A 144,179-nucleotide genomic window follows, 5' to 3' on the forward strand; every position below is an offset into this window, starting at 1 on the left:
TTTTACAACTGAAAGTGAAAAATGACATTTTTTTGCAAAAAAATCGTTAAATTTCGATCAATAACAAAAAAAGTAAAAATGTCAGCAGCAATGAAATACCACCAAATGAAAGCTCTATTAGTGAGAAGAAAAGGAGGTAAAATTCATTTGGGTGGTAAGTTGCATGACCGAGCAATAAACGGTGAAAGTAGTGTAGTGCAGAAGTGTAAAAAGTGGCCTGGTCATTAAGGGGGTTTTAGCTAGCGGGGTTAAAGTGGTTAAAGAAATTAACATCAAGCTGTCCCTAATTGGGCTCACATGGAGAGGGGGGGGGAGAGGGGGAGAGAGAGAGAGAGAGAGAGAGAGAGAGAGAGAGAGAGAGAGAGAGAGAGAGAGAGAGAGATGGTTCTAAACAATATATATACATTGTCTAAAGGTTACTCTTTTTAGAGCACTTGGCACAATGAATACATGTGTGCAGTATTGTAGGCCAGGTGATGCCCCTCTGGGTTTCTGGGAAGGATACTCAAATTAGCTTTCCTAAACCTATCTGATTATAATATATATATATATATATATATATATATATATATATAGAGAAAGAGAGAGAAACATAGAAACATAGAATGTGTCGGCAGATAAGACCCATTTGGCCCATCTAGTCTGCCCAATATACTAAATACTATTGATAGCCCCTGGCCCTATCTTATATGAAGGATGGCCTTATGCCTATCCCATGCATGCTTAAACTCCTCCACTGTATTTGCAGCTACCACTTCTGCAGGAAGGCTATTCTATGCATCCACTACTCTCTCAGTAAAGTAATACTTCCTGATATTACTTTTAAACCTTTGCCCCTCTAATTTAAAACTATGTCCTCTTTTTTTAAATATTCTCTCCTCTTTTACCTTGTTGATTCCCTTTATGTATTTAAAAGTTTCTATCATATCCCCTCTGTCTCGTCTTTCTTCCAAGTTATACATGTTAAGGTCCTTTAATCTTTCCTGGTAAGTTTTATCCTGCAATCCATGTACCAGTTTAGTAGCTCTTCTCTGAACTCTCTCCAAAGTATCAATATCCTTCTGGAGATATGGTCTCCAGTACTGAGCACAATACTCCAAATGAGGTCTCACTAGTGATCTGTAGAGCAGCATGAGCACCTCCCTCTTTCTACTGGTAATTCCTCTCCCTATACACCCAAGCATTCTGCTAGCGTTTCCTGCTGCTCTGTGACATTGTCTGCCTACCTTTAAGTCTTCTGAAATAATGATCCCTAAATCCCTTTCCTCAGATACTGAGGTTAGGACTGTATCACTGATTTAATATTCTGCTCTTGGGTTTTTACGTCCCAGGTGCATTATCTTGCACTTATTAACATTACATTTTAGTTGCCAGATTTTTGACCATTCTTCTAGTTTTCCTAAGTCCTTTTCCATTTGGTGTATCCCTCCAGGAACATCAGCCCTGTTACAAATCTTTGTGTCATCAGCAAAAAGACACACCTTTCCATTGAGGCCTTCTGCAATTTTGCTGATAAAGATATTAAACAATATGGGTCCCAGAACAGATCCCTGAGGTACCCCACTGGTAACAAGACCTTGGTCTGAATATACTCCATTGACTACAACCCTCTGTTGCCTGTCCCTCAGCCACTGCCTAATCCATTCAACAATATGGGAGTCCAAGCCCAAAGACTGCACTTTATTGATAAGCCTTCTATGTGGGACAGTATCAAAAGCCTTACTAAAGTCTAGATAAGTGATGTCTACTGCACCTCCTCCATCTATTATTTTAGTCACCCAATCAAAAAAATCAATAAGATTAGTTTGACATGATCTCCCTGAAGTAAACCCATGCTGTTTTTCATCTTTCAATCCATGGGATTTTAGATGTTCCACAATCCTCTCTTTAAGTATGGTTTCCATTAATTTCCCCACTATTGATGTCAGGCTTACTGGCCTATAGTTGCCCGATTTCTCCCTACTATCTTTCTTGTGAATGGGCAGAACATTTGCTAATTTCCAATCTTCTGGGACAACTCCTGTTGCCAGTGATTAGTTAAATAAATCTGTTAATGGTTTTGCTAGTTCACCGCTGAGCTCTTTTAATAGCTTTGGTGTATCCCATCAGGCCCCTGTGACTTATTTGTATTATTTTTAGACAGTTGACTTAGAACCTCTTCCTCTGTAAAGACACATGCATCAAAAGATTCATTAGTCTTCTTTCCTAACTGAGGTCCTTCCCCTTCATTTTCCTTAGTAAAAACTGAACAGAAGTATTCATTGAGGCAGTCAGCTAGTTCTTTATCTTCTTCCATATACCTTCCTTCTTTTGTTTTTAATTTGGTAATTCCTTGTTTTAGTTTCCTTTTTTCATTTATGTATCTGAAGAATGCCTTATCGCCTTTTTTCCCTGACTGAGCTAAAACTTTTGTTTTTGTGTGGTGTGACTCAGTCACTGTACTTATAGTAAACCACACTGACTAGTGATCACTAGATCCCAAGCTTTCCCCTACAGTAATATCAGATACCAAATTCCCATATGTGAATACTAAATCTAAAATGGCCTCCTTCCGGGTTGGCTCCTCCACTACTTGCTGTAGAGATAATCCCAGTAGGGAATTTAGAATATCTGTACTCCTGGCTAGCTATTTTGGTTTTCCAGTTTACATCTGGAAGATTGAAGTCTCCCATGATGATAACTTCCCCCTTCAATGTCATTTTAGCTATTTCCTCAACTAGTAGATCATCTAATTCTTTGACTTGGCTAGGTGGTCTATATATCACACCTACACGAGCTACCTTATGATTATCAAGCTGCAAGGTAACCCAAACTGACTCTAAATTGTTCTTGCTAACTTGTATCAAATTCGATTTTATGCTATCTTTCACATACAGGGCCACCCCTCCCCCCTTCTTGCCTTCTTTGTCTTTCCTGTATAGAGAGAACCCTGGTATTGATATATCCCAGTCATTACTCCCCTTGAAGTCGGACTGCTGGATTATCACTCTTTTGCCCCCCTTTCCTAGTTTGAATGCTTCTTAGCAAATACTTGGAACTGTTCACTGAGGACATTCGTTCCCTTGAGAGAAAGATGCAAACCATATTTCTTGTACAGTTCTTTTCCATTCCAACGAGAGCTAACATGAGACACAAAGCCAAACGCTTGGTTCAGACACCATTCACCAAGCCATACATTGAATTCCTTAATGCGCATCTTCCTGTCATGCTGAAGATTCTGCACAGGCAAAACTGAAGAGAATGAAACAGTTTATGCAACCTCCCGTATATCCTTTCCAAGTGTGTGAAAAGCTTCTTTCACCTTTGAAACCTCATTGCAAGACAGATCGTTTGTCCCAAGATGGAGAATAACATCCACTTCCCTTTCCTGCTTTTCTTGCATAACAATATTAAGGATCCGTCGTCTATCCCTGCTAGCGGTAGCACCAGGGAGACATCTCACAACACCATTCTCCTCAAACTTCACACCTCTTATGATGGAATCGCCCACCAATAGCTGCTTACTATCAATCCTCACCTTCTCCCTTTTGTCTTTGGCTGCAGTCTTACATACTTTAGGCATGGGAGATGATTGTTTCTCACCCACTGTGCTTGAGCCATCCTCCATGTTGCTCTTGCACTCTGAAAGTTCTGCAAATGAATTATGGAGAGCCACAGACTGTGGGACATGCCTTCTATCCACAACTCTCATCTTGACCCATCTTCCATTTCTAGGGGGCCTCTGTGGCAGTGGCATTACAATGTTTTCAGCCTGAGTTTGTTTAGTGGTTAATTTAAAAATCTCATATTTCAAAAAGGTAATTTCCTGCTGCATTATGGAGAGCTATCTACAGATCAGACAGTATCCAAACCTCTGAAGAGTGGAACCTGAAATAAAAGCACAACAATTCCTGCAGAGAACCAGGTCTGCCATTGTAAAGAGGGGAAAGATTTTAAACAAACAAATCTTACTTGTTTAGATTGTATCCACCTCCAGATTACCTCCTGAGTATCTCCTGAATATCTCCAATGCTCTTGTAGATAAGCTCTTGGTAAAGCAGTCTTGGAAAAGCAGCAAGCTATATATATATATATATAACAGGGATCAGCAACCTCCGGCACTCCAGCTGTGGTGAAACTACGACTCCCAGCATGCTCCATTCACTTCTCTGGGAGTTCTGAGAACAGCCAAGAAGGTGTGCATGCTGGGAGTTGTAGTTTCGCCACAGCTGGAGTGCCGAAGGTTGCTGATCCCTGATATATAAGCATTGTCTGGCCTACAACAGTCATCAGATATATCAACTGGTCTCCATAATATAAATAGTACCCACCTAGAGGTTCCCTTTTAAGCCCTTGCAACTAGAATTTTTTTTCTCCTCTGCTTGTCTCTGATTGCAGAAGTCAGACTGACTTAGCTATTTTTCTTGCTTTACTTCTTAAGCATATTTAAAAAGCAGGAAGACATCTCTGCCACTATGTTATGGGGGGAAAAGTACAATGCTCATTGCTGCTGTATTCTCCTACTTGATTCAGTAACTTTGTTTTACTATTTTGGATTAACTTCAGATAAAGACACCTCCAAAGTAACCTTCAACTGGAAGCAAGACAATTACAACATCCTACAAAGTTTAAACCTCCCAGTGAAATATACATACTTAGTATCTTTCTAGAATGACAAGAGACTTGTCTTATTTGGTTGAATTGCCTTGTGGGGTGCTCTTTACTATTAGGGAGACCAAAAAGTAAGTAAGAGTATTGTATGCCAGGCAACACTACTCTGGTTATTAGGATGAGTATATGCAAATCATGTATCTTAATTTGGCTGGTATGAGAAAATATTAGCATTCTTTTCTGTTTTGGAAGAAAAGCTAATTTTAATATCTTTCCCATAAAGGAGAGAGAGAGAGAGAGAGAGAGAGAGAGAGAGAGAGAGAGAGAGAGAGAGAGAGAGAGAGAGAGGCTTTTTAGGGTGTTGTAATTCTCTTGTTTAAATTTTCAGGTAAGGGCTACTTTGGAGATCTTTCTGTTTCATATGGTGTTAAATCAAAATGTTGTAATAAAAATGCCAAAGATGTGTTTTTGTTAAACAGGTGAACAGTACAGAGCTATAATAACTACTTGTTACTGCATAGCAGCCGTTGCTGCATTTCTGACAGTCCAATACAAGCGTTAAATACTGCTGTTATATTGTGGTTTTAAAAAGAACACCCATTTTGTGCTAGATACTACATTTGCGGCCTTTGCTGCATTTCTGACATTCTAATACAAGCTTTAAATACTGCTGTTAAATTTTTGTTTGGAAAAAACACCCATTTTGTGCTAGATGCTACATTTGCGGCCTTTGCTGCATTTCTGACAGTCCAATACAAGCATTAAATACTGCTGTTACATTGTGGTTTTAAAAAAAACCCACCCATTTTGTGCTAGATACTACATTTGCTGCCTTTGTTGCATTTCTGACTTTCTGACCAGCTCGAATGATAATAGGGAGCTATGTCGCATGTTAAGAGAAGACACCCTTACATGCCCCCCTAGAGTGGAAAACCACAAAAAGTGACTCAATTACGGAAAGTACACCCCTCAACGAATATATTAAGCAGCACTTTGACTAATTCGCCATTTAACAGAATCCGGAAATGATTGGCTGTAAAAAAATAAATAATAAAATGTAGTATTTTCCCCCAAAAATTGATTTATACCCAAATTTTTTTCTTGCACAAGTGGTAACAGGACTAAATGCACCCCACATTTAGTTCCCCTTTTCACCAAGAATACACCGAAACCCCACCCCATATGTGAAGTTCAGCCTCTTCCTTTGCAGCTATAGCGCTGCCATTGACTGTAGAGTTGTATCAGCCAATATCAGCACTGGCAGGGGAACAAAACACTGGTGTCTTCTGCCTCACCTCTGAGGAGACAGGTGCTGGCTTACTGTCTTATTTGGCATCGGTCACTTCCGCATGACACCTCCTGCCCCCCCTTCAGCTCCGTAGCTGCGATGCTCATGTGTAAGTAATCTGGCCAATAGGAGCGATCGGGGCTGCAGATGTTTGCAAAAAAACTCCCAAAGCCCTTATTTAATATCATTGGCTACCTGCTCAGTAGATCAGCTATCGGACCACGGTTAATGAGTAGGGTTGAGCGAACTCGAACTGTAAAGTTCGGGTTCGTAGCAAACTTTGGGATTTTTGGACCCCGGACCCGAACATTTCAGTAAAAGTTCGGGTTCGGGTTCAGTGTTCGGCGCTTTCTTGTTGCTTTTTGAAAGGCTGCAGAGCAGCCAATCAACAAGCATTTAACTCTGTGCCCTTATAAGCCATCACAGCCATGCCTACTAATGGCATGGCTGTGATTGGCCAGTGCAGCATGTGAACAAGCCTCTATATAAGCTGGAGTCATGTAGCGCTGCACGTCACTCTGCTGTTACTAATGTAGGGAGAGGATGTTGCTAGTAATTTCAGGGAGAGAATAGGAGAGAATCTTTGTTCAGAACTGGAATCTAACTCAGCGATCTACATACATTTAGTTGTGTGGGTGCAGGGCACAATCTTTTTACCCTGGCCTGAGCCCAGTGACAGAAAAAAATAACTTGTATCCGTCTGTTAGTTAGGTGGGTGGCGGCGGCGCCATTTTATGCAAGCTCAGTGCACCAGCACTGCATATGTGATTTTGTGACATTGAAATCCAAGATGGAAAAACCGCACTAATAATCTGGTTAAAAAAAAAATCACCCTTTTTTGGCAATATACAACATCTGGTGCATTTGCAGGATTAGTCAGTGCGCAATTTAAGCTATAAATACAGCCATAATTTTCTGGGTTTTTAAAAACACCCTTTTTTTGCCAAAATCCACTATTTTACAGATCTGCACGTGTGAAATTCAAGCTTAATATATGCAGCTTTCATCTTCTGTTTCTAAAAAAACACACTTTTTTGGCAATATACAACATCTGGATTAGTCAGTGTGCAATTTAAGCTAGAAATACAGCCACAATTTTAAGGGTTTTTAAAAACACCTTTTTTTTTGGCTAAAATCCACTATTTTACAGATCTTCACGTGTGAAATTCAAGTTTAATATATACAGCTTTCATATTCTGTTACTAAAAAAACAAACACACTTTTTTGGCAATATACAACATCTGTATTAGTCAGTGTGCAATTTAAGCTAGAAATACAGCCATCATTTTCAGAGTTTTTAAAAACACCCTTTTTTGGCAAAGTCCACTATTTTACAGCCCTTGCAGCATTAGCACGTGTACAATTCAAGGGTTAAATACAGCTTTCATATTCAGTTAGTAAAACAACACATTTTTGGGCAATATCCAATATCTGGATTAGTCAGTGTGCAATTTAAGCTAGAAATACAGCAATAATTTTCAAGGTTTTAAAAACACACTTTTTTGCCAAAATACACAATTTTACAGCCCTAGCTGCATCTGTCAGTGTGAAATGATGGGTTATATACTGCTGTCATATTCTGTTATTAAACAAACACCCATTTTGGGCAAAAAACTTAAATTGCGGCCTAGTCTGGATCAGAACGTGTGAGATACAGCCTTTACATACTGTGGTTCTATTCAGTTATTTGAAATAGAGCCATTTTGGGCACAAATCTTGAATTGCGGCCTAGTGTGGATCAGGGTGTGTGAGATACACCCTTTATATACTGTTGTTATATTCTTCTATTAATAAAACACACATTTTTGGGCAAAAAACACAGTTTTTCTGGCCTTGCACCATCAGCACGTGTGAAACTCAAGGGTTATATACTGCTGTCATATTCAGTTATTAAACAAACACCCATTTTGGGCACAAATCTTTAATTGTGGCCTAGTCTGGATAATCGCGTGTCATTCAGTTATTAAACAAACACCCGTTTTGTGCAAAAAATTTATTTTGCAGCCTTTGCTGTATATATCATTGTGAGATACAGCCTTTACATACTGTGGTTCTATTCAGTTATTAAACAAACACTCATTTTGGGCAAAAAACGTATATTTTGCAGCCTTTGCTGCAGATGTCATTGTAAGATACAGCCTTTACATACTGTGGTTCTATTCAGCTATTTGAAATACAGCCATTTTGGGCACAAATCTTTAATTGCAGCCTAGTCTGGATCAGGGCGTGTGAGATACACCCTTTATATGCTGTTGTTATATTCTTCTATTATAACCAAAATAATCATCAAAAAGATGAAAAATCATGTGTGAGCATAAACTCATATACCCAATAAACAAGAACACACATATACATAAATAACACATTTTTAATAAATAGCCTTATAAAAGACAACAAAAAAGACAGTAATAAATATAATTAATACATAGCAGTAATGCAGTAGCGCTGCGAATCAGCGCCACACCAAAGATACACCGGACCACTGTACCCCCTTAATGCACCCCTCCTAACAGCCTGACAATATTATAAGTGCAGAGATAAAAAATCTCCCCAGCAGGCCAAAGGCAAACGTGCATTATGATGGTCATACAGGTGATAACATGCCAACCAGGTTACAACGGTTATTGGAAATAATATATGATATCAGTATAAAAAACATCAGACACACTCATGTGCCAAATCCATCTGAAACCCAAGTAACAGCAACAAGCATCTTAGAGCCTTGGTGAGCGCACCCCAACGCGCGCTTTGCTTGGCTTCTTCTATTAATAAAACACCCTTTTTTGGGCAAAATACACAATTTTTCTGGCCTTGCAGCATCAGCACGTGTGAAATTCATGGGTTGTATACTGCTGTCATATTCATTTATAAAACAAACACTCATTTTGGGCACAAATCTTTAATTGCGGCCTAGTCTGGATAAGGGCGTGTGAGATAAACCCTTAATATACTGTTGTTATATTCTTCTATTAATAAAACACCAATTTTTGGGCAAAATACATGGATAAGGGCATGTGAGATACAGCCTTTCCATACTGTGGTTCTATTCAGTTATTTGAAATACAGCCATTTTGGGCAAAAAACTTTAATTGTGGCCTAGTGTGGATAAGGGCGTGTGAGAAACACCCTTTATATACTGTTCTTATATTCTTTTATTAATAAAACACCCTTTTTTGGGCAAAATACACAATTTTTCTGGCCATGCACCATCAGCATATGTGAAATTCAAGGGTTATATACTTCTGTCATGTTCAGTTATTTAACAAACACCGTTTTGTGCAAAAAAGGTTATTTTGCAGCCTTTTCTGCATATGTCATTGTGGGATACAGCCTTTACATACTGTGGTTTCTATTCAGTTATTAAACAAACACCCATTTTAGGCACAAATCTTTAATTGTGGCCTAGTCTGGATCAGGGCGTGTGAGATACACCTTTTACATACTGTTATTCTATTCTGCTATTAATTAAACACCCATTTAGGTCAAGATCCTAAATTCGAGAAATATGAGGAGAGCGTCAAATAAGGGACATGTCCCAGGTTGTGGTGCTGCTGGTGGAGCTCCTGCTGCAGGGAGAGGACATGGTCGATCTGTGCCAGCTACACGCACAAGTAAAACCCCTTCCTCAGGTGCGAGTAGGCGACAGAACCTGCAGCGGTATTTGATCGGGACTAATGCAGCTCTACGAATGGTGAGGCCTGAATAAGTACAGGCGATAGAAGATTTGGTTGCTGACAGTGCCTCCAGTTCTTCACATTGTCTCCCACCCAGTCTCCTGCTGAAAGATCAGAGTTGGCACCTGCAGCCGATGTCCATCAGTCTTTCACCTCACCCCCTTGCAAATCAGCCAAGCAGTCTGAGCCCCAAGTGATGCAGCAGTCTCTTATGCTTTTTGATGACTGTTAGCAGGGTTTCCCAGGGCCATTCACCTATCCCTGCCTGCACCAATGCAAAAACACTTTATGTTTCAAGATGAGTACATGTGAGGACCATCTCAGCACGTTTTGGATGATAATGAAACACAGGTGCCAACTGCTGGGGCTTTCAAAAGTGTGCAGACCAACAAGGAGGGCAGGGGTGAAGACTGGGTGGAAGATGATGTGGACGACGATGAGGTCCTTGACACCACATGGAATCAAGGTCATGCGAGTGACCTATGTAGTTTGGAGGAAGAGGCGGTGGTCGCAAAGAGCCATTAAAGTCATAAATCACAGCAATATGTTTATTTTCAATGTTTTTTTATTTTCAATGGATATGCGGCAAAGAATTTTTTTGTGCAAAAGTTTTTGGCCGTGTCTGGCCTTCGTCAGGCACTATAAAAGGTACAATAGGGTATTTTCGGTGACATTTTATTTCAAGTCAATTACGTCATTGATTATAGGTAAATATACATGATCTATATATATGAAAAAACAATAAATTGCCATTTTTCTATTATCCAATTGATTTCATATCGATTACAATGATGTAAATATCTGGTTCTTAGTTAAGGACTGAAGAATATTCCACTGTTTAAGAATTTCATTTCATCTATACCTGATCAGTTATCAGGATAATGTAATTTGCTGATCTTACATTTCAGTATATTTTCTGATTATATTTTAATATTAGTGCATTCAAATATGTCATGTGGCATTCGATATACTCCTAATATTCTCACAAGCCGCTAGAGTTCTCAATCTTATAACATTTTACAGATATGCATGGTTAGTTGTATTTTAGTGGTTCCCCTCATATCGGTAATTTTGCATCATAATACGTTGTAATACATTTAACATGAGACAGGATAGTCATATGGCTAGAGGCTACTTACCTTTGCCGCTGGAGGTAAACAGGGGGAGATGCTGGTGCATAAACTGGAGCCTATGGCTGCCGAGATGTGTGTAAACGCATACATGTCATGCCGGTCTCTGCTCTTTTAAAGGAGCCATGAGACTGGCATGTCCTGGCGTGGTGGGCGGGATCTGGCAGGCATTCGCGCTCAAAGTAGGGTGGAACGCACCGCTGGTGTCTCGGTGCGTTCCACCAGCGGGAAGTGACACAATAGGTGAGGAGCGGCCTGCTCGAATCGCAGTGCGTTCCACCCAGCGGAAATGACGTGGATGGAGCGCATCGCTGGTGACGTGATGCGTTTCACAAGCCGGAAGGAGGTGGAGCAAGCTTGCGTTCCACCCGGTTTGTATGGCAATGTGTCACTTCTGGATTATAGTGATAGGTAAACCAGCGAATTTGGCTCCAGTGGTGTAGGAGTATAGGCATGGCTGATGGACTATATGTGGAATATAGGTATATCTCGATATAGACATGGCTATCAGAGGAATAATAGAGGAATATGACAAAAGGATACCCCCTGCGGCACTAGGTGTAGTACAATATTCATGGAACCTGGGAAAATAAAGAGAAAATAATATTAGAATATTATAACATACTATAGAATGTTATCAAGTATCGTAGTCCATAAGGTGGAATAAACCCTCGTGTGTTATACTGTCAGTCTATTGAAACGTGTTTGTAATCCGATGTTCCGAAAGAGAGAGCGTGTGACAGGGGAGGAAACAAAATCCATGTTGTTACCGTCCGGATATAGATTTTAATTAGATAAAGGCTTGCACCTCATATTCCTTGTTGAGTCCTTTTGGCGTCATGGTTTGTAGGGTATGGATCCAGAATGCCTCCCTATGTTTCAGCGTCTTGGCTCGATCACCACTTCTTCTTGATGCTGGAATATGTTCGATTATTTGGAATCTTAATTGGGAAATCCTATGCTGTGCCTCATGGAAGTGGTATGGGAGTGGTAACAGTTGGTTTTGACGGCGTTTTGTTGATTTATGTTGGCAGATTCTATCTCTTATGGTTTGTGTCATTTCCCCCACATACATGAGGCCGCAGGGGCATTTGATGGTATATATTACGAATTCGGTGTCACATGATTTTAAAGGATTTGCCTGTATGGGGATGGGATATAGACGATCCTTTTTGTACATTTGTGCACTGTGCGCAATGTAGACATGGGAAGGTGCCTGTTCTCTGTGTATGTAAGAGGGTTTGTCTTGGTTGGAGTCTGGATGGTCCTATATCCGCCCTAACAAGGAGGTCTCTGAGGTTTTTTGGCCTTTGGTTGCATGGGAGTATCGGATTTTTAAATTCATCTACCTTGGGATACGCTTTATATAGGAGGGGCCAGTGTGATTTGATTATATTGACTACTTTTCTGGTGCTGGGGTGAAACTTGTGGACAAAGGGGATACGTTTTACCGGTGTTCGTTTAACTTAGTTGTCTGGTATTTTCAGTATCTTTTGGGGATAGCCTCTTTCATGGAACCTGTTCTGCATTTCTGTCTCTCGTTTTTTTCTTATGGTAGGATCTGTCACTATGGACTGTACGCATATAAGTTGAGAGCCAGGTAGTGCTTTCATTGTGGTGGAGGGATGGAAACTGGTGAAATGCAATAGGTTGTTTCTGTCTGTAGGTTTGCGGAAGAGGTCAGTGGAGAGATGTCCCAAGGGGTCTACGTGTACCATAGTGTCCAGGAAACTGATTGATGTTTTGTCATAATGTATAGTAAAGTCTAGTTCCGGATAGATGATTGTGAGGAACTCATGGAACTGTGTGAGTGTTTCAAGAGGGCCCTGCCAGATGCAGAATATATTGTCTATGTAACGTTTCCATAGGCGACTGTGTTGTTGGAAGAGTGAGTTGTTGTAAATGTGTGATTCCTTGAAGTCTGACATATAGAAGTTGGCGTAGGGAGGGGCCACATTGGACCCCATAGCCACAGAGCCACCAGCACAGCAGAAGAGGGAGCAGGGTGCAAAAGCAGAGCGGCCATCCTCTAGACAGTACGCCTGCTACTCCCCACCGCAGCAAGGGACCGAGTACACCAAAGCCAGCTCCAAAGGAGTTCCCTGGCGTGGCAGTTCTTCAGACAATGTGCTGACGACAAGACACGAGTGGTTTGCACGCTGTGCAATCAGAGTCTGAAGCGAGGCATAAACATTCTCAACCTGAGCACAACCTGCATGACCAGGCATTTAAGTGCTAAGCACGAGCTGCAGTGGAGTAGACACCTCAAAAACCAAGAAAGGTTTCTGGCTCCTCCTGCTTCCTCTTCTGATGCAGTCTCGGCCTCTTCATCCACCTCTGGATTGACAGTGCCAGCTGCCACCCCGCAAACAGAGGATCTTCCAGCAACACCACCACCTGGGTCACCAAGCATCTCTACAATGTCCTACAGAAGCGTTCAGCTCTCCATCTCCCAAACACTGGAGAGGAAGAGGAAGTACCCCTCTACCCACCCGCGATCCCTAGCCCTGAATGCCAGCATTTCTAAATTACTGGCCTTTGAAATGCTGTCATTCCGTCTGGTGGAAGTCCTTATGGCGGTGGCTGTCCCAAAGTATGTTGTGCCAAGCTGCCACTACTTTTCTAGGTGAGCCATCCCTTCCCTGCACAACCAAGTAGGGGAAAAAAATCAGGTGTGCACTGCGCAACCCACTGCGCAAGCCTCAATAGCTTCTCCCACATTTGCGCTTTATCCCATTTGAGCCATTAAACTCCCTTGGATGAGGTCTCCCTTTCTCACGCTCCCTCTCCGGCGTGGAACCCTGATTCACCGATAACCGTGATCAACATGGTAGGCTCAGAGAAGAAAGTTGATAGAGAAGATATCGAAATTGATGTCACTGGGGCACCTCTACATAGGTGACAGGAACATACATTTGAAAAAATCGTATGTTACATTGTCAAGTGACATTTTTCTAATTTTGCAGGATAGTAACTCCTGCTCTGCATATAGAACCAAAAAAGAAAGCCTCAATGTACAGCTGTAAGTCAGGGCAAGGGATAAGAAACAAACAACAAAAGAATGCCCACAATATTCCAAATATATATTTTATTTAATTGTAATAAGCATATCATGATTTATAAAATATTCAAGATAACAAAAAATATGAACAATCAGCAGGAAACCGGATGCCGCAATCCACTGGCCAGTGCCGCTGCTACCCACCAGAAGATGGAAAACATGTCATGTATGCCAATGATATATATCAGGGTGATAATGTTACTATTCTGATAATGTTACTATTCTGAAGTGTAATGCATATGGTCATCACCCTGGTACATAACCACTAGGTAGAGCTCAACTCAGAGTGCAGTTAAAGAAAAATAATAAAACAAACGCTAGAGTCTAGCAATGGAGGGAAAGGTTGAACCCTCACAAAATGAAAAAAAAACTAAAACTTATAGTAAAGGATATAGAGGAGCTCATCTGTGGACTTCAGATAGAGAACAAAAACATACCATGAGACATGATGGAGGGTGAAAGGCAGCAAGCACAGGACAGGCAAGGAACCTCGACGCGCGTTTCGCCCCAGCTTCATCAGGAGGTGAGTGAAAGTGTGGCCATATCCCCCTATTTATATCTCCCATATAGCTCAAACACATATGGTCTCAATGAACTATCACAGAAGCTGATACCTACTATCGAGCGCTACATACCTGATGATGCACGCCGAGCTCACGATGACGGCGCCGCACTCATCAGGAGAAGGGGTGTAATTACAGCCCGCCTCCCAAGGAGACGTAGCGGCGTCCTCACGCGACCCGGCGCGCAGCGCATCACAGCAGAGCGCTGCATCAGCTGATCAAGTAAACTAAATATCTAAGATATGTCTGATGCATTAACCCCATAATGGGGAACCCTGCATACAGAATCTATATGGGAGATATTGATCATTCAGAGGGCGCGAATATAAAGCTAGATAGTTATAGACATCGATATTATCAAGGGGATAAGTGCATATTACAATGATTATTGCATGACGTACCCATGTACAATATATATATTCCAAAATTTGAACAGAAATATGGTGCCTCATTGATTCAATCATAATACGGAAAATACAGTAGAAATATGAAGTAAATGATCTAAACCTAAACACAACCTGCATGACCAGGCATCTAAGTGCGAAGCATAAGCTGCAGTGGAGTAGACACCTCAAAAACCAAGAAAGGTCTCTGGCTCCTCCTGCTTCCTCCTCTGCTGCAGTCTCAGCCTCTTCATCCCCCTTCTGGAGTGACAGTGGCACCTGCCATCCCGCAAACAGAGGATGTGCCAGCAGTGCCACCAACTCGGACACCAAGCATCTCCACAATGTCCCATGGAAGCGTTTAGCTGTCTATCTCCCAAACACTGGAGCAAAAGAGGAAGTACCCCCCTACCCACCCGCGATCCCTGGCCCTAAATGCCAGCATTTTCAAATTCTGTCATTCCGTCTGATAGACACTGACAGTTTTAAGAATTTGATGGTGGTGGCTGTCCCACAGTACGTTGTGCCCAGCCGCCACTACTTTTCCAAGCGAGCCATCCCTTCCCTGCACAACCAAGTGGGGGATAAAATCAGGTGTGCACTGCGCAATGCCATCTGTGGCAAGGTCCACCTAACTACGAATATGTGGACCAGTAATCACAGTCAGGGACATTATATCTCCATAACAGCACACTGGGTAAATGCAGTGGCGGCTAGGCCTGAGGCGGATAGCAGTTTGGCGTATGTCCTTCCACTACCGAGGATTGCAGGGCATTTCTCTTTGCCTCCTGTTGCTTTACCTCCTACTCCGCTTCCTCCTCCTCCACCAGCTCCTCATCTGGTCAGCATAACACCTTCACCACCGACTTCAGCACAGCCAGGGGTAAATGACAGCAGGCAGTTTTAAAACGTATCTGTTTGGGGGACAAACCCCACACCGCGCAGGAGCTCTGGATGGACATGGAACAACAGACCGATAAGTGGTTGGTGCCAGTGAGCCTCAAGCCCGACCTCGTGGTGTGCAATAATGGGCGAAATCTCGTAGCAGCTCTGGGCCTAGCTGGTTTGTCGCACATCCTTTGCCTGGTGCATGTGCTGAATTTGGTGGTGCAGAAATTCCTGAAAAATTACCCCAATATGTCAGAGCTGTTGCAGAAAGTGAGACCATCTGTGCGCGCTTTCGGCGTTCTCATCCTGCTGCGGCTCTCCTGTCAGTGCTGCAGCGTAACTTCAGCCTTCCCGCTCACCGCCTCATATGCGACGTGCCCACAAAGTGGAACTCCACCTTGCACATGCTGGCCAGACTGTGCGAGAAGCAGCAGGCCATAGTGGAATTTCAGCTGCAGTACGCACGGGTGAGTCGCTCAGCGGAACAGCACCTCTTCACCACCAATGACTGTGCCTCGATGCGAGACCTGTGTGCCTTGTTGTGCTGTTTTGAGTACTCCACCAACATGGCCAGTGCCAATGACGCTGTTCTCAGGGTTACTATCCCACTTCTATGTCTCCTTGAAAAAACGCTTTGGGCGATGATGGAAGAGGGATCATTTACAAAGGTTTCAAGCCATTCATTCACAAGTGGCTCTGAGGATGGGTTCATGCACCAACATACGCCAGGTACACAATTGTCCATCCAGGGCACAGTTCTGGAGGATGAGGAGGTAAAGGATGAGGAGATGGAGGATGAGGAACCGTGTTCACAGCAGGGTGGCATCTAAATAAGCTCATGGGCATCACTGGTGCGTGGCTGATTGGATACACAGGACATAGAAGATACACCTCATACAGAGGACATCTTGTCATTGCCTCTGGTCAGCCTGGCACACTGCCACAGCCAATGTGGACAAGCTCACGTTCATTAAAATGAACCAGGCATGGATCTCACAGGACTTGACCGTACCTTGTGCAGAACAGACATGTATACTGGCCTCACCCAGCCATTGTTTTACTCCAGCGCACTTTCTCTTTGTTTTATTTTTTATATTTCCCAATGTTTTTGGGTCTACACAAATTTAAACAAAAAATTATAATAAAATAAAATAAAAAATAAAACAAAAAAACAGTGTTGGCTACCTCCTACTCCTCCACCGCCGCTTCCACCTACACCGCCACATCCACCTCCTCCTCAACCTCCTACTCCATATAGACCTCCTCCTCCTAGATCAAGATTATTATTTTTACATATTTTATGTTATTTTAAGTAATTTCCCTATCTACATTTGCCATGCTCTTAACCACATTTTTTTGCCTTTTGCAGCCCTCTAAGCCTTTCCATGACTTTTTTAGAGACATTTTAGTGCTCCAAAGTTCGGATCATCATTGACTTTAATCGGGTTCCGGTTCGGGCTCAAGTTCGGGTCCCAAACTCAAACTTTTTTCCAAAGTTAGGCTTGAATTGCTAGCAGTCTGCAGTAAGAGTAGAGGGGGTGGTAACCGGTTGGGGGGGGGGGGGGTGTACCTGCACAGTCTGAAAATAGCAGAACTGATTGGATAGAGTAAGTCTGTGCAGTTACACCCCCCAACCGGTTACCACCCCTCTGTACCCTTACTGCACACTGATAGCAATGCATTTATATCTACTAGTGCAAATAATAAAGAAATGGCACAACATAGAACTATAAGAATAGATGTTCCAAATGTTTTATTTCAATGGGAATGCATAAAGCTACTAAAACAGGCATGTCAGGAGAGGAGGAAAGGACCGCTTTAAATGAGTGTTTATGAGCTCTCAGAAGAACAGGCATATTGGTTCGTACCGACCTTTACGGTGTTCGGCACCCGAACATTTCAGTAAAAGTTCGGGTTCAGGTTCGGTGTTCGGGTAATATTAATATACCATCGGATCAGAGTTTTCTCCAATCCGATGGTATATTTTAACTTGAAGCGTCCCCATCACCATAGGAACGCCTCTATGTTAGAATATACCATTGGATTTGAGTATCAGTATATTCTAACACAGAGGCGTTCCCATAGTGATGGGGACACTTCAAGTTAGAATAAACTGAGAACTGTGGACATAATGGCCCCCTGCTACCTGGCAGCACCCGATCTCTTACAGGGGGTTGTGATCCACACAATTAACCCCTCAGGTGCTGCACCTGAGGGGTTAATTGCACTGATCACAGCCCCCTGTAAGAGATCAGGTGCTGCCAGGCAGCAGGGGGCCATTATGTCCACAGTTCTCAGTATATTCTAACTTGAAGTGTCTCCCTCCCTCCTCAGTATTAAAATCATTGGTGGCCAGTGCGGCCCCCCCCCCCCCTCCTATTAAAATCAATGGTGGCTAGTGCGGGCCCCCCACCCACCTCCTATTAAAATCATTGGTGTCCAGTGCGGCCTCCCCATTCCCCCCTAATTAAAATCATTGGTTAACAACCCCCCCATCATTGGTGACGCTGCTGCAGTCCTGGCTGCCATGGTTACTTAGCACTTTTAGCAGCATTATACCTACATGCGCTGTCTGTGGCCGGCGCTCTTCCTACTGATAAGTCGGAACTGCTGCTCCGCTGCCACCAATGATGGGGGGAGGGGGGTTGTTAACCTGTGGCCACTACCACCAATGATTTTAATTAGGGGTGGGGGGGAGGGGAGGCCCCACTGGACACCAATGATTTTAATAGGGGGGAGTGGGGTGGGGGGGGCGCACTGGCCACCAATGATTTTAATACTGGGGAGGGAGGGAGATCTGGCCCCTGCTGCCTGGCAGCACCCGATCTCTTACAAGGGGCTGAGATCCGCACAATTAATTCCTCAGGTGCGGCACTTGAGGGGTTAATTGTGCGGATCACAGCCCCCTGTAAGAGATCGGGTGCTGCCAGGCAGCAGGGGGCAGTTATGTACACAGTTCTTAGTATATTCTAACTTGAAGTGTCCCCATCACCATGGGAAAGCCTCTGTGTTAGAATTTACTGTCGGATCTGAGTTTTCACGCTAATACTATTATTTTCCGTTATAACCATGTTATAACGGAAAATAATAAACTGAAGTTCGGGTCCTCATTGACTTCAATGGGGTTCGGGTCCGTGTCCAAGTGCGGATCAAGTTCGGGTCCAGAACTTTTTTTTAAAGTTCGGCCGAACTCCCCGAACCTGAACATCTAGGTGTTCGCTCAACTCTAATTAATATCCCTATTCTTACTTATGATAAAATTCAGTTACTTTCCAAACTGGTCAACTCTTGACGTCATGTTTTTTTATTAAACTCTTCCTAACATAGCAATTTTCCGTATTTTTGTATTATTTTTTTTTGTTTTTTTATTAGCACCTGCTTAAATGGGATGGAATTAAAGAAAAAAAAATTACCATAGTCTCATAGTGTTTGCGGCATTCCCTATGCAGTAAAAATAATATAGAAACTTATTCTGCCGGTCAATATGCCGGTCAATATGATACGTTTTTATTTCTTAAAAGTATTTTTTAAGAAATAAAAACTTTTTTCATTGTATCACTATATTCTGACTTCTATACTTATGGAACTCTTTGATATTTACAGTATGTCTATAGAGCTGTGTGTGGGTAATTTTTTACAGGGCAATCTGATAAAGACGAAACAATGTTGAAACGTCAATTTGGTGAATAAATAACTATTTTGAATTGAAGATTACAGAGTGCTGCGCATTCTCTTATTTTATGTATATGGTGGATAGAAGTCTAGAAGTTGCGCAGTGCTGTTGGAATGAATAACAGAAGCTATAGCATGAAACACTTGAAATGACAGTTACGAAGTTAAAGAAGAACTCTATTTTTTAACGTATATAATAGTGATGAGCGAGCACCAAAGAATTCGGCCCGAACACATTGCTATATTTGTGTGCTCGGTTGAGCACATGAGTATAATGGAAGTCAATGGGAGACAACCAGGCCCCCCCTCCTTGGAAAAGAAGAGGGTGTCTGGTTCATTAAAAAAATAGGTTAAAAATTGATGGAAACCCCATCAAAATGGTTTAGAAACAGCATTAAGAGGATAGCTTGGATGTGTCTTAGACTCCTATTATTTACAACATACAATAGACCACTATACAAATTATATATGCCAAAAGGCAGGTATGTGCAAGACATCAATCTATCCATGAGACAGATGACAGATTTACTCAGCATACCTTACAATGGCAGCATTGTTCACTATGAGATACTCCAAACCAGCTCTCCTCTGACTGAGAACCTGTAAACTTAAAATTATTTAGCATCTGTTGGATGGCTTGGGTGGACCTGCACACCTAGATCGATATCATTAGGGCGACAAAAAGATTTCCGATTGTCCTAACATAATATTTAATATCCTTTCTATACAGTTTTGTCATGTAAAAACTTGTTTGAATAAACATGGGCATATGGGAAAGACATGCAAATGAGCAGAATCTGCCTTGCTTTTCAGCTGTCATAAGACTATGAAAACCAATAGATGGTGCTATTGAGTTATGAACAGCGCCCTCTATTGGTTTCACAGTCTTATGAAAAGACAAATATTCTTGTCAGACGACTATGAAACCAATAGAGGGCGCTGTTCATAACTCAATAGCGCCATCTATTGGTTTCATATTCTTCTGACAAGAATATTAGACTGAGTCAAGCTTATTAGTGTAGTCTTTTGCATGTAAAATTTGCGATTAGAATATTCGCGATTAGAATATTTGCGATCAACACTAGGATGATATCGGACACTGGGAAAGCTAGGTAATAACTCGCGATCTACACTGAGCTTTTCCAGTGTCAGATATTATCACTGACTTACTACATAATTATTACATAATATTCACTATATTGCTATATATTTGTTTTTTAAGAATATTTGTAATATTAAATCACAAATTTTCCATGCAAAAGGCTACACTAATAAGCTTGTCATAAGACTCAGTCTAATATTCTTGTCAGAAGACTGTGAAACCAATAGATGTCGCTATTGAGTTATAAACAGCACCCTCTATTGGTTGCATAGTCTTCTGACAACAATATTTGTCTTGTCATAAGACTGTGAAACAAATAGAGGGTGCTGTTCATAACTCAATAGCGCCCTCTGTTGGTTTCATAGTCTTCTGACAAGAATATTAATCTTATGACAGCTGAAAAGCAAGGCAGATTCTGCTCATTTGCATGCCTTTCCCATATGCCCATGTTTATGCAAATGAGTTTTTACATGACAAAAGTATATAGAAAGGGTATTGAATATTACGTTAGGACAATCGGATATTGATCTAGGTGTGCAGGTCCACCCAAGCCATCCAACAGATGCTAAATAACTTTTAGGTTTACTGGTTCTCAGTCAGATGCGAGGTGGTTTTGAATATCTTATAGTGCACAATGCTGCCATTGTAAGGTATGCTGGCTGTTATCTGTCTGATGGATGGCTTGGACATACCTGGCTTTTGGCATATAGCCTTTGTGTAGCTGTCTATTATATTTTGTACAGTTGTGTTCAAAATGATAGTAGTCAGGAAGTGTTTAAACTTTGGTCACTTGCTCCCTCACAGGGTACACGACTGCGGCCTCTATATATGATGCTTAGGGATAAAGGATCTTTTGTTAAAACGACCCCACTGCTTACCTGGGAAGGAGACCTAGGACTAGTGTTCTCTGATGAGCAGTGGTCCTCGACCTTTTCTTTTATCACTAAAAATACTCTATGTGCTTTGCATTATGAGTCCTTGATGAAAACTATATTAAGGTGGTATTATACCCCTGATCGTCTAAGCCATATTTTCCCTGGTTCCCCATTCTTATGTTGGAGGGGATGTGGGCAAAGAGGCACGCTGTACCACATCTTGTGGTCTTGCCCTATAATACAGGATATATGGAATGCTACATTTTCTCTCGCCTCGGATCTGCTGGGTCTCCGGCTCCTGCCTTCCCCCTCATTGGCTCTTTTATGGATCGACCTGATTAAGATGCCCTACGATTCAAGGGTGGTATTGGGACACCTTTTCCTTTCAACCAAATTGGCCATAGCCCAAAGTTGGAAATCAAGGAATGTCCCCAGGTTGACGGAGGTTATTCGAAAATTAAACTCCACTTATATACATGAGATGGTGGTGGCGGGGCCCGGAGATGCATCAGTGAGGTTTGAGAGGGAATGGAGCCTTTGGAGATCTCCTTTAGCAATACCATATCCTGAATAAGATGCCTTTATGAGTAGAATGATGACCTGCTGTACAAGATGACAATGATATAGATACTGCTTAAATGACTGCACTGTATGTCTTTTTTTGTTTGTTATTTATTGCTGTATTGATTTTGGCTAAGATTGGCGTTACCAATGTGGCTAGGAAAAGCGCTGACTGTGTAGCCGTTCTTTTTCATAATCATGTATGTTTTAAAATAAAAAATTAATAAAAATTATTGAGATGAAAATGATAGTAGTCAGACATAACTAACCTGATCAATTATTGTTTTTGGTAGAAATGATATTTCTACATGGCAAATTATTTACTAGCAGGCGTAGTAGAGTATTAGAAAACCAGCAGTCATGACATGCATGCTGCTGATTCCCTGTAATTCAATCACTTATCACATCCACATAATTGCTACCTTGTGTGGGATGTCTATTGTGGTACTTGTGGTTCTCTGTGGGCATCCTCCACGTATGCATTTTTGCTGGGGATCGTCATTAGCAACGGGCCACAAGTGCAGGATTTGCTCCCCTGTATATATATGCACGACTGCATGTGGGTTTGAGCACCTCCTGCTAATACCACGTTATTCTTTTCAGTTTGTATATGCTGCAATACCTGTTCACAGGTGCCAGAAGTCGGTTGACTCCATGCAACACAGATGTACAGCAGTTCTCAGAAACAGTGGTTATACAACTAAATATTAGTTAAAGGGGTTCTGCACTTTGTTTTAAATGATGATCTATCCTCTGGATAGATCATCAGCATCTGATCAGCTGGGGTCCGACACCCCTGACCCCTGCTGATCAGCTGTTTGAAAATGCAGCGGCGCTCCAGCAGCGCCGCGGCCTTCTCACTGATTACCACTGGCCCAGTGACGTCATGACTAGTATCAACTAGCGTGGGCGGGGCTAAGCTCTGTTCAATTGAATGGAGCTTAGCCCCGCCCACGCTAGTTGATACTAGTAGTGATGTCACTGGGCTGGCATTAAACAGTGAGAAGGCCGCGGCGCTGCTGGAGTGACGCTGCCTTCTCAAACAGCTGATCGGCGGGGGTCCCGGGTGTCGGACCCCTGCCGATCAGATGCTGATGATCTATCCAGAGGAACAACAAAAATGTGATGTTTCTTCTTGTTTTGATTTGGAATAGAATGTGTAGTGTTCCCAATGCATTTGTGTGTATGCAAATAAAAGCTATTAGAAGTATTTTGAGCTTTATTAACTTTTTTAAACACACTGCTATTATTTTGAACACAACTGTACATAAGGAGTTTAAGACACATCCAGCTATCCTCTTAATGCTGTTGCCAAACATTTCTGATGGGGTTTCCATCCTTTTCTAACCTTTTTTTTTATGAGCCAGACACCCTCTCCTCTTCTGAGCAGGTGGTGCCTGGGGTTCTCCCATTGACTTCCATTGTATTAAATTGTATTCGAGCACCCAAATTATTCGGCCGAGCACTCGGATCTGCTAAGCATAGCGATGCTCGATCATCACTAGTATATAACTAACTCACTACCAGTATTACAATTTAGTAAAGTAAACAGTGCCTGCTGAAACGCTCAGACCAGTTAGGGAGTGGTGTGCACTGCTAGCTAGTACTGCTCAGAGAAGTATTTATTCAGTTAAGATTTAGGCTTGCTGCCCAGAGGGGTAATTTTTGTGGGTAAAATGGGCGTCTTTGCCAATTGCGTGATTCAAAGTTGTTAGCCCTCCTAAAAAAAATTGCTAAAAATTATGTCCCTCCCAAAATATAAAAAAAACTCCCCAGTGACCCCACAAAAAAACAGCACTCACTAAGCTCACAGAGCTGGTCATCATACTATTAATACAGAGAATGCCATTATACTTATAACATAGAGGGGACCATAATAATAACAATACAAAAGAGAGTATTATTTATAATAATAATAATAATTATATAGAGGGGTCTCTGCAATGTTTTTTTTTATAAACACTTGGACCACTGTATGAGGTATTAAAACTACTCATATACTATAGGGGACTTTATTACTACTATGGGCTCTATAGCGGTACCTTATAGAGGGGCTTTGTTACTGCTGGGGACACTATATGAGGCCTCATTTCTACTAGGAGCCCTATGGGGGCATCATTAATACTGGGGTGCTGAGGGGGGTTTGTAATTGAGCGCAATATGGAGAACATTATTACTAATGGGGTTGCTAATGAGGGTGATGCAAGCCCATAAGTAGTAGGGTTGAACACTATTACCATTGAGGACAGTTTGGAAGTGTATTATTATGGGGGACTATCTATATGGCACAAGCACAGTATTGAGGGTAGCAGCAGAATGACAGTGTTGAGGCGCCAGGAGGAAGAAGACGATAGTAAAGTAAGGATTCTAAAAAAAAAAATTCTGTGATAAACTCTGCAGAGACGAGACACCGCTGAAAGAAGGTATCATGACTGTCTTTTTATTTTTATTTTTTATTTATATTTTTATTGTAAATTTCAAAGTATAACAGAAGGTAACAGGATACCAAGGTATAGGCTCGCAGGCCACGCCAAAGTGATTTTAAGTACGGAGTGAGTACATGACAGATATAGAGATGTTGCACAAATGTATAAGTAACACTTGAAGACAATCAATAACAGTCCAGCGAGAGGTACAAGATAGTTAGGGCGCACATGAAACTGGAGAAGTGAGGGTGACGGTGACATCTTAAGCGGTGATAGCTGAATTCACTACAAAGTCGGGAAAGGTCCCCCGGATGGGGAGTATGTTGTGTTGTAAGACGGTGCCTGAAAGCTAAAGATAAGGATCTCATACTATTTAGGCATCAGAGAAGTACGCTATAGTTTGGGGGATCTGAATTTAGACCATAGAGACCATTTTTTAAGGAATAAAACGTGAGTGCGTTATTCCCAAGAAGAAAGTTCCTCAAACCTATGGATCTGATCAATTTTTTGGATCCATTGTTCTAGGGTTGGGACTGCAGGTTGTAACCAAAGTTTAGGGAGTTGAAAGCGGGCCGCCAACAGCATTTGTGTGAATATAAAAGGCGGTTTAACATTTCCCTTTTCTTGGGAGAAGGACAGGAGGGCAATCTGCGGAGATGGTTGAATCAGGGTGCCGCAAACCTTGTTAGCTACTGAGAAGACCTCACACCACCATTTATGAATAAGGGGGCATGTCCACCAGATATGGAGGAATGTTCCCCTCTCCCCAAGGCACCTCCAGCAGGTGTCCGAAGCAGACTCGGTGTATCTTGAAGTCTTATCTGGCGTGTTATACCATCTGGTGAGGATTTTATAGCTATTTTCCTGAATTCGGACACAGCGGGAGGCTCCATGGGGGATTCTAGTAGTTTAGGAAGAGATTCATAGGGAATTGTGATGTTCAGGTCTAGTTCCCATTGTTTCACAAAGGATGGTTTAGCTATCATAGGTGGCAGCCCGCAATTTACTATAAATCTGTGAGATGAGTTTTCTGGGTGCTGATTGCAAGGATATCAGAGCTTCAAACCATACTAGAGGGGCGCAAGAGGTCCCCTATTTTAATGTGTTGTTTTAGGTAAGCTCTAAGGTAAGCGACAGAGAGAAAATCTCGCGGGTGAGGGTTAAGTAGGGCATTTGTACCTTCTAAGTCCATCCAGACTCCAGTAGGGAGAGCTAGTGAGGTTAAAGGGGTTGAGGAGGACATCAGTCCTAGTGAAGTTGAGCCTCTTAGGGTAGAGGGGCCGTATTTAGGACATCTTTTACTGATAATAAGGGAGAAGGGAATGGAACGGAGCAATGTGAGGAAGATAACCACTTCCATGCTTTAAGCGTGGCTTTGACAATTGGATAATGGGACATAGGGCCAGGAAGAGTCATCCTTTGGCCTAGAAGAAGCGCTCTGGCTGGAGTGTTCAAGATGTCTAGTTCCAACTGAACCACAGCTGAAGATGGAGGAGGACGTAACCAAGCTATTGCACGGGAGAGGAGGATGGCTTTCTCATAGAGATCAGGATTTGGTAAGCCTATTCCCCCTGCATGTCTAGGTTTGGTGAGGAGAGCAGATGAGAGTCTCGCTTTCCTTCCACTCCAGATGAAGAATCTAAACTTTTGCATTATTGTGTCATAGTAATGTTTGGGGACAGGGATGGGTAGGACTTGCTGCATATAGGTGAGTCGAGGGAGTATTAGGGATGAGAGAAGGTTTTTACAGCCAAACCAAGACAATGTCGGATTGGTTCGGGCCAAATTGTCAATAGCTTCAAAAAGTGAATTTTTCAAAGGGGTGTAATTGAGGGAAAATAGTTCGGTTATTTCAGGGCTAATCTTGACCCCTAGGTAAGTGATAGTGGGGGAGGACCAATTGAATAGGGAATTAATCATTAACTGACACTTGGTTGCCCGAGGGATGCCTAAGCAGAGAACTAGCGATTTGTTGGCATTAATTTTGAAGTCTGATATAGTGCTATATGTGTTAAGATGGGACTGAATGCGTGGTAAAGACTCCTTCGGATTGACCGTCATTATAAGGACCTCATCAGAAAAGGCAGCTATTTTTTGTTCCCTGCCTCCCAAACATAGACCTGCTACCTCCCGGTCCAATCTTATGGTCGAAAGGAGTGGCTCGAGGGCTAAAATGAAAAGGAGGGGTGATAGTGGGCAGCCCTGGCGGGTCCCATTTCTAATGGGGAATGAGGAGGACAGGTTACTGTTTACTAGAACTGAGGTTGTTGCGTATTCGTACATCGAAAAAGTTGCTTGGACAAAGGAGTCAGGTAGGCCAAAGCTCAACAGGACGTGTTTTAAGTACGACCATTTAACCCTATCGAATGCTTTCTCAGCATCTGTGCTGAGTAAAAGCAAGGGAGAGGCAGTCCGTTTGGCATGGCAGAGAGTATTAATCACCCTGGTGGTGTTGTCTTTGCCTTCCCTGTTGCGGATAAAACCGACCTGATCTCCGTGAACAAGTTGTGGAAGGAGAATAGCTAACCTGTTAGCTAACATCTTGGCCAGGAGTTTAAGGTCTATGTTTAGGAGGGAGATGGGCCTGTAGTTGGAGCATAATTTGGTATCCTTCCCTTCTTTAGGAATAAGGGCAATATGGGCCGCAGTCATATCCCTTGAAAGAGGGGTTCCCTGAAAAGTCTGGTTACAGACTTCCAGGAGATGAGGGAGAAGGAGTTCGTGGAATGTTTTGTAGTAAGCTAACGGTAGTCCGTCTGGGCCTGGGCTCTTTCTTGATGGCATTTGGCGCATTGCTTTTTTGAGCTTGTTTAAGGAAAAGGGGGCTTCGAGACTTAACTTCTGTTTTGGGGAGATGTTGAGGAGTTTAGAGGCTTCCAAGAATGCAGATACAGCGGAAACATGGGTTTCTGAGTCCACAGTGGCGGGGAGATTATAGAGGTCGTTGTAAAAGGAGCGAAATTGGGCAGCAATCTGTGTGACCGAAAAGATGGGAGTCCCATCTTGTGAGGATAGCTGGTGGACATAATTTGCAGATCTCCTCCCTTTGATCCTGTTCATAACAAATTTAGTGGCCTTATCACCATGTGCAAAAAATTTATGTTGGGAGCTCATATAGTATTTAGCTGCTCTAGATACTAGGAGGGATCTAAGTTTGGCCCTGAACTCCGATAGTTCTTGAAATTGAGGGTCAGAAGGTTTAGTTTTATGCTGTGATTCAAGCCTCTGAATATTTTTCAGAGCTTCATCGATTTCTCTTTCCCTCGCTCTCTTATGGTGTGTGCCAATGCTGATGAATTGTCCCCTGATTACCGGTTTGTGGGCATCCCAGAGGGTGTTTGCCGTTAGCTCAGGACTTTTATTCAGGGAAAAGTACTCTGTAATGTGCTTGGAGATCAATTCAACCGAGTCTTGATATCCCAAAAGGGTTTCATTTAGGCGCCAGTTAAAGCATGAGGGAGTTTCCTTAGGGGCCAAGACTGAGATATATATGGGAGAATAGTCTGAAACGTGTATAGGGCCAATGGATGATTCCCTACAAAGGTGTAGATGTTCCTTAGAAATAAACAGGTAGTCTATTCTGTGGTAGGTATTATATATTGGGGAGTAATACGTAAAATCTAGGGTAATAGGATGGTGAGATCGCCATATGTCTAACAAGTGTAGGTCCCAGAGGGCATTACTGATAGCCTTTAGAGACTTGCTAGAGTGGGATGACTTGTGTGAAGAAATATCTAATTGTGGAAGTAGTGCTATGTTTAAGTCGCCCCCCGCAATTACAATACCTTCTTTGAAGGACTCTATGATAGGGAAAATATCTGCGAACCAATGGGATTGACCAGCGTTAGGAGCATATAAATTGATAAAAGTGTAGGTTTGCGGCCCTATAGTGCCCTTAAGTAAAATAAATTTTCCATCTGGGTCTAAGAATTGGTCGACAAATTTAAAGGGGATTTTCCTATGTAGTCCTATACTAACCCCACTGGAGGCTGAGGAGCTACCCCCACAGTGATACCAGTTGGAATAATAAGAGAACCTCATGTCGGGGTAGTGATTAAAGTGGAAGTGCGTCTCTTGGAGGAAAACCACCCCAGCTCCGGCTTTTCTTAAAATGGCAAAGATTTGGCTCCGTTTTGAAGGGGAGTGAAAACCTTTAACATTGTAAGAAGCAACAGACAGGTCAGCCATTGGGTATGATGTGTGTGGAATTACCTTGCAGCTGGAGTGATCCTCCCCCAGAGAGCGTAGTAGGTTTATGAGGGTCCGCTGTCCAATGTATCATTGAAGCTGCGGGAAGAAGGAGTTTACTCCGTGTCAATGAGAGAGACATGTACCTTGTTGCAGGAATAGGTAGGGGAAACAAAACAAAACATATTAAACAAACAGTAAATGGAAAAGCAAACATATTAGGATATGTCATAAGCAAGAGGGGGTTAATTGGTCTGTAGACCGATGAGGAGATCGTATAACGCCCAGGGAAGGGCTGTATTAAGGCAAGAAAGGGGGAAAGCCCATTTAGGGTAGGAAAAACAGGTCACATAGCAAACAAATGGATAATGGGACCGAAACTGTAGGCAGGTAAAGGGCTTGATTCCCAATACCAGCGGAACCTGAATAGGTTAGATAGTGGCCATATGAGTCAGTCTATTGCTCTTGAGAAAGACTTCTTGGGGTGAGATGTGAGCCTCTTTTCTTGGAGCGGGAAGACTTCGGTGTACGGAGCACTTCAAAAGGGACCACTTTGGGGATATCTGGCAAAACACTCAAATCTTGAAAAAGTTCCCAGTTGTCAATCGGCATTGGGGGAACATTCAGTAGCTCAAAGGTGGCCGTGAGATCTGTAAATGATGAGATGTTGACCCTCTTGCCCGCGTATGTAAAGGCTAGGCCGAATGGGTAGGACCATCTATATAATACTTTGTTGGACCGGAGCCAATCTGTTAGGGGCTTGAGGGACCTACGTTTCTTCAGAGTTGAAGGAGCTAAGTCCTGGTAGATGTCGATCTTGGAGTCTTCATAAACCAGGTCAGAGTGATTACGTGCAGCTTCCAGGATGGCGGCTTTCACTTGGAAGTTGAGGAACTTGCATATAATGTCTCTGGGCGGTTCTGTCAGTTTGGGCTTAGGTCTCAAGGCTCTGTGCGCCCGTTCTATAATGACTTCTTGTGGGAAATCGGAGCCCAGTAGTGAGCCACATATTTCGATGATAGTAGCCGGGATATCGCCTGGGGGTCCGATTCCGGCACTCCTCTAAATCTGAGGTTTTTTCGGCGCCCCCTGTTCTCTTGGTCCTCTAGTGCGCTGTGAAGATCGTTTAGGTATGAAGCGCAGCGGCGAAATGAGTCTGACACCGCAGACTGGTGGTTTAAGAACGCTGATTGATGCGACTCTAAAGTCTCCACTTGTTCCCCGATATGCCTCACCTTGTGCCTGCATGCTGACAGCTCCGCGAGAATCGGCTCCATCACTCTGTTCAGAGCGCGATCAAGGTATTTCCTCGTGATCGGTAGTTCGGGGCTGGGTTGTATGTCTTCTGCGTTGCTTTCTCCTTCCGACTGTGCAGGAGCAGGCTTCGGAGCTTTGAGCTGCGGCGACGGCGCCATCTTGGGTTCTCTGGCAGCGATCGTTGTGGCAGCTTTCTTGAGGAATTTCTCCATGTCTCCACCAGAAATCTGTTTTTTGGAGGTAGCAGGAGGATCACCTTGTCTAGGGTTCCCGATTTTTACCATTCTTGCCTCTGAAAGCTAGTTTTAGCTGGCGTTAGGGACGAGTCTCCTTGCAGAGCAGAGAGCTATGCGGCCATCTCCATCCGGCGCAAGCTCCGCCCCCCCCGGTATCATGACTGTCTTATCTCTGAATGAAGACGTTGAGGAAAGGAGAGGAGACGTGACTGGATGTAAGAGGTATGTGCTGATGTATTCTACTGTATTTTGTGTACCAATATATGTAATGTCCATCCACATATTTCTTTCATGGTAGGGTTAAGGGGAGGACTTCAGGCGGCACTGTGCGTGTTCTGAATTCTAGGGACTCCCATCCATATACTAGATTATCTGCACTCAGAGAGTTATCACTGTGTTACGTGTGGTGTTACATAGGACTGCAGATGACATCTATTACATATCTATTACATTATCTGTAAAAAAAGTGTGTGTCAACAGGTTGGGGGGGGGCGCAATAATTGGCTTGTCCCGGGTGCTGCCAACCCACGCTACGCCACGGGCACAATGACAGAGTGTGGAGGTGGCGGCAGCATCAGGAGGCCACAGTGACACAATGACAGAATGTGTAGGTGGAGGCAGCATGAGAAGTGCACAGAGTGGCAAGGTGACATAGTTTGGAGATGGTGGCAGCATCAAGAGGCCACAGAGTGGCTAGGTGACATAGTGTGAAGGTGGCAGTAGCATCAGGAGGCCACAGAATGGGTCAATGACAGAGTGTGAAGGTAGCGGCAGCATCAGGAGGCCATAGAGTGGCAAGATGACATAGAGTGTAGGTAGGAGCAGCATGAGGATGCCACAGAGTGGTGTAAAGGTGACATAGTTTGGAGTTGGCGGCAGCATAATGAGGCCACAGAGTGGAACAATGACAGAGTGTTTAGGTGGCAGCAGCATGAGAAGACCACAAAGTGGCAAGGTGACATAGTGGTGAGGTGAAATCAGCATGAGGATACCACAGAGTGGCCCAATCACAGAGTCTGGAGGTAGCGGAAGCATCAGGAGGCCACAGAGTGGCAAGGTGACAGCGTGTGAAGGTGGGTAGCAATACCAGTACCCGCTGAAGGTGGTGGGTGAAAGAAGGAGCACTTGGCATCAGATGTGTGGCATCAGGCAAGTGGCAGCATCAGAATAGTAGCGGAGGCAGCTAGCCAGAAGAAACCAGTCTCTTTTGTTAAAGTGTTGGTGTGGCACCATGGATGATCTAGTCTGATACATCAGGAATTAGTGGGTGGAAATCCTGGCTGATCCATGCCTGATTCATCTTGACAAAGATCAGTCTCTCCACATTTTTGGTGGACAGGCGAGTTCTTCTTGGGGTAACTATGGCCCCCGCCGCACTAAACACCCTCTCTGATGCCACACTACTGGCCAGGCAGGACAGCTTTTCCAGGGCAAACTCAGCCAGTTGAGGCCACAAATAAAGCTTGGCTGCCCAGTAGTCCAGTGGATCTTCAAGGTCGGGTGGCAGGGTGCACTCCAAGTATGCCACCGCCTGCTGGTTCAGGTCCTGTTCTATGTCTAGCTGCTGGTGAGTAGTTTCTTCACTATGCGGGTGAAGAAAGCTGCTCACCAGTGACTCTAGACTCAGGCTGATGCTGATGGAGCTGGTACTCCTCCTGCCACCCCATCCCTCGCCTCCTCAGCAGCCATGGCAGTGGAATGTGAGCACAGAGTGCCCCCCCAGTCAGACCTGCGAGAAGATGGACGATGGCACAGATAGGCAGCGGCCAACTGACTACATAGGATGTCTCTATAGTAGTTCAGTTTGTCCTCCCTCTCAGCGAGTGTAAAAAAAGGCCCCCATTTTGGACCAGTAGCGAGGGTCCAGCAAGTTGGAGAGACAGTAGTCATCCCTCTGCCGAATGTTGACAATTCGGCTGTCACTACCCAAGCAAGTGAGCATGCAGCGGGCCATTTGTGCAAGAGACTCAGAGGGACTCCCTGTCTCCATCTCCACTGCATACTGCCACGGTGTTGTCTGGGTCCTACGCCTCATCTTCAACATCGCCCTGTAGCTCCTCTGGCTGCTCCTGCTCCTCCTCTTCGGTCACCTGTGAAGCAAAACCACCAACTTTGCTACACATTGCTTGTGCTCCAAGGTCCTCCTCCTCCAGTTCAACCCCCACTGGGCTCATGTGGCCATGAGATCTAGCAGCCACGTATCCAGTCCCCTGACCAACCATATGTAGCAGCATCTGTTCCAGGACATGAAGCAGTGGAATGACGTCGTTCATCCGGTAGTCCTGGTGACTGACAAATAATGTGACATCCACAAATGGCCTGAGCAAACGGCATGTGTCACGCATGAGCTGCCACTGGCTGACATCGAAGTTACACAGGGGAGTACTCCTGTCCACTTGGATCATCAAGAAATTGTTGATAGCCTTTCTCTGTTCCTATAGTCGGTCCAACATATGGAGGGTGGAAACGTTGCATATTATCCTATGTTGGGGGATGCCGTTCTGCTGCTGCAGCTCAAGGAGGGTGTGCTTTGCAGTGTACAAGTGGCTGAAGTGCATGCAAAGTTTCCTATCCATTTTTAGGATGTCTTGCAGAGGGGTGAAAGACCAGGAAAAGGCTTTACAACCAGATTGAACACATGTGCCATGCAGGGCGCATGGCTCAGCCCTCTTTGACGTAGCGCCAACACAATGTTTTTTCAGTTGCTGGTCACCATGTTTAACATTTTCAGTTGTCACGGAGAAAGCCAGGATTCGATTTCTTGCTGAAGGACATGGTGCAGTTCCTCCCCTGTGTGACTTCTTTCGCCCCGTCAAACGAGGTGCAGGACAGCGTGATACCGCCGTGCCCTGCACATGTGGTATGCTGGAGGGGCACTGTACATTGTCCCTTCAGTGGAGGCTGAGGACACTGTGGAGGATAAGGAGGCAGAGGTGAAAATTGTTGCTGGACCAATAGCATGGTAATGTGGAGGCGGAAGCGGCATCACCTGGCCAAGTTGCTAAAGTGGCTGTGCAGGAATCACATTCACCCAGTGGGCTGTAAAGGACATGTATTTTTCCTGACCATAGTTACAGCAACACACGTCGGTGCTGCCATGCAGTTTGGCAGACAGCGACAGGTTCAAGGACTGGCCCACCTTCTGTTCTACATGTGTGTGCAGGGCTGATACTGCCTTTTTGGCAAAGGGACTCTCCACCTCGGCTCTGCTCAAGCCATCAGTTCTCTGAAAGGTGCAGAGTCCACCACTTGGAAAGGGAGGGATTTCAGCACCAGCAACTTTGATAGGAATATATTCAGCTTCTGAGCCGTTGGATGAGTGCACGCATACTGTTGTCTCTTGGCAATCGCTTCGGTGATCGATTGCTGAAGGAATGCATGGCGAGAAGAAGGAGCAGGAGCATCAGGATCGGCAGATGATGGGAAGGACAGACAGCTCCCTTTGGCTGAGGTGGTGGAGCCTTGACTGCCTGAAACCGGGTGCGAGCCACTCCACCACATTGGAGCCACGGTACTCCCAGGCCACCTTATGGTGACACTGCATTTGTTGACGCAGGGTCGTAGTGCCAACATTGTTCACCTCCTCCGTCGGCTTAAAAAAACTGCCACACTGCCGAGTAGGTGATTTTACCCCCAACACTATGCACTGACTGACTGCTACCGCTGCTGCCTCCTTGAGTCTCTGCACCGCTACTTGCCGGACGCGTTTGGCTCCTGCCCTCCCACTGCTGCCACCCTGCTGAATCCTGGCCATGCTAGCGAATTGCTGGCTCACTGGCAAGCTGACACCCTCTTCTCCCGATGATGATGAACCCTCTTCGTCACCTGGCTCACAAGTGCGATCAGCTACATCATCATCGAGTAGTGTCTGCATATCACTGATGTCCTCCTCAACCGTATCTGGGTCAGGATTCTGACGGCTCCCAACACCAGCTTCCACACCACTCTCGAGCGCGAATATTTGAATTGTGAATTTTTATCGCAAATATCGCCACTTCGAGAATTCGCAAATATTTAGAATATAGTGCTATATATTCGTATTCGCGAATAGTGTTGATCACGAATATTCTAATTGCAAATTTATCACGATTATCAGCACTTAGTAACATCCCTAGCAACCAATAAGAAAGTTGCCCTTAGTGTGGATAGCGAATATTGTATACAATAATTTTAACCCATTTTTTGTTGTGTCTGTTGCTTTAAATTAATTTGATACTTTTATTAGATGTGCGGCTATTATCTCGGTATTCTTTTCTCTCCTTTCTTTCATATGGTGCATTATATACCGTGTGCCGGCACTCTCATTTGCATTTTGTATGTGCCCCTGTTATTTAAATTTCATGTTTGTCTTTAAACAGTGTGTTTTCACACTGTTTTCTAGGGTGAGGCACTCGCATAATTTTCCCCCAATTTTTTTTTTATGATCTGTTGTCATTATGGCGGTATATGTGGAGAAGAGGGAGGCAGCTTGGAACTCTCAGGTGGCTGCTATTTTTCAGGAGGGCGGTGATGGAAGATGGTGGTGATTTCAGGGCATTAACTAGTGAGCTTATTGAGGCACACAAACTATTCTCCAGAGTTTGGTGGAATGTTAGGAGCTTAGAGGAATATGTTAGATGTGGTATCATTCCTAGGGGCCTTAGGGTGCAGAAGTTCCCAGCCTGGGAGGTTTCTCCTGAATTTAAGAGCACTTGATAACAGGGATTATCCCAATGCTCCAAAATCCTTATGGGAATGCTTATTGAACACGATAAAGAGTTGTTGCGTGAAACAAAACAGAGATTGATTGGTTTGGAGACAAAATTGGTTTTACATTACAAAACAAAAGTTGAGAATTACTATATCAAATTAAGGAAGACATTGGATAAGTATGACAAAGAAATTATGATAGGCAAGAAATTGAAATTTCTACGCGATAAAATTGACTTTGAAAATAAACAGGCCTTTAAGTGGAAACACACAGGGAACATGCGGGGTCAGGGTAGAGGTAAGGCCATGAATCCATCAACAAAAAATGCTGGGGGTCACTCTGAGCTTAGTGACCAGAGCCTGAGTGAGGGTGATTTTATATCAGAGGCCAGCGACGACGGAGGTCAAGGAGAGTGTTATGCAAATCCAAGAAAAAGAGGACCTCAACATCGCATGAGCAACAACTATCTACTCTTCCAGAAGAGACGACTACAACAATACTAAATGGTATGAATGCTAATACCCTTCAAGTCATAAATTTATCTATGTATAATTTGACCCCTCATGAGAAGTCAGTATTGGAAAAGGGACTTTCCTTTTCCCCTATGCGGATCCTGGACAAGTTTGAATTTGTTAAAGACACATATTTGTTTTGCAGACAACTTTGTTTCAAACTTCTATATAATCAACCATCAATATTACAAAATTTGGCTGCTGATGAAAGCGGTGTATTCATGGATCTCATGGACCTCCTGCGGGAAAGTGAATCAGATACAGGTAGGAGGTGCTTTACTTTGAATAAACCCTTCTTACTCACTCCCTCCTTGAATCTATTCCCTAATATCCAGCTTTTCTTTCAAGCTGTAGTGCAGGAAACACGCAAACTCAAATCTGATTCCTTATATGGTAGAAACTTGAACAAGACGGAATCCGACACCATAAGAAAATTACAAGCAAATACCACCTTTGTTATCAAAGAAGCAGATAAGGGTGGGAATGTGGTCCTATGGGACATGGATTTATACATACAGGAGGCAAATCGACAGCTGAAGAACAGAACTTTCTATACACCCCTGCCCTCTGACCCTACAATGGTCTTTAAGAAGATATTGGATCAGCTACTGAAGGCAGCCCGGGAGATGTTTGTCATCACTAAAAAGGAGCATCAATTTTTGGAGGTGAGTCAACATATTATTCCAAAATTCTACATGCTCCCTAAGGTCCACAAGGACCTCCATAACCCCCCAGGCGACCAATCGTGGCTGGTATTGGGGGCTTATGTGAACAGGCTTGCACCTATATTGATTTTTTCCTCCAACCCATAGTCCTGGGGTTACCATCCTACGTACGAGACTCCCTTCATCTGATTGAGATGCTGGAACATGTGTCATTTACATCTGACGTACTGTTAGTGACCTGCGATGTTGAGTCTCTATATACCAGTATCGCGCACGGGGATGGTATCGAGGCCACTACCCACTTCTTGGAGAAGTCGGTGTCCGCGAAGCCAGCCCAAACGCACTTCTGCATTTTATTTTACATCACAATTATTTTGTTTTTGACCGAACTTTTTACAGGGAGGAGTCTGGAACGGCGATGGGGGCGCGCTGTGCGCCTTCATACGCAAACCTATTCTTGGGTTTATGGGAGGAGGTGTGCATGTACCCGTCGCTGTTCTTCCACGAGTGTGTGGTGGGCTGGTTCCATTATATTGACGATATTCTATTTTTCTGGCAGGGTTCCAGGGAGACTTGTGTCCAATTCATTGACACATTAAATGAAAATAATTTGAATATCCGTCTAACACATACCATCTCGGAGATTGCAGTTGATTTTTTGGATCTAAGACTACGTAGGGAAGACGAATGGATTGTCACCTCTCTTTTTCGAAAGAGCACTGCCACCAACAGTCTGTTACACTACCAGAGCTTCCATCCGGCACATATGAAAAATGAAATACCGAAAGGTAAATTTCTCAGATTACGACGCAACTGCACACAATTGACCGGTTCAAGAATAGGGGGTTACCCCAAGAAAATTGTATCCCATGCCTATGAGGATGCTAAGAGTTCGGATTGAACTAAGCTGTTTACCCCTAGGCCCAAAACTAGGGATGGCAAGATACATCTCATCACACGTTAAAACAATCAGTGGACAGCACTCTATAAGATCTTGGAGAATCATTGGTTTCTGCTCACGTCTGACCAAATGTTGATGCCCTATGTGGACAACAAACCAAAGATTATTGCACGCAAGGCACCTTCTCTTAAGGATCAACTTTTACAGAGTCATTTTCAACGCCCCACACGGGGGCTGAACAGAGGTGTCAAATTGAAGGGCACACATCCGTTCGGCCAATGTAATGTTTGCCCATTCATGTTAGGCAAGGATAATTTTTCAAATGACAAACAGTGTATACGCCTTAAACACTATGTTAATTGCCGCACTAGGGACATCGTATACGGAATTATCTGTCCATGTAAGAAAATATATGTGGGGCAAACGTCACAGGAATTGCGGAAACGGATCCAGCAACATGTGTCCAATATTACCCAGATTCGATACAGACAAATTAGCCTGGCTCGAATTCCTCATGGGTAGCGACAATGCTCTAGACTCTACAGGTGATGCCCCCTTAGACCCCTTTAGAGGTGGAGTCAAATCCACCTTTTGCCCCCCTATGCCCGCCGGCAGCAGCATCGACATATTTCAGCATCAAGTCATGAGAGATATTAGGGCTGTCATATATTTCTCAGCACAACCCAATATTAGTTCTGAGGAGAGCAAAGCTCTTCAGTGGCTTAGCTCTAGAGGTGATGTGGTGGTGAAGCCGGCGGACAAGGGGGACAATATAGTTCTCATGTCCAGAGATTACTACATAGGGGAAGCCCTGAGACAATTAGGGGATTCACGTATTTACGAGAGGATACGGGGGGACCCCATACCCAGTACCCAGCAGTTGCTTAGGTCCCTCATCACTAAATACGTAGAGGCAGATTTTCTTCCTAAGAACATGTTGGACAAGATTGTCCCGTCATCTCCAGCTAGACCGTCCTGGTATTTTTTACCAAAGGTTCATAAGTCGCTGAGCCACCCCCCGGGACGTCCTATTGTCGCTGGGATTGGCTCAGTGACTGAACCTTTATCCAAATATGTTGACTGGCTTTTGAGGCCAGCTTTGGTAAGCACTCCTGCTTACCTTAGAGACACCAATGATTTCTTACTGGCCCTAAAGGAATTACACTGGCAGGAAGGGTACCAATTGGTATCTCTCGATGTGGAAAGCCTCTACACCCGCATCCCACATGATGCGGGTATAGAGGCGGTCCTTGACATCGTTACTAACCTTGGAAAAAGACAGATTTTTTGTGATTTCATTGGTGAGGAGCTGAAATGACCGGCGTCACACAAAGGGAGGGAAAAGGGAAGGCCCTGCCCAAGGGAGAGGGAAAAGTGGTGACCCCTGACTCACCTTGCGGCTGGCACCTGACTGCCCTGACGTCCCTAGACGGGTTCCTCACCCGTACGCCGATCACGTGCCTAAACCCTGGCTTTCCCTAAGATGAGCCCTAGGTAGTGAACGGGGCGGTGGGATCACTAGTCCGCACCACTGACACTAAGAGGAAAACACCAAGGAGAGGACAGACAATACAGACAAACATATAATCCCAGGTGGGCGACAACAGCAGACCACAAAGGCCCAACAGGGATCCGGAGGGAAACGTTCTGGACCAACAACCAGGGAACGCAGCAACACAGCTCCAGTGGGTCAGTATAGAAGTCCAGGCAGGAAGCTCTATATCTGGCAACCAGAGAAGTGGTGGAGGGGAATATAAGGAGGTTGGGAGTGCTGGACAAGGAACAGCTGAGGAGAAGGAGCTACGGATCCCTGAGTGAGCCAAAAAGGGTTGCAAAGCAAACCCAGAAAGCTACCATAAAGAAACAGCCCTATCTTTCTACATAGAGTGCGCAGCCAACCGCTGCGACTTCCTGACCCCGGGTATAACGGAGTCAGGCGTGGTTCTTGACACCCTCATGACAGGAGCTTGAGTTTATTTTAACTAACAATGCGTTTCAGTTTGGAGGTGAATTGTACAGGCAAAGGCTGGGTACGGCTATGGGGACCCCCGTATCCTGTACGTTTGCAAATATGTACCTAGCCAGGTTGGAAGATAAGTATATATACTCCACCACCAATCCATTTTTACCTAGGTTGAAGGCATATCTACGCTTGGTGGATGATGTCTTTATAGCGTGGGAGGGTACAGAAACTTAATGCGAAGATTTTGTCAAATATCTCAACACAAATGACATAGGAATTACATTTACCCTCAAGTTTGGAGGCAAGGTCTATAATTCATGGATGTGGCTGAGGGGGATGAGTTGGTCACGGAGGGCTTTCGTAAGCCCACGGCAACCTACTCCTTGCTCCACTACGACAGCTTCCATCCATGGAATGTTAAGAAGCCCGTACCATACGGCCAGTTCATCAGACTCAGGCGAATTAACAGTAGGGATAGTGGATACCATAAACAAGCATCAGGTTTGAGACAGCGACTACTGGCCAGAGGTTATCCAGAGGATCTGCTCAATAAAGATATGAAGAGAGTAGAGGAATCTTTTTCCCAGGAGGATTTATTAAGGAGTAATGGAGGTAGAGAGAGAGAAGGAAGAAGAAAACAGATCGGGTCTACTAGAGGGGAATCAAGGTTTGCATTCTCCTTTAAATAGAGCCCTATGGCAGAACATATACGTTCAGTGATACTTAAAAATTTGGATATTTTGTGGAGAGATGCAACCTTGAATGAACTCACAGAGCAGAAGCCTATCATATCTTTCAGAAGAAGCCACACAATTAAGGACAGGCTTGTAAGAAGCAGGTCCCAGACTATCAAAAATAGTAATTGGCTTAGGAATAATATTCCTAAAGGCAATTTTCAGTGTGGTACCTGCTCCCTGTGTTCATATAACTCCCAAAAGAAGTATGTTCAGTTTGGTGGTACCCAACATAGAATCAACTGTTTTATAAACTGCAGAAGCACTTATGTAGTTTATTTACTACTTTGCGACTGCGGGCGATTCTATGTTGGGAAAACAATCAGGTGTATGTTCGAAAGAGTAAGAGAACACTTCAATTCTGTTAAAACGGGAAAAGGTTGCCCGAGATTTATAGACTATATTAGAAATGCACATGGAGGCAGTATTGATTGTATCTCCTTCACAGGGCTGGAAACTGTGCCTATCCCTCTGCAGGGGGGAGATAGACACCGTCTCCTCCTGCAGAGGTAAGCTAGGTGGATCCTGCGGACCCAGGCTCTGGGTGAACTGGGTCTAAATGATAGGAACGATTTAAGTTCCTTTTTGTAGCCACGCAATACTAGAGTTACTTTTGTATATATTGCAACATTATACCGCTTGCTATTTGTTTTTTTTTTGGTTGTATGTACCTTTGTATTTGCTTTTAATAAAGGCACAGCTGTGTTGTCGATTGCACTGACAACCGCCAGTGCCGCTATTTAAAAGGGTGACGCGCAATACATGCGCCGACGCATAGCCTAAGGAAGCGCTTGCTGGTGCGAAACGGCCGGCGCTCTCTATGCGTACATAAGATTTGTCTGCCCCCTGCTACATGGAATAAAGTACCTGTTTTCTTTCATCACACTGGTGAGTGCCGCTACTTATTCATTCTCCTTCATTGCATTTTGACAAACCTCTTCACTGCCTGTAGCTGAGCACCACCGTTAGTGTGAAGACTCCGATCAGCCTACTACATATGCTCCGCTGGTTCAGTTCGGACTGTATACATTACTGTGCCGCCCCTGTATCTTTCTTCTTGCTACAATATGTCCAATATTCGTTTGGCAGCCCAGGATAGGGTCGAAAAGGAGAAACCTCTCACTTCTGTGGCTACACATTTCTTGGATCACCATGGTGGTAAGTATAATGGCTTGCAGGTGGTGGGCTTAGAAAAAGTCCACCACAACATTAGGGGTACACATATGACACAATGTTTGCTTAAAGCTGAATCCAGATGGATTTATAACTTAGATCGTTTATCCCCGTAGGGTCTTAATGAAGAACTTTTATTCACAGGTTTTTATGCCAGATAATGGTTTATTTATACATAATTGTTTTTGTTTTTCTTCTTTAGATTCACATTATTCCTGTATTTGCTTCAAATGTGATCACGTGGTTTATCATCACTTTGGGGGTTGTCATAATATTTTTTTTCGTCTCCTTACCTGGAACAGCCTGGCACCGAGTATGAAGAATCTTTTGGATTGTTGTTTAGGATCCCCTCATCCGGATATACAGTGAAGGACATATTACGCTTGCTCCATCTATATATCCCTTGGACTATACTGACATAATATAACACTTGCAATAATTCCTGTATGTAGCAATTTTCTTTTCCTCCCGGCCCTGGTTGGGGGTTTTGGTGTGGGTGATGGGACAAAGCTTGCCCCCTTTTTCCACTTTTTTTTTTTTTAACATATACACATCATATGAAAAATTATTAATATATAATACGAATAAATAAAAATTTAAATAATATAATTAAATATATAAAAAATATAATATAAATACAAAACAAATAATAAAATATATAAAAAACAAAAGGTAGACAATAAAAAATAAATATAAAAAAGTATAAAAAATAATATCATTCAAACATCAAAAAATAAAATTAAAATATAAATAAAAAGTATACACAAAATAAACAATAAAATATATAAAGAATATAATAAATAGCAATAATAAATAATAAAAAATAATTTTAAAAATGCTATAGAAAATATAATGATAGAAATGGATAAGAAAAAAAAATAACACATAAAAACACTAACTGAATAGTTCACATAATTAGGGCCATCAATTTAATCACAAAATAAGGGGTAAGAATTATGTAGTTTAATAAATGCATACAGGCTCAGTAATCTGAGTAGCAAGAAATTATGCACATAAACTTGATGGTGGGACTATAGTATATGGATTACTTAAAGGGCTTCTGTCAGCCCACTAAACCGTTTTTTTTTTTTTTTGGGTTAATAATCCCTACACTGCAAGCTCCCTATACATAAGCTAAATATTCATTTTTGTTCAGTAGATTTTGTTAAAAAGCAATATTTATAATATGTAAATTACCTTGCTACCAGCAAGTAGGGCGGCTACTTGCTGGTAGCAGCCGCATCCTCCTCTCATAATGACGCCCCCTCCGCTGTGTGATTGACAGGGCCAGGGAACGGGATCGTTCTCTGCTGGCCCTGTTTGAATTCAAAATATCGCGCCTGCGCCGTACCTGTCTTTAATCGGCGCAGGCGCACTGAGACGCGGCCGCTCTCTCGGCCGCTCCGTCTTCAATGCGCCTGCGCCGGGTGTAGATGTGACGTCATCGGCGCAGGCGCATTGAGGATGGAGCGGCCGAGAGAGCGGCCGCCTCTCAGTGCGCCTGCGCCGATTAAAGACAGGTATGGCGCAGACGCGATATTTTGAATTCAAACAGGGCCAGCAGAGAACGATCCTGTTCCCTGGCCCTGTCAATCGACATGCGGAGGGGGCGTCATTATGATAGGAGGATGCGGCTGCTACCAGCAAGTAGCCGCCCTACTTGCTGGTAGCAAGGTAATTTACATATTATAAAAATTGCTTTTTAACAAAATCTACTGAACAAAAATGAATATTTAGCTTATGTATAGGGAGCTCGCAGTGTAGGGATTATTATTAACCAAAAAAAAAAAACGGTTTAGTGGGCTGACAGAAGCCCTTTAATATATCCATGTTGTCCCTGATAAATATTTTACACTTTTTTTGTTTCATAGTTTTTGTGTTTTTTGAGCACCATTAATCATGTGTTTCTATAGGTTTTTAAGTTTTTATTTGAAGTATGGTGTATATATGTCAGTTATTATTATTTTTATTTCTTTTTGTTTTATTTCATTTTGTCCATCCCCCTTTTCTATTTCGCTTTGTCCCCTCACCCACAGGCCTTTCTCTTGTGCGCACATTGCACTTTAACTCTGCCATGCATTTTCCGGTATGTGGGCCTGCGCGCTCTGCTGTTTCCGGCAATTGGAACGCAGGAGGCGTGCATGCGCGGATGTTACTTCCGGTCACCGTCCGCCATTGGCGTCCGATGTTTGCCATGCTTACCCTTAACAGAAGGTATTCAATCTTCTTTCCTTCCTTTACTCTCTCCCCTATGGGTGTGGGGTTGCCGCCCTCCTGCTCCACATTCACGCCCATGACACAGGTGACAATGTATATATATATACTAGCTCATATGCTATCTAGGAACAGGCACCCCTGAGGAAGCCAGCAGAGCCTGGCGATACGCGTTGGGCTTCTTTCCTGAACACCACGCATACCCCACCATGCTATTCTAAATGATAAGTATTATAGCTTTCCATTATTTATTGTTGATGGATTTCATGCACTTTAAATTGTCATATATTTATACATTTGGGGATATGTTCATGGCTTTGTGGTGAGTCAGGGTGGCATGTGTACATGGTTGGTTCACATGCCTTGATTTATTGTATACAATAATTTTAACCCATTTTTTGTTGTGTCTGTTGCTTTAAATAAATTTGATACTTTTATTAGATGTGCTGCTATTATCTCGGTATTCTTTTCTCTCCTTTCTTTCATATTGTGCATTATGAAGAAAACAGAAGTATTGAGCAGCTCTCACCTGCCAGGGATTCCACTGGTATAGCACGGAACAGCTCCTTCACCCGAATCAGGAGAAATACGGAAGTATAGAGGAAAAGAGATTTTGTCCAGCTTGTACTTGTGGTATTATATACCGTGTGCCGGCACTCTCATTTGCATTTTGATGTGCCCCCGTTATTAGAATTTCATTCTAATTGCAAATTTTTATCGGGAATATATTACATTGCCGAATTTCTCAATCAAGAAAATAATGTAATAAGTACGCTGGTCAATGGCAGAATCTAAGATGACTGCCGTATTTATACGGCTGTGACATCACAGGGCTGTCTGGCTGCATGCATGTCAGTATGGGTGATCCGGCTTTCCCAGACTTCCTTTCTCAATGTCCTCATGCGTGCAGCCACCATTTTAGGAAAAATGTGATTCGTTACTATGAAGCGCAAGGCAATTTGCATTCGGTGCGAATCAAATTTTTCATGAAATTCGGAACAAATTCCACTTTGTCAGCTTCGATTCACTCATCTCTACTCACAACCCACAAATTACACAATAAATAAAATTGGTATACACAAGGTATACACCAGAGCCTCTATCTTATTATTTAATAATGGCCTACCCTGCATTATATAGGCAAATTAAAAAATCCCAAACTATTTCTTTAAATCTGAATATTAACATTTAGGATTTCAAAATTTGAGCTGCGTTATCAAAGAAACATTGACAATTTCATCTTCTAAAGCAAGGCTATAGATTGAATATGATTAACTTAATCCATTTCACCTTATGCAAAGCATATAACCTAGAAGTCTCTGTTTCAAGTGAAAGATATCATCAGAAGAGATAATGAGACCTTTTCATAATAAATGTATCAAAGCTGAATACTAAATGAGGACACCAAAGCCTAATACAGGGTGTACTGGATAAAGTCATGTCACTCTATTACAGTATAGGTAAGATCAATGTAACCCTTCATTCTTTAAAAAAGTTACCCTTTTAAAAAAAGAAAAAAATGCTAAAATATTAAGAATTTTCAGGACTACAAACATTTGTCAGAATTCTATGAGATATTTATTTAATAGATTTTTTTAAAATATTTTGAAGATAAAGACAGTCTAAAGGCTCATGAGAACCCATAAGTGAACTACAGAGTGCTTCCGTAGGGTTTCTCTCCGTGCCTCCACACAGCAAAAAAAATACATGTTCTATTTTTTTGCAATGCGGAAGGATCATGGACCGATTCAAGTTGAATGGGTTTGGATCCATCTGCCTAATCCGCACGGATATTGCCCATGCATTGGGGACCACAAATTGCAGTCCCCAATTCATGGAACGGCCGGCCGTGTGCATGAACCTTAAAACTGATAGACCAATATTGATTTTCAAACATCAGATTTTTTTCTTCTTCCGGTCAGTATTTTGGAAATATAAAAATAAAATAGCAAGATCTGAACTAGACAATGTAGATAACTATTGTTCTGTCCCAGCACTGGGGAATTCATTTCAGTATGATTACAGATCATATCTTCTATATTCTGTAGTTATTAGTTGGGTAACCGCACCATCTAGCGGTGGTAAAAATGTATTACACTTGTTTTTCTTGTTAATAAAGATTATTGTATTGTTGAGAGGTGCTAAGCATTGAGGGTAGTGCAAGGCATTCTGGGAAAGAGAATCCCAGTCTCCATTTTACAGGACATCAGCAGAGTTGTTCCATGTAGATTTCCTTCTTAAACTCCACCATCTTTGTGCAAGTATATCTTGTGAGTGAGATCTACCTTGTCTCAGGGATATTATGTTATGCAGTGATGTTTAGCTAGCTGTAGTATTACTCTGGGAACATGTTGCAGCTGTTAGATGTTAGCTATGCAATCCTATGTACAGGCAGCCATTTTGGGACATGTGCTTTCTCTGTTAATGTTATATTACATGCCCTCTATACTGTATTCTGATACATGCTATGATTTATTCTTATACATGTAATTTGTATTCTTGTAGGTTTACAAAACAATTGATCACACATCAATACTCCTGTTTTGCCAATAAACAAGTTAGACTACAGAAAACAGTCCTCTTATTTGGAAGACAGGAATGGTTTATACTGAATGTCAGGTTGCACACTGTGTGAACGTGTATGAAGACAGAACAGTAAAACAGATGCCAGTCACCAGCGATAGTGGATCTGGCTACACAGAGCTGCCATCACACACGCGGTCCTGCATAGAAAATTGCAGCGGCTGCCATACAGTCACAATAAGTGAGAGTGGAAACCCCAGCAAGTGCAGCATGATCTATACCTTTATAAAATTGAAATCTGAAGGGGTTTCTTCTCCAGTCGTATGAGGCTTGGAAGCTGGAAAGGTTCAGAAAAAAGTAAACCCAAAAATAAAAAATGCAAGCCAAAAACAACTACAAAATTGCTTAAATGGATTGCACCAGAATGTACAGTTGTCTGTATAACATCATGAGTGATCAGTAGGGATTCTAGAGTTGGGCATAAACATGCATTGCTCCTTTGGCCAACAACTACACATGTAATCACCCTTATCTCCAATTTTCAATAATACAAATTCCATATAATATTGCAACATGCTAGCCAAACTGTTGAGCCTTGGCCCCAATCCACAAGACAACCACTGGGTGGTCGCACATAGACACATATAAGCTAGACCTCTCCTGTCAGAGCATCTCACACTTTTCATGATTTGTTGAGTTAATCTACTTAGATATGAACATTCTGCTCAGGCAGGGATTATTTAATAGAGACAGAGAGGGGAATAATTCACTTATCTAGAGCATGAACAAAGGAATGAGCACGTTGAAATCAAATATATGCTTTTGTTTGATTTTGGGAGACATAAGATCATCAGCCACTTCCTCCTGAAATTGTCAGCTTGGCTAAATTTTAATCAAAGGTGTATGGCCATCTTAACACCTAAAGGATATATACACCTTTGGAGTCAATTTTTTTTAATGATTGCATTTAACTTATTTTGGGCTAAAAATCATATTTTCAATTGGCCTTTATTAAAAATATTAAGCTGTTCAGTCACAAAGGGTTAACTGTTTTTTAACTGTGTGACTGGAACTTTCACTTTGTGCTGGTCATCTAATAAGCCTTATCTCTAAACTACTAAGAGATCATAAACACTTATTTAAGCCACATTCCTATCAGTAAGATAAGGATTGAGCTTTAATGAGGTCAAAGAGCACAGATAAAAAGTCCATCAGCTCCTCAGATGACAGAAAAGGCCCAAAAAAATCCACAGGCAGCTAGTAGAGCATGTCAGCTCTGTACAGAAAAAAGGTTTCCATATTGTTTATAAAGACCAATTGAAAAAAGTGATTTAGGTCAAAATAAGTACAATGCAATAATAAAAAAAAACTTGCCCCCAAAAGCGTACATAGCTATTAAGAAAGAGAATTAGGTTGTCGGCTAAATGAAAACTACAAATGACATTGAGGGGCTAATTCATCTGGATTTGAAACATTAAAGACCTTTTTAATGTGTGAGAACCAGTCCTTCATATTATATAGTAAAAGATCTGGTGTATTGCTGGTGAACCTGTATAGCATATAATTAGAGATGAGCACATTTCAAAAAATAATAATTTGGCCGGTTCGACAAATTTTCTTAAAAAAATTTGGTTTCATCCGAATTTATTTGCTGCAAATTGCTTTTTAAAAAATGGCTATTTCCTGGCTACAAAAAGCCTTTATAGTGGTGTAGAACACTGTGCCCTGCAGTAACACATAGGGAGTCTGCTGTGGTAGTGAAATATTACTGTGAGTCGGTATGACATGCAGATGACAGGCGTCGCTCTTAGAATCACTGCACACTTCACTTATTTGGGCAGTCACGGGGCCAAAACTGACCAAATAACTCAAATATGAACTCAACCTTACAGGTCGATTTTAGCGCCAAGAAGAAGCACACTCCTTTTACACCATAGTCAGCTCAGCTGATTCCACATAGATGCCTACAGAACCTGTTCTATTAAACGCTTATACAAGTAGAGCCCCCCGACAGAGTGGAGAGGGTGTCAGCAGTAAGTTTGTGTCGATGTCACTGATTATTTTGCACGTCCTCTGATCAGTCAGAACAATAACCCCCAAAGAACAGATTCTGTCTGTGGAGTATCCGCCTTTGGTCAACATTTGGTCAGTAATCCATTAGTATTGCTGATGCCGAAAAAAAATAGGAGTGGATCCAAAACAGAGATGAATGGAATATTTCCATGTCTTCTGTGTTTTATACCCACTCCTGCTTTTGGCTACCAAATCACAAGCAAATTCTGTTGGGACCATACAGGCCTTACAGCTGCTATACAGACATGAACCGTTGTGCATCTAATTTTTCCTTCCTTCTGACAGATCAGAAGAAGGGTCAAATGAATGATGGTGTCAGCCAGGCTGAAATGCAAAATAGTGGCCCAGTTATGAAGTGATGAGGGTGGGAACAGCATGAGATGTCCACAGAGTGGCCCAATGACATAGTGGTGAGGTAAAAGCAGCATGTGGAGGCCACAGAGTGGCACAATGACAGTGTGAAGGAGGCAGCAGCAGCATCAGGAGGCCACAGAGTGGCAAGGTGACATAGTGTGGAGGTGTCAGCAGCATCAGGAGGCCACAGAGTGGCAAGGAGACCTAATGTGGAGATGGCAGCAGAATCAGGAGACCATAGAGTGGCAGGGTAACATAGTGTGGAGGTGGCAGCAGCATGAGAAGGCCACAGAGTGGCAAGTAGATTTATTGCGAACATAAAATTTTCCATTCGCGATCGGCAAATGCGGATTTCCGCAAATGTTCGCGAATCAGGTGAACCGCCATAGACTTCAATAGGCAGGTGAATTTTAAAACCCACAGGGACTCTTTCTGGCCACAATAGTGAATGAAAAGTTTTTTCAAGGGGACTGTGGCATGCCGGAGGGGGATCCATGGCAATACTCCCATGGAAAATTACATAGTTGACGCAGAGTAGATTTTTAATCCATAAAGGGCATAAATCACCTAACATTCGTAAATTGTTTGGAATAACGTGCTTTAAAACTTCAGGTATGATGTTGTATCGATCAGGTAGTGTAAGGGTTATGCCCGCTTCACAGTGAAATACCAAACTATGACAGACCAAACTCCCCATTTAACGCACCGCAAACAGTCCATTTGCACAACCGCAAACTCCCTATTTGCACAAGGTTGGATACCAAGCTAGCCATGTCCCGTTCCTTGTCCTCACTGACGTCATTCAAGGTCTCTTCCTCCACCCAGCCATGTACAAGACCAAGGGTCCCCGAAAGGTGACAACAAGCCCCCCTCAAAGCCACCTTCCTCCTATGACTCCTCTTCTTCAGACTCCTCCCTCTGCGTTGCCGTAGGTCCAGCAATAAACGACGACAAGGCAGCTTCTGGTGGTGATGGTGACCACAACTCTTCCTCTTCATGCTCATCTACGGCCTGATCCAGCATTCTTCGCAGGGCACGCTCCAGAAAAAACGCATATGGGATGAGGTTGATGATGTTGCCTTGGGTTTGACTGACCAGGTTTGTCACCTCCGCAAAAGGACGCATGAGCCTATAGCCATTGTGCATGGGCGTTCAGTAACGCGGCCAAACAAAAATAAAAAATCTGTTCTTACCAGTTTAATCTCTGTTTTGTCCCCTATCAGGGGCCAGTGTATGGAATAGATTTTAGGAACCGGGAGATGGAAAAATATGCTTGGTCGGTCCTCTTACTTCCAATTTGGGGCACTGAGCGTGCGCCGTGCACTGTACTGGGCAATCCCAATATGAGTGGTATGTTAAGTAGTACTATTACTATCAGTTTAATCCCTGTTACGTCCCCTATCAGGGGCCAGTGAATGGAATAGATTTTAGGAACCGGGAGATGGAAAAAGATGCTTGGTCGGTCCTCTTACTTCCAATTTGGGGCACTGCGCGTACACCTTGCAATGTACTGTGCTACCAGATATGAGTGGTATGTTAAGTAGTACTATTCCTATCAGTTTAATCCCTGTTACGTACCCTATCAGGGGACGTGTATGGAGTAGAGTTTAGACAACCGCAAAGAGTTGTCAATAGTTGACACACTCATGACATACTTTTTATTCCTCTATGCGTCAATCTTGATGTAGTGATGATGACTGTACTCGTGCGCACGTTTGGGAGATTGCAGGCGATGGTGGTTTTTCAAAGCCTATGGTCGTGCTGAGGTAGTTCAGTGACAGTTAAGTGACCCAGAAAATAATGATTCTGTAGTGTGGGCCCATTGTTGGCCTAGTAGGCTTTAATGATCAACTTAGATGATCACAAAGAAAATTAATGTTTTTCCTATGAAAAATAATCTAGCCGATCGCTTTTGGTCTGTTCACAATGAAGCAACGACCTTATCGTCTGGGGTGTGCCAACATTGCCATTGCCAGCACACTCATAGAGGTGATCGCTTCATTGTGATACGCAAGCCCCTTCACCACAACAAGGTAACGATCACGAAGGGGAATTGACATATGTATGTGCCTTTTGTTTTGTTTTTGCAGCCACAGTGCAGCACCAGAGGCCAGAAAAATTTGGCATGTACACATGCCTGAAAAATTTGGTATTGATGTTTTCCAGGCAGAAAGTGCACTAAAACATTGTGGCTTAAACCCTATCTAGTGGCGGAGAAGTCACGCAAGTCATCCGGCATGCAGAGATAAAATACAGCAGCGTGTGGACCATTTTTAGCCCAAGGCATCTCATCAGGCCTTTTTTAGTCAAATGCATCCCCTACTGTCAGTCCATGCCTCATTCATCTTAATAAAGGTGAGGTAATTTAGACTTTTTTGACCTAGGCGACTTCTCTTCTAAGTGACAATACCTCCTGCTGCGCTGAACGTTCTTTCTGACAGGACACTTGAAGCGGGGCAGGCCAGAAGTTCTATCGCAAATTGGGATAGCTCAGGCCACAGGTCAAGCCTGCACACCCAGTAGTCAAGGGGTTCATCGCTCCTCAGAGTGTCGATATCTGCAGTTAAGGCGAGGTAGTCTGCTACCTGTCGGTCGAGTCGTTCTCTAAGGGTGGACCCCGAAGGGCTGTGGCGATGCGTAGGACTTAAAAAGCTCTGCATGTCCTCCATCAACAACACATCTGTAAAGCGTCTGTCACGGCTGAGGATGGGGAATACCCTCAGCCGTGCGATGGCGGAAGATGGTCGCTGCTCGACCAGGACGACAGGATTTGGGAGCAGGTCACCTCCTAAAGCGTCCCTAACCTGACCCTAACTCCTAGCTGCATGGGCCGACCTTTAAGGTAGGAGGACCCATGTTCAGGAACCTCAGAGCCCTAACTCACCCTCCGACCGGTCCCTGGACTAGGAGTCAGGGTAAGACAACCTGTTCCTTCTGGATACGGAGGAACAGGAGTCTCACTGGCCAAGCTGCAAGGAAGGGAGAACAAATACAACCTATGGCAATGGCAGGTACTTGCCACAAACATAACACTCACCTGCCACAGACACAAAGCCTGGAACCCATGTGGAAGTACTGCTATCCACAAACAAAAGGACTCAGCACACAACACACATCACATGGGAACCCAGGACCATAGGTGCAATAAACAAGCATAAAACCAAACACATCTTCTAGACACCAAACGACATTATACTTTTGCTATAACCAGAAGGATGGCCCCCACTGGCAGTTGGTGAGTAACCAGGATGATGTCTCCAGCAGGCATGGCTGAAGCACCCTCTCTGACTTCTGCCTACAACTGAGGGTAGGGCCAAGAGGTCACACCCAACAGTCAGACACACCCCGTGACTCACACACACAGAAAAGGAGTTAACCCTTCCAATACCACAGAAGGGAAAACACAACTTAAAGGGGAAGTGTCAAACCCAAGAACACACTGTGGCTGTTGCCGCAGGCAACGACATGGGTGGCAACCATGTCCTGGGAGTCAGCCCGAAGGCCGGGACACTGCCACCACATGTACACACAACCAAACGTTGCCACGGGCAACCACAGTGCAGGAAAGATGTCAGTGCACACCACACATAACACAGAGTGCACACAGACATACCAAAGTGCATAAAAACGTGCACACAACTCCAAGGAAACCGCACACATAGCTGTTGTCCGCGGCAACCACACTTGAGGCTAACAACCTTATGCCTCCAGCTGCGGTTGACACTACAACCCAAACCGCGGGCAACTGTATGCGGCTCCCAAGGAGTCACGGCCATAAACATGGTCGTGACAGCGTCCTGTCCTTGCTGGCGTTGTCGTGTTAGTAGGATTACTTTCACCTCTTCCCCTGTTAGATTCCCATTGTGCTGTGACATCACCCTTATACGCTGTGTAAAGCATACTTTTTAACTTGTTTTGGAACTGCTGCATCCTTTCCGACTTCCGGTAATTCGGTAACATTTCAGGCACTTTCTGCTTATACCGGGGGTCTAGTAGCATGGCCACCCAGTACAGGTCGTTCTCCTTCAGCCTTTTTATACGAGGGTCCCTCAACAGGCACGACAGCATGAAAGACCCCATTTGCACAAGGTTGGATGCCGAGTTCCTCGTCCTCACTGATCTCACTAAAGGTCTGTTCTTCCCCCCAGCCACGAACAACACCACGGGTACTAGATAAGTGACAATGAGCACCCTGGGATGCCTGCTGTGGTTGTTCTTCCTCCTCCTCCTCAAAGCCACATTCCTCCTCTGACTCGACTCCTCTTCCTCAGACTCCTCTTCCAGCGTTGCCGCAGGTTCAGCAAGCGATGCTGATAAGGCTGTTTCTGGTGGTGATGGTGACCACAACTCTTCCTCTTCATGCTCATCTGCGGCCTGATCCAGCACTAATCGCAGGGCACGCTCCAGGAAAAAAACAAATGGGATGATGTCACTGATGGTGCCTTCGGTGCGACTGACTAGCTTTGTCACCTCCTCAAAAGGACGCATGAGCCTACAGGCATTGCGCATGAGCGTCCAGTAACGTGGCAAAAAAATACCCAGCTCCGCAGAGGCTGTCCTAGCCCTCTGTCACGGATGGTGTTACAGAAAACTAGAAGACACAAATGAAGATCCGACTGACTTGATCCAAAACTAAGGAACAAAAGGGTAAGCCCTGTAACAGCCCTAGCTCTCTCCCTTACTGCTCAGCCTATGCAAAAATCTCAATGGTAGAAAATTGCATACCCTCGTTCCTCGACTGTATGACACCTGAACACCCTATAATAGTGAGGGAACACGACCACCGGCTACCTACACTTAATACGGAGGGAGTCAAGGTCACCTAGGATCAAGCCCACAGGAAAACAGAAATAAAGAAAAAGACTTATTTTGTGGATGCAGCAGTAACAGCTTCTAGCATCAGCACACTCCAGGAAGTTGTATAAATCGCAAGGTAAGGCAGTATGGGGAGGAGATATATAGGGAGGCAATCACTGCTAATAGATGACAGCTGGGAGAGGGAGGAGAGATGTCAAAACGATAGCAAAACAAAAGAAGATCATGCAGAAGGTACTGAAGAACGTCTAACAGAACTTCTCAAAGATCTGTTGGTGACCCCCCCCTGGTCATACAAATACTCGTTGATGGCTTTTTCTTGTTGGAGCAGGCGTTCGAACATTAGGAGTGTTGAATTCCAACGTGTCGGGCTGTCGCAAATCAAGCGCCTCACTGGCATGTTGTTTTGCCGCTGAATATCTGAAAAGTGCGCCATGGCCATGTAGGAACGTCTGAAATGGCCACACACCTTCCTGGCCTGCTTAAGGACATCCTGCAAGCCTGGGTACTTATGCACAAAGCGTTGTACGATCAGATTCAACACATGTGCCAACTTGTCTAAATTCAATGCAGCCAACAAATTTCTTCCGTTGTCACACACCACTTTGCCGATCTCCAGTTGGTGCGGAGTCAGCCACTGATCCACCTGTGCATTCAGGGCGGACAGGAGTGCTGGTCCGGTGTGACTCTCTGCTTTCAGGCAAGTCAACCACAAGACGGCATGACACTGTCTTATCCGGGATGTGGAATAGCCCCTGGGGAGCTGGGGGGGTGCAGTTGATGTGGAGCAAGACGCAGCAGCAGAAGAGGACTCAGCCGAGGAGGTTAGCAAAGAGGATGGAGTAGGAAGAGTAGAGGAGGTGGCAGCAGGCCTGCCTGCAAGTCGTGGTGGTGTCACCAACTCCGCTGCAGAGCCACGCATTCCATGCTTGGCAGCCATCAGCAGGTTTACCCAATGCGCAGTGTACGTGATATACCTGCCCTGACCGTGCTTTGCAGACCAGGTATCAGTGGTCAGATGGACCCTTGCCCCAACACTGTATGCCAGACATGCCATGACTTCCTTTTCCACAATAGAGTACAGGTTGGGGATTGCCTTTTGCGAAAAGAAATTTCGGCCGGGTACCTTCCACTGCGGTGTCCCAATAGCTACAAATTTTTTGAAGGCCTCAGACTCCACCAGCTTGTATGGTAAAAGCTGGCGGGCTAAGAGTTCCGACAAGCCAGCTGTCAGACGCCGGGCAAAGGGGTGACTCTGTGACATTGGCTTCTTACGCTCAAACATGTCCTTGACAGACACCTGACTGTGGGCAGATGAGCAGGAACTGCTCAAGGCGAGAGGCGGTGTGGCGGGTGGTTGAGAGGGGGCAAGGAGGACAGCAGTGGTTGACGTGGCTGAAGATGCTGGACCAGGAGAAGGATGGTGGCTTTCAGTTTGTGTGCTGCTTGTACTCGTCATCATGTGTTGATCCCATAGGCGTTTGTGATGTGAGATCATGTGCCTTCGCAAAGCAGTTGTACCTAGGTGGGTGTTGGACTTACCACGACTCAGTTTCTTTTGGCACAGGTTGCAAATGGCATCGCTGTTATCAGAGGCAGACACACAAAAAAAATGCCACACTGCTGAGTTTTGCAATGACGGCATTCTGGTGGTGGCAACAGCATGCGTTGATTGGCGTGCTGTCTGGCTGACCCCGAGTGCCGATACATGCTGTCTGACTGTGCCACTAGCTCCTTGCGACGACCTCCCCCTGCTTCCAACTCGTCTCCTCCTCTTCTCTGTCTCCCCATCTGAACTTTCCCCCTGTGATCTTCTTCTCTTCGAGCGGGCACCCACGTGACATCCACAGACACATCCTCATTATCAACCACTTCACTTGAATCTGACAACTCAGCAAAGGAAGCAGCAGCGGGTACAACATCATCATCATCACATCGTACGCCCATGTGTGTAATGCTGCCTGACTGAGACATATCCCTGTTATCTACATCCTCTGACAATAATGGTTGCGCATCACTCATTTCTTCCAACTGATGTGTAAATAACTCCTCTGACAGATCAAGTGAAGCAGCTGTGGTGCTAGTGTTGGTGGTGGCGGTAGGTGGGCGAGTGGTAACTTGAGAGGTGCCCGAAGCTGAGCTGGAGGAGGATGGTGCGTCAAGGTTTCAAGTGGAAGCTGTAGAAGATTGGGTGTCCTGTGTTACTATGTCCTCAGAACTTTTTTGAGTTCAGGGTACGTGGCCTCTAAACACTGGGCATTATTCTAGTTTCAAAAAAAATCACAGCACCATAGAACATAGAAACATAGAATGTGTCGGCAGATAAGAACCATTTGGCCCATCTAGTCTGCCCAATATATCTGAATCCTATGAATAGTCCCTGGCCCTATCTTATATGAAGGATAGCCTTATGCCTATCCCATGCATGCTTAAACTCCTTCACTGTATTTGCCGCTACCACTTCTGCAGGAAGGCTATTCCATGCATCCACTACTCTCTCAGTAAAGTAATACTTCCTTATATTACTTTTAAACCTTTGCCCCTCTAATTTAAAACTGTGTCCTCTTGTGGTAGTTTTTCTTCTTTTAAATATGCTCTCCTCCTTTACCGAGTTGATTCCCTTTATGTATTTAAAAGTTTCTATCATATCCCCTCGGTCTCTTCTTTCTTCCAAGCTATACATATTAAGGTCTTTTAACCTTTCCTGGTAAGTTTTATCCTGCAATCCATGGACCAGTTTAGTAGCTCTTCTCTGAACTCTCTCTAGAGTATCTATATCCTTCTGGAGATATGGCCTCCAGTACTGCGCACAATACTCCAAGTGAGGTCTCACCAGTGATCTGTACAGCGGCATAAGCACTTCACTCTTTCTACTGCTTATACCTCTCCCTATACATCCAAGCATTCTGCTGGCATTTCGTGCTGCTTTATTACATTGTCTTCCCACCTTTAAGTCTTCTGAAATAATTACTCCTAAATCCCTTTCCTCAGATACTGAGGTCAGGACTGTGTCAAATATTCTATATTCTGCCCTTGGGTTTTTACGCCCCAGGTGCATTATCTTGCACTTATCCACATTAAATTTCAGTTGCCAGAGTTCTGACCATTCTTCTAGTTTTCCTAAATCCTTTTCCATTTGGCGTTTCCCTCCAGGAACATCAACCCTGTTACATATCTTTGTGTCATCAGCAAAAAGACAAACCTTACCATCGAGGCCTTTTGCAATATCACTTATGAAGATATTAAACAAAATTGGTCCCAGTACAGATCCCTGTGGAATCCCACTGGTAACATGACCTTGTTTTGAATGTTCTCCATTGACTACAACCCTCTGTTGTCTGTCACTCAGCCACTGACTAATCCACTCAACAATATGGGAGTCCATGCTCAATGACTGCAGTTTATTGATAAGTCTTCTATGTGGGACAGTGTCAAAAGCCTTACTAAAATCTAGATATGCGATGTCTACTGCACCTCCACCGTCTATTATTTTAGTCACCCAGTCAAAAAAATCTATAAGATTTGTTTGACATGATCTCCCTGAAGTAAACCCATGTTGTTTTTCATCTTGCAATCCATGGGATTTTAGATGTTCCACAATCCTATCCTTTAATAGGGTTTCCATTAATTTGCCTACTATTGATGTCAGACTCACTGGTTTATAGTTGCTCGATTCCTCCTTACTACCTTTCTTGTGAATGGGCACGACATTTGCCAATTTCCAATCTTCCGGGACGACTCCTGTTACTAATGATTGGTTAAATAAATCTGTTAACGGTTTTGCCAGCTCACCACTAAGCTCTTTTAATAATTTTGGGTGTATCTCATCAGGCCCCTGTGACTTATTTGTCTTCACTTTAGACAGCAAACTTAGAACATCTTCCTATGTAAAGACACATGCATCAAACGATTTAATAGTCATCCTTTCTAGTGGAGGTCCTTCTCCTTCTTTTTCTTTTGTAAAAACTGAACAGAAGTATTCATTAAGGCAGTCGGCTAGCCCTTTATTCTCTTCTACATACCTTCCGTCCTTTATTTTTAATTTAGTTATTCCTTGTTTTAATTTCCTTTTTTCATTTATATATCTGAAGAATGTCTTATCCCCTTTTTTCATAGACTGAGCTAGTTTTTCTTCTGCCTGAGCTTTAGAAGTTCTTATAACTTGCTTGGCCTCTTTCTGCCTAATCTTGTAGATTTCCTTACCTGCGGGGTGGCCTGCCTCTGCCAGTCATTTTTTTTTAGATTACTTGTACTATGCGTGCAAGCTACTGTGACACCAGATATGAGTGGTGGCACTGGGCACTCGCAGTAGTGGGCACAGTATACGCTGTGGGCCTGACACACACGCTGGCAGGCAACTGCAATTAGATTACAGAGAATAAATAAAAAAGCAGACTGATGTAATAGCCCTAAAAAGGGCTTTTTGGGGTGCTGTCAGGATGCTGTCCTTACAGCAGGTCAGATGAGTCTTTGAGGACTGGAGTGGACACTGAATACACTGGCCTAGCTATCGATTTCCCTATTAAATCAGCAGCAGCTGCACTGTCCCTGCTCTCACTAACACTGCATTTTCCAAATGAATCTAAGATGGATGCTGTCCTTGCTTTTTGCTAGGAGGTCGGACGGTCTGGGAGGGAGGCTATGCTACTGATTGGCTGGAATGTGTCTGCTGACTGTGAGGTACAGGGTCAAAGTTTGCTCAATGATGACAAATAGGGGGCGGACCAAACATTGCATATGTTCACCCGCCGAGGCGAACGTGAACAAGCAATGTTCACCGGGAACTGTTCACCGGCGAATAGTTCGGGACATCTCTAGTGGCAAGGTGACATAGTGTGGAGGTGGCAGCAGCAGAAGCATCAGGAGGAGTCCACAGAGTGGCACAATGACAGTGTGGAGGTGGCGGCAGCATCAGAAGGCCTAAAAGGGGCAAGGTGACATAGTGTGGAGGTGGCAGCAGCATGAGAAGGCCACAGAGTGGCAAAGTGAGATAGTGTGGAGGTGGGTGGAAATACCAGTACCAGCTGAAGATGGTGGGTGAAAGAAGGAGCACTTGGCTACAGGCGGGTGGCAGCATCAGAATAGTAGCTGAGGCAGGTAGCCAGAAGAAACCGGTCTCTTTTGTCAAAGTGTTGGTGTGGCACCATGGATGATCTAGTCTGATGCATCAGCCATTGGTGGGTGGAAATCCTGGGCGATCCACGCCTGATTTGTATTGACAAAGCTCAGTCTCTCAACATTTTGGGTGGACAGGTGAGTTCTTCTTGGGGTAACTATAGACCCTGCTGCACTAAACAGCCGCTCTGATGCCACACTACTGGCCGGGCAGGACAGCTTTTCCAGGGCAAACTCTGCCAGTTGCGGCGACAAATCCAATTTGGCTGCCCAGTAGTCCAGCGGATCTTCAATGTTGGGTGGCAGAGTGCTGTCTAAGTTTGCCACCACCTGCTAATTCAGGTCCTGTTCTATTTCTAGCTGCTGGTGAGCAGTTTCTTCACTATGCCGGTGAATAAAGCTGCTCATCAGCGACTCTAGACTCAGGCTGCTGCTGATGGAGCTGGAACTGCCCCTGCTCCTGCGACCCAGTGGAACGTGAGAGCAGAGGGCCTCCCCGGTCAGACCTGCGAGAGGATGGACGATGGCACAGATAGGCAGCGGCCAACTGACTATATAGGATGTCTCTATAGTAGTTCAGTTTGTCCTCCTTCTCAGCGGGTGTAAAAAAGGCCCCCCATTTTGGACAGGTAGTGAGGGTCCAGCAAGGTGGAGAGTCACTAGTCATCCCTTTGCTGAATGTTGACAATTCGGCTGTCACTACGCAAGAAAGTGAGCATGCATGGTTTATAGGTTAAGAATTTAATCTCTTAGCCCCTTCGATATACTCGAGGTTCTTGTGGTCGGTGTAAACCGTAATGGGATGTTCCGCACCCTCTAGCCAATGTCTCCACTCTTGAAAGGCCAACTTAACCCCAAAAGCTCTCTATTACCGATATCATAGTTACGCTCAGCTGGAGAGAGCTTGAAATAGAAAAAGGCACAAGGATGAAGCCTCTTGGGATCTCCAGAGTACTGAGACAGAACTACCCCCACTCCGACCTTAGAGGCGTCAACCTCAGGGAAAAAAGGTCGAGAAGTGTCTGGATGAGTGAGGTTTGGAGCTGAGCAAAAGGCTTCCTTTAGCGTCTCAAAGGCTTTGCTAGCCTCTTTCGTCCACTCAGAAGGGTTCATCCCCTTCTTAGTGAGGTTAGTGAGAGGCAGCACTACCGCGGAAAATGTCTTAATAAATTTGCAATAGAAATTGGCGAAACCTAGGAAACGCTGTAATCCCTTCAGATCTCTAGGCTGAGGCCAGTCCAGGACAGCTGAGAGTTTGGAGGGGTCCATCGCCAATCCTCGTTCAGAGACTATATACCCTAGAAAAGGCAATTCTTTCATATCAAACAAGTATTTCTCGAGCTTGGCGAACAAGTGATTCTCTCTCAGCCTCTAGAAAACCTGACAAACATGATCCCAGTTAGTCTGCAAGTCTGATGAGTAGATTAGTATGTCATCTAAATAGACAACCACGAATCTACCCAATAAATCCTGGAGGACATTATTGATGAACTCCTGGAAGACTGCGGGAGCATTACAGAGACCGAAAGGCATCACAAGATACTCATAATGCCCGTCTCTAGTATTAAATGCGATATTACATTCGTCACCCTTACGAATACGTACTAAGTTGTACAAAAGCCTCAAATCGAGTTTAGTAAAAATCCGGGCCCCTGCCACCTGAGCAAACAAATCTTCAATAAGTGGAAGGGGGTACCGATTCTTCACCGATAAACTCGATTGAGGGCGCGAAAATCAATGCAGGGTCTCAATCCGCCGTCTTTCTCCTCCACGAAAAAGAATCCTGCCCCTGCTGGAGAAGTGGACAGTCGGATAAAACCCTTATCGAGATTCTCCTTTATATATTCTCTCTGGGCCTGAATTTCAGGCCCAGTGAGATTATACAGATGCCCTCTGGGTAGCATAGTACCTGGCAACAAATCAATAGGACAATCATATGGCCTATGAGAAGGTAAACAATCTTGGAAGTCATGATAGCGTTTGGGTAAAACACTCAGCACTTCCGATGATGCAAGTGGCAACACCGGGCAAATGCACCTGGTGAAGCAGTCAGAACTCCACTTGCAAATTTGTCTGGAACGCCAGTCCACAACTGGATTATGAAGTCTCAACCAGAGGAGGCCTTAAATCACAGGAGTGGATGGCATGTCCAGGGTTAAAAGGTTTAAGACTTCCCGGTAACCAGCCCCTACCGTTACCTGCAACCCAGGTGTCATCCACAACGACTGTCCTTCTTGAAGGGGAGACCCATCCACAGCGGTGACGGAAATGGCTTCTCCCGGTTTGAAGACTGGGATCTGTAGTCGTTGGACCAGAGAAGAGTCAGTAAAGTTACCGGCAGCTCCCGAGTCGAGTAAGGCGGCGATAGGGTGGTTCTTCCCTTGCCACTCAATAGTAATAGGTATGAGAAGACAACTTCTTTTAAGATTAGGCAGCAGAGTACCTAGTGGATTCTCCTCCATCTCCATTAGGCTTTGTCGTTTCCCGACAAAAGTAAAGGACATATCTTTAGTCGGTACCCAACAATATAAGCAAAGACCCTCATTCTGGAGATGAGCCCTCTCCGTAGGGGTAAGACGCGAAGACCCCAGTTCCATGGGTTCCTCAGCCGGTTTACTGAAAATGAATGAGAAGCCCGCTCCAGACGACGTTCTCGAATGCGACGATCAGCGTCGATTGCTTGTTAGATTGCCACATCTAGAGATGATGGAGATGGTAGAGATAATAGTAGATCTTTGACAGGGTCGAAGAGTCCCAACCGGAACTGGTGGCAAAGAGCAGCATCCCCCCAGTTGGTAAAAGTGGCCAGCGACGGAACTCTGCAGCAAATTCTTCCGCTGTGCGTCGTCCTTGTTGGAGGTGTTCCAGTTGAGTCTCAGCAGTTCGAGTGCGATCTGGGTCGTCATACAAAACCCCCATAGCATGAAAGAAGGCGTCTACTGAGTCAAATGCGGGATCCCCTGTCTGGAGGTTAAAAGCCCAGCGTTACGGATCCTTCCTCAATAGAGACATCACTATGCCGATCCTTTGTTTGGTATTACCCGATGATACAGGGCGCAGTTCAAAGTATAAGCATCAGGAGTCACAGAAGTTGAGAAACTCTTGCCTATTACCTGAAAAAAACGTCAGGTAGGGGTATCTTGGGTTCCACTGGGCGTTCTGCTGAAGTCGGTCGGGCAAACCCTGGCCTCCCTGGAGGAGGATTTTAAGCTCGTCCCCTACTGTTACCAGTTGTGCATGAATCTTATTAATATTCACAGCAGAGATGTTTATAATCAATAATTTTTATTGAGATATATCAACAAATGACAAATATTACTGTTGTTACCCACTCGCAGGTGAGTAGACTTAGGTGCAAGTCATAAGTGAACATCGAATCTCCCAGACAGAGGGAGTTAAAACATAGATTAATACAAATGATATAGCATATTGAGAAGTAATACAGAAAATTAACAATTCCTCAGGGTGTACCAATAGGGGAAAAGGAGGGGGGAGCATATTTTAGAGAGTTTCACCTTCGTCAAGCATGGAAGGTTAGGAGGGGGACATATGTCTCGATGACCTCCACACTCGCCACGTCTTCTCATATTTCCCGGTATTGCAAGTAACATTCGAAGTTGCAGAGGCCATGATTTGTTTGAAGAGGCAGGTCTTATTAACCCTTTGGATTACTTTGAGTAATGTGGGGGGGGGTATAGAGACTTCCATTTAGAGGTAATAGCTAATTTAGCAGAAAGAAGGATATGACAGACTAATCCCCTGAAGGCAATAGGTACATCTGTGATACCAATCATCAGCAAAGCTGGGGGGGGGGGGGGGTACTCTGAGTTGACTTTGAGTCAGAGATCTGAGAAATCAGGGAAAAGACCTCATCCCAAAATGGTGTAATTATCGGGCAGTTCCATAATATATGAAACAATGTGCCTTTATGGCCACAACTCCTCCAGCATAGGGGAGAAACAGACGGGTATATTATGTGTAGCCTTTCAGGGGTGAAGTACCATCTCAGGGAGGTTTTGACAAATGATTCATATTGGGTCACACGGGTGATGTTCTTCGAGACGTATTTAAAAGCTGATTGCCATTGCAAAGGCGTGAATTTGGACCCTAAGTCTCGTTCCCAAGATAGAAAAGGTGCGAACATAGTAAAAGTGTCCTTGCGACTAAGCTGAGAGTATAAAGGACGGAGGGTTTTAAGCTTCTGTTTGATTAATGACCAAAGCTCTAGGATCCGCTCGTTGGCCGTTGGCAGAGTGGGATTGTCGGCTAAGAAATGCCTAATTCTGAGATATTTGTAGAATTCAGCATTGGGAACCTTAAAGGCGTGGTGTAAGCTCTCAAAGGAGGAAAGGCTGCCATCCTGAAACAAGTGAAGAATCTCTGTTATACCATATTTGTGCCAGGTTCCCACCCCCAAGTCAGGGATAAGGTATTCTAGAACCATTAACGGGAAAGGGCCTTGAGTGGGGCGGGACTCTTTTGATGTGAGGGTATGATATCTGACCCAACAATCTATGGCATTGGAGGCAAGGAAGGACAGGTCGGGTCTTTATAATTTAGATAGCGAGGCTACCAGTAAAGCTCTCAGGTTGCCCCCTGGGACCTCCGTGGAATCGATATGAGTCCACTGTTTAGAAATGTCCATCTTCCACCAGCTCTCCAATTGGGCAATTTGTGTCACCAGATAGTAGTCATGGATATTAGGTAAACTAATGCCGCCTAGTTGTTTCCTGGCATGCAAAATTTTTGACGCTATTCTGGGTTTCCCGCCATGCCACAGAAAGGTATTTAATAGCTTGTTGCATTGAGAAAAATAGGATACAGGAAGTTTTATAGGAAGAACTCTAAAACAGATAGAGGAGTTTAGGCAAGGCAAAGAGATTTCAAACTTGTCATATTGCTCTAGGTCTTTTTTTAGACCAGATAAAAGAGAGGGGTACTTGGCCAAATACAATCGATGGATTGAGGAAGTAAGGTTTATGCCCAGATATTGAATTTGGTCCGGTTGCCAATCCAAGTCAAAGTTTTCTTTTAGGAATTTCACAGTTTGGGGGTCTAAATTAAGGGGTAGGGCCTGGGATTTGGAAGAATTTAATTTATAATAGGAAAGTCTGCCAAAGTGGGAAATAGTGTCTAGGGCTGAGGATAGGGAGGAGACAGGGTCGGTAAGCGTGAGTATCACGTCGTCTGCATATAGACTCAATATATGAGTGCGATCCGCGATCTGGACACCCGACACTTTCCCTTGAGCAAGGGGTTCAATAGATAATATAAACATGAGAAGGGAAAAGGGGCAGCCCTGTCTGGTCCCATTGGAAATGGTGAAGGGTCTGGAAAGGGACCCATTTACCCACGCTCTAGCAGAAGGGTCTTTATACAGGGCCTGAATAGAAGCAAGGATGGGGCCTGCTATGCCCATTTTGGACAAAACCGCGAAGGAAAAGGACGAGCAGATGCGATCAAATGCTTTTTCAGCGTCCAATGTCACAAATAGTGCTGGGGTTTTCTTTTTATGGAGGTGAGAGAGTATGTTTAGGACTCTTCTAGAGTTTTCTTGGATTTGGCGTCCTTTAACAAATCCGACTTGGTCAGAGTGCACCAATAAAGGGATGAGGGGTGCTAGTCTGGTCGATAGGATTCTGGCGAATATATTTATATCCGTATTTAGGAGGGATATGAGACGGAAATTCTTTGGATCGTCAGTTGGCTTATTGGGTTTGGGAATGGTCACTATTAACGCTTTGAGCATTTCTTTGGGGAAAAATCCTGTTTCTCTGGCTGATTGGAATGAGTGGAGCATATATTTGGAGAGCTGGTTGAAGAATACCTTATAATAGGAATTAGATAGGCCGTCTGGACCTGGGGCTTTATGTGGAGGTAACTTTTTAACAATGGCGTGGAGTTCTTCAATGGTCAGGGGGGCATTGAGAGTTTGCAACTGAGCAGTAGTCAGTGTAAGACCCAACCTGTCTAGAAAGGCATCAATAAGTTCCGCTTGTGGAGGCGTGGCTAGCTTACAAGGAGATAGATTGTAGAGGGAAGCATAGAATTCGCCAAATGCATCAGCTATTTCTGTAGGAGATACTATTTTCTTTCCTGAGGAGGGGTCTAGGAGATAGGGGATCTTGGACTTAGCTGCCCTTTGTTTTAAGCGGTTAGCCAGCAATCGACCTGCTTTATTATCTTGAGAGTAGAAGGCAGCCTGTGTCCTTTTTAAGCACAATTCATGGCTATAAAGGAGACATGCAGACAACTGTGATCTAAGTGATTTTAGGTTTTCTGAATGGAGAGAAGAAAGGGAGGACTTATTAAGGGTCTCAACTGTCCTAATCTCATTCAGTAGCCTGTCTATCTTCTCTCTATGTTCTCTTTGGAGTCTGCTACCTATTTTAATAAAGATGCCTCTAATATACGCCTTGTGGGCGCACCACAGGGTGGAAGGATTAGAGACAGAGCCATCATTTATACTAAAGAACTCTGTCAATGCAGATTTGAGTTCTTTGGAGAGTTCGGGATGATCGATTACATAAGTATTATTTCGCCAGGGAGAATAGGGTTTAGCCAGATGATCGGCGCGTGGTGTGACCATGTGATCGTATGGATAGACGACAAAATCGTGTTAGCAATCACTGACCTGCCAGTCAGAAAAATGTCTATTCTAGAATAGGATTGGCCTGCCGCCGAGAAGAAAGAGCAATCTCTTTCAGACCCATGCTGGATTCTCCAAACATCATACAGGTCTTCATGCAGAAATAGGGAGTTAATAGCCCCAGGAACATCTCTGAAGGGGGTTATGGTGTCTACACTTGGGTCTAAGATGGAATTGAAGTCCCCACCCCAGATCACATGGCCAGACCTCAGCCCACGCACCCTCGAAGCTAGGCGGCGGAGAAAGGATAACTGATGCCTGTTAGGGGCATATATAAAAACCAGAGTATATTCCACATTATTAATAGAGCATATTAGGATGACATATCTGCCGCCAGGGTCCAGAACCAAGGATTTTAAGGAGAAGGCCACTGAATTACTTATGGCCACTAGGATTCCTCTCTGCTTTTTTACATAATGGGATTGATAAATGTGCGGGAACCTAGGATGATGGATCCTGTGACCATTAGATTTAAGCAGATGAGTTTCTGTGGCACAGAAGATGTCACATTTCAGTTTGCGAATCTCCTTCCATAGCATAGACCTCTTAAAGGGGCTGTTCAGCCCTTTAACATTCAGAGCGGCAATTTTGAGGACCATGATGAAGGAGGGAAAGGCGGATCTGCAAGATGAATCCTACACATAGTGGAAATGAGGGGCACAGGCCCCGAAACACATGATCCCTGTTCTGGACCCCGCAGTTTGATGTCTATTGGTACTTGAGGAGGACAAAGAAAGAATATGTTAAGGCAACAAAAACATGACATGAAAAATAAAAACAAGAAAAAGGATAAAACAATAACCATGGAAAGATACCTGATAGCCATCAGACACTATGGTGTGGGCTTGTGAGGCGGTTTCTACCCGACTAACCGCACCGAGCCCAAACAGTGTAAGACAACCTTTAAACAAGTTGACAGGTCACCAGTCAGCGGTGTGGCTTACGCCTGGATGAGACTGTCTGCCTTTTGATTGAAGGTCAGGAGGTTCTTTCATGGAGATGTTCCAATCCGCCAGGAGTTTCCGTCCTGACTCCAGGGAATGCACCGCGTGCAGCGTGCCCTGATGCTGGATTAAAACCTTGGTGGGGAAGCCCCAACGATAGGGTATGTTATGGTCTCTTAAGGCGGCAGTGAAGGGGGCCAGGGTTCATCTTTGTTGAAGAGTAGGGGCGGATAAGTCGGCGAAGATTTTAACCCCTTCATGTGGAGCTGGCAGGGAGCCTTTCTTCCTGGAGGCGCTCATTAGCAGTTCTTTAATATGAAAGAAGTGGACCCGAGCTAAGACGTCTCTAGGGACAGAATCCGGAAGGTGTTTCGGCTGGGCCACTCGGTGGGCCCTGTCTAGAGTGAGATCTTTGGCGCTTACATTTGGCAGGAGGGATCTCATAAGGTCCAGAATATAGGCTTCTAGTTCCCTTGGTAGTATATCTTCTGGTATGCCTCGAAGTTTAATGTTATTGCGGCGGGACCTGTCTTCTAGGTCCACCACTTTATTTTTAAGTCTCTCGACTTCAGAGGTTAACTCCTCATGTGCATCCACCAGGTGGTTGTGGGATGCCGCAAAGTCACCCATTTTAGATTCAATATGGGTGAGCCGATTATCTGCCTCCGTAATGGAGGCCTGCAGGGGAGATAGCAAGGCCGCAAGCTCACTGTGCATGGAGCCGCTAAAGACTACCAACATTTCTTTAATCATGCTCCCGGTAGCTAGGTCTTCCGTGGTGGGGAAGTCTATTAGAGACGGGGCATCCCGTTCACTCACCCCCACTGGTCTCAGGGTGCCCCCATGGAGCCGCGGTTTTTGTTTCGGTGGGCTTTGGCAGGGGGAGTTGTCATCCCGGTCCCGGGAGCTGGAAGGGTTGTGTCGGTCAGGTGAGCACGTCTCAGGCTGGATCAGGGGAGACTTGACCGGAGGAGAAGCATGCGTAGGGAAAGGCTGAGAGGCCAGCGGGCTTCTCTGCTGGAGCGAAGTGGTCACTGGGGAAACACTGGGGAGCGCGTGGAGGCCGGCGAGCCCGCACCATCTTGATCCCTTATTCTCTCCACAAAGAAGTCCAGCTTTCCTTGTTTCTTGACCGATCTTTTCCCTCTCGTCATCATGGGGGTAAGAAGGGAGACCTATGCTCCAGTTATCGGCGGTTGTGACGAGTGTCAACTCGCTGTAGCTATGTAGTCGCTTTGTAGGGCTCGGGAGCTCACAGCTCAAGCGGCCATCTCTCTCGGCTGACAAACCACGCCCCACAGCAGAGATGGTTATCCTGTGTTGGACCAAGAGGTTCGCTGCTCCGGTCAATTCCACTAGCTGCTGTTGGATACGATCCATGATAACTGGAAGTTGGGGCTCACTGTTCTGTAATGCTGCAGAACCCCAAGCAACCAGGCAAAGATCTGAACAAACGTGGATTTATTCAAAACACAGCAGTAAAGTCCAAGCCAGAAATCATACAGAAATAACGTAGTCCAAATAATAACCTTTGTGGGAAAACTTCAGAGAAAAGCCAGACCATGCTAAAGTTCATACAGAAGAGTCTGTAAAACCAAATAGTAAAGGATGAGACGGTGAAGTATCCAAGGTCCGATCCGAGGCCACACACGGTGAAACTGTAGAGCAGAGACGAGGTTTCCAGAGGCATTCACTAGATGGAGACACACAGAGTTCATACATGGAACAAACTTAGTGTATCTGAACTAGCATACTCCCAGGTTGTAGAGACAACAGTGAGCACTGATCAGCCAGGGAGATCATCTTTTAAACACCTGCTGGCCAATCACAGAGTGCTGCTTGTCAGAACCTCATAGGTCATGCGATGATCCTACTCATTAGCACCTGTGCAGCAAATCCCTAATCAACTTTGAATTTGTGCACAGATGCTTTACCTGCCAGTGGCCGACATAGCGCATAAGATGCACGCACAATCGGCCGCGCATTCCTTTGCGAATCACCCCTCGGGCGTGCACGCGGATGGCCGACACACTTGGCGCGTATTATGCCAGCATGGACGCCGGAACGGAAACCGCAGGAGACACCGGAGGCAGGACCGGCCTCAACGTATTGCCATCAGCCCGGCAATTCTGCCTCAGAGATCCCGCGGCCCTCCCCTCTGGCACCCATGCGGACGCCCCATCGTATCTGCCCACAAGGAAACCAAAACCGCAGACTCCCTTACACTATGTTACTATGTTACTAGTTATAGCTACCGACCAATTTTCCCAAAAAAGGCTGTTTCACAAAAAAAATTCACCACTGCATGGCTAATCAACGTAATTTGGTCCATACAGCAAAAGAAAGTCTACAATCACCCATTCATTTTCTCAAAAAATGCTGTTTCACAAAAAAATGTCACCACTGAATGGCTAATCAACGTAATTCAGTTCATACAGCAAAAGGAAGTCTACAATCACCCATCAATTTTCCCAAAAGAGGTTGTTTCACAAAAGAAAATTCACCACTGAATGGCTAATCGACTGAAATTGGTCAATACAGCAAAAGGAAGTCTACAATCACCCATTAATTTTCCCATAAAGGGCTGTATCACCAACAATTTTCACCACTGAATGACAATGTAAATTCAATACACAACGGCTAATAACTAGTGATGAGCGAGCACCAAAGTGTTTGTGTGTTTGGTCCGAATACATTGCAATATTTGTGCGCTCGGCCGAGCACCCGAGTATAATGGAAGTCAATGGGAGGCGACCAGGCACCCCCTGCTCGGTTTTCTATTGGCTACCTCCCAGGGCCGGCTCCAGGTTCATGTGGGCCCTTGGGCGATAAATCCCAGTGGGCCCCCATGAGGCATTTTTTTACATTGACATGTCCCACTGTGGCTCCCACACAGTATAATGACCCCCCAGTGGCCCCTATACAGTATAATGACTACTAGTGGCCCTTCACACAGTATAATGACTACTAGTGGCCCTTCACACAGTATAATGAACCCCCAATTTCCCCCCCCCACTGTATAATGACCACCTGTGGCCCTGCATTCAGAATAATAACCCCCAGTCGCCCTCATTCAGAATAATGACCCCCAGTAGCCCCCACACTGGGGGAATACTGTATGGAGGGGGCTCTGGGGGTCATTATATTGAATGGAGGGTCATTGGTGATCATTATACTAAATGGGGGACACTGGGGGTCATTATACTATGTAAAGGGCCCTCACAGTATAATGACCCCACAGTGACCCTCCATTCAGAATAATGACCCCCAGTCGCCCCCACACTGGGGGTTATACTGTATGGAGGGGGCACGAGGGGTTATTATATTTAATGGGGGCTCTGGTGGTCATTATGCTAAATGGAGGGTCAATGGGGATCATTATACTAAATGGGGGGCACTGGGAGTCATTATACTGTGTAAGGGGCCCTCACAGTGTGATGAATGACCCCCCCAGTGGCCCCCTCACATACCTATCATTGCAGGGGAGCTGGTGGCCCTGTCATTCACTAACCGCAGCTCCCTGCGCTCCTTCTCTCCGGCGGCCGCTGCAGCAGTGAGCCAGGCCTGGAGGAGATAAGGAGATGTGCAGTGATGTAGCTAGAACTGACTGGGCCCCACAGCAAATTTTAGTACGCCCCCTCCCCCCCAATGTGTGTTCACATCACGTTTTTCCTATCGGTTTGATGTATACAAATGTGCAGCACTCCACGTTTTTGTATCCTGCAGAGTCAAGTAAAAAATGCATACGTTAACGTATATGTTTTTTCACAATGGAACTGTATGGTGAACGGACGCCACTGTACGGTATCAGTCTGAGGATTGTATGGCGAACGGACGCCACTGTGCGGCATCAGTCTGAGGCATCTGTTAACCCATACATTTTTGGTATACATTAAATGGATGGCACAAATAAGATGTGAACCCAGCCCTAGTGTCAGAATAAGCACCAGTACACAGCGGAGCAGCGTGGCAGAGAGGGGAGGCCGCCATGTACTGACAGAGCGCTACCTGGTCCTGGTGGTCAGGGATGAGGGCTATGCTTCCCAAGGATCATTTTCTACTGGGAAATACAGGGCACAGTATAATACACTAGAATCTATATACTATAAAGATATTAGCCCTACCCCCGAATAATAATACAATTAGGGGGTCATTTATTATATAGAAATACGTCTATATTAGGCGTATTTCTGACACAGATTGTGGCGCAAAGGTCCTTAGCGCCGCAATCTGTATCTTTTCCCTCTCATGCCAGGTCTAAAAAAAGTGGTGTGGGCAGGGAAAGGGATACAGTTATGGCCATGCAGTTATTGGATACCACCGCCATATAGTGATAACACCGCCATACAATGATAAAACCACCATACAGTGACCGGATAAAAGGGTATAAGAGGGCACAGTACAGGGAATGACTATGGGCACTGCACAGGGTGTGGTAAGGGGGCACAATGCAGGGTATAAAGGGGCACAGTACGGGGTTGGTGTCACAGTCACATGACCCTGTGACGTTAGAAGGTCCTTATGGTGAATGCTGTTCAGGTGCCACCATAATGAGAGGCAGAGGAGTGAGACAGGGGCCCTGGATGGACAGGAGGGGTGGACACAGCAAGTAGGTTGAAGGGGCTCTGAGGGGGATTCATACAAGAAGTAGGGGCAGGAGGTCTGTCCAGGGCAATAGGAGATAGGAGGGTGAAACAGGAGCTCTGGATACATGAGGGAGGAAAGGAGACAGCAGGGGCTCCATGAGGATGAGACAGGACAGGATATGTGGGGGGGAAGCAGGTATCATGGAGACAAACTGCTTAATGAAACAGTAACACAACTAAATAGAATGAAGCAGCGGCAGATTGAAGAGTCCCCCCCTCCCCCTTCTGTCCCACAGACAAGAGACAGTCACAGTGCAGACTCACTCACAGCTCCAGCCCTCCGGTCTCTCTCCTCAGGCAACATGTGTCCTGTGTAGAGGGGGCGTGTCCTGTGTAGAGGGGGCGTGTCTGAGTCTCTGCAGCTCAGAGGACCCACCAGGGGGGTACTGCGTAAGTGAAATGACAGCAGTGAGAGCTCCCATCTGTATTGATGGAAGTGCTCATAGCAGCTCAGTGGGCCCCCCCAGGAGCATTGGGCCCCTGCACTTGCCCGGGGATGCCGGTTATGACGCTGGCCCTGCTACCTCCAAAAAAAATCTAGGGCAAGTGGCACATACAATAAAAAAAAAGAAATGCAATTGTAATTCCTCCAGGCCCCAAATGTAAAAGGCATCTGCAAATCTCCTGAAAAGGCATCTGCAAATGAGAGAGGAGAAAATGGAGTCAAGCCTGACATATAAAAAAAAAAAAAAAAACATTGACATTTTTGCCCCTGTGCCACTATATAAAAACTAGAATCCTGTAAAAAAACACATGCGTGAAAGATTCACCACTGATGGAAACCGAAATTATGTTTCCTTCCAAGTCTGAGACATAGAAAAATATTATACCATGTCAGCTGACCCGCAAAAAAATTGCAGGTGAGCAGACCGTATGAAACATTGGAGGTGAGGGCCTACAGCTGAGCGAGCCCCATAAAACATTGTATTGAGGGCCTACAGCTGAGCAGACCGTATGAAACATTGGAGGTGAGGGCCTACAGCTGACCAGACCATATGAAACATTAGAAGCAAGGGCCTATTGATCTAAATACCTAAGAAGTTAATTGACCCGTTCAGCACAGGCTACCAAGAAAGAATGACAAATTTCTAATCGTAATATTCTTTTGGGTTCCAGAGAACGTCACATAGCAGAGTTAGCGCAGGGAATGGCAGTCAGCATTTGTTGCCTCTTTACATTTTGGAACTGTACCACAATTACAAGCTACTATCTGACTATCTTGGAATTCTATTGTATACCCCCATAAAAGATCTAGGGAAAGTGGCACATACAATGAAAAAAAGGAATACAATTGTAATTCCTCCAGGCCCCAAATGTGAAAGGGTCTAATATCTCCTGAAAAGGCATCTGCAAAGGAGAGAGGAGAAAATGGGGTCAAGCCTGACATATTTAACCGCCTCCGGACTGCCTAACGCAGGATTGCGGTCCGGAGGCGGTCGATTCATTCCTCCTTTACGCGCCGGCGCGTCATCTTGCGAGACGCGAGATTTCCTGTGAACGCGCACACACATGAGCGCGCGTTCACAGGATCGGGAGGTAAACTAGTGCATCTACAGCCTGCCAGCGGCGATCATTTGCTGGCAGGCTGTAGATGCGATTTTTTTAACCCTTGAAAGGTATATCAGACGCTGTTTTGTTAACAGCATCTGATATACCTGCTACCTGGTCCTCTGGTGGTCCCTTTTGTTTGGATCGACCACCAGAGGACACAGGCAGCTCTGTAAGTAGCACCAAACACCACTACACTACACCCCCCACCCCCTGTCACTTATTAACCCCTTATTAACCCCTGATCACCCCATATAGACTCCCTGATCACCCCCCTGTCATTGATCACCCCCCTGTAAGGCTCCATTCAGACGTCCGTAAGTGTTTTGCGTATCCACGGATCCAAATGTGTAAAAAATGCCCTGTGAAATCCTAAAGGTGCTCTTTAGAATTTGGGCCCCTTTGCCCACCTAGGCTGCAAAAAAGTGTCACACATGTGGTATCGCCGTACTCAGGAGAAGTTGGGCAATGTGTTTTGGGGTGACTTTTTACATATACCCATGCTGGGTGAGAGAAAGACACCCCAAAACACATTGCCCAACTTCTCCTGAGTACGGCGATACCACATGTGTGACACTTTTTTGCAGCCTAGGTGTCCAAAGGGGCCCAAATTCTAAAGAGCACCTTTAGGATTTCACAGGGCATTTTTTACACATTAGGATTTCAAACTACTTCTCACGCATTAGGGCCCCTTAAATGCCAGGGCAGTATAAATACCCCACAAGTGACCCCATTTTGGAAGAAAGACACCCCAAGGTATTTTGTGATGGGCATAGTGAGTTCATGGAAGTTTTTATTTTTTGTCACAAGTTAGTGGAATATGAAACTTTGTAAGAAAAACAAAAATAATCATTTTCCGCTAACTTGTGACAAAAAATAAAAACTTCTATGAACTCACTATGCCCATCAGCGAATACTTTAGGGTGTCTACTTTCCGAAATGGGGTCATTTGTGGGGTGTTTCTACTGTCTGGGCATTGTAGAACCTCAGGAAACATGACAGGTGCTCAGAAAGTCAGAGCTGCTTCAAAATGCGGAAATTCACATTTTTGTACCATAGTTTGTAAACGCTATAACTTTTGCGCAAACCAATAAATATACACTTATTGCATTTTTTTTTATCAAAGACATGTAGAACAATAAATTTAGAGAAAAATTGGTATATAAATGTAGTTTTATTTGAAAAATTTTACAACTGAAAGTGAAAAATGACATTTTTTTGCAAAACATTCAGTAAATTTCGATTAATAACAAAAAAAGTAAAAATGTCAGCAGCAATGAAATACCACCAAATGAAAGCTCTATTAGTGAGAAGAAAAGGAGGTAAAATTCATTTGGGTGGTAAGTTGTATGACCGAGCAATAAACCGTGAAAGTAGTGCACTGCAGAATTGTAAAAAGTGGTCTGGTCATTAACCACTTCAACCCCGCTAGCTGAAACCCCCTTAATGACCAGGCCACTTTTTACACTTCTGCACTACACTTCTTTCACCGTTTATTGCTCGGTCATGCAACTTACCACCCAAATGAATTTTACCTCCTTTTCTTCTCACTAATAGAGCTTTCATTTGGTGGTATTTCATTGCTGCTGAAATTTTTTGTTATTAATCGAAATGTAACGATTTGTTTGCAAAAAAATGAAATTTTTCACTTTCAGTTGTAAAATTTTGCAAAAAAACCGACATCCATATATACATTTTTCACTAAATTTATTGTTCTACATGTCTTTGATAAAAAAAAAAATGTTTGGGCAAAAAAAAAAATGGTTTGGGTAAAAGTTATAGCGTTTACAAACTATGGTACAAAAATGTGAATTTCCGCTTTTTGAAGCAGCTCTGACTTTCTGAGCAACTGTCATGTTTCCTGAGGTTCTACAATGCCCAGACAGTACAAACACCCCACAAATGACCCCATTTTGGAAAGTAGACACCCTAAGGTATTCATTGATGGGCATAGTGAGTTCATAGAACTTTTTATTTTTTGTCACAAGTTAGCGGAAAATGATGATTTATTTATTTATTTATTTTTTTCTTACAAAGTCTCATATTCCACTAACTTGTGACAAAAAATAAAAACTTCCATGAACTCACTATGCCCATCACAAAATACCTTGGGGTGTCTTCTTTCCAAAATGGGGTCACTTGTGGGGTAGTTATACTGCCCTGGCATTCTAGGGGCCCAGATGTGTGAGAAGAAGTTTGCAATCAAAATCTGTAAAAAATGACCGGTGAAATCCGAAAGGTGCACTTTGGAATGTGTGCCCCTTTGCCCACCTAGGCTGCAAAGTGTCACATATCTGGTATCGCCGTACTCAGGAGAAGATGGGGAATGTGTTTTGGGGTGTAATTTTACATATACCCATGCTGGGTGAGAGAAATATCTTGGCAAAAGACAACTTTTTCCATTTTTTTATACAAAGTTGGCATTTGACCAAGATATTTATCACACCCAGCATGGGTATATGTAAAATGACACGCCAAAACACATTGCCTAACTTCTCCTGAGTACGGCGATACCAGATGTGTGACACTTTTCTGCAGCCTAGGTGGGCAAAGGGGCACACATTCCAAAGAGCACCTTTCGGATTTCACCGGTCATTTTTTACAGATTTTGATTTCAAACTACTTCGCACACATTAGGGCCCCTAAATTGCCAGGGCAGTATAACTACCCCACAAGTGACGCCATTTTGGAAAGAAGACATCCCAAGGTATTCCGTGAGGGGCATGGCGAGTTCCTAGAATTTTTTAATTTTTGTCACAAATTAGTGGAATATGAGACTTTGTTAGAAAAAATAAATAAAAAAATAAAATCATTTTCCGCTAACTTGTGACAAAAAAAAAATAATTCTAGGAACTCGCCATGCCCCTCACGGAATACCTTGGGGTGTCTTCTTTCCAAAATGGGGTCACTTGTGGGGCAGTTATTTTGCCCTGGGATTCTAGGGGCCCTAAACCGTGAGAAGAATTCTGGAATATAAATGTCTAAAAAATGTTTACGCATTTGGATTCCGTGAGGGGTATGGTGAGTTCATGTGAGATTTTATTTTTTGACACAAGTTAGTGGAATATGAGACTTAGTAAGAAAAAACTAAAACAAAAAAAAATTCCGCTAACTTGGGCCCAAAAAAATGTCTGAATGGAGCCTTACAGGGGGTGATCAATGACAGGGGGGTGATCAGGGAGTCTATATGGGGTGATCACCCCCCTGTCATTGATCACCCCCCTGTAAGGATACATTCAGACGTCCGTATGAATTTTTTATGGATCCACGGATACATGGATCGGATCCGCAAAACGCATACGGACGTCTGAATGGAGCCTTACAGGGGGGTGATCAATGACAGGGGGGTGATCAGGGAGTCTATAAGGGTGATCACCCCCCTGTCATTGATCACCCCCCTGTAAGGCTCCATTCAGACGTCCGTATGTGTTTTGCGGTTCCGATCCATGTATTCGTGGATCCGTAAAAATCATACGGACGTCTGAATGGAGCCTTACAGGGGAGTGATCAATGACAGGGGAATGATCAATGACAGGGAAGTGATCAGGAAGTCTATATGCGTGATCACCCCCTTGTCATTGATCACCCCCCTGTAAGGCTCCATTCAGACGTCCGTATGTGTTTTGTGGATCCGATCCATGTATCCGTGGATCCGTAAAAATCATACCGACGTCTGAATGGAGCCTTTCAGGGGGGTGATAAATGACAGGGGGGTGATCAGGGAGTCTATATGGGGTGATCATGGGTGATCAGGGGTTCATAAGGGGTTAATAAGTGACAGGGGGGGTGTAGTGTAGTGTAGTGGTGTTTGGTGGTACTTTACACAGCTACCTGTGTCCTCTGGTGGTCGATCCAAACAAAAGGGACCACCAGAGGACCAGATAGCAGGTATATTAGACGCTGTTATCAAAACAGCGTCTAATATACCTGTTAAGGGTTAAAAAAAATCACATCTCCAGCCTGCCAGCGAGCGATCGCCGCTGGCAGGCTGGAGATCCACTCGCTTACCTTCCGTTCCTGTGAACGCACGCGCCTGTGTGCGCGCGTTCACAGGAAATCACGGCTCTCGCGAGATGACGCATATATGCGTGACTCTGCCACATCCGGACCGCAGATCTGCGTTAGGCGGTCTGGAGGTGGTTTAGGTGGTTTAAGCTTGGGGAGCTGAGGTGGTTAAAAAAAAAGAAACATGAGATTTTCCCCCCTGTGCCACTAGTTAAAAACCAGAATCCTGTAAAAAAAAAAAAAACACATGCGTGAAAGATTCACCACTGAAGGAAACACAATTATGTTTCCTTCCAAGTCTGAAACATAGAAAAAAATATACCATGTCAGCTGACCCCCCCAAAAATTGTAGGTGAGGACCTACAGCTGAACAGACCGTATGAAACATTGTAGTGAGGGCTTACAGCTAAGCATACCTTATGAAACATTGGAGGTGAGGGCCTACAGCTGAGCAGACCGTATAAAACATTGGAGTGAGGGCCTACAGCTGAGCAGACCGTATGAAACATTGGAGTGAGGGCCTACAGCTGAGCAGACCGTATGAAACATTGGAGTGAGGGCCTACAGCTGAGCAGACCGTATGAAACATTGGAGGTGAGGGCCTACAGCTGAGCAGACCGTATCAAACATTGGAGGTGAGGGCCTACAGCTGAGCAGACCATATGAAACATTGGAGTGAGGGCCTACAGCTGAGCAGACTGTACGAAACATTGAAGTGAGGGCCTACAGCTAAGCATACTGTATAAGACATTGGAGTGAGGGCCTACAGCTGAGCAGACCGTATGAAACATTGGAGGTGAGGGCCTACAGCTGAGCAGACTATATTAAACATTGGAATTAGGGTCTACAGCTGAGCAGACCGTATGAAACATTGGAGTGAGGCCTACAGATGAGCAGACCATATGAAACATTGGAATGAGGGCCTACAGCTGAGTAGACCGTATGAAACATTGGAGGTGAGGGCCTACAGCTGAGCAGACCGTGTGAAACATTAGAGTGAGGGCCTACAGCTGAGCAGACCATATGAAACATTGGAATGAGGGCCTACAGCTGAGTAGACCGTATGAAACATTGGAGGTGAGGGCCTACAGCAGAGCAGACTGTATGAAACATTGGAGTGAGGGCCTACAGATGAGCATACTGTATGAAACATTGGAGTGAGGGCCTACAGCTGAGCAGACCCTATGAAACATTGGAGTGAGGGCCTACAGCTGAGCACACCATATGAAACATTGTAGTGAAGGCATACAGCTGAGTAGACTGTACGAAACATTGGAGTGAGGGCCTACAGCTGAGCAGACCCTATGAAACATTGGAGTGAGGGCTTACAGCTGAGCACACCATATGAAACATTGTAGTGAAGGCCTACAGCTGAGTAGACTGTACGAAACATTGGAGTGAGGGCCTACAGCTGAGCAGACCCTATGAAACATTGGAGTGAGGGCCTACAGCTGAGCAGACCGTATAAAACATTGGAGTGAGGGCCTACAGCTGAGCAGACCGTATAAAACATTGGAGTGAGGGCCTACAGCTGAGCAGACCGTATGAAACATTGGAGTGAGGTCATACAGCTGAGTAGACCATATGAAACATTGGAGTGAGGGCCTACAGCTGAGCATACCGTATGAAACATTGGAGTGAGGGCCTACAGCTGAGCAGACCGTATGAAACATTGGAGTGAGGGCCTACAGCTGAGCAGACAGTATGAAACATTTGAGTGAGGTCATACAGCTGAGGAGGAGGAGTAAACAAGATTTAAACATATACCCTTTTTTGTAGGTGAAAAGGGTGCATCTAAATTTTGTGTATTGAGTACATTGTAAAGAATACATTTAAACTGCATGTTTGTTCCTAATTAGCTCAGCGTTTCTCTGGTGGAGTGGAGAAGTCAGGGGCAATCTAGACCTTTGTTCATTTTTATCTGAGTTAACCTGTCAGCATTGCCTTATCTTATCTGTTATGATGCCACCAGCATCACTAAATACACACTCAGACAAAACGCTGGCGGCAGGGCAGGCCAACACCTCCAAGGCGTAGAGCGCAAGTTCGTGCCACGTGTCCAGCTTGGACACCCAGTAGTTGTAAGGCAATGAGGGATCATTTAGGACGCTGACACGGTCTGCTATGTATTCCTTCACCATTTTCCAAAAACTTTTCCTCTTTGTACCACTAGGCTGTGCCTTAGGGTGAGGTTGCTGGCGGGGTGTCATGAAAGTGTCACATGCCTTGGAGAGTGTTGCCCTGCCTTTGTTGGAACTGCTGTGTGTTCCCATTGTCTCCCTTCCCAGGTGGCCTAAGGAAATATGGATTCTGCCTTCAGCATTGTCAGATGGAAAATTCCGGAGCAATCTCTCAACAAGTACCTTCTGGTATTGCACTATTTTACTCGTCCTCTCCACCACAGGAATGAGAGATGAGAAGTTATTTTTGTAGTGGGGGTCGAGATGGGTTAACACCCAGTAATCCGTGTTATCTAAAATGCGTATGACACGATGGTTGCGGGTAAGGCAGCCTAACATGAATTCAGCCATGTGTGCCAGAGTACCAACATGCAAGATGTCGACATCAGGATGACTCTCCATTTCCTCTTCCTCCTCCTCCTCTTCTGCCCATGCAAGGTTAACAGATGGAATTACATTTCCATGGGTACTAGCCTCAGTAGCAGAGGCAACAGTCTTCATCTCCTCCTCCTCCTCTTTACAGTCCAATTTGTGCTGAGAAGACGAACTGTGGGTGGTCTGTGTATCACCCTGTGAGATGTCCTCCCCCAGTTCCTCATCTGCCACATTCAGAGCGTCGTCCTTAAAGGGGTATTCTCAACACGCTGTTTCAAACTTACCTGCTCCCAGCACGCTGTCCACTTCCTGGTTTCGGCAGGGGGCGGGCTCCATCTTGATTGAAGTCTTCTCCCGGCCGGGCCTCGCGCTTGACTGATCGTGCATGCCGCCGCGCATGCGCCCTGGTGACTTCTTCCTAGCAAGTATACTATACTGGCCAGGAAGAAATCACCATAGCGCATGCGCGGCCTCGGCATGCGCTTTCGGGACTTCGCGCGGCCAGCCGGGAGAAAATAAGTCGTCTGCGCAAGCATGGCCACCGCAATTCCGGAGAAGAGCGGTGGTCGTAACCAGGGGAGACTAAGACAACAGTCAGGTAAGTATATGTTTATTTTCTTGTAAGGGAATTAGTTAATTAAATATATTTAGAAAAATGATCACTGTTAAATCATTAACAGATTTAACAGTGATCATTAGGATGGGAATACCCCTTTAATTGTGAGCAGCGATCGTTTGAGTAGACACAGCAGTGGGATGGTTAGCCTGATAATAGCGTTATCGCCACTAACCATCTGTGTGGATTCATCAAAGTTTTTAAAACCTCACACAGGTCTGACATCAATTCCCAATCCTCGCTTGTGAATAGTGGCAGTTGACTTGAAAGGCAACGACCATGTTGCAGCTGGTATTCCACAACTGCCCTCTGCTGCTCACAAAGCCTGGCCAACATATAGACCGTAGAGTTCCAGCGCATGCTCACTTCGCACAACAGTCGGTGAGCTGGAAGCCGCAAGCGCTGCTGCAGCGTTGACAGGCCGGCTGAGCTGTGGACGACTTGCGGAAATGGGCACACACGCAGCACTCCTTCACTAGTAGCTCTGGAAAATTAGGGTATGTTTTGATAAACCGCTGAACCACTAAGTTCAAGACCTGGGCTAGGCATGGGATGTGTGTCAGGTTGTCGAGCTCCAAAGCCGCCACCAAGTTACGGCCATTGTCAGACACAACCATGCCTGATTGTAGGTTGAGTGGAGAGAGCCACAGCTCGGTCTGGTCCCTTATTCCCTGCAAAAGCTCTGTGGCGGTGTGCTGTTTGTCCCCTAAGCAGATCAGCTTCAGCACGGCCTGTTGACACTTACCGACAGCATTGCTACACTGCTTCCAGCTAGCGACTGATGGCTGCTGGAGGTGGAAGTGGAGGAGGATGAGGCAGAAGAGGAGGAGAAGTGGAGGTTGGAGCCAGTAACATAGCTGCCTGCGGAGACCCTGATGGACATAGGGCCCGCACTCCTGGGCGTGGGTAGCACCTGTGCCATCCCAGGGAACGACTCACTCCTGGCCTCCACCACAGTGTGCGGTCAGGGAAATGTAGTGTCCCTGGCCACCAGCACTTGTCCATGTGTCCATGGTTAAGTGGACCTTCCCAGTAACTGCGTTGGTCAGGGCATGGGTGATGTTCTGGGACACATGCTGGTGTAAGGCGTGCATGGCACACTGTAAAAAATAGTGGCGGCTAGGGACTGCGTACCGAGGGACTGCGGCCAACATCAGGCTGCGGAAATCCTCAGTGTCCACAAGCCTATATGGCAAAATTTCAAGGGCCAGTAATTTTGAAAGTTGGCAATTAATTGCTATGGCCTGTGGGTGGGTATTTGCGCTTGCGTTCAAATGACTGTGTGATGGACATTTGGACGCTGCATTTAGACAGGAAAGTGGATGTTGTTGCTGCTGGTTCATTCGAAGGTACAGGTGCAGGGCGAGAGGCATCCGGGACTGCGTCTTGGACAGGGGATTGGACAGCACTTAACATAGGAGAAGAGGGGGCAATGGTGTGACCTACAAACACAGATTGTGGACCCAGGTGTTCAGCACACTTAGTAGGGTTCTTGGATACCATGTGGCGGATCATTCTGGTGGTGGTGAGGTTGCTAGTGTTCATGCCTCGGCTCATTTTGGTACCGCACAGGTTGCAAACTACCACTCTTTTGTCCTCTGCACTCTCCTAAAAAAAAGCACCATACTGCGGATCACCTACCCCTTTGCTAAGGTTGATTTACGCATGGGGGTGATCGGTGTAACGATTGCAGGCCTGTTTGGTGTGGGCCGACTTCTCCCTTTTGCAACCCCACTGCCTCTTCCTGCCTGTTGCAGTGCTGGGGATCCCTCCCCCTCTGTACTGCTGTCCTCGCTCGGCTTTTCACCTTCCCATGTTGGGTCAGTGACCTCATCATCCAACACCTCCTCTTCCAGTTCCTCACTCTGATCATCCTCCTATCTTGACCTAACCACAACGTCAGTGATTGACAACTTTGTCTCATCGTCATCCACCTCGTGAACTAATGATTGACGTTCACCACCGTCATCTTCTTGAGACTGTGAAGGCACAAGAGGTTGGGAATCAGGGCACAATATCTCAGGTCCCTCTTCAAGCATGCTGGCCGCGAGGGCAAAATCTAATAGTGGAGCTTAAAAGAGCTCATGGGAATATCCGAGTGCGGGATCACTCATTTGGCAGGCCTCTCCATGGTGGGAGGAAGGATGATCTGAGCGAGGAGTTGGCTGACCAGACTCTTGGCTACAGAGACTGGACTTGGTGGAAGAGAGGGTGGTGCTTAGCCGACTGGAAGCATTATCGTCAGCAAGCCAACTGACCAACTGTTCGCACTAGCTAAGTTGGACGTGAAGCTGGGTACGGTTTTATAACTTAATTTTTTTGGTGCACTGGCAGCAGGCACAGTTTCATTGCACCCAGTGCCACGACCTCTGCCTGAACCATCAGCATAATGCCCACTTCCCCTTCCCTTAGTGCTGACCTTCTTTATATTTATGGATTTTTTACTGGTTGTGACGCAGTTTTTTTTAATGTCCACAAAAGACAGTTTTTAGATACAGGGAAATATACACTACGTGCAGAATTATTAGGCAAATGAGTATTTTGACCACATCATCCTCTTTATGCATGTTGTCTTACTCCAAGCTGTATAGGCTCGAAAGCCTACTACCAATTAAGCATATTAGGTGATGTGCATCTCTGTAATGAGAAGGGGTGTGGTCTAATGACATCAACACCCTATATCAGGTGTGCATAATTATTAGGCAACTTCCTTTCCTTTGGCAAAATGGGTCAAAAGAAGGACTTGACAGGCTCAGAAAAGTCAAAAATAGTGAGATATCTTGCAGAGGGATGCAGCACTCTTAAAATTGCAAAGCTTCTGAAGCGTGATCATCGAACAATCAAGCGTTTCATTCAAAATAGTCAACTGGGTCGCAAGAAGCGTGTGGAAAAACCAAGGCGCAAAATAACTGCCCATGAACTGAGAAAAGTCAAGCGTGCAGCTGCCAAGATGCCACTTGCCACCAGTTTGGCCATATTTCAGAGCTGCAACATCACTGGAGTGCCCAAAAGCACAAGGTGTGCAATACTCAGAGACATGGCCAAGGTAAGAAAGGCTGAAAGACGACCACCACTGAACAAGACACACAAGCTGAAACGTCAAGACTGGGCCAAGAAATATCTCAAGACTGATTTTTCTAAGGTTTTATGGACTGATGAAATGAGAGTGAGTCTTGATGGGCCAGATGGATGGGCCCGTGGCTGGATTGGTAAAGGGCAGAGAGCTCCAGTCCGACTCAGACGCCAGCAAAGTGGAGGTGGAGTACTGGTTTGGGCTGGTATCATCAAAGATGAGCTTGTGGGGCCTTTTTGGGTTGAGGATGGAGTCAAGCTCAACTCCCAGTCCTACTGCCAGTTTCTGGAAGACACCTTCTTCAAGCAGTGGTACAGGAAGAAGTCTGCAAGGTAAGAAAAACATGATTTTCATGCAGGACAATGCTCCATCACACGCGTCCAAGTACTCCACAACGTGGCTGGCAAGAAAGGGTATAAAAGAAGAAAATCTAATGACATGGCCTCCTTGTTCACCTGATCTGAACCCCATTGAGAACCTGTGGTCCATCATCAAATGTGAGATTTACAAGGAGGGAAAACAGTACACCTCTCTGAACAGTGTCTGGGAGGCTGTGGTTGCTGCTGCACGCAATGTTGATGGTGAACAGATCAAAACACTGACAGAATCCATGGATGGCAGGCTTTTGAGTGTCCTTGCAAAGAAAGGTGGCTATATTGGTCACTGATTTGTTTTTGTTTTGTTTTTGAATGTCAGAAATGTATATTTGTGAATGTTGAGATGTTATATTGGTTTCACTGGTAAAAATAAATAATTGAAATGGGTATATATTTGTTTTTTGTTAAGTTGCCTAATAATTATGCACAGTAATAGTCACCTGCACACACAGATATCCCCCTAAAATAGCTAAAACTAAAAACAAACTAAAAACTACTTCCAAAAATATTCAGCTTTGATATTAATGAGTTTTTTGGGTTCATTGAGAACATGGTTCAATAATAAAATTAATCCTCAAAAATACAACTTGCCTAATAATTCTGCACTCCCTGTATGAAACAGAAAAGCACAGATTTTGGACAGTATTTTAGCCACAGATTATTGTAATCTGCAATACAGACACTGTTTTATGATGTTGTTTATATTTATGACTATATTATTTCCAAAATATGGGATTGAACACTCAGATGGTATAGAAATGCAATGCGCTGTGATAAACGGTTTCTACCGCAGACAACAAAACTGGGTGCAGATTCAGTGAAATTTGTATATATATTGATTTTCACTTTTTCCCAATATATGGGATTGAACACTCAGATGGTATAGAAATGCAATGTACTACGATAAACGGTTTCTACTGCAGACAAAAAAACTGGGTGCTGTTTTTAATTATATTCTTCCTATCTATCCCCCTGATACACAGAAGGTATTGCACAGATGTCTGTAGTCACTGCAGACACCTTCTATTAAGATAGCCAACGAAGTGATTTTTTTTTGTAAATAAAATATAAAATATAAAAAAGTGCAAATCTGCACTTTAAATTGCTGCCAACACACACAGCAGTCCTTAAAATGACTTTTGGGTCTTTGAAACATCTTTAAAATGAGTAATTTGCTCACTCTCCACACTCTCTGTCCCTTCCTAACAGCAGCTCTCCCTGACTCGCAATGAGCCGAACCCGCGTGACCGGGTGCTATGTAGCACCTGATAACGTGTTCCGGCCACCCAATCACTGTAAGGCCAGTAGAAAACATGGCTAATGACATTACAGTTATGGCAATACTTACCAGCATGTTTATTGGCTGCTTAGAAGGCGTCAAACGTGCGGGGAGGAGACTCGAGCATGGCACTCGAGCACATGTGGTACTCGGCCAAGCGTTCGGATCTGCCGAGCATAGCGATGCTCGAGCCAAACTGGTACTCAGCCGAGCATGCTCGCTCATCACTACTGACACATACTTATTTTTCTTATTAATACACCCCAACAATTGCAGTATAACCATGTCGGTTCACTGCAGACCGGCTAATTAGACATATTCTTTTTCCTAATGATACACCCCAAAAAAATAAATATAACAATTCACCACAGAACGGCTGATAGAACGTGCGTATCTATCCTATTAATACACCCTGTAAATGACTGTAGTACAATGGAAATATGATTTTTTGCCACTAATACACACCAAAAAGGGCTGTAATGTTCTCACTTCACCACACAACGGCTAAGAAGCCCTTTTTTTTCCCCACTAATACACGCCAAAAAGGGCTTTAGAACATATAACTGCACTGCTGAACGGCAAATACTTTTTTTTGCCACTAATACACGTAAAAAAGGGCTTTACAACATATAACTGCACCGCTAAACATCAAATATATTTTTTCTTTTTCCACTAATACACGCCACAAAAGGCTTTAGAACCTATAACTGCATTGCTGAACGGCAAATATATTTTACTTTTGCCACTAATACACGACAAAAAGGGCTGTCATTTTAGCACTTTATCACACAACGGCTAATAAGCCCTTTTTTCCCCACTAATACAAGCAAAAAAATGCTTTAGAACATATACGGTAACTGCACCGCACAAGGGCAAATAAGACATATACATTTTTCCTAGTAATAAACCCTGTTAATGCCTGTATCAAACAGCACTTACACCCTAATAAGAATGGTTTGCTGGAATTACAGAGCTGTATAATGGCAATTTGGATCCCCAGTCAGTTCAGCAAGGTGTAATAGGATTGCTCCTATTGCCCAGGCTGTCAGCTCCCCTACGGAACCCTTTTCAACATAAATGCTGTGGAATGATTCCTCCCTATCCTTTCCCTGCACCTTGAATAATTTTTCCCTGCACTTGTAAGTTTTTTTTAGCACAATTACGTTTTTTCTAGCACCGTCACTAGCGCCTGCTGATGTCTCTTCAGGACTAAGTACACTGGAAAATGGCTGAATCCAAGAAGGCTGAGGCTATTTATAGGGCTGTGACATCACAGGGCTGGCTGCTGATTGGCTGCATGCATGGCATTATGGGTGATCCCGCCTTCCCAGAGTTCCTTGCTCCATGTCCTAACACGTGCAGCTGCCATTTTACGGAAAAAAAATTGAATTGTTGTTACTTGTTTCTCAGTCAGTGTTCTTTCCTTGACCCTTGAGCTGGTTTACCACCCTCTTGTTTCTTATAGACCTATATAGGTTTCTTTAACTAAAAGTAAGGTTGAGTTCGCACTTTAGTTATTTGGTCAGGTGTTTCCACTGTGAGCCAAAACTAGGGGCCAATTAAAAATACATAACAGGTGAAAATATTTCCGTTATGCTTTATCTTTGTGTAGGCTTCACTATGGGTTTTGGCTCACAATGACTGATGTAAATAACTGTTAAAATAACTAAAGTGTGAAATCCTGGGGCTTGCTCTACTAAGTGGGCTTCTTATTAAGTGGAGTTAAAAAAACAAGGAGTTCTAGTGCTGTGTGTGGTTTTGTGGGAGTGATTGCAGGTGGCTGAGTGTGGATTGCAGCAGAGATCATTGAAAGCTAAGTGTTTGTATTCTAGTACTGCCATTTAAACCTTTTTTTTTTTTTTTCTCTGCTTAATTAAGGGGAGTGCCCTGGGCAACCAGGTGCTATAAATTAACCCACTAAAACTCTCTAGAGCCTGCTCTTCCTGGGGCTTGCTCTACTAAGTGGGCTTCTTATTAAGTGGAGTTAAAAAAACAAGGAGTTTAAGAAAAGGAGTTTGGAAACTAAGGTTGGATATAATTTCCTTGTGTGTTGTTGGCTTGGTTTTGCGTAGCCCTTCGGCTACAGCAGACAGGGTCTAGGTCTGAATCTCATATACTGTTTTACTTTTTTACTGTTGTAATCCCCATTTAGTATGTGTTGCACAATTTACAACGCAGTCCAGTGCACATCTTGCATGATGTATGCAGTCCTGGAACAGGAGTTCAAGGGTGCATATCTTTGTTCTAGATGTGAGCAAATTACCCGTTTGGAATCGCAAATCGAGTCTCTAAACGGGCAAGTTGCAACACTGAGAGGCATTGATAATTTGCAAAAGAGTTTGCTTCTCACCGAGCAAGCACTCTTTGGGGTAGATGAGGGGGAGGGTGACAGAGAGGAGGCTGAGGAAAGTGAGGTAGCTAGCTGGGTAACATTAAGAAAGCGGGGTAGAGGGAAGAGTGTCAGGGAGGCTAGCCCTGATCTGACACACCCCAACAAGTTTGCACGTTTGGCAGATGAGGGGGATGTCAGTCCGGGGACGGCACTGCTGCAGCCAGACACTTCCTCTGCCAGTCAGGGGAATGTCAGCTCCAGTAAGCAGGGAACCAGGAGAGCAGGGCAGGCCAGACAGGTGCTGGTAGTGGGCGACTCCATTATTAGGGGAACAGATAGGGAAATCTGTCACAAAGACCGTGATCGCCGAACAGTGTGCTGTCTTCCTGGCGCTAGAGTTCGACACATCGCGGAACGGGTTGACAGATTACTGGGAGGGGCTGGAGAAGATCCAGCGGTCATGGTCCATATCGGAACCAATGACAAAGTTAGAGGTAGGTGGAGAGTCCTTAAAAATGATTTCAGGGATTTAGGTCAAAAGCTGAGGGCAAGGACCTCAAAGGTAGTATTTTCCGAAATACTGCCTGTACCACGAGCCACACAAGAAAGGCAACGGGAGATTATGGAGATTAATAAGTGTCTCAAGAACTGGTGTAGGAAGGAGGGGTTTGGGTTCCTGGAGAACTGGGCCGATTTTTCTATCGGCTACAGGCTCTATCGTAGGGACGGGCTGCACCTCAATGGGGAAGGGGCAGCTGTGCTGGGGAGAAAGATGGCTAGAAGGTTGGAGGAGTGTTTAAACTAGGGACTGGGGGGGAGGGTAATTACGTTATAGGACGGGAAGATAGCGCAGATAGAGACCGGGGGCAAGGTAATGGGACTGGGGGAGGAATGGAAGGAGGGACTAGAACAGTTCAGAAGGAAAGGTGTAGGGTAAAAAATATACATAAACCTCTCAAATGTATGTATACTAATGCCAGAAGTCTGACTAATAAAACTGGTGAACTGGAATTAGTGATGTGTGAGGAGAACTATGACATAGTGGGAATAACTGAGACATGGCTGGATGATAGCTATGACTGGGCGGTTAATGTACAAGGTTACAGTCTGTTTAGAAAGGATCGTCAAAACCGGAGAGGGGGAGGGGTCTGCCTTTATGTAAAGTCCGGTCTAAAGCCCACACTCCGCGAAGATATAAGTGAGGGACATGAACATGTGGAGTCACTGTGGGTAGAGATACATGGAGCTAAAAACAACAATAAATTACTAATAGGAGTTTACTATAAACCACCTAATATACCAGAGTCCACAGAAAATCTATTACTAAACGAGATAGACGAGGCGGCAAATCATAATGAGGTGGTTATTATGGGGGACTTCAACTACCCAGATATAGACTGGGAAACTGAAACTTGTATATCTCATAAAGGAAACAGGTTCTTGGCAATAACCAAAGACAATTACCTCTCCCAACTGGTTCAGGACCCGACTAGAGGGACGGCCATACTGGACTTAGTATTAACCAATAGGCCGGACAGAACAACAGATGTGCAGGTTGGGGGACACCTGGGAAATAGTGACCACAAAGTTATAACCTTCCAATTATCATTCAAAAGAGCGTTTCTACAGGGAGGAACAAAAATACCAAACTTCAAAAAAGCTAAATTTAGCCAACTAAGAGAGGCCATAGGCCAAACTAACTGGGACAAAGTCCTCAAAAATAAAAATACAGCCACAAAATGGGATATCTTTAAAAACATCCTAAAATCTCATTGTGAGAGGTACATACCGTATGGTAATAAAAGGTTAAGGAACAAAAAGAAACCAATGTGGATAAATAGAACTGTAAAGAAAGCAATAAATGACAAAAAGAAAGCATATCATTCACTGAAACAGGAGGGGAGCACGAAAGCACTGAAAAACTATAAGGAAAAAAATAGAACATGTAAAAAACAAATAAAAGTGGCCAAACTAGAGACCGAGAGATTAATTGCCAAAGAGAGTAAAACTAACCCTAAAATGTTCTTCAATTATATAAATGTTAAAAAGTATAAATCTGAAGGTGTCGGCCCTCTAAAGAGTAATGAGGGGGAAGTCGCAGAGAGCGATGAGGAGAAAGCAAAGCTGTTAAATATTTTTTTCTCCAATGTATTCACTGAGGAAAATAAATTGTCAGATGACATGCAGAATGCAAAAATAAATTCCCCATTAAAAGTGTCCTGTCTGACCCAGGAAGAAGTACATCAGCGACTTAAAAAGATTAAAATAGACAAATCGCCAGGACCGGATGACATACACCCCCGTATCCTAAAGGAATTAAGTAATGTCATAGCCAGACCCTTATTTCTGATATTTGCAGACTCTATACTGACAGGGAATGTCCCACAGGATTGGCGCATGGCATATGTGGTGCCAATATTCAAAAAGGGGCCAAAAACAGAGCCTGGAAACTATAGGCCGGTAAGTTTAACATCTGTTGTGGGTAAACTGTTTGAAGGTTTTCTGAGAGATGCTATATTAGAGCATCTCAACAGAAATAAGCAAATAACGCCATATCAGCATGGCTTCGTGAGGGATCGGTCATGTCAGACTAATTTAATCAGTTTCTATGAGGAGGTAAGTTCTAGACTTGACAGCGGCGAATCAATGGATGTCGTATATCTGGATTTCTCCAAAGCATTTGACACTGTACCACATAAAAGGTTAGTATATAAAATGAGAATGCTCGGACTGGGAGAAAACATCTGTATGTGGGTAAGTAACTGGCTCAGTGATAGAAAACAGAGGGTGGTTATTAACGGTACACACTCAGATTGGGTCACTGTCACTAGTGGGGTACCTCAGGGGTCAGTATTGGGCCCTATTCTCTTCAATATATTTATTAATGATCTTGTAGAAGGCTTGCACAGTAAAGTATCAATTTTCGCAGATGACACTAAACTGTGTAAAGTAATTTACACTGATGAGGACAGTATACTACTACAGAGGGATCTGGATAGACTGGAGGCTTGGGCAGATAAGTGGCAGATGGGGTTTAACACTGATAAATGTAAAGTTATGCACATGGGAAGGAAAAATGCAAGTCAACCGTACATACTAAATGGTAAAACACTCGGTAACACTGACATGGAAAAGGATCTAGGAATTTTAATAAACAGCAAACTAAGCTGCAAAAACCAGTGTCAGGCAGCTGCTGCCAAGGCCAACAAGATAATGGGTTGCATCAGAAGGGGCATAGATTCCCGTGATAAGAACATAGTTCTACCACTTTACAAATCGCTAGTCAGACCGCACATGGAGTACTGTGTACAGTTCTGGGCTCCTGTAAACAAGGCAGACATAGCAGAGCTGGAGAAGGTCCAGAGGAGGGCATCTAAAGTAATAACTGGAATGGGGCAACTACAGTACCCTGAAAGATTATCAAAATTAGGGTTATTCACTTTAGAAAAAAGACGACTAAGGGGAGATCTAATTAATATGTATAAATATATCAGGGGTCAGTACAGAGATCTCTCCCATCAGCTATTTATCCCCAGGACTGTGACTGTGACGAGGGGACATCCTCTGCGTCTGGAGGAAAGAAGGTTTGTACACAAACATAGAAAAGGATTCTTTACGGTAAGAGCAGTGAGACTATGGAACTCTCTGCCTGAGGAGGTGGTGATGGTGAGTACAATAAAGGAATTCAAGAGGGGCCTGGATGTATTTCTGGAGTGTAATAATATTACAGGCTATAGCTACTAGAGAGGAGTCTTCCTCTGGATCAACTTGCGGGATAACAGGCCGAACTGGATGGACAAATGTCTTTTTTCGGCCTTATGTACTATGTTACTATGTTACTATGTAAATCAGCCTTAGGGCTCATGTGTGCAGGCAGTGCCTGTATTGTGGCCTACAAACAGAAGGTCTGCAATATATGGGCGTCGGCCGTGTGCGGACCGTATCACGGATACCAACCCATTCGCTTGAATGGTTCCGCAATCCAGAAGATGCACTATGGAGCACTTCTGTGGCATTTCAGTCCGTGCCTCTGCACCGTAAATAAATAGAACAGGCTCCATTTTTTTCAGTGTGGATGGATCATGGACCCATTCAAGTTGAATAGGTCTGCATCCAGCAGAGCAGGCCACATGGACAGTGCCCATGCATAGGGGATCGAAATTTGCAGTCCCCAATGCACGGCACCGGCGGCCCACATTCGTTTGCATGAGCCTTTAAAGAGTTGGACAAGGCCAGACATTTCACCAATTGCCCCACAAAAGTTGAATGGGTTGCCATTATGGTTTGTACAAAGTTATTATACATGTGCAGTATATTTTATGGGGGATGTTATACTTTATATATATACTTGATATATTTTTTTAAGAAATCATGTAGGATTTCAGAAAGTAATTTAGCTGTCAAATGAAAAAAAAATATGTTTTTACTATATTAAGAAATTTGTAGCTTGTGTTCCTGATAAAGATAAAGGCCAAATTGCCACACACACAAAAAAGCAAAACAAATTTAAAAATGATTTATATTGTTATTTTGATTATGTAACTATTTATTTGTAGTTATTATTATTGAAAGAAACTGCAACAAATACTTCGCTGCATTATGAGTTGCAAGCATTGAACTAAATATTTACTAATGTTTCACTTTCTGCACATAATTACTTATCCTGTGTAAGTTTATACCTAAAAGAAGGTGACACACTCGGTAATGAGGTAGAAAGCAAAGCTTGTAATGAAACATAATTAGTGTTTTTTTCTCAGACAAATCTTTATGCTTTGGATCGTACCCAGAAAGATAAGAAAATATTGTTTTTCAAACAATTAAATACTGCATCAGTCTTTGGTACAGTTAATTAGAATTTACATGGGAATACAAATGAACTGTACCCGTTTGCATAATAAGAGCCTCTTTTGCATTAAAGTATAAACATGTGTCAGTCAAATTAATGTATTCCATTTATATTCATTTTGTTTTTTTTAATTGATTCTCTAAAAAAATGAAAATACATTTTGGTTTTAATGGATAATAACCAAATTAGCTGAAGTTATGAACATTAGTGAAAAGATATTTAATGACAAAAAGCTTTCTAGCGTTCCAGATTTAAACCAAGAAAAAAAAAGCACAAAACAATTTACAAATTTACATTTTCCTGCTATTTGCAGTTTACCTGAATTAACCTAAACTAGAATTCTTATTAAATGCTTCTGAAGAAAATCATTAGTAAAGAGGGGTAACTTGTAGCCCTTGTGGTGTATCTGTAACAGTGGTCTTCAGAGACCATGTGTAATTTATAATACGGGATTCTATATGTAGCCATAGGGACTTTTGACCTCGTGGAGTACTAGGAACTGGGTGCAACTGCTATTTCAAAACCCCCTATAACAACATAGCTATATATCCCCTTAACCCCTTAGTGACCACCAATATGCCTTTTTATGGCGGTCACTAGGGGGTCTCAGAGGCCTGCTCTCCATGCAGTGGAGAGCAGGGTCTTGGCTCTCACATAAGAGCCATGCTCTTGCTCTAACAGCCCAGACCAGCAGGAGCATCAATCTGCCTGTTTAACTCATTATATGCCACAGGCAATAGCGACCACCATATATAAATGGTTACAGCACCCTGCAAATTATATTGTGGGGTGCTGATGTGTTATATATGCAGAATCCTGCTATAGGCCCAAAGCCTGCCTTCAGTGTTACCCAGCAGGCTGGTCAATGTTAGTATAGCACTGACATTAACATACAAGGCAGTATGAAAATACTGTATTGCATTTTAGAAGCAATCAAAAGATTGCCTCTTATCGTCCCCTTGTGGGGCTATTAAATTGTTTCAAAAAAGTGAAAAAATATGTATTGAATTAATAGAAATTCAATAAAAAATGCCTTTTTCCATGGAAACAATTGCAAAGATGAAATCTCTTATACATATTTAGTATCACTGCACAGATATGATGTAAAGTGAACACTGTAAAACAAGTTTAATAAATTGCCAGAATTGCTGCGTTTTGCTTTATGGCCACCAATAGAACGGAATAAAAAGTGATCAAAAAGTGTTGTGCACCCAATGAAAACTACAAGTCGTCCTGTAAAAATCAAGCCCTGTAAAAGAAAAATAATAAATGTATGGCTCTTGTGATGTAGCAATGCAAAAAATGTTTTGTTTTTTTTTAAATGGGGGGTTTTATTGTACAAAAGTAGTAAAATGGATTAAAAAAATAATTATAATAAATGTTAACTAAATGATATATGCCAGTTTTCTAGCATATGACTGTTGCAGATTGCTACACAAAGATTATTTGCGCCACAATATGTGACTTTTCCACGCTTATGCCAGGTCAAAAAAGGGGGCGTGGCGTGGGCAGGGAAGGGGATGGGCTGGTTTTAGGCATAGAAAATGGTCTAAATTTAAGCCAGCGAGGATTTACCGCAAGCTCCCCTAAATTACCCCTATGTGTATTTGGTAGGCTTGAGCTAATTGACCTTCCGATCATAGATCCAAAGTCGATTCATTCAAATACTTACATTTTAATATTGTATCAGTACAGCATTAAAATGTATTGGCTCCATGAAGCCAAAGTTCGTCACACCTAAAGTCACTCAAGACTTGGGTTAATTCCTACTGTATGCATATCTATCTATTGAAATACAATGTAAAATAGCAATGTGAGCTCCATGGTACCACCTAATACCTAAGCCCAGTGCAGATTCCTATTTTAAATAGTTTTTCAATACGCAGATATGAATACAGTAGGAATTAACCGAAGTCTCTCGCGACTTTGGACGTAACAAACTTTGGCTCCATGGAGCCAATACATTTTAAATGCTGTACGGATACTACATTAAAATGTAAGTATTTAAATAAATCGATTTGCTCAAGCCTAGTATTTGGTATCGCTGTATTGCTGTAATCATGCTGACCAAGAGAATAAAGTTATTCTGTTATTTATGCAGAAAAATAAAATGCTACAACAGTATTGCAGTTTTTTCCAACCCCCCCAAGAAAGAGTTAATAAAAGTTAATCAGTAAGTTGTGTGTACCCGACACCAATAAATACTACAACTTGTCCCGCAAAAAATAAGCCCCCTTATGGCTACATAGATGGAAGAATATAAAAGTTATATCTCTGGGAATACGATAATGAAAAAAATAAAAACTAGAGCCCAAAACAGGCTGGTCACTAAGGGGTAAAAGGCAAAGCCATTTTTAAGCTTTAGGACCAGTGGCAAAAAGAGTTCTGAAAACTCCTTTGAGTCCCATTCTGCTTAATTGGCCAGTCCAATTCAATTCATGTCAGAATAAATTTTAACCAAATAGAAAGTGCTCTGATGGCTAGAAAAGTCTATCTCTATATATATTTATGAACAACAGAAATGTTTGCATTTTGCTTTCCTGTATTACAGCAGGATGTAAAACATTTTAATTTGTGAACAATACTGGAGAATGTCGCGCTCATCCACAGGAAGCCAGGAGTCCGGACCTCGCCCTGAACCTTGGCGCACAACAAGTCCCAGAATGAAGAGAAAAACGGTCCAGCTTCACTGAAAATACTTGAGGCTTTATTAAATCCCGTGCAGATAAAAACCAACATACAGCAATGCAAGAAATCGACCGGTTTCGGATCACTATAGGTACGGATCCTTAGTCATGAAGGTGTAAGGTTTTGTGTAATCTGACAGCAGATTAGTGCTGCAGCTAGTCGATTGGTTGGTCCACCTGGAACGTAAAAAAAAAAAAAAGAAAAAACCAGGCCGCAACGCAATAAATTTTATTAACTTTATAATAACAGAACATATAAACTTTATTTAACTTTTGGAACTGAACGTTAACTTTTTTGCTTACTGGTGTTTTTTTCTTTTTTTACCTTTATAGGACAAACCTCTCCTTCCCCATGGGACAATGTGCAAAGCGCAAAAGATGTGGCGAAGTGCATTATGCACTTTGTCCCAGGTGAAAGGAGCAGCTCTGTGTGAATGGGCCCTAATAGCCCTGTGTGCCTGTCCTAGTGAGATGTGATCCCTATGCTAAGTGTGTGGTACTTCCGGAAACACTCCCCTAAGCATAGGGCAGGGTGGTCAGGGCAGTCAGGACAGAAATAGCGGGTGTCACGCCTTATTCCTCTCCTGCTACAGACACGACATCTTTTTCGGGGTGACGGTTGGGTTGAGGTACCAGCAACGACATTGGGGAAATGTTGCTTGTGTAGACGGCTAACTACACTGGTGGATGGGGCCACGGAACCTCCTGGATACAGGAGGTTCTCGATGATCTCTTCCTGAAATTTGAAGATTGATCATGTTCTCCCAGCCTTACTGTAGAGAACAAAACTATTATACAGAGCCAATTGAATTAAATATACAGACACCTTCTTATACCAGCATCTGGTGCATCGGGAAACTAAATACGGAGCCAACATCTGGTCATTGAAGTCCACCCCTCCCATGTGAAGGTTATAGTCGTGGACTGAGAGGGGCTTTTCAATGACACTGGTTGCTTGCTCAATTTGGATTGTCGTGTCTGCGTGAATGGAGGAGAGCATGTAAACGTCACGCTTGTCTCTCCATTTCACCGCGAGCAGTTCTTGGTTACACAAGGCAGCCCTCTCCCCCCTTGCAAGACGGGTGGTAACGAGCCGTTGGGGGAAGCCCGCGCGACTAGTTCGCGCGGTGCCACAGCAGCCAATCTGTTCTAGAAACAAATGCCTGAAGAGGGCCACACTTGTGTAGAAATTGCCCACATAAAGATGGTACCCCTTGCCGAATAAGGGTGACACCAAGTCCCAGACTGTCTTCCCACTGCTCCCCAGGTAGTCAGGGCAACCGACCGGCTCCAGGGTCTGATCTTTTCCCTCATAGATCCGAAACTTGTGGGTATAGCCTGTGGCCCTTTCACAGAGCTTATACAATTTGTCCCCATACCGGGCGCGCTTGCTTGGGATGTATTGTTTGAAGCCAAGGCGCCCGGTAAAATGTATTAGGGACTCGTCTACGCAGATGTTTTGCTCAGGGGTATACAAATCTGCAAATTTCTGGTTGAAGTGGTCTATGAGGGGCCGAATTTTGTGTAGCCGGTCAAAAGCTGGGTGGCCTCTGGGACGGGAGGTGGTGTTGTCGCTAAAGTGCAGGAAACGCAGGATGGTCTCAAATCGTGTCCTGGACAGAGCAGCAGAGAACATGGGCATGTGATGAATTGGGTTCGTGGACCAATATGACCGCAGTTCATTCTTTTTGGTTAGACCCATGATGAGGAGAAGGCCCAGAAAAATTTTAATTTCGGAAACTTGGACTGGTTTCCACCGGAAAGGCTGGGCATAAAAGCTTCCCGGGTTGGCGGATATAAATTGTGTGGCATACCGATTTGTTTTTGCCACAACTAAGTCCAAGAGCTCCGCAGTCAAGAACAGCTAAAAAAATCCCAGGGCCGAACCGATCTGAGCTGTCTCAACCCGAACTCCAGACTGGGCGGTGAAAGGGGGAACTACAGGTGCGGCTGAAGTTGGGGACTGCCAATCAGGGTTTGCCAGCACCTCAAGGATTCTAGGGGCTCTACGGGCCTGTCTGTGCGGTGGCTGCGACGGGGTAACTACTGCACGTGCCACCGTACCAGATTCAACTGCCCTTCTGGTGCTCGCCACTTCACCATGTTGTACGGCAGTGCTGGTACTAGGTCCAGGATGGGCTGCGCTGCTGGTGTATGCCTCACCACGTAATCCGACAGCGCCAGCCCCACTCTGCTGCCCTTGAAGCGGATTCTGCGCAACCTGTGGTCTAGCGACACGGGGCCGGGTACGCCTGGTGCTATCAGGGACCTCAACCTCCTCGTCCGAACTTTGAGTCAGACTGCCACTGCTTTCTACAGGTTCATATTCTGACCCGCTAGATTCATCAGATGAGGGTTCCCATTCCTCATCCGACTGGGTCAGAAGCCTGTAGGCCTCTTCAGAAGAATACCCCTTGTTTGACATTTGGGCTACTAAATATAGGTGTATTCCCTGAGACTACCCAAGAAAAAAAGCAAGCCTGTCTTACAAATGGGAGGCTAGCGAAGTACCGGAGGCCGCTGCGGTTGATAAAAAAATATCAAAACTGATTTTTTTATCGCCGCAGCGCTTGTGAAGTGAATGTGCAGTGATCAAAAAATATATTTTTTTTTTCACTGCGGCGGGGCGGGCGTGGGTGAACGCACGTGTGGGTGACCGATCAGGCCTGATCTGGCAAACACTGCGTTTTGGGTGGAGGGCGAACTAAGGTGACACTAATACTATTATAGATCTGACTGTGATCAGTTTTGATCACTTACAGATACTATAAAAGTACAAATGCTGATTAGCGATACGCTAATCAGCGAATAAGTGACTGTGGTGCGGTGGGCTGGGTTCTAAACGATCGCTAAACTACCTAACCAAGGGGCCTAAACTAACCCTAAAACCTAACAGTCAATACCAGTGAAAAAAAAAAGTGACAGTTTACACTGATCACTTTTTTCCCTTTCACTAGTGATTGACAGGGGCAAGAAGGGGTGATCAAGGGGTTAATTGGGGTGCAGGGGGGTGATCTGGGGCTATGTGTGGTGTTTGGTGCTACTCACTGTGATGTCTGCTCCTCTGTTGAGAAAAGGACCAGCAGAGGAGCAGGGGAGCCATTTAACACATTATATTTACAAATATAATGTGTTAAATGGCTTCTGATTTGAGATTTTAAAAATCGCCAGCCTGCCAGCCACGATCATTGGCTGGCAGGCTGGTGACGTGACCCCCCTCTAACTTTTGCCGGCCTGCGATGCGCATGCGCGGGCCGGCTCAGACCGAAATCTCACGTCTCGTGAGATGACGCACGGATGCGTCCAGGAGGAATAAATCAACCGCCTCCCGGACGCATCCGTGCGTTAGGCGGTCGGGAGGTAGTTAACTCTAATTGTTGCTGTTGTCCTATTGTCCTATGGTTAGCACAACAGATGAGCAAGGTTATTGAAATTTCGATTTGGCTGCTTTCACAAATAAATTTGCTTTGTGACAAATTGCTTTGTCACAAAGTAAATTTTTTTATGTAGCAGGCACTAGTGATGGATAAACATCGGCCGGGACGATTCGCGAACGCGATCAAATGTTCGGGAACCGCAAGTTTGCTGCTGGCCCTATTCACTTTAATGGCAGGCGAACCTGAAAAACCTTTACATCATACTTGCAGCCACCAAATACTTAGTAGAAGTGCACAAATAGTCCCACAACATGGACAGTGACATACTAGAGGGAGATCAATGACAAAAATTCCCACAAAAAACATGTATTTTAACAATGGGACATTTTTAAGTGTCTTAAAGGGAAATTCTCAAAAATGCGCCCTGCTTGAGCCTAGAAAAAATTTATTTTAGGCCACTGGAGTATGGGCCCTAAAAATTAGACATTCACCGTATAGAGAAGATAAAGTGATTATGTGGCTGGAGTTATATTAGATGGTCATTGAATATCAATTTTACTGCAGGCCAGTGGAGTACAGGCCCCAAACATTAGGCATTTACCGGACAGAAAAGATCAAGTGATTATGTGGCTGGAGGTATATTAGACGGTCATTGGATAAAAATTTTACTGTAGGCCAGTACAACTACATGTAAATTACATATGTTTAAAATAACAAAAATATAAAATTGGATTAAAAACATGACTAACGAAATCCCCCCTCTTGAAAAAAAAAAATGATAATAGGTGAAATTCGATAACATGTCGTCGTCACAGGTGTTGAATTCCTCCGAGGCCCCAACAATTAGGCATTCACCGTACAGAAAAGATCAAGTGATTATGTGGCTGGAGGTATATTAGACGGTCATTGGATTCTAATTTTACTGCAGGCCAGTGGAGAACAGGCCCCCAAGTCATTCACCAGACAGAAAAGGCCTTTTATGCTGCTGTATTTACATAAGACAGGGACCATGCTTTGTTTTGGGTGATGGCGGATATGTGTGGGCTGGCATGAGAAAATTCAATTAAACGTGGTTGTCACAGGTGTTGAATTCCTCCAAGATCCATGCCTCATTCATTTTTAGAAATGTGAGTTAGTCCACACTGTCGTGAGCTAGACGAGTGCGCTTATTGGTCACGATCCACCCTTCTGCGCTGAACGTCCTTTCGGACAGGACACTCGACAAGGGGCAAGCTAAGAGTTCTATGGCAAATTGTGCCAGCTCTGGCCATATGTCAAGCCTACACACCCAGTAGTCCAGGGGTTCCTCGCTTCTCAAAGCGTCCACATAAGCCATTAACCCAATGTAGTCGGACACCTGTCGGTCTAGGCATTCCCCTGCTTGATCCGGAGGGCGGTTTTAGATAGGTTAGCTGAAAGAATGATCTCATATCCAAAGTGACCAACACATCTTCAAACCACCCTCTTCTTGCAGGCGCGGTAGGATTGGTACCCACACCTGTTTCCCTGTGGGTGGAAATTCCTCTGCCAGTGCCCGCAAAAGCAGAATGCAGCATTTCTTGCAGCAATGCCTGGAAATGCTGCACTCTGACAGCCCTCTGTGATGCTGGTAACATGTCTGTCATTTTGTGTTTGTATCGGGAGTCTACGTACATTGCCACCCAGTACAGGTCTTTGACCTTTATGCTTTTTATACAGATGTCCCTCTTCAAACACTAAAACATTAAGGCCCCCAATTGCACTAAATTGGAAGCTGTGGAGCACTTTGGCTCCTGCTCATCGCCTAAGAGAATGTCACCCTCGGTCTCCTCCCCCAAGCCACGGACAACACCAGGGATCCCAGAAAAGTTTAAAGCCTGCTCTTCTTGCTCCTTCTCCTCCCCCCAGCCACCATTCTCCTCTGAGTCCTCTTTAGACTCCTGCTGACTTGTCTCAGATAGAGTAGCCCCCCCCTGGGAATTCATTCAGCATTGCGACTTGCTCATCTTCCAACTCCTGCTCTTCGACGGCTTGATCAATGACACAACGCAATTCATGCTCCAGAAAGAAGGCGTAAGGCATGATGTCACTGATGGCGCCGTGGTGTCGACTGACCAGTTTGGTGATATCATCAAATGGCTGCAGAAGTCTGCATGCGTCGCGCATGAGCAACCAGTGGCGCAGTGAAAAGAAACCAAGCTCCCAAGAACCTGTCCTGCCACAGAGTTCGTACAGGTAGTCGTTAACAGCACGTTTCTGCTGGAGCAGCCTATCAAGCATATACAAGGTGGAGTTCCAGTGTGTCGGGCAGTCACAAATCAGACATCTGACGGGCAAGTGCTGTTGCCGCTTAACGTCAGCAAGGCGAGCCATGGCAGTGTAAGATCTTATGAAATGGCCAGAGATTTTCCTGGCATGCTGCAAGACGTCCTGGACCTAGGGGTATTTGGCAACGAATCGCTGCACGACAAAGATCAGGACGTGTGTCATGCACGGCACGTGTGTCATTTTGCCCTGTTTCAGCAGGCTCAGCAGATTGGCACCGTTGTTGCACACCACTGTCAAATTGAGCGGGGTTAGCCACTGTTCTGCCTGTGACCGCAGAGCTGAAGGCAGTTTTTGGCTTCCAGGCACAACAGTCACAGCATAGTAGGGCAACTGCTCACCTGTCACGTTGAATAGGTTCAGGTGAGCTTGGGGGGCGTAGCGGAACAGGCGGTAGCAGTGAAAAAGGAGGAGTTAGCTGAGGAGTAGACGGAGGATGGAGTAGGAGGAGGAGAAGAAGAGGCTGGCCTGCATGCAATCTGTGGTGTTAACACCAAATCCACACGGGCGCCATGGGTTACATGCTTGATGCCATCAGAAGGCTCACCCAGTGGGCAGTAAAAGTTATATACCTTCCCTTCCCGTGTTTGTCAGACCACGTGTCTGTTGTCAGATGTATCTTGGCACCGACACTGTGTGCCAGATATATATTAAATTGCCGCTGAACGTGGCCGTATAGTTCAGGGATGCCCTTCTGGGAGAAACATTTCCTTCCGGGACCTTCCATTGTGGGGTGTCATTGTCACCTTCACCACCACTGACATTAGAGATCTCAAAAAAGGGAACAACAGCGGGGACCACCCTTCTTCTTGGTGTGATCTGGGTACTGTCGTCAGATCGCTGGGTGGCGGCCGTTGCTACCTCCTCTTCCTAAACCAATGCCAAGAATGGCTGCGCATTGGTAAGGTCTGGGAATCGATGGGAAAATAATTCCTCTGACTCGAGTGGAGAGGCTATAGTGGTGGTGGTGGTGTCTTTGGGGGTGCACATAGCATAGAGTGAGGAGGATGGAGATACAGAGGATGAGGAGGGTGCAGAAGCGGAAGGCTGAGTGAGCCACTCAACCAACTCTGGTGCATCCTTTGACATAATTGCACGCACCTTCTCCAACTTCCCTCTTAGACTCTTGCCTGGTGCACCTGATCGGCGCGTGCGGCCTGCCTCTTCCTCTGCCTGTCATTTTCAAAATGACCCTGTGCCAAAGTCCCTAGAGAAGAGCAGTATTTGTGGAAGCTGATATATTGCAGGCCTCAATCAGTTGTTAGTTGAAGCAGGTATATCACCCTCCAGCAGTAATTTGGGGGACGCAGGTATATGGAAAACCTCTATCACTATTTTGTGGAAGCTGATTTATAGCAGGCCTCAATCAGTTATTAGTTAAAACAAGTACAGATGGAGCAGGGTTAGCACTCCAGCTCTTAACTCAAATTTCTTAACTCATCGTGTTATCTTGAGACAAAAGCCATTGAAAAGCAATTGAAGGTGTTTGCTTAGATTACATAACACAACTCAGAAATCTCAGAAAACAGGAGTGTTAACTCTACTCCATCCGTAAATCAAAATCCGCAATCTGTATTTTGTGGACGCAGGTATATGGAAAACCTCTATCACTATTTTGTGGAAGCTGATATATGCCAGGCCTCAATCAGTTGTTTGTTGAAGCTGGTATATCACCCTCAAACAGTAATTTTGTGAACGCAGGTATATGGAAAACCTCTATCACTATTTTGCCGAAGCTGATATATGGCAGGCCTCAATCAGTTGTTAGTTGAAGCTGGTATATCACCCTCAAGCAGTAATTTTGTGGACGCAGGTATATGTAAAACCTCAATCACTATTTTGTGGAAGCTGATAGATCGCAGCCTTCAATTAGTATTTTCAGGAAGCATACAAATGCACTATAATATACTTTCTATGTTAGAAAGTATATTATAAGTATATCACACCCCTCTGTGTATCACACCTATCAATAGCACAACGTAACCAGTCCTTAAAAGGACTTTTTTGGCCCTATTAGCTAGCGTTTGGTGTCCCTAAGTTCCTAACAGCCTGTCCCTGCTCCAAAATGCAACCTCTTCCTACACTAGCAACACACATACTGTAAATTGGCTGCCAGATCGGGTTCTGTTATACGGTTGGGGGGGTGTCCATGTGCTGAAACGTCTCAATTGGCTGTCCTTTCCCACCTGATGGATGTGTCATGGATCAAAAGTTCGACGCAATACAAAATAATATGCCACTCGCGGACATCGCCATATGTTCTCATGTTCAGTGCATCACGAATGAGCAAATTTCACCTCAAACGGACCGCTGGGCGAACCGCAAGGCCATCACTATTCACCACATACCACTTCAAATCCCTTCATAAAGTACATGATAAAGCTCTGACTGCAGCAATTACTACGGGGCATTTTGCATACTGATTTAAATAGCTACCGTATTTTTCGCCCTATAAGATGCACTGTCCCATAAGACGCACTTAGGTTTTAGAGGAGGACAATAAGAAAAAATATATTTTTCATTGCACCTCAGGTCAGACCACTAATCAGACCCCCAATGTTAATCAGACCTCAGCTGACAGCCCCAATCAGACCCCCGATGTTAATAAGACCCCAATCAGACCTCAGATAAGAGCCCCATGCCTCTCATCAGCCCCCATATCAGTCCTTATGCCTTTTATTATCCCCTATTATAAGCCTTATGCTCGTATTAGCCCCCATTATCAGCCTTATGCCTCTTATTAGCCCCCATTATCAACCTTATGCCTCTTATTATCCCCCATTATCAACCTTATGCCTCCTATTATCCCCCATTATCATCCTTATACCTCTTATTAGCCCCCATTATCAGTCTTATGTCTCTCATGATCACCACAGCCCCAAGCAGCCTCATGTTTTATAAAATAAAAAAACACTTACCTCTCCTGCTCCTGGATGCCACCGCTCCTCATCGCCTGCAATCTGCTTCCTCCTGCTGTTGGCTTTGCTGTGAACTGGCGCGTTCAGCGTGAAGTCACAGAGCGCCCTCATGCTGTGCGCAGCCACTGCACAGCCGAGGACCAGGAAGCGGTGAGTACAGAGCCTTCACCACTTCCTGGTCCTCCGTTACTAATAAGCGCTTCAATAATGGAAGCACTCATTAGTATTCGCCCCATAAGATGCAGGGGCATTTCCCCCCCACTTTTTTTTGGGGGGGGGGGGGTGTGAAATGCGTCTTATGGGGCGAAAAATCTGGTAATAACAATCCTCTTAGTGCCAGCTGCACAAAAAACTATAATTTATCCATCCTGTTGTTAGAGATCTTCCTTTTGAGGGTACCCCAACTTATAACATCCTAGAAACTAAAGGTCAATGCTAGTGTTGTGCAAATCAAAGTCCACAAAGCCAAATTTTCTCATGCTTCATGGTAGCAAATTTATTTCCCTGAAATAGTGTAAAAAAAAATATCATACTTACCTCATTCATTTGCTTGCAATCGCATTACCATGATGGCCAATGAGATGACGTCATCACGAGCCTTGCAAGATTTTTCGCTAGATCTTCAATCTAGATGGAGGGTTGCTTGCCCTTGGTGAACAAATGGATAAGGTAAGTATGATTTATATTTTTTTTATTTATTTTACACTCGATTATTGCTATCAGATGCCATTATCATGAATGAATGCAGCATCTGATGGGTATAATGACAGGGAGCGGTGCAATCGCCGTTCTCTGTCATTACACCCACAAAGAAATGTGCTTCATCACAAAGTAATTTGTCCCAAAGCAATTTATTTTATTTTTTTTATTCAGCGAAGCAGCCAAATCAAATTTTGGAATACTTTGCTTATCTCTAGTCAATGCCATAGACTCTGCTTGGTGAAAGTTGGGAGAAAAATATTCACATTATTTTCTATCATAATTCAGGTTCCCTTAAATTCAAGTTGGAAAAAAAAGACACACACAAAAAAAAAAACTAAAAATCAGCCTTAAGGTTTAGAGCTTTGGCTCTAAAAAGGTGCAAAGCTGAGTCAACAGCTTTGACGGACCATCTGTTTTTACACATAAAATCTCTTTGCTGGAGCTGCATATGTTTATGTACTTTATGCAAATAGAGATTGACATTTCCATTTGAGGCTCCACTAGTGTACTGCTTTGGCAGCAGATTTTGAATGAACATGAGTTGGTCCATTGCTGTAACTTCCTACATTTCACACATTGATGAAGAATTCTATTTCCAGGTTAGCTTGTCTTTAATGTGCACTCAGTCTTTTTTTAAGTGAAAATTTGTTATTTTCAAATGAACATAAAGTAGCAATGCATTTCCAGATAAAAGATACAATGCACCCACCACACCTTGTGTTTGCCCCTTTGTAGCAAAATAGTGGTTTTCCAATTTCAGGAGATAAAGCAAATTCACTATAAAAAGTTATACACAGTGGGCATAATCAATTAAGACCTTTGTGCCAGTTTTCTGAGTTAAAAAAGTCCCCTATTTACACAAAACACAGCAATTTTCTAAAAGATAGGTGGGACATGGAAGGGAGGGGCCTGAGATACAAGCCTGAGATATTTTATTTTATTTGCGAGAGAAAACCACTACACAAATTATATTCAACAGGTATCTTAACATTAATACATAACTTTTATTGTTTAATTGCTAAAATTGCCCTAATAGTTAGATGTCAATGCTAAATTGAGCAAAACCACATTAAACCGCAGAGCCACTTGATACTAGGGATGGGGGGCTCTAATACTGGGTCTCTTACATTTATTTTGCCCTGCCAACCCTAATATCCTGTGCTAGCTAGCTGTCCCTCCTTGTCCCTGCGCCGCGAGAGTGACTGCCCAGCTTCATCATGAGCTAAGGGAGGGACCTAAATGCTAATCAATAGTAAATGTACGCAATTTGTCCCAACTACATAGGTAAGTAAAGGACCCAAATGTCAGCACAAAAAATTGTGAACTAATTGTCCCAATGCATTTTATTGGGTCAAAGCCAACTCATCAGGGGACTCATCAATTCATAAGTGCCTAAATTGTAAAGACACAAGGTATCACATTTAATTGTTCCCAATCAGGTTAGCGATGGTCAGTCAGCCCAATCCTGGATATATATTGTATTCAACACATAGTCATATATACATTAGCATTAGCTCAATAATAGTCCAAACATCAAAAAGCCTTGAGATACTTAGCTCTTCTCCTCATGTGTAGATAGACATAGAGTAGGATTAGCCCCCTGCATGTGGCAGCGGTGAAAGCGGCATCCGCAATGGCAATTTTTAAACAGCCGCCCGGGACGCCGATCCCGCCCCCCCTGAATCACATGATTCATCACGTGATAGGTCAGGACCTCTGGCCGGGTGACATGTGCATCACATGACCGGAGTGAGATGCGCCAGTAGTCTCTATGCACATCTTCACCTGGTCACAATGCGATGGAGTGGTAAGAAGGCAGGGAGGAGGAGTTGGTTAGGGCAAACATCCTCCTTCAAACTCCCCACCCCTTAGGTACTAAAATGCTAAGAAATGCTCCCTGTCCGTATGATGGCAGTCCAGGGAGCACTAGGACTTAAATTGGCAAGGCTTAGGAAGTGCAATCTGATGGGACATCTCTCATTATTCTCCAGGATGTATACCTTAGTCAGTTTAATCTAGTAGGACATTTCACATTATTCTCCAAAATATATACCACATTCACGGTATCACAATAGTGAATTGTTCACATTATCCACATTATTCTCAAAAATATTAACTCAATCACAATATCTCATATTTCTTTACCTTAACTGTTTATGCGGATGAATGTAACAGCCATAAAACAATAGTTTATCACATGTTGTGGATGGATAAGTCCAATCCAATGGGATATATGACATCATTCAGAGTGTATACCTCAATCATGGTATCCCATTGTTTACATGATTCCCATTGTTTACATTGTTCTCCAAATGGGAAATCTCAGTTACATTATCTCACCATTTGCTTACCATAAGTATATATGTAATTAAATATAGCAGCCATACAGCAATTGCTCATTAAGACCAGTCAGCTGCCTCACATGTAATAAAAAAATTCACCAAGTCTCCCTTTGCAGGATTTTTTTGTGTCCCAATCACCCCCTCTAATTGGGGGGGGGGGGCACAATCTCAATACCCATGAATTTGATTCCTGAATAAATTCCCCCATGATGTCTTTCGATATGTTTTTCCAAGGGGGTGTCTCTTCTGTGTCGCATATCACCCAGGTGTTCACCAATACGACTCCTTAGCTCACGAGTGGTCTTGCCCACATCTTCCAGGCCACACCAACATGTCGCTTTATAGATGACTCTCCTATACCGAGAGTTACTAAATTGTCTGATCGTGTGAATTCTTATCCCTGGGTTATATGTGCATATGTCACACATCTGCAGCAGTGGTAGCACCCCCATATTTGGCGGAGCCAGCTTCCTCCTATATTTCTAGGTAGATACTAAAGTGGCTATGGACCAACCTGTCTTGTAGGCTGCGTCCCCTGCGATATGTAATCTTTGGGGTCTCCAAAATGGCATAATTAATATCAGGATCCAATTGGAGAATGCCCAATTGGATCCTTGGCTGCTCCATAATAGGTGGCAATCAGAGGTATTGGGTAAGCCACATTCTGTTTTTTACGGGGGTATAGGAGTTCTGTTCGATTGCTCTTAAGGGCTCTCTGGTAGTCCCTTTTCAAAACCTATTTAGGGTATCCCCTTTCTAGGAACCTTTCTCTGAGGTCTCCAGCTTGTTGTTTAAAATTGTCTAAGGATGAAAAGTTCCTCCTAATCCTCAGACATTGCCCAATTGGGATTCCCTGTCTTAGGGGTTGCGGGTGATGGCTATCCCTATGAGCAGTGGGTTTCCTATATGTTTTAGTTTGTATTTTCACCTCCAACCCCTTTTCTGATCTGAATATCCAAAAAGGGTAAAGTATTGTCTTTTGGTTCTGAAGTAAATTGTAAATCTATGTCATTCTTGTTAATGGCTAGTATCAAGTCATCATAACCATCCCTTCCTCCTTTCCAGATAACAAAGACATTGTCAATGTATCTGGCCCACATGACAATACCTAAAGTGGATGGGATCGGTGGTTCCCTGAATACAATATTCTTCCACCAGCCTAGGAAAAGATTTGCATATGATGGGGCACAGGGGCTCCCCATCGCAGTGCCCCTGAGCTGGTGGTAGAAGATTCCATCAAACAAGAAGTAGTTCTGTGTCAATGTGAATTCAAGTAAACTCAGCACAAACTAATTATGTGCCTGAAACTGACATCCTCTGGTATTTAAAGATTCCACCACTGCCTTCAGCCCTGATGGTGTGGGATCAAAGAGTACAGGGCTGCAACGTCAATTGACCCAAGGAGTGCTTCCTCTTCAAGAAAGACTCCCTCTAGGCGACCTAGGAAATCCCCTGTGTCCCTCACTTAGGAAGCCAGAGTCTTCACAAAGGGTGCCAAAATTTAGTCAATGTAAATTCAAAAATTTTGGCTCAGGCTATTAATGCCTGACACAATTGGACGCCCCTTTAATGGGGTAGTCCCCTTGTGGACCTTTGGTAAACTGTAAAAGATTGCCACTTTGCGATGTTTACATTGAATGAAGTCAAACTCTTCCTCAGAAATCAGACCCTCACTTTTAGCTGCCCGCAAAATGGTCATCAGTTTCTTTTGGTATAATTAAGTAGGGTCCGACTTGAGTTTAATAACTAGCTCTTTATTTCTTTCCAAAGAAGACAGAGCTTTAAACTTCTTTGTACAGTTAAATTTACATTTATTGAGCGTAGGATTTTTTAGCTCACAGGTAACCCGATTCACAAATACGTCTATGCAGGAGGGGTCTCCCATTGGTGGCATTCTACAGCTTTTGTTTTTTAGTGCCGTAAACGGGCCTTTTCCTTCTTGAGGGGCACTTTCCCCTAAACTATACAGGAGATGCACATCCTGCAAGACGTCTACTGGAATACCCAATTCCTTACTTTCTCTTTTATTCAAGAGTTGAAAGTGTTTCCGCCATCTCAGCTTTCTTACAAATAAATTGAGATCTTTCACCCAATTGAACAGATTAAATGATGATGTCGGTACAAAATAAAATGCCCCTACTAAGTATCTTCATTTCTGCCGCCTGTAAGCGTTTGGTTGATAGACTTAATATCTGACTGGATTGATTAGGGGTATCGGTGTGTGAAGAGGGGACTTGGGTGGATTGCATGTTCTCAACTGGTATGAATTTCCTTCAAAAAATCGCTAACCCATGCTCTCCTGGCCACTTTGTGAGCCTCTTCCCTTTTGGCATTCTCTCCCTTTTCCTCTACTCCTCTGTCCCCCCTCTCTCTCTTTCTCCCCTTCTGAGAAACTTGAGGTCACATCTGAGTCTTTTTTTCTTTAATAGTGTACTCCGGTCTATAGTCGTATATACCAGATTCTCCCTAAAGTCTTGCAAATCCCGATTAAACTGGCGGTGTTTGCACTCTTTTAAGTGATACTGTTACTTCTCTAGGGAATTTTTAAGTTGTACCTCCTTATTACCGAACTCAGGTTCCTGTCCAAATTTTTTAATTAGCTCTATCTGTTCCCTCAATGTATTATCCAAGGAGGCCAGGGTAACCCTTTCCTCCTCCAAAAGCAGGTGCATGAGGCGGATGGAGCTATTAGTGGCCTCCTCCTCCCTTGTGTTTGCCTCTTTGTAGCAAAATAGTGGTTTTCCAATTCCAGGAGATAAAGAAAATTAATATTAAAAGTTATACACAGTGGGCATAATCAATTAAGACCTTTTTGCCAGTTTTCTGAGGTGAAAAAGTCCCCCATTTACACAAAACACAGCAATTTTTTAAAAATATAGGTGGGACATGGAAGGGAGTGGTGGGGCCTACAAGGCTGAGATATTAAATTTTATTTGCAAGAGAAAACTAGAATAAATTCCACTGAATTTGCATTTTTAAGAAATATGTAGCTCTTTATAAATTTTATACACCTTACACCAGCATATTCTTTTTAATACTGGCATAAGCAAAGTCATCATGTACTGTATGTACACTTACACAAAGCTATGAATCATTGAAAACACTTCCCCTGTGTACAGATATCAGTGACTGACAGCTATCTCTATATACCCACTATAGGAAGGCGCAAGGGTCCGTCATTGACGGAAGGTATGTGTCACCAAAGTTCCTGGCCTCGGTGAAGTAAGAGCCGGTATTTTCAGATGCCAGCGTCAGCTTCCAGAAGGTAGCCGTGAGAGAGAAGCTACCCCGGGAGCAATGGGCTGAGGTCGTCGCTCCGTTCCTGGCGTCTGGACCCCAGCACGTGTATTTTGACTTACTGGATGATCAAGCAGCTGGTTACCCGACAGTAAATGGTGAGATCCTGGTGAGACTGGGGGTGAATGTATTAGTTCGGGCCCAGCGTGTGCATCAGTGGGAGTTTAACCCGGCTGAGCCCGCAAGGCCCCAGTATTATACCCTATTACATCTGTTGCAAAAATGGCTGCAACCTTACATGCTGAGTCCCACTGCTATGTTGGACCGTCTGTTGGCTAATATGTTCTGGAGGGCTTTGCCGTAACCCCTCCAGCACTGGATCAGGCCAGGTGTCTCCTGGTAATGCCCTTGAGATGGTGGACCTGGTGGAACTCTATGAGGCTACCAGGAATTTGAAAGGGGTTTTGTTTGGGAGGGGGGCAGCCAAACCCCAGCAATCTCCATCCCAGACCCAGAGACTTGTGCCAACCAAGCCCACCCGGGGTGTACACCCCCGTAGACCCAGCTCTGATAGTATGCTGGCGATGTCAGGAACCTGGCCATGTAAGGGCCGACTGTCACCATCGGGGCAAACCTATGGAGACTTACTATAGATTCTGCAACTCGTTGTACGCCAGGAAACTGTGTGCATCAGGTATTCCAGAGACTATAGACAATAACCACGTGTGCCAGGTAGAAGTGGGAGACACTCTGGCAGTGTCTTTGTTGGACTCAGGGAGTCTGGTGTACCTGGTAAGAGCTACCCTGGTTCGGCCCGACAAGTATACTCGTGTGCATACATGGATATTTAAAGGACTATCCCACCAACCTGGGGTCTCTATCCACGGGAGGCGGCAAGTGGACCCATGAGGTGGCTTTTGACACCACTTTACCTAATGAACTAATAATAGGGAGAGACTCTCCAGGCTTACTGGCCCTGTGGCAGGCTGTAAGAGTTGTTGATGCCTCTGAGTCAGGGGTAATTTCAGCAGAGTGGCCTGGCTCAGACGAGAGGCCAGAACCCTGGGAACCCGAGCCCAAAGGGCCAGCAGTAGGGGTGACCACCACTTCGGTGGAAGAGGGGCAGACAACCCCACTGAGTGTGTTGGTAGGAGCCATTGAGGACTTGCCGTCGGGTCCTGAATTGGCAGACCTCAATGTCTCTAGTGAAAATTTTGGAAATGCACAACACAGGGACCCAAACTTATCCCGGGCCTGGGAGAATGTTGTAATAATGAACCACAAAAACCTGGGACCGAGTCGATGTTTCCCTGTATTGTCGTTCACCAGGAAATGCTGCATCGGGTAAACCAACTACGGGGTGAGCATATTGAACAGCTGGTGGTGCCCAAGGCGTATCGCAAGCTCGTATTGGAGCTTGCCCACCAACATGTTCTTTAGGGTCACTTGGGGTGGCAGAAAACGCAGGACCGGATACTACAGCGGTTTTAATGGCCCAGTGTGTTCAGAGAGGTAGAAGAGTTTTGTAAGTCTTGCCCAAGCTGCCAGATAAATAGCCCCCAGCCACATTTCCAGAGCCCCCTGGTGCCTCTCCTGATTATCGAGGTTTCTTTCGAGCGAATCGCTATGGATCTCATAGGCCCAGTACCGAAGTCCGCTAGAGGGCAACTACACATCTTAGTCGTCCTCGATTACGCCACTCAGTACTCGCTGGCGGCAGCACAGTTTCTAGGTAAAATTTCTCTCAGGGCGAGTGTCAAAAAAACTCCCCCCACCCACATCAAAACTGCTCGATGAAATCATATCAGAAGAGTACTTGCAACCATCTCACCAAATATTTTCATTTTTTTATGCTTAACACAAGATTTATTGAGAGCAAAAGAAAATCATAAATTACCCACAGTGGCCCCCATTTTCATGTCCCCTGCATTGGCCCCCAACCCCATTGTAATTAATGTCCCCCCACAGTTTCTCCCCATTGTAAAAAATGTGTAACCACATTGCACAGTCATGGTGATGCACCCACTGTCCAGGTCTGTCCCACAGACTCAGGCTCTCACAGCAGGCTTCTTTCTCAGCACTGCTCCGGGCGGGCGGTAACAGGCAGGCACTGCGGGCGGCGGCGCTCACTCACTGTACGTCACGTGCCTCCGCCTCCTAGTGGGAGGAGCAGGCTCGTGAGGTCAGTGAGCGCTGCCCTCACGTACCCGGGCTGAGTGACTGGTGAGGTACGGACACAGTAATTAAGAGAGGAGCGCAGGTCGCAGGGCAGGAGAGATCCGAGGGAGGGAGCCAGGGTGCAGGAGAGTCACAGAGGAACGGAGCCCTCAGCAACAAAGGGGCGCTCTAGGCGGTGGCCCTGCCAGCGCCCCCCTTCTGACAGCGCCCCGGGCGGCCACCCGGCCCGCCCGTTACATGAAACGGCCCTGGCTGGCAGTGCCCTCTGCGACATAAAGTACAGACCAAAAGTTTGGACACACCTTCTCATTCAAAGAGTTTTCTTTATTTTCATGACTATGAAAATTGTAGATTCACACTGAAGGCATCAAAACTATGAATTAACACATGTGGAATTATATACATAACAAAAAAGTGTGAAACAACTGAAAATATGTTATATTCTAGGTTCTTCAAAGTAGCCACCTTTTGCTTTGATTACTGCTTTGCACGCTCTTGGCATTCTCTTGTTGAGCTTCAAGAGGTAGTGACCTGAAATGGTCTTCCAACAGTCTTGAAGGAGTTCCCAGAGATGCTTAGCACTTGTTGGCCCTTTTGCCTTCACTCTGCAGACCAGCTCACCCCATCACTCTCCTTCATGGTCTGATAGCCCTTACACAGCCTGGAGGTGTGTTTGGGGTCATTGTCCTGTTGAAAAATAAATGATGGTCCAACTAAACGCAAACCGGATGGAATAGCATGCCGCTGCAAGATGCTGTGGTAGACATGCTGGTTCAGTATGCCTTCATTTTTGAATAAATCCCCAACAGTGTCACCAGCAAAGCACCCCCACACCATCACACCTCCTCCTCCATGCTTCACGGTGGGAACCAGGCATGTAGAGTCCATCCATTCACCTTTTCTGCGTCGCACAAAGACACGGTGGTTGGAACCAAAGATCTCAAATTTGGACTCATCAGACCAAAGCACAGATTTTCACTGGTCTAATGTCCATTTCTTGTGTTCTTTAGCCCAAACAAGTCTCTTCTGCTTGTTGCCTGTCCTTAGCAGTGGTTTCCTAGCAGATATTCTACCATGAAGACCTGATTCACACAGTCTCCTCTTAACAGTTGTTCTAGAGATGTGTCTGCTGCTAGAACTCTGTGTGGCATTGACCTGGTCTCTAATCTGAGCTGCTGTTAACCTGCGATTTCTGAGGCTGGTGACTCGGATGAACTTATCCTCCGCAGCAGAGGTGACTCTTGGTCTTCCTTTCCTGGGGCGGTCCGCATGTGAGCCAGTTTCTTTGTAGCGCTTGATGGTTTTTGTGACTGCACTTGGGGACACTTTCAAAGTTTTTTCAATTTTTCGGACTGACTGACCTTCATTTCTTAAAGTAATGATGGCCACTCGTTTTTATTTACTTAGCTGCTTTTTTCCTGCCATAATACAAATTCTAACAGTCTATTCAGTAGGACTATCAGCTGTGTATCCACCTGATTTCTCCACAACGCAACTGATGGTCCCAACCCCATTTATAAGGCAAGAAATCCCACTTATTAAACCTGACAGGGCACACCTGTGAAGTGAAAACCATTTTAGGTGACTACTAGAGTTGAGCGAACACCTGGATGTTCGGGTTCGAGAAGTTCGGCCGAACATCCCGGAAATGTTCGGGTTCGGGATCCGAACCCGATCCGAACTTCGTCCCGAACCCGAACCCCATTGAAGTCAATGGGGACCCGAACTTTTCGGCACTAAAACGGCTGTAAAACAGCCCAGGAAAGGGCTAGAGGGCTGCAAAAGGCAGCAACATGTAGGTAAATCCCCTGCAAACAAATGTGGATAGGGAAATGAATTAAAATAAAAATTAAATAAATAAAAATTAACCAAAATCAATTGGAGAGAGGTTCCATAGCAGAGAATCTGGCTTCCCGTCACCCACCACTGCAACAGTCCATTTTCATAAATTTAGGCCCAGCACCCAGGCAGAGGAGAGAGGTCCCGTAACAGAGGATCTGGCTTCATGTCACCAGAGAATCAGTCTGCATGTCATAGCAGAGAATCAGGCTTCACGTCAGCCACCACTGCAACAATCCATTGGCATATATTTAGGCCTAGCACACAGGCAGAGGAGAGAGGTCCCGTAACAGACAATCTGGCTTCATGTCAGCAGAGAATCAGTCTGCATGTCATAGCAGAGAATGAGGCTTCACGTCACCCACCACTGCAACAGTCCATTTTCATAAATTTAGGCCCAGCACCCAGGCAGAGGAGAGAGGTCCCGTAACAGAGAATCTGGCTTCATGTCAGCAGAGAATCAGTCTGCATGTCATAGCAGAGAATGAGGCTTCACGTCAGCCACCACTGCAACAGTCCATTGGCATATATTTAGGCCCAGCACCCAGGCAGAGGAGGGAGGTCCCGTAACAGAGAATCTGGCTTCATGTCAGCAGAGAATCAGTCTGCATGTCATAGCAGAGAATGAGGCTTCACGTCAGCCACCACTGCAACAGTCCATTGGCATATATTTAGGCCCAGCACACACACAGGCAGAGGAGAGAGGTCCCGTAACAGAGAATCTGTCTTCATGTCAGCAGAGAATTAGTCTGCATGTCATAGCAGAGAATGAGGCTTCACGTCAGCCACCACTGCAACAGTCCATTGGCATATATTTAGGCCCAGCACCCAGGCAGAGGAGGGAGGTCCCGTAACAGAGAATCTGTCTTCATGTCAGCAGAGAATTAGTCTGCATGTCATAGCAGAGAATGAGGCTTCACGTCAGCCACCACTGCAACAGTCCATTGGCATATATTTAGGCCCAGCACACACACAGGCAGAGGAGAGAGGTCCCGTAACAGAGGATCTGGCTTCATGTCAGCAGAGAATCAGTCTGCATGTCATAGCAGAGAATGAGGCTTCACGTCAGCCACCACTGCAACAGTCCATTGGCATATATTTAGGCCTAGCACACAGGCAGAGGAGAGAGGTCCCGTAACAGACAATCTGGCTTCATGTCAGCAGAGAATCAGTCTGCATGTCATAGCAGAGAATGAGGCTTCACGTCACCCACCACTGCAACAGTCCATTGGCATATATTTAGGCCTAGCACACAGGCAGAGGAGAGAGGTCCCGTAACAGACAATCTGGCTTCATGTCAGCAGAGAATCAGTCTGCATGTCATAGCAGAGAATGAGGCTTCACGTCACCCACCACTGCAACAGTCCATTGGCATATATTTAGGCCTAGCACACAGGCAGAGCAGAGAGGTCCCGTAACAGACAATCTGGCTTCATGACAGCAGAGAATCAGTCTGCATGTCATAGCAGAGAATGAGGCTTCACGTCACCCACCACTGCAACAGTCCATTGGCATATATTTAGGCCTAGCACACAGGCAGAGCAGAGAGGTCCCGTAACAGACAATCTGGCTTCATGTCAGCAGAGAATCAGTCTGCATGTCATAGCAGAGAATGAGGCTTCACGTCACCCACCACTGCAACAGTCCATTGGCATATATTTAGGCCTAGCACACAGGCAGAGCAGAGAGGTCCCGTAACAGAGGATCTGGCTTCATGTCAGCAGAGAATCAGTCTGCATGTCATAGCAGAGAATCAGGCTTCACATCAGCCACCACTGCAACAGTCCATTGTCATAAATTTAGGCCCAGCACCCAGGCAGAGGAGAGAGGTCCCGTAACAGACAATCTGGCTTCATGTCAGCAGAGAATTAGTCTGCATGTCATAGCAGAGAATCAGGCTTCATGTCAGCCACCACTGCAACAGTCCATTGGCATATATTTAGGCCTAGCACACAGGCAGAGGAGAGGTTCATTCAACTTTGGGTAGCCTCGCAATATAATGGTAAAATGAAAATAAAAATAGGATTGAATGAGGAAGTGCCCTGGAGTCCAATAATATATGGTTATGGGGAGGTAGTTAATGTCTAATCTGGACAAGGGACGGACAGGTCCTGTGGGATCCATGCCTGGTTCATTTTTATGAACGTCAGCTTGTCCACATTGGCTGTAGACAGGCGGCTGCGTTTGTCTGTAATGACGCCCCCTGCCGTGCTGAATACACGTTCAGACAAAACGCTGGCTGCCGGGCAGGCCAGCACCTCCAAGGCATAAAAGGCTAGCTCTGGCCACGTGGACAATTTAGAGACCCAGAAGTTGAATGGGGCCGAACCATCAGTCAGTACGTGGAGGGGTGTGCACACGTACTGTTCCACCATGTTAGTGAAATGTTCCTCCTGCTAACACGTTGGGTATCAGGCGGTGGTGCAGTTAGCTGTGGCGTGTTGACAAAAGTTTTCCACATCTCTGCCATGCTAACCCTGCCCTCAGAGGAGCTGGCCGTGACACAGCTGCCTTGGCGACCTCTTGCTCCTCCTCTGCCTTGGCCTTGGGCTTCCACTTGTTCCCCTGTGACATTTGGGAATGCTCTCAGTAGCGCGTCTACCAACGTGCGCTTGTACTCGCGCATCTTCCTATCACGCTCCAGTGCAGGAAGTAAGGTGGGCACATTGTCTTTGTAGCGTGGATCCAGCAGGGTGGCAACCCAGTAGTCCGCACAGGTTAAAATGTGGGCAACTCTGCTGTCGTTGCGCAGGCACTGCAGCATGTAGTCGCTCATGTGTGCCAGGCTGCCCAGGGATAAGGACAAGCTGTCCTCTGTGGGAGGCGTATCGTCATCGTCCTGCCTTTCCCCCCAGCCACGCACCAGTGATGGACCCGAGCTGCGTTGGGTGCCACCCCGCTGTGACCATGCTTCATCCTCCTCCTCCTCCACCTCCTCCTCATCCTCGTCCTCCTCGTCCTCCAGTAGTGGGCCCTGGCTGGCCACATTTGTACCTGGCCTCTGCTGTTGCCAAAAACCTCCCTCTGAGTCACTTCGAAGAGACTGGCCTGAAAGTGCTAAAAATGACCCCTCTTCCTCCTCCTCCTCCTCCTCCTCCTCCTGGGCCACCTCCTCTTCCATCATCGCCCTAAGTGTTTTCTCAAGGAGAAATAGAAGTGGTATTGTAACGCTGATAACGGTGTCATCGCCACTGGCCATGTTGGTGGAGTACTCGAAACAGCGCAACAGGGCACACAGGTCTCGCATGGAGGCCCAGTCATTGGTGGTGAAGTGGTGCTGTTCTGTAGTGCGACTGACCCGTGCGTGCTGCAGCTGAAACTCCACTATGGCCTGCTGCTGCTCGCACAGTCTGTCCAGCATGTGCAAGGTGGAGTTCCACCTGGTGGGCACGTCGCATATGAGGCGGTGAGCGGGAAGGCCGAAGTTACGCTGTAGCGCAGACAGGCGAGCAGCAGCAGGATGTGAACGCCGGAAGCGCGAACAGACGGCCCGCACTTTATGCAGCAGCTCTGACATGTCGGGGTAGTTGTGAATGAACTTCTGCACCACCAAATTCAGCACATGCGCCAAGCAAGGGATGTGCGTCAAATTGGCTAGTCCCAGAGCTGCAACGAGATTTCGCCCATTATCACACACCACCAGGCCGGGCTTGAGGCTCACCGGCAGCAACCACTCGTCGGTCTGTTGTTCAATACCCCGCCACAACTCCTGTGCGGTGTGGGGCCTGTCCCCCAAACATATGAGTTTCAGAATGGCCTGCTGACGTTTACCCCGGGCTGTGCTGAAGTTGGTGGTGAAGGTGTGTGGCTGACTGGATGAGCAGGTGGAAGAAGAGGAGGAGGAAGCCGAGAAGGAGGAGGTGGCAACAGGAGGCAAAGAATGTTGCCCTGCGATCCTTGGCGGCGGAAGGACGTGCGCCAAACAGCTCTCCGCCTGGGGCCCAGCTGCCACTACATTTACCCAGTGTGCAGTTAGGGAGATATAGCGTCCCTGGCCGTGCTTACTGGTCCACGTATCTGTGGTTAGGTGGACCTTGCTACAGATGGCGTTGCGCAGTGCACACTTGATTTTATGGGATACTTGGTTGTGCAGGGAAGGCACGGCTCTCTTGGAGAAGTAGTGCCGGCTGGGAACAACATACTGTGGGACAGCAAGCGACATGAGCTGTTTGAAGCTGTCTGTGTCCACCAGCCTAAATGACAGCATTTCATAGGCCAGTAGTTTAGAAATGCTGGCATTCAGGGCCAGGGATCGAGGGTGGCTAGGTGGGAATTTACGCTTTCTATCAAATGTTTGTGAGATGGAGAGCTGAACGCTGGCGTGTGACATGGTTGAGACGCTTGGTGACGGAGGTGGTGGTGGTGGTGTTGGTGGTACATCCCCTGTTTGCTGGGCGGCAGGTGCCAACGTTCCTCCAGAGGCGGAGGAAGAGGCCGAGGCGGCAGCAGCAGAATAGGCCGAGGCGGCAGCAGCAGAAGAGGTAGCAGGGGGAGCCTGAGTGACTTCCTTGGTTTTAAGGTGTTTACTCCACTGCAGTTCATGCTTTGCATGCAGGTGCCTGGTCATGCAGGTTGTGCTCAGGTTCAGAACGTTAATGCCTCGCTTCAGGCTCTGATGGCACAGCGTGCAAACCACTCGGGTCTTGTCGTCAGCACATTGTTTGAAGAAGTGCCATGCCAGGGAACTCCTTGAAGCTGCCTTTGGGGTGCTCGGTCCCAGATGGCGGCGGTCAGTAGCAGGCGGAGTCTCTTGGCGGCGGGTGTTCTGCTTTTGCCCACTGCTCCCTCTTTTGCTACGCTGTTGGCTCGGTCTCACCACTGCCTCTTCCTCCGAACTGTGAAAGTCAGTGGCACGACCTTCATTCCATGTGGGGTCTAGGACCTCATCGTCCCCTGCATCGTCTTCCACCCAGTCTTGATCCCTGACCTCCTGTTCAGTCTGCACACTGCAGAAAGACGCAGCAGTTGGCACCTGTGTTTCGTCATCATCAGAGACATGCTGAGGTGGTATTCCCATGTCCTCATCATCAGGAAACATAAGTGGTTGTGCGTCAGTGCATTCTATGTCTTTCACCGCTGGGGAAGGGCTAGGTGGATGCCCTTGGGAAACCCTGCCAGCGGAGTCTTCAAACAGCATAAGAGACTGCTGCATAACTTGAGGCTGAGACAGTTTCCCTGGTATGCATGGGGGTGATGTGACAGACTGATGGGGTTGGTTTTCAGGCGCCATCTGTGCGCTTTCTGCAGAAGACTGGGTGGGAGATAATGTGAACGTGCTGGATCCACTGTCGGCCACCCAATTGACTAATGCCTGTACCTGCTCAGGCCTTACCATCCTTAGAACGGCATTGGGCCCCACCATATATCGCTGTAAATTCTGGCGGCTACTGGGACCTGAGGTAGTTGGTACACTAGGACGTGTGGATGTGGCAGAACGGCCACGTCCTCTCCCAGCACCAGAGGGTCCACTAACACCACCACGACCATGTCCACGTCCGCGTCCCTTACTAGATGTTTTTCTCATTGTTATGGTTCACCACAACAACAAATATATTATTTGGCCCAATGTATTGTATTCAAATTCAGCGGGATATAAATTTGAGGCCTAGTATTTAGGCGCTGGGTGACCGGTATGGATTTAGTGACAGAATTAGACTTGGAAATGCACAGAAGCGTGTGTGTGAAGTTATTCTGAATGACCCAATGTGCACCTTCAATATGATCTACCCTTTTAGGGATAGATTTCAAATAGCTCTGATATAGCAGAAACGACTAAATTATGAAATTGCTAAATTGGGAATTGTATTTCAACCCAGAACAAAAAATGTGCTTTGACGGACACTAAATAACTTTCCCAGCCACAACAGGACAGCGGTAACGAGAGATTTAGCGGGATATAAATTTGAGGCCTAGTATTTAGGCGCTGGGTGACAGGTATGGGTTTAGTGACAGAATTAGACTTGGAAATACACAGTAGCGGGTGTGTGTGAAGTTATTCTGAATGACCCTATGTGCACCTTCAATATGATCTACCCTTTTAGGGATAGATTTCAAATAGCTCTGATATAGCAGAAACCACTAAATTATGAAATTGCTAAATTGGGAATTGTATTTCAACCCAGAAGAAAAAATGTGCTTTGACGGACACTAAATAACTTTCCCAGCTACAACAGGACAGCGGTAACGAGAGATTTAGCAGGATATAAATTTGAGGCCAAGTATTTAGGCGCTGGGTGACAGGTATGGGTTTAGTGACAGAATTAGACTTGAAAATACACAGTAGCGGGTGTGTGTGAAGTTATTCTGAATGACCCAATGTGCACCTTGAATATTATATACCCTTTTAGGGATAGATTTCAAATAGCTCTGATATAGCAGAAACCACTAAATTATGAAATTGCTAAATTGGGAATTGTACTTCAACCCAGAACAAAAAATGTGCTTTGACGGACACTAAATATCTTTCCAAGCAACAACAGTACAGCGGTAACGAGAGATTTAGCAGGATATAAATTTGAGGCCTAGTATTTAGGCGCTGGGTGACAGGTATGGGTTTAGTGACAGAATTAGACTTGGAAATACACAGTAGCGGGTGTGTGTGAAGTTATTCTGAATGACCCAATGTGCACCTTGAATATTATATACCCTTTTAGGGATAGATTTCAAATAGCTCTGATATAGCAGAAACCACTAAATTATGAAATTGCTAAATTGGGAATTGTATTTCAACCCAGAACAAGAAATGTGCTTGAACGGACACTAAATAACTCGCCCAGCTACAGCACTAAGGACAGATTTAGCGGGATATAAATTTGAGGCCTAGTATTTAGGCGCTGGGTGACAGGTATGGGTTTAGTGCCAGAATTAGACTTGGAAATACACAGTAGCGGGTGTGTGTGAAGTTATTCTGAATGACCCAATGTGCACCTTGAATATTATATACCCTTTTAGGGATAGATTTCAAATAGCTCTGATATAGCAGAAACCACTAAATTATGAAATTGCTAAATTGGGAATTGTATTTCAACCCAGAACAAGAAATGTGCTTGAACGGACACTAAATAACTCGCCCAGCTACAGCACTAAGGACAGATTTAGCGGGATATAAATTTGAGGCCTAGTATTTAGGCGCTGGGTGACAGGTATGGGTTTAGTGCCAGAATTAGACTTGGAAATACACAGTAGCGGGTGTGTGTGAAGTTATTCTGAATGACCCAATGTGCACCTTGAATATTATATACCCTTTTAGGGATAGATTTCAAATAGCTCTGATATAGCAGAAACCACTAAATTATGAAATTGCTAAATTGGGAATTGTATTTCAACCCAGAACAAGAAATGTGCTTGAACGGACACTAAATAACTCGCCCAGCTACAGCACTAAGGACAGATTTAGCGGGATATAAATTTGAGGCCTAGTATTTAGGCGCTGGGTGACAGGTATGGGTTTAGTGCCAGAATTAGACTTGGAAATACACAGTAGCGGGTGTGTGTGAAGTTATTCTGAATGACCCTATGTGCACCTTGAATATTATATACCCTTTTAGGGATAGATTTCAAATAGCTCTGATATAGCAGAAACCACTAAATTATGAAATTGCTAAATTGGGAATTGTATTTCAACCCAGAACAAAAAATGTGCTTTGACGGACACTAAATATCTTGCCCAGCAACAACAGTACAGCGGTAACGAGAGATTTAGCAGGATATAAATTTGAGGCCTAGTATTTAGGCGCTGGGTGACAGGTATGGGTTTAGTGACAGAATTAGACTTGAAAATACACAGTAGCGGGTGTGTGTGAAGTTATTCTGAATGACCCAATGTGCACCTTGAATATTATATACCCTTTTAGGGATAGATTTCAAATAGCTCTGATATAGCAGAAACCACTAAATTATGAAATTGCTAAATTGGGAATTGTACTTCAACCCAGAACAAAAAATGTGCTTTGACGGACACTAAATATCTTTCCAAGCAACAACAGTACAGCGGTAACGAGAGATTTAGCAGGATATAAATTTGAGGCCTAGTATTTAGGCGCTGGGTGACAGGTATGGGTTTAGTGACAGAATTAGACTTGGAAATACACAGTAGCGGGTGTGTGTGAAGTTATTCTGAATGACCCAATGTGCACCTTGAATATTATATACCCTTTTAGGGATAGATTTCAAATAGCTCTGATATAGCAGAAACCACTAAATTATGAAATTGCTAAATTGGGAATTGTATTTCAACCCAGAACAAGAAATGTGCTTGAACGGACACTAAATAACTCGCCCAGCTACAGCACTAAGGACAGATTTAGCGGGATATAAATTTGAGGCCTAGTATTTAGGCGCTGGGTGACAGGTATGGGTTTAGTGCCAGAATTAGACTTGGAAATACACAGTAGCGGGTGTGTGTGAAGTTATTCTGAATGACCCAATGTGCACCTTGAATATTATATACCCTTTTAGGGATAGATTTCAAATAGCTCTGATATAGCAGAAACCACTAAATTATGAAATTGCTAAATTGGGAATTGTATTTCAACCCAGAACAAGAAATGTGCTTGAACGGACACTAAATAACTCGCCCAGCTACAGCACTAAGGACAGATTTAGCGGGATATAAATTTGAGGCCTAGTATTTAGGCGCTGGGTGACAGGTATGGGTTTAGTGCCAGAATTAGACTTGGAAATACACAGTAGCGGGTGTGTGTGAAGTTATTCTGAATGACCCAATGTGCACCTTGAATATTATATACCCTTTTAGGGATAGATTTCAAATAGCTCTGATATAGCAGAAACCACTAAATTATGAAATTGCTAAATTGGGAATTGTATTTCAACCCAGAACAAAAAATGTGCTTTGACGGACACTAAATATCTTGCCCAGCAACAACAGTACAGCGGTAACGAGAGATTTAGCAGGATATAAATTTGAGGCCTAGTATTTAGGCGCTGGGTGACAGGTATGGGTTTAGTGACAGAATTAGACTTGAAAATACACAGTAGCGGGTGTGTGTGAAGTTATTCTGAATGACCCAATGTGCACCTTGAATATTATATACCCTTTTAGGGATAGATTTCAAATAGCTCTGATATAGCAGAAACCACTAAATTATGAAATTGCTAAATTGGGAATTGTACTTCAACCCAGAACAAAAAATGTGCTTTGACGGACACTAAATATCTTTCCAAGCAACAACAGTACAGCGGTAACGAGAGATTTAGCAGGATATAAATTTGAGGCCTAGTATTTAGGCGCTGGGTGACAGGTATGGGTTTAGTGACAGAATTAGACTTGGAAATAGACAGTAGCGGGTGTGTGTGAAGTTATTCTGAATGACCCAATGTGCACCTTGAATATTATATACCCTTTTAGGGATAGATTTCAAATAGCTCTGATATAGCAGAAACCACTAAATTATGAAATTGCTAAATTGGGAATTGTACTTCAACCCAGAACAAAAAATGTGCTTTGACGGACACTAAATAACTTTCCCAGCTACAACAGGACAGCGGTAACGAGAGATTTAGCGGGATATAAATTTGAGGCCTAGTATTTAGGCGCTGGGTGACCGGTATGGATTTAGTGACAGAATTAGACTGGGATATGGCCAAAAAATAACCACACTATTGCTGGTTAAATGCACTTGGTGACGGGCGCAGCTTGCCCCTGATGTAGTATATGGCCAAAAAATGAACAGACTATTGCTGGTTAAATGCACTTGGTGTCACAGCTTGACCAACCACACTACTGAGGGTTAAATGCACTTGGTGACGGGCGCAGCTTGCCCCTGATGTAGTATATGGCCAAAAAATAAACAGACTATTGCTGGTTAAATGCACTTGGTGTGACAGCTTCACCCTGATGTAGGCTTTAGCCAGAAAACAACCACACCATTGAGGGTTAAATGCACTTGGTGACAGGCGCAGCTTGCCCCTGATTTTGTATATGGCCAAAAAATGAACAGACTATTGCTGGTTAAATGCACTTGGTGTGACAGCTTCACCCTGATGTAGGCTTTAGCCAAAAAACAACCACACCATTGAGGGTTAAATGCACTTGGTGACAGGCGCAGCTTGCCCCTGATTTTGTATATGGCCAAAAAATGAACAGACTATTGCTGGTTAAATGCACTTGGTGTGACAGCTTCACCCTGATGTAGGCTTTAGCCAAAAAACAACCACACCATTGAGGGTTAAATGCACTTGGTGACAGGCGCAGCTTGCCCCTGATTTTGTATATGGCCAAAAAATGAACAGACTATTGCTGGTTAAATGCACTTGGTGTGACAGCTTCACCCTGATGTAGGCTTTAGCCAAAAAACAACCACACCATTGAGGGTTAAATGCACTTGGTCGCAGCTTGTGCTGGCGCACCACAAGACACAAAATGGCCGCCGATCACCCCAGAAAAATGTGACTGACAAACGGTCTGGGCAGCCTAAAAACAGTGAGCAATTGAGGATCAGCAGCTCAATGATCCACAGCTGCAGATCGATCAGTTAATCAAGTCCTTTGGAGGAGTTAATCTGCCTAATCTCGCCCTACTGTCGCAGCCGCAACCTCTCCCTACGCTAATCAGAGCAGAGTGACGGGCGGCGCTATGTGACTCCAGCTTAAATAGAGGCTGGGTCACATGGTGCTCTGGCCAATCACAGCCATGCCAATAGTAGGCATGGCTGTGATGGCCTCTTGGGGCAAGTAGTATGACGCTTGTTGATTGGCTGCTTTGCAGCCTTTCAAAAAGCGCCAAGAAAGCGTCACAAAAGCGCGAAGAAAGCGACGAACACCGAACCCGAACCCGGACTTTTACGAAAATGTCCGGGTTCGGGTCCGTGTCACGGACACCCCAAAATTCGGTACGAACCCGAACTATACAGTTCGAGTTCGCTCATCCCTAGTGACTACCTCTTGAAGCTCATCAAGAGAATGCCAAGAGTGTGCAAAGCAGTAATCAAAGCAAAAGGTGGCTACTTTGAAGAACCTAGAATATGACATATTTTCAGTTGTTTCACACTTTTTTGTTATGTATATAATTCTACATGTGTTAATTCATAGTTTTGATGCCTTCAGTGTGAATTTACAATTTTCATAGTCATAATAATAAAGAAAACTCTTTGAATGAGAAGGTGTGTCCAAACTATTGGTCTGTACTGTACATCAGACAAACTCATAGCTAAGGAGTTAATGGAGATGTGAGTCTACCGAGTGAGTCTACCTAAAGAGGTTCTGACTGATCAAGGGACCCCTTTTATGTGCAAGATCATGAGGGAACTCTGTAAGTTGCTCCATATAAAACAGCTACAGATGTCCGTGTATCATTCGCAAATGGATGGCCTGGTAGAGAGATTTAATCAAACATAAAAAAACATGTTAAAAAGAGTGGTGTCTAAGGAAGGGACAGACTGGGACCTTCTTCTGCCCTATCTCATGTTCGCAATGTGAGAGAGGCCCCAGGCCTCTACTGCGTTCTCGCCCTTTCTACTGCTATATGGCAGACACCCTCGCGGTCTGTTGGACATAGCCAAAGAAGCATGGGAACAACAACCCACACTGCACAAAAGTGTTATTGAGTACGTCACCCAGATGCAAGGACGGATGGAGACAGTGTTGCCTCTGGTCAGGGAGCATATGGAGGCAGCACAGCGAACCCAGTGTAGGGTATATAATCTGTAGGCTTGGGTCCAGAACTTTAACCGGGGTGATCAGGTTTTGGTTCTGGTACCAACCGTAGATAGTAAGTTCCTGGCTAGGTGGCAGGGGCCCTACGAGGTACTTAAGAAAGTGGGAGAGCTAAATTACAAGGTACACCAGTCAGGGCGACGAAAGCCGGAGCAGGTGTACCATGTGAATTTTCTAAAACCATGGAAAGATAGGGAGTCCTCTACTAAAGACAGCCTGCGGCCAGGTAAATAATAGTGATTGTCTGGGTCTAGACAGGGCTTCCTTCTGGGCAGATGATAAACTGTGCTGGGAATATTGTCTCATGGAGAGGCGGAAGGCAGCAGATTGCATCTCCATGCGGCATGTTGCATGAGTGCAGTTTCGTCTGATGCGAATAAACTCACCCTTAGGGATATTTTTAGCAACATGGGGAGGATGACAAGATGCCGCATGGAGAATTGTATTGCCCGTGGTTTCTTTGCGAAAAGTGCGGGTGTTTATTGAACCAGTACACTCGTTGCCCTCCAGAGACAAGTCCAAAAAGGAAATATAAATAGCATGAGAGTGCACAGTAAATTTCAAATTGCACACAGTGCAATTCAAAAACTCCTCAAAGAGTGGTATGGTCGCCACATCGCCCAACCATATAAACAGCAGGTCGTCGATGTAACGACCATACCATATCGTCATCCACAGTACCGACTGGGAAAGTCATCTACCCAAAGTGCAGGCTGTGGTGGACTCCCTTAGGAAGGCTGGACTGACAGCTAACCCAAAGAAATGCGCAATAGGGTTAGAGGAGACTTAATACCTGGGGGTAAATCATTGGACGTGGAGTTATTAACCCCAAGTGAATAAAATAGAGGTGATTCAGAATTGGCCACAACTTGTCACCACGAGGCAAGTTAAGTCGTTACTGGGAATAGTAGGCTATTATATGAGGTTCCCCATTTTGCAACTTTAGCGGCTCCGTTGACAGAGCTCTTGAAGGGACGGAAGTCCGTGATGGTCCGCTAGAATGACCAGGCGAAAGAGGCTTTTTCCACGTTGAAGTTGGTCCTGTGCGGGTCACCGGTTTTGGTGACACCCGACTTCAAGAGGGAGTTTCTGGTACAGACCGATGCCTCTGAAGTAGGCCTCGGAGCTGTAGTCTCTCAGGAAATCAATGGGGAGGAACATCCCATTGTTTTCATGAGCCGCAAACTCATCCCAGGCGAGACTAGGTACAGTATAGTGGAGAGAGAGTGCATGGCCATCAAATGGACACTTGAGTCTCTCCACTATTGTCTGGTGACTGACCACTCCCCTCTCAAGTGGATGAGTCAGACCAAAGAGAGGAATGCTCTGGTCACCAGATGGTTCTTGTCCTTAAAGAACTTCAAGTTCTCAGTGGAACACAGGGCAGGCCGCGTGCAGGGTACACTGTCCGGCAAGTGTTCACCCCTCAGGGTTGAATAAAGGGGGAAGGTATGTAGGAAGGTGCAAGGATCCGTCATTGACGGAAGGTATGTGTCATCGAGGTTCCTAGCCTCGGTGAAGTAAGAGCTGGTATTTTCAGGTGTCAGCGGCAGCTAATGCTGATTGACACTTTACTATTTTTGACACTTTACTATTTTAGTATGGCTGTAAAGCTGATTCGGGACGGCTATTACTGGGAGTAGGCAAAGTGCTAGGTAGGTGACTACTCCCCACTTTCCAGGCCGGGTCTTTACTGGCCTATAAAAACCCAGCCGGCAGTGTCAGCTGGAAGTGATTACTACTTTTTGACAGATGAGCTCTGGCAATCGCTGGTATGGGAACTGAGCTTTGTGCTGGGCTGGAAAGCTGATACCTGTGTCTTGGGAGTGCAGGCCACCTAAAGCCTGCATTTGGACTGCTGGAGGCAGAACTGCCGACAAGGTGACTTTTTTTTTATGCACAAACTTTTTACTCAGTGTGAACAACAAACAACAACCTTGCAAAGAGTGTTTTTGTTTGACCTTATGTGGGAATAAACATGGACATTTGAATTACAAACTTGTACTTTGCCTCTGTACTGCACCCGCTTATCCCAACTACCAGAGCGAATCCCCACAACACTTACACAGAGAAAGCTATCAATCACAAATAACACCTCCCCTGTGTACATCTATCAGTAACTGACAGCTATCTATATATATAAACTTACACAGAGAATGCTATCAGTAACTGATAACACATCCTCGTGCATCACGCGAATAATACATTGCTGATTTTCGCAATCAAGAATATAATCTCGAATTTGCGAATTCACGAATATATGACGAATATTCTACAAAATATTAGCAAAATATCACAAATTTCAATATTGCCCCTGGCGCTCATCACTATCAGTCACCGATCACACCTCCCCGTGTACAGCTATCTGTGAATAACATTTTAATTTCTATATTTGCTTCTACATAGTTTTTAAGGGCTTGTGTTTTGCAGGATTAATTGCAGGTGTTTTTTTTTTTTTTTCGTACTGTTTGGTGGTACATATGAATGGTTTTGGTTGATCACTTTTATATTGTTTTTTGCGATGTGGTATGAACATATAACAGCTATTCTGGAATAAGTTTTTCATTTTGTTTCATTATTACAGTTTTCTTCATATGACATACAGGGAGTGCAGAATTATTAGGCAAATGAGTATTTTGACCACATCATCCTCTTTATGCATGTTGTCTTACTCCAAGCTGTATAGGCTCGAAAGCCTACTACCAATTAAGCATATTAGGTGATGTGCATCTCTGTAATGAGAAGGGGTGTGGTCTAATGACATCAACACCCTATATTAGGTGTGCATAATTATTAGGCAACTTCCTTTCCTTTGGCAAAATGGGTCAAAAGAAGGACTTGACAGGCTCAGAAAAGTCAAAAATAGTGAGATATCTTGCAGAGGGATGCAGCACTCTTAAAATTGCAAAGCTTCTGAAGCGTGATCATCGAACAATCAAGCGTTCCATTCAAAATAGTCAACAGGGTCGCAAGAAGCGTGTGGAAAAACCAAGGCGCAAAATAACTGCCCATGAACTGAGAAAAGTCAAGCGTGCAGCTGCCAAGATGCCACTTGCCACCAGTTTGGCCATATTTCAGAGCTGCAACATCACTGGAGTGCCCAAAAGCACAAGGTATGCAATACTCAGAGACATGGCCAAGGTAAGAAAGGCTGAAAGACGACCACCACTGAACAAGACACACAAGCTGAAACGTCAAGACTGGGCCAAGAAATATCTCAAGACTGATTTTTCTAAGGTTTTATGGACTGATGAAATGAGAGTGAGTCTTGATGGGCCAGATGGATGGGCCCGTGGCTGGATTGGTAAAGGGCAGAGAGCTCCAGTCCGACTCAGACGCCAGCAAGGTGGAGGTGAAGTACTGGTTTGGGCTGGTATCATCAAAGATGAGCTTGTGGGGCCTTTTCGGGTTGAGGATGGAGTCAAGCTGAACTCCCAGTCCTACTGCCAGTTTCTGGAAGACACCTTCTTCAAGCAGTGGTACAGGAAGAAGTCTGCATCCTTCAAGAAAAACATGATTTTCATGCAGGACAATGCTCCATCACACGCGTCCAAGTACTCCACAGCGTGGCTGGCAAGAAAGGGTATAAAAGAAGAAAATCTAATGACATGGCCTCCTTGTTCACCTGATCTGAACCCTATTGAGAACCTGTGGTCCATCATCAAATGTGAGATTTACAAGGAGGGAAAACAGTACACCTCTCTGAACAGTGTCTGGGAGGCTGTGGTTGCTGCTGCACGCAATGTTGATGGTGAACAGATCAAAACACTGACAGAATCCATGGATGGCAGGCTTTTGAGTGTCCTTGCAAAGAAAGGTGGCTATATTGGTCACTGATTTGTTTTTGTTTTTGAATGTCAGAAATGTATATTTGTGAATGTTGAGATGTTATATTGGTTTCACTGGTAAAAATAAATAATTGAAATGGGTATATATTTGTTTTTTGTTAAGTTGCCTAATAATTATGCACAGTAATAGTCACCTGCACACACAGATATCCCATTAAAATAGCTAAAACTAAAAACAAACTAAAAACTACTTCCAAAAATATTCAGCTTTGATATTAATGAGTTTTTTGGGTTCATTGAGAACATGGTTGTTGTTCAATAATAAAATTAATCCTCAAAAATACAACTTGCCTAATAATTCTGCACTCCCTGTATATACCATGATAGTTATAGAGCTCAAGGTTGTACAGATGCAGCAATAGAAATTTTTTGTACTTCATTTTTTTTATGGACTTTTTCTAAAGACTTACCTGTGCCTCGCCAGACTTGCGAGAAAATATGGCAGCCCGCATGTGTTTGCAGGTGAACAATGTGAACTGGCCATCACTGCATGAGACAGATAACAGGATACCTTACAATGGCAGCCTTGTGCACTATGAGACCTTCCAAACCAGCTCTCATCTGACTGAGAGCCTGTAAGCCTCAAAGTTACTTCAGATCTGTTGGATGGCATGGGTGGACCTGGGCACCTAGAACAATATCATTAGGGAGACAGATTAGATTGTCCTAACATAAAATTCAATAACCGTTCTATACAGTTTTGTCATGTAAAAACTCATTTGCATAAACATGGGCATATGGGAAAGACATTTGCGATCTGCACTACTCATGAACAGCGCCATCTATTGGATTCATAGTCTTATGACAAGAGTAATAGTTTTGTCATAAGACTAAGAAACCAATAGATGGAGCAGTTCATCTTGTTGGAGGGGTAGTAAGTGGGGCACACTGATCTAGGTGTGCAGGTCCACCTAAGCCATCCAACAAATCTGAAGTAACTTGGAGGCTTACTGGATTTCAGTCAGATGACAGCTGCTTTGGAATGTATCTTAGTGCACGAGGCTGCCATTGTAAGGTATGCTGACTAACCCTGTCATCTGTCTCATGGATAGATTGATAGCTTGCATATACCTGGGTTTTGGCATATAGGCTTTGTGTTGTTGTCTATTGTATGTCGTAGATAATAGGAGTCCAAGATGCATCCAGCCATCCTCTTAATGCTGTTTCCAAACCATTTTGCTGGGGTTTCCATCAATTTTAACCTTTTTTTGTGAACCAGACATCCGCTCTTCTTCAGAGCAGGGGTGCCTGGTTTGATGCTCGGGTCTCCCATTGACATTCATTGTATTAAATTGTACTCAAGCACCTGCAGTATTTGGCCAAGCAGTTGGATGTGCCGAGCATAGCGATGCTTGAGCTGAACAGCAGTTCGGCCGAGCATGCTCGCTCGACACTAGAGGTGAGCAAATCACTTGGCTAACATCTTGGTGAACAAAATGATTCCTCAAAAGCCAAACAGGTCTATAGATTTGGATCCATATTTCACCTATTGATGTCCACGGGGGGAAGGTCTTGGCTTTCCAGTTGTGTATAGTGCTGTTGTATTGTGTATCTTTCATGTTTGTTCTCTTAATGTATCTTGTTTTACCACTTGTATTTAGAAACTTTCAGTTGGCAAAGGATAGTCCATATCCAAACCTGTGAGAGATGGCATAGACATATGCTCTAACACTAGGGGTCCTCTAAAAAGATAATTTCAATTATACTAAATCCATTTAGAGTTTCAGTATCCTGCAATTACTCCTGTTTAATTATATCACTGCCATTCTTTTGTCTAAGATTTGTAAGTTTCAAAACAAAGTGTTAACAAGTGTGATCTCTATCCTAATATATTGGATTTAGAAATAGCTAAATTTCTCCAAAAACAATTGCATTTTAAATACTAGTATCAGGAGTAAGATAGAGATGAGCACATTTCTTTAAACTTGTTTTAGGTCCTATTCCTTTGAATAAGTCAGAAGTCAGTCAGAAAATTTGATTCAGGTCCAAATCAATTTTACCTGATTTGAAGGTGCTCGAATTGGCCTGAAAATTGATGAATGGGGTTGTCCTACTTCAGCAAGTGGCTTTTATCTTGTAGAGAAAAATAATCCAATCCAATTGCTAATGTATTGTTATTATCCATATTGCTTCCTTTGCTGGCTTGATTAATTTTTCCATCACATTATACACTGCTTGTTTCTACCCTACAATCTATAAGCGTTGGTCGTGCTTGCACGTCATATGACTCTCTGGTGGCTGGGACAAGCCTCTGAGGTAGAAGCAGCACTAGGAGACCACAGAGTGTTGAGGTGGTAGCAGCATGAGGCGACCACAGAGTGGCCCAGTGACATAGTGGTGAGGTATAGTGTTGAGCATGAATATTCATAAAGCAAAAACATTTTTTGTGTATATCAGCACTTTGAGAATTCGCGAATATTTAGAATATAGTGTAATATATTCGTAATGATGAATATTCACTTTATTTTTAAACACAGTACACATCAGGTGATCACTTCAGCTCTTCCTTCTCCTAGCTTGGAGGGACAATGAGAAGGCTTTGTCACAGCAACATTCCTAGCAACCACTATATAAATTAAGACACTCCCCATTTTGTGGAGTTTGCTGTGAGTGAGGAACTGCTGTGCTTTGTCTGATAAAATTTCAAATCGAATATAAATACTCTTGATAGTTAGTGTTAGATAGTAATTAGGGAATAGTGTAGTTGAATAGCTGATAGGGTCCAGTGCAGGGTATAGTGTAGGTTATAGAGATAGTTAGCAGAAATATATAATCCATATAGTTAGCGTTAGGACAGAGTGTAGCAGATAGGGTCAAGTGCAGGGTGTAGTGTAGGTTATAGAGTTAGTTATAGAGTTGAGTGGACACCTGGATGTTCGGGTTCGACGGGTTCGGCCGAACTTCGGAAAAAAGTTTGAGTTCGGGACCCGAACTTGACCCCGAACTTGACCCCGAACTCAATTAATTCAATGGGGACCCGAACTTTTGAAAAACTAATATGGCTGTAAAAATGTCAAGGAAAGGGCTAGAGGGCTGTAAATGTCATCAACATGTGGTTAAGAGCATGCCAAGTGCTCTTCAAACAAATGTGGATAGGGAAATGACTTGAATTAACATAAAATACGTAAAAAAAAAAAAATCTTGATCTAGGAGGAGCAGGTCCATATGTAGTAGGAGGTTGATGAGGCGGTGGATGTGGCGGTGTAGGTGAAAGTGGCGGTGGAGGAGGTATCCTACACTGCTTTTTGTTTTAAAATGTATTTTGATTTTTTTAAATTAGGGTACACCCCAAAACTTGGGAAATATAACCCTCCAGTCGTGCTAAAAACACGTTTAGACAATACACCGGCTGCAGGGCAGGCCAGCACCTCCTAGTTATAAAGGGCAAGCTCAGGCCATGTGCCCAATTTGGAGACCCAGAAGTTGCAGGGGCTGACCCCTGTCAGTTAGTTCGTGTAGGCGTGTGCATACTTACTGCCCCACCATGTCGCACGTCCCTGCGATGTTCACGATCCAATTTGATATCTGCTCTATCCACTTTCGATGTTCTTTTATGCATCTACAATGGTGATTACGGGTGGTGGGGAATCAGGGTTCCAGGCCGGGCAGAGGGAGCGTGAAAAAAAGAGACCAAATTTAAGGGAGATAAAGTTATAAAAAAAAGTTTGGGAATCGAGAAGAAATGTGGGCCAAAAGAGTCAAGCGGAATTGTGAGAAATACTATTGAGGCGCAAATGTTGACCAAAAGAGTATAGCGGAAAAGTGGGACAAAGTATTGAAGCTTAAATGTGGTACAACTTGTTTAAGTATTGAATCAAAGAAGGTGGCGCACATCATTTAAGGAAGCATTTCAGAAATTTTATTCCCTGTCACCTATGCAGAACAGGGGTTTATTCACGTCTAAAATTGTATAATGTCAACCCAAGAATGTAATAGAAAAATTACAGAAATTAACCTGTCTACTTGGTAGAGCAGGGGTCTATAACAGAAAACTATTGTTTATTGTCACCCGAAAATGTAAAATAAAAATTATTGAAATGTATTAAGCTGTCAACTAGGTAGAGGAGGGGTATATTACACCCAAAAATTGGTGAAAAATTTCACCATAAAATGTAACTGACAAATGTTATTTTTTTTTTTTTTTTTACCCGTCTACTAGGTATAGCAGTGGTACTTCACACCAAAAAATTGCTGAATTTCACCAGAAAATTTAACTGACAATAATTTTTTTTTTTTAAACGGCCTACTAGGTATAGCAGTGGTACATCACACCCAACAATTGGTGAATTTCACCATAAAATGTAACAGACAAATGGTTTTATTGTTTAACCCGTCTACTAGGTATAGCAGTGGTACTTCACACCCAAAAATTGTTGAATTTCAACTGAAAATTAGAGTTGAGCGAACACCTGGATGTTCGGGTTCGAGAAGTTCGGCCGAACATCCCGGAAATGTTCGGGTTCGGGATCCGAACCCGATCCGAACTTCGTCCCGAACCCGAACCCCATTGAAGTCAATGGGGACCCGAACTTTTCGGCACTAAAAAGGCTGTAAAACAGCCCAGGAAAGAGCTAGAGGGCTGCAAAAGGCAGCAACATGTAGGTAAATCCCCTGCAAACAAATGTGGATAGGGAAATGAATTAAAATAAAAATTAAATAAATAAAAATTAACCAAAATCAATTGGAGAGAGGTTCCATAGCAGAGAATCTGGCTTCCCGTCACCCACCACTGGAACAGTCCATTCTCAGATATTTAGGCCCCGGAACCCAGGCAGAGGAGAGAGGTCCCGTAACAGAGAATCTGGCTTCATGTCAGCAGAGAATTAGTCTGCATGTCATAGCAGAGAATGAGGCTTCACGTCAGCCACCACTGCAACAGTCCATTGGCATATATTTAGGCCCAGCACACACACAGGCAGAGGAGAGAGGTCCCGTAACAGAGAATCTGGCTTCATGTCAGCAGAGAATCAGTCTGCATGTCATAGCAGAGAATGAGGCTTCACGTCAGCCACCACTGCAACAGTCCATTGGCATATATTTAGGCCCAGCACACACACAGGCAGAGGAGAGAGGTCCCGTAACAGAGAATCTGGCTTCATGTCAGCAGAGAATCAGTCTGCATGTCATAGCAGAGAATGAGGCTTCACGTCAGCCACCACTGCAACAGTCCATTGTCATAAATTTAGGCCCAGCACTAGTGTTGAGCGGCATGTCCCATATTCAAATTCGCGAAATTTTGTGAATATTCGAAAGAATATTCGTAAAATATTCGCGATTATTCAAATTCGTTATTATTTCGCATATGCGATAATTCGAATTTTCGCATCGCATAATACATATGCTATGCAAAATTCACATGTGCGCTAATGAAATCGCCTTACGAAGATTCGCAACTCAATTCAATCACTAATGTATGAATGCAATGCCCTTTGCCTCTGTTCTGGGACAAGTGTAGATATTCGCATGTGCGCTAATAAAATCGCCTTACGAAGATTCGCACCTCAATCACTTTCTAGGGAATGTGAGACTTTTGGGAATCAATCGAGATACAGTGGGGGGTGATGACAGTAGTTGACAGAGTACAGATCAATGTAATCTGTAAGGTGGAAAGTAAAATAAAAAATACGAATATTCGTAAATCGAATTTTACGAAGTTCTACGTATTCGCGAATATGGTGCTATACTATATGAATGCACAGGCCTTTGCCTCTCTGTTCTGGGGACAAGTGTAGATATTTGCATTTGCGTTAATAAAATCGCCTTACGAAGATTCGCAGCTCAATTCAATCACTAATGTATGAATGCAAAGCCCTTTGCCTCTGTTCTGGGACAAGTGTAGATATTCGCATGTGCGCTAATAAAATCGCCTTACGAAGATTCGCAACTCAATTCACTAATGTATGAATGCAAAGCCCTTTGCCTCTGTTCTGGGACATGCCGATATTCGCATGTGCGCTAATAAAATCGCCTTACGAAGATTCGCAACTCAATTCACTAATGTATGAATGCAAAGCCCTTTGCCTCTGTTCTGGGACGTGCCGATATTCGCATGTGCGCTAATAACATCGCCTTACGAAGATTCGCGCCTCAATCACTTTCTAGGCAATGTGAGTAAGATCTGAGCTGTTGGACCTTTGGGAAACAATCAATTATATGTGTACTGTAATTTTGTGGGGGGGGGGGAAAAACAAAAAACGAATATTCGTTTTTACGAATATATAGCACTATATTCGAAATATTCGCGAAATCGCGAAGTTGCGATATTCGCGAAAAAAATTTGCTTTTCGAATATTCGCGCTCAACACTACCCAGCACCCAGGCAGAGGAGAGAGGTCCCGTAACAGACAATCTGGCTTCATGTCAGCAGAGAATCAGTCTTCATATCATAGCAGAGAATCAGGCTTCACGTCACCCACCACTGTAAGAGTCCATTTTCATAAATTTAGGCCCAGCACACAGGCAGAGGAGAGAGGTCCCGTAACAGAGGATCTGGCTTCATGTCAGCAGAGAATAAGTCTGCATGTCATAGCAGAGAATCAGGCTTCACGTCACCCAACATTGGAACAGTCCATTGGCATATATTTAGGCCCCGGCACCCAGACAGAGGAGAGGTTCATTCAACTTTGGGTAGCCTCGCAATATAATGGTAAAATGAAAATAAAAATAGGATTGAATGAGGAAGTGCCCTGGAGTCCAATAATATATGGTTAAGGGGAGGTAGTTAATGTCTAATCTGGACAAGGGACGGACAGATCCTGTGGGATCCATGCCTGGTTCATTTTTATGAACGTCAGCTTGTCCACATTGGCTGTAGACAGGCGGCTGCGTTTGAGGCCTAGTATTTAGGCGCTGGGTGACCGGTATGGATTTAGTGACAGAATTAGACTTGGAAATGCACAGTAGCGTGTGTGTGAAGTTATTCTGAATGACCCTATGTGCACCTTGAATATTATATACCCTTTTAGGGATAGATTTCAAATAGCTCTGATATAGCAGAAACCACTAAATTATGAAATTGCTAAATTGGGAATTGTATTTCAACCCAGAACAAGAAATGTGCTTGAACGGACACTAAATAACTCGCCCAGCTACAGCACTAAGGACAGATTTAGCGGGATATAAATTTGAGGCCTAGTATTTAGGCGCTGGGTGACAGGTATGGGTTTAGTGCCAGAATTAGACTTGGAAATACACAGTAGCGGGTGTGTGTGAAGTTATTCTGAATGACCCAATGTGCACCTTGAATATTATATACCCTTTTAGGGATAGATTTCAAATAGCTCTGATATAGCAGAAACCACTAAATTATGAAATTGCTAAATTGGGAATTGTATTTCAACCCAGAACAAGAAATGTGCTTGAACGGACACTAAATAACTCGCCCAGCTACAGCACTAAGGACAGATTTAGCGGGATATAAATTTGAGGCCTAGTATTTAGGCGCTGGGTGACAGGTATGGGTTTAGTGCCAGAATTAGACTTGGAAATACACAGTAGCGGGTGTGTGTGAAGTTATTCTGAATGACCCAATGTGCACCTTGAATATTATATACCCTTTTAGGGATAGATTTCAAATAGCTCTGATATAGCAGAAACCACTAAATTATGAAATTGCTAAATTGGGAATTGTATTTCAACCCAGAACAAGAAATGTGCTTGAACGGACACTAAATAACTCGCCCAGCTACAGCACTAAGGACAGATTTAGCGGGATATAAATTTGAGGCCTAGTATTTAGGCGCTGGGTGACAGGTATGGGTTTAGTGCCAGAATTAGACTTGGAAATACACAGTAGCGGGTGTGTGTGAAGTTATTCTGAATGACCCAATGTGCACCTTGAATATTATATACCCTTTTAGGGATAGATTTCAAATAGCTCTGATATAGCAGAAACCACTAAATTATGAAATTGCTAAATTGGGAATTGTATTTCAACCCAGAACAAGAAATGTGCTTGAACGGACACTAAATAACTCGCCCAGCTACAGCACTAAGGACAGATTTAGCGGGATATAAATTTGAGGCCTAGTATTTAGGCGCTGGGTGACAGGTATGGGTTTAGTGCCAGAATTAGACTTGGAAATACACAGTAGCGGGTGTGTGTGAAGTTATTCTGAATGACCCAATGTGCACCTTGAATATTATATACCCTTTTAGGGATAGATTTCAAATAGCTCTGATATAGCAGAAACCACTAAATTATGAAATTGCTAAATTGGGAATTGTATTTCAACCCAGAACAAGAAATGTGCTTGAACGGACACTAAATAACTCGCCCAGCTACAGCACTAAGGACAGATTTAGCGGGATATAAATTTGAGGCCTAGTATTTAGGCGCTGGGTGACAGGTATGGGTTTAGTGCCAGAATTAGACTTGGAAATACACAGTAGCGGGTGTGTGTGAAGTTATTCTGAATGACCCAATGTGCACCTTGAATATTATATACCCTTTTAGGGATAGATTTCAAATAGCTCTGATATAGCAGAAACCACTAAATTATGAAATTGCTAAATTGGGAATTGTATTTCAACCCAGAACAAGAAATGTGCTTGAACGGACACTAAATAACTCGCCCAGCTACAGCACTAAGGACAGATTTAGCGGGATATAAATTTGAGGCCTAGTATTTAGGCGCTGGGTGACAGGTATGGGTTTAGTGCCAGAATTAGACTTGGAAATACACAGTAGCGGGTGTGTGTGAAGTTATTCTGAATGACCCAATGTGCACCTTGAATATTATATACCCTTTTAGGGATAGATTTCAAATAGCTCTGATATAGCAGAAACCACTAAATTATGAAATTGCTAAATTGGGAATTGTATTTCAACCCAGAACAAGAAATGTGCTTGAACGGACACTAAATAACTCGCCCAGCTACAGCACTAAGGACAGATTTAGCGGGATATAAATTTGAGGCCTAGTATTTAGGCGCTGGGTGACAGGTATGGGTTTAGTGCCAGAATTAGACTTGGAAATACACAGTAGCGGGTGTGTGTGAAGTTATTCTGAATGACCCAATGTGCACCTTGAATATTATATACCCTTTTAGGGATAGATTTCAAATAGCTCTGATATAGCAGAAACCACTAAATTATGAAATTGCTAAATTGGGAATTGTATTTCAACCCAGAACAAGAAATGTGCTTGAACGGACACTAAATAACTCGCCCAGCTACAGCACTAAGGACAGATTTAGCGGGATATAAATTTGAGGCCTAGTATTTAGGCGCTGGGTGACAGGTATGGGTTTAGTGCCAGAATTAGACTTGGAAATACACAGTAGCGGGTGTGTGTGAAGTTATTCTGAATGACCCAATGTGCACCTTGAATATTATATACCCTTTTAGGGATAGATTTCAAATAGCTCTGATATAGCAGAAACCACTAAATTATGAAATTGCTAAATTGGGAATTGTATTTCAACCCAGAACAAGAAATGTGCTTGAACGGACACTAAATAACTCGCCCAGCTACAGCACTAGGGACAGATTTAGCTGGATATAAATTTGAGGCCTAGTATTTAGGCGCTGGGTGACAGGTATGGGTTTAGTGCCAGAATTAGACTTGGAAATACACAGTAGCGGGTGTGTGTGAAGTTATTCTGAATGACCCAATGTGCACCTTGAATATTATATACCCTTTTAGGGATAGATTTCAAATAGCTCTGATATAGCAGAAACCACTAAATTATGAAATTGCTAAATTGGGAATTGTATTTCAACCCAGAACAAGAAATGTGCTTGAACGGACACTAAATAACTCGCCCAGCTACAGCACTAAGGACAGATTTAGCGGGATATAAATTTGAGGCCTAGTATTTAGGCGCTGGGTGACCGGTATGGATTTAGTGACAGAATTAGACTGGGATATGGCCAAAAAATAAACAGACTATTGCTGGTTAAATGCACTTGGTGTGACAGCTTCACCCTGATGTAGGCTTTAGCCAAAAAACAACCACACCATTGAGGGTTAAATGCACTTGGTGACAGGCGCAGCTTGCCCCTGATTTAGTATATGGCCAAAAAATGAACAGACTATTGCTGGTTAAATGCACTTGGTGTGACAGCTTCACCCTGATGTAGGCTTTAGCCAAAAAACAACCACACCATTGAGGGTTAAATGCACTTGGTGACAGGCGCAGCTTGCCCCTGATTTTGTATATGGCCAAAAAATGAACAGACTATTGCTGGTTAAATGCACTTGGTGTGACAGCTTCACCCTGATGTAGGCTTTAGCCAAAAAACAACCACACCATTGAGGGTTAAATGCACTTGGTCGCAGCTTGTGCTGGCGCACCACAAGACACAAAATGGCCGCCGATCACCCCAGAAAAATGTGACTGACAAACGGTCTGGGCAGCCTAAAAACAGTGAGCAATTGAGGATCAGCAGCTCAATGATCCACAGCTGCAGATCGATCAGTTAATCAAGTCCTTTGGAGGAGTTAATCTGCCTAATCTCGCCCTACTGTCGCAGCCGCAACCTCTCCCTACGCTAATCAGAGCAGAGTGACGGGCGGCGCTATGTGACTCCAGCTTAAATAGAGGCTGGGTCACATGGTGCTCTGGCCAATCACAGCCATGCCAATAGTAGGCATGGCTGTGATGGCCTCTTGGGGCAAGTAGTATGACGCTTGTTGATTGGCTGCTTTGCAGCCTTTCAAAAAGCGCCAAGAAAGCGTCACAAAAGCGCGAAGAAAGCGACGAACACCGAACCCGAACCCGGACTTTTACGAAAATGTCCGGGTTCGGGTCCGTGTCACGGACACCCCAAAATTCGGTACGAACCCGAACTATACAGTTCGAGTTCGCTCATCCCTACTGAAAATGTAACTGACAAATTTTTTTTTTTGTTAACCGGCCTATTAGGTAAAGCAGTGGTACAATAGACCCAAAAATTTGTTAATTTCACCAGAAAATGTTAATGACAATTTTTTTTTTTAACCGGCCTACTAGGTATAGCAGTGGTAGTATACACCCAAAAATTGGTAAATTTCACCCAAAAATGTTAATGACAAAGTAGTTAAATGATATAAAATAAAACACGTACAAAAAAAAAATATTTGGATTTATGAGGTGGAGTTCCATATGGAGTAGGAGTTTGAGGAGCTGGTGGATGTAGCGGTGTAGGTGGAAGCGGTGGTGGAAGAGGACGAGATAGCCAACACAGGTTTTTGGTTTTAATTTAATTTTTTTTAATTAAGGTACACTCCAAAAGAGTGTGAAATATCCAAAATACAAGAATGAGCAATTCCGCTGCAGTATAACAATGGCTGCTTAGTGCCAGTATACATGGCTATTCTGCACAAGGTACGGACAAGTCCTGAGGGATCCATGCCTGGTTCATTTTAATGAACGTGAGCTTGTCCACATTGGCTGTGGACAGGCAGTTGCGCTTTTCTGTGATGACGCCCCCTGCCGTACTAAACACACGTTCAGATTATACACTGGCTCCAGGGCAGGCCAGCACCTTCAAGGTGTAAAGGGCAAGCTCAGGCCATGTGTCCAATTTGGAGACCCAGAAGTTGAAGGGGGCAGACCCGTCATTCAGTACATGTAGGCGTGTGCACACATACTGCTCCACCATGTTGGTGAAATGCTGCCTGCTAAGACGTTCCATATCAGCTGGTGGTGTTGGTTGTTGTGGCGTGATGACAAAGCTTTTCCACATTTCGGCCATGCTAACCCTGCCTTCTGAGGTGCTGGAGGTGCCCCAGCTGCGTTAGCAACCTCATCCTTTGCCTTTTCCTTGTGCTTTCACTGTGCCTCCGTTGTAAGGTGGGAATGCCACCAGCAGCGCGTCTACCAGCGTGCGCTTGTACTCGCGCATCTTACGATCACGCTCCAGTGAGGGAATTAAGGACCGTACGTGGCCACCCAGTAATCAGCACAAGTTAGAATGTGGGCAACTCGGCAGTCGTTGCGGAGACACTGCAGCATGTAATCGCTCATGCGTTCCAGGCTGCCCAGAGGCAACAAAAAGCTGTCCTCTGTGAGAGGTGTATCGTCTGTGTCCTCTATATCCACCCATCCACGCATTGTGTACCTTGGGTGTGTGGGTGCAGGAAACCACCCTTGGAGCCACTTGGGAATGACTAGCCGGAAACCCTACGAAATGATCCCTTTTCCTCCTCCTCCTCCTGTGCCACATCCTCTTCCATCATCGCCAGCAGCATTATTTCAAGGAGGCATAGAAGTTCGATAGTAACGCTTAAAACGGCGTTATAAGCACTGGCCATGTTGGTGGAGTACTCAAAACAATACAACAAGGAACACAGGTCTCGCATGGTGGCCTAGTCATTGGTGGTGAAGTGGTGCTGTTCCGCCGAGCGACTCATCTGTGCGTGCTGCAGCTGAAACTCCACTATCGCCTGCTGCTGCTCGCACAGTCTGGCCAGCATGTGCAAGGTGGAGTTCCACCTTGTGGGCACGTCGCATATGAGGCGGTGAGTGGGAAGGCTGAATTTAGGCTGCAGCGCTGACAGGCGAGCAGCAGCAGGGTGAGAACGCCGAAAGCGCGCACAGACGGCCCGCACTTTATGCAACAGCTCCGACATATCAGGGTAATTTTTAAGGAATCAAATTCAAATTCAGCACATAAGCCAGGCAAGGGATGTGCGTCAAACCGGCTAGTCCCAGAGCTGCTACGAGATTTCGCCCATTATCACACACTACCAGGCCAGGCTTGAGGCTGACTGGCACAAACCACTCATAGGTCTGTTGTTCAAGGCCCGTCCACAGCTCCTGCGCGGTGTGGGGTTTGTCCCCCTAACAGATACGTTTTAAAACTGCCTGCTGTCGTTTACTCCTGGCTGTGCTGAAGTTGGTGGTGAAGGTGTTACGCTGACCGGATGAGGAGCTGGTAGAGGATGAGGAAGCAGAGTAGGAGGAGGAAGCAACAGGAGGCAAACTGAAGCGCCCTGCAAGCCTCGGTAGTGGAAGGACATGCGCCAAACTGCGATCCGCCTCAGGCTCAACCACCACTGCATTTACCAAGTGTGCTGTTATGGAGATATAACGGCCCTGACCGTGCTTACTGGTCCACGTATCCGTAGTCAGGTGCACCTTGCCACAGAAGGCGTTGCGCAGTGCACACCTGATTTTGTTCCCTACTTGGTTGTGCAGGGAAGGGATGGCTCGCCTTAAAAAGTAGTGGCGCTGGGCACAACGTACTGTGGGACAGCTACCGCTATAAGGCCTTTAAAACTATCTGTCTCCACCAGACTGAATGACAGCATTTCAAAGGCCAGTAATTTCGAAATGCTGGCATTCAGGGCTAGGGATCGCAGGTGGGTTGGGGGGTACTTCCTCTTTCTCTCCAGCATTTGAGAGATGGAGAGCTGAACGCTTCCGTGGGACATTGTGGAGATGCTTGGTGACCCAGGTGTTGGTGTAGCTGGCAGATCCTCTGTTTGCGGGGTGCCACGTGGCACTGTCACTCCAGAGGTGGATGAAGAGGCCGAGACTGCAGCAGAAGAGGAAGCAGGAGGAGCCAGAGACCTTTCTTGGTTTTTGAGGTGTCTACTCCACTGCAGCTCGTGCTTTGCACTTAAATGCCTGGTCATGCAGATTGTGCTCAGGTTGAGAACGTTTATGCCTTGCTTCAGGCTCTGATTGCACAGTGTGCAAACCACTCATGTCTTGTCGGCAGCACATTGTCTGAAGAACTGCCACGCCAAGGAACTCCTTGGAGCTGGCTTTAATGTGTTTGGTCTATTTCTGCGGTGGGCAGTAGGAGGCATACTGTCTAGAGGACGGACACTCCGCTTTTGCACCCTGCTCCCTCTTCTGCTGTGCGGGTGGCTCTGTGCGACCACCGCCTCTTCCTCCGAACTACATAGGTCACTCGCATGACCTTGATTCCACGTTGGGTCAAGGACCTCATTGTCCTCCACATCATCTTCCACCCAGTCTTAACCCCTGCCTTCCTTGTCGGTCTGCACACTTTCGAAAGCCCCAGCAGGAGGCATCTGTGTTTCGTCATCATACGAGACGTGCTGAAATGGTGCTCCCATGTACTCATCTTAAAAGATAAGTGGTTGGGCATCGATGCACTCAATCTCTTCCACTTCTGGGGCAGGGCTAGGTGGATGGCCCTGGGAAACCCTGCTAATAAAGTCATTAAAAAGCCGAAGAGACTGCTGCATGACTTGGGGCTCAGACTGCTTGGCTGATTTGCAAGGGGGTGAGGTGAAAGACTGATGGACATCGGCTGCAGGTGTCAACTTGAGACTGGGTGGGAGACAATGTGAAGGAACTGGATCCACTGTCAACAACTCAATCTACTATCGCCTGTACTTGTTCAGGCCTCATAATTCGTGGAGCAGCATTAGGCCCGACCAAATACCACTGAAGGTTTTGTCGCCTACTCGCACCTGAGGAAGGGGTTTCACTTGTGCGTATAGCTGCTACAGATCGACCACGTCCTCTCACTGCAACAGGAGCTCCACCAGCAGCACCATGACCTGGGCCACGTCCCTTATTTGACGCTCTCCTCATATTTTCCGAATTTAGGATCTTGCCCTAAATGGGTGTTTAATAAATAGTAGAATAGAACTACAGTATGTAAAGGGTGTATCTCACACGGCCTGAACCAGACTAGGCCTCAATTAAAGATTTTTTTTCCCAAAATGGCTGTATTTCAAATGCCTGAATCGAACCCCTGTATGTAATGGGTGTATCTCACACGGCCTGAACCAGTGTAGGCCTGCATTTAACATTGGTGCACCAAATGGCTGTATTTCAAATGCCTGAATTAAACCCCTGTATATAAAGGGTGTATCTCACACGGCCTGAACCAGCATAGGCCTCAATGAAAGATTTTTTTGCCCAAAATGGCTGTATTTCAAATGCCTGAATCGAACCCCTGTATGTAATGGGTGTATCTCACACGGCCTGAACCAGTGTAGGCCTGCATTTAACATTGGTGCACCAAATGGCTGTATTTCAAATACCTGAATCAAACACCTGTATGTAGAGGTGGTATATCACAGGGCCTGAACCAGTGTAGGCCTAAATTAATTATTTCCTAGTTCAAAATGGCTGTATTTCAAATGGTTGTATTTCAAATGCCTGAATAAAACCCCTGTATGTAGAGGGGGTATCTCACACGGCCTGAACCAGTGTAGGCCTGAATTCAATATTGGTGCACCAAATGGCGGTATTTCAACTGCCTGAATCAAACCCCTGTATGAAGAGTGTGTATCTCACACAGTCTGAACCAGTGTAGGCCTGAATTAAATATTTTTTTGCACAAAATGGCTGTATTTCAAATGGCTGTATTTCAAATGCCTGAATCAAACCCTTGTATGTAGAGGGAGTATCTCACACGGTCTAAACATGTATAGGCCTAAATAAAATAAAATATTTATTTGCCCAAAATGGCTGTATTTCAAATGCCTGAATCAAATCCCTGTATGTAGAGGGGGTATATCACAGGGCCTGAACCTGTGTAGGCCTAAATTAATTATTTCCTTGCCTAAAATGGCTGTATTTCAAATGGCTGTATTTCAAATGCCTGAATCAAACCCTTGTATGTAGAGGGGGTATCTCACAGGGCATGAACCAGTGTAGGCCTAAATTACATATTTATTTGCACAAAATGGCTGTATTTCAAATGCCTGAATCAAACCCCTGTATGTAGAGGGGGTATCTCACAGGGCCTGAACTAGTGTAGGCCTAAATAACATATTTCTGTGCCCAAAATGGCTGAATTTCAAATGCCTCTATGTAGAGGGGGCATCTCACAGGGCCTGAACCAGTGTAGGCCTAAATTCAATCTTGGTGCACCAAATGGCGGTATTTAAAATCTGAATGTAACCCAAATGTATTAAGGGTGTATCTCACAATGACATCTGCATCAAAGGCTGCCAACAAAATTTTTGTGCCCAAACGAGTGTTTGTTTAACAAATGAATTTGACAACAGTATATAAGCCTGTAATTTCACACGTGCTAATGCTGCAAGGCCTGAAAATAGTGTTTTTTGTAAAAAAAAGTGTGTTTTTAAAACCCCAGAAAATGATGGGTGTATTTTCTAGCTTAAATTGCACATTGACAAATCCAGATGTTGTAGATTGCCCAAAAAGTTTTTTTTTGTAACATAATATGAAAGCTGTATATATTAAACTTGAGTGTAACTCTTGCAGATCAGGAAAATACTGTTTGGTTTTTTTTTTTTTTTTTTTTAAATGATGGGTGTATTTCTAGCTTATATTGCACACTGACTAATCCAGATGTTGTAGTTTGCCCAAAAAATGGTGATTTGCAATGTCCCAATAGCTCAGATGCAGTGCTGGTGCACTGTGCTTGTATAAAATGGCCGCCGCCGCCCACCTAACTAACAGAATTATAAAAAGTATTTTTTTTGGTCAATGGCCTCGGGGCAGGGTAAAACGATTGTGCCCTGCACCCACACAACTATTTGTGTGTAGATCGCTGAGTTAGAGTCTCTCCTATTCTCTCCCTGAAATCACAAGTCCAGCAGCATCCTCTCCCTACACTTGTAACAGCAGAGTGACGTGAAGCGCTACGTGACTCAAGCTTATATAGAGGCTGGGTCACATGCTGCTCTGGCCAAT

Source organism: Bufo gargarizans, chromosome 1 (assembly GCF_014858855.1).
Source record: "Bufo gargarizans isolate SCDJY-AF-19 chromosome 1, ASM1485885v1, whole genome shotgun sequence".
NCBI classification, from domain to species: domain Eukaryota; kingdom Metazoa; phylum Chordata; class Amphibia; order Anura; family Bufonidae; genus Bufo; species Bufo gargarizans.